The sequence below is a fragment of the Amblyomma americanum genome, chromosome 11, assembly GCF_052857255.1.
Source record: "Amblyomma americanum isolate KBUSLIRL-KWMA chromosome 11, ASM5285725v1, whole genome shotgun sequence".
Taxonomy (NCBI): domain Eukaryota; kingdom Metazoa; phylum Arthropoda; class Arachnida; order Ixodida; family Ixodidae; genus Amblyomma; species Amblyomma americanum.
Genome location: NC_135507.1, coordinates 3,295,635 through 3,410,873, shown reverse-complemented (window position 1 = coordinate 3,410,873; position 115,239 = coordinate 3,295,635). Strand labels below are relative to the sequence as shown.

At 45.9% G+C, this 115,239-nt stretch overlaps 2 protein-coding genes across 3 annotated transcripts; one reads left to right on the top strand and one right to left on the bottom strand.

The window, feature by feature from the left end:
- The first annotated feature begins 11,760 nt into the window (after positions 1-11,760).
- LOC144109960 (vitellogenin-1-like) lies at positions 11,761-40,187 on the top strand. Of its 2 annotated transcripts, none has more exons than XM_077642742.1 (26): positions 11,761-11,835; positions 13,441-13,464; positions 14,789-15,111; positions 15,794-15,922; positions 16,713-16,988; positions 19,135-19,631; positions 20,189-20,357; positions 21,683-21,961; positions 22,685-22,924; positions 24,472-24,689; positions 25,077-25,168; positions 26,091-26,215; positions 27,558-27,722; positions 28,748-28,865; positions 29,421-29,661; positions 30,316-30,610; positions 31,084-31,293; positions 31,967-32,142; positions 32,724-32,934; positions 34,479-34,616; positions 35,254-35,448; positions 36,136-36,433; positions 37,036-37,196; positions 37,867-38,127; positions 38,890-39,457; positions 39,828-40,187. In XM_077642742.1, the coding sequence occupies exons 1-26, from the start codon at positions 11,796-11,798 to the stop codon at positions 40,109-40,111; spliced, it is 5,733 nt and encodes a 1,910-aa protein (XP_077498868.1). In that variant the 5' UTR covers positions 11,761-11,795; the 3' UTR covers positions 40,112-40,187. The 2 variants fall into 2 exon arrangements, with proteins under 2 accessions (XP_077498868.1, XP_077498867.1); XM_077642741.1 differs by having other exon boundaries at positions 32,721-32,934.
- Positions 40,188-48,693: 8,506 nt separating this feature from the next.
- udt (protein undicht) lies at positions 48,694-76,255 on the bottom strand. Its single transcript, XM_077644085.1, has 14 exons — positions 76,107-76,255; positions 72,915-73,101; positions 71,609-71,670; positions 69,726-69,818; positions 68,082-68,294; positions 67,113-67,216; positions 66,155-66,260; positions 65,190-65,406; positions 63,078-63,142; positions 62,254-62,343; positions 59,385-59,624; positions 57,808-57,914; positions 55,326-55,467; positions 48,694-53,170 (listed from the first exon to the last, which is right to left on the bottom strand). Exons 1-14 carry the CDS (start codon positions 76,195-76,197, stop codon positions 53,013-53,015), a joined length of 1,875 nt encoding a protein of 624 aa, XP_077500211.1. The 5' UTR covers positions 76,198-76,255; the 3' UTR covers positions 48,694-53,012.
- Between the last annotated feature and the right edge of the window lie 38,984 nt (positions 76,256-115,239).

Below are 115,239 nucleotides of genomic sequence, written 5' to 3'. Positions count from 1 at the left end.
CCCTCCTTTACCCTTCCCTTACGGCGCGGTTCAGGTGTCCAATGATATATGAGACAGATACTGCGCCATTTCATTTCCCCCCCAAAACCAATTATCATTATCGTTATCAACTGTACCGCAGTTTACCTCGAAAGAAATCCCCATATTGAAAAATTGCTGTGAAAATCTAGCCTCCAAAACGATGCGTGAGCAATATTCGATACCGAACCTCTCTCAAGATGTGTGTTACTATCCTTAGTCAGCCAAGCGCTCCTCTCCAGTCCAGTAAAAAAAATAAAGAACAATCGGAACAGACGAAAAAACATTTGGAAGCAACACAGAACCGGTTAGTTTCCATGTTCAGTATACTGTTACGGATGCAGATGTGAGCCAAACAGCTTCCTCGAAATGAATGAATGAATGAATTAATGAATGAATGGATGGATGAATGGATGTCCAATTGGTCTTCTTTGACTGAGGAGCCAATGACTTGGTTGGACGGTCACCGCCTGCTGGGTGGTTGGAACAAAAAGAATGAAAGAAGGAAGAAAGAAGGAAAGGACAAGGACAGTGCGTGCGTCGTAATCTTGCCTCTCCTCAGCGCGATATGGGCCGTCCGGAAAGCAGGCCGCGTCAGCTGCCTCCACAAGAAGCCGATACGGTCTAGCGTGCTGCCACGGACCTTTACCGACCGCGGCGGCCCGTCGAAAACACAAGCGCAAAAAACGAGAGGGGCTCCTTGGCTGCCGGCAAACAACACGATCGCATGCACACGTCGGCTCGCACGTCGAGTGAAGAGACTGCGCGGCTCGCTGGTCGGGACTTGCTGCTCTTCGCTCGAGTTGTTCCGACGGTCACGACAGCCGCGCCTGACTGAATTAGGGCTTTTTGAGCGTAGGAAACGGCGCAGTAACTGTCTCGCTTCTTGGTGGACGCCCCAAACTGACTAAACCGCGAGGAGGAAGAGGAAAATCATTTATTAAAAGCACAAATACTGGTTGGGTTCAGTAGGAGAACCCATTGGTCGCCATCACAATCCGGCCCCTCTCAACCAACGATTTCTGGTCGCGGGTACTCTGGCTTGAAGGGTTGCCTTCCAGCGCTCATGAGTCGGATCGGGACTCCTGTCCAAGTCTGGGTTTTCTTGACATTCCCAAACTGTGTGACATTCACAATTACATCACCGCGACAGTTGCAGGAAAATAAATGGTTTTGGCGTTAAATGAAAAAAAAAATGATTTGAAGAAAGGGAAGACAGCAGTAGCTGTCTCAAATCTCCGTGAACCTCTCAACAACCGCCGCGGTGGCTCACGTGTCAAGGCTCTCGGCTACTGAGTCGGAGTACGCAGGTTCGAACCCGGCCTCGGCGCCAAATGCGCCCGTGTGCTGTGCGATGTCAGTGCACGTGCACGTTAAAGATCTCGTGGCCGAAATTATTCGCGAGCCCTCTACTAATTTCCGTCTCTCTTTTTCTCTCTCATTTCTTCGTACACTTCCCCTTCCCTCCATTCTCACGGCGCTGTTCAGGTGTCCACCTCGAATTGAGGCAGTTACTGCGCCTTTCCTTCCCCACAACTAATTTTTCCTTTTTTTGCACACAGAAACTATCACATTTTTATAAGGAATCCCTTATTAATGAAATAACAAAGAAAGGAAAACCTGTTGCTAGCCGCGGCATCTGCCATCGAAACCCGAAGCACCTGGGCTGCGGCCAGCGTGAAAGAAGCACAGGTAAAGGACAGGGAAAGAGAACGAAAGTGGGGAGCGATAGCAAGAAAGGATAGGGGTAGGGCGACAATGTAAACTACATACAAATAAAACGATACAAAAAACTATCACTCGTATATTGTTTGAAAGGCGCAGCAGCTGCAGTCTCACTTCTCAGTGGACACTTCAACCGGCGCCGAAAGGGAAGGGAGAAGGTGGCAATGAAAGAAAAAATTGGCAGTGGCTTATAGCTCGGCTATGCCAGGATATATACGCAGCGAGAGGTACGTTTCCCCCGCCGAGCTTGTGGTCACCGTATGTTTAACAATGAGAGACATTGGGCTCCACCTCGGCGGCTATGCGCCGTCTATTACGCTCGGCAGTCTGGCATCTACATTTGGCGTCTCCGTTGCTCTCTTCTCCTTCTTACGCTCATTCTCTCATTGCTGAGTGGCCAAGTGCCAGGCGACAACCTCAGGATTGGAAGAGTTAATCTTCTCTTGTCTATACCACCGTTTAGCAGCGGCTGGACTCTCCTCTGCATGCATGTCAAACGGTGTGATACAGCCGCCCATTACATCTTCGCCTTTTATACGCAATGCTGCACATGCGACGCGCGGTTCGGGAGATAGAGTGGCGTGCGGCGAAGCGGCGACGAAGCGCGCGGCGCACCTGTGGGGTCTCTCTGGTTACCATGGTATCGGCGCATGCGCACAGCTGCTCATCCGCGTGACGTCACGCGCGGCTCCGACGGTGGAGCGGGCGACGGCGAAGCGCACGCCGCACCTGCTGCTCCTTTCCGGTTGCCATGGTAACGGCGCGTGCGCACAACTTTCCTCTCCCAGCCACCGCGAAATGCTCGACTGGTAGCCCAGTGTAGCTTTCGCTACAAAAATTAGCTGCGGTTTAACTGCTGAACTTGGTTAGAGAGCGAAAGCTGCGGTCTATCGGGCAACTAGACGCGGCTTGGCGTCTGTAACGTTTTGTAACCCACGTGCTGTATCGCACAGCACACGGGCGCCTCTGCGTTCCGCCTACATCGAAACGCGGCCGCCGCTGTCGGGTTCGTACCCGGGTACTCCGGATCAGTAGCCGAGCGCTCTAAACACTGGTAGAACACAACTTTAGAACCCACGAAACGGGCACCGGAAATCTGGCGCTGCATCGTCGATGCAAAGAAGACGAAGATACCGGCATCGAAATGGCGTGCGAATCAGATCTTACTAGCTGTTCTGTGGTGTATAGGCACTCTGACCAGATAGTGCGGGAGATAGTAGAGGCTGCCGATATAGCCATGCTGCAAGATTCCCGTGTCAGTGCGCCCTCGGTTGCACTGACAAAAGCTGAATTGCAATTTTCGAAGTTAAGGCCCGTATGTCTCATATCTTTTTTGTTTTTTTTTTCAGCATAAGTAACTGTTCCTATCAATAAACGTCAGTTGGAAGTAAGCGCTCATGTGTCTGCTCTCGTCTTTATGCTTGTATCTTTTAATTTGCGGTCTATATATTTTTAGTCGTTACTCTGACGTCTTACCGCACGTCATTTGCAGTGAGCATCTATAGCGCTCGCGCGTGCAAGTCTCCCCGCCTAGTGTTATCGCCCATCGCACGTCGTTCTCTCTCGGTGAGATACGGCCTCGAAAGTGGAGAGAAAAGAAAAGGCAGAAAAAGGAGGCTGGCGAAATTCAAGCTGCCCTCAGCCGCTCGCTTCGCCCGCGGCGAACAACGGTTCTTACGGGGCGTTGAACCAGCGCTGTGGCGAGTAGTAAGGGCGAACGGAAGGCTTGGCCGGTAAGACGACGCGGAGATTGAGTCACAATATACGCGGCAAAGACGCCACCGGAGGTAGAAAGATGCTGTAAATATCGCTTAAACTCAAACTACTCGGGGCTGTATGCTGTCCAGTAGTGAACAAAGCAAACGCGATTTAATGAGCAATAGAGATATTTTAAATGGAAATGTGCGCGGGGGCACGTAATGTGAAGAAAAAATATTCGATGGTTACCAGCATAATTGGTGGATTACCAGGGTAAACAAACGTAGCACGAGGCTACAAAAAGTCGCAAATAATGCTGCCACGGCAGGTAGAAAGCAAGAACAGTTTGGAGCAGTCGATACAGGTCTTTGTCTTGAAATAGGCCCAGCTAGGATTTTGATGATGATGATGATGGTGTGATGATGAAAAATGCAAAACAAAGGGGACAGGATCCACCGTGTGGTTTGTGTACTCCTACGCAGCTGAACACGTTATTAGCTGCTGCGCCGGCGATCGCTTCGCTAATAATTGTTCGCCAGCTCATATGTCCAGCTTTCCTGGACATCAGGACGTGTCATCGGTTGGCCTCCAGTAACGAACACCGCGTTAACTCAAAGGGGATGTTTTAAAACAGCAGTTCCGAGAAAGCTAGAGAGTACCGAGACGCCCTGCGTGGTGCCTATCATGGTCGAATCTTTCTTCATCGCTGAAAAATCTTAACTTTAAAAAGCTTCCTGCGCTTCAGATAGCTTCCAGTTTCCGGCAGCCTCTGGAAATTAATGGAATGCACCGAATGTAGAAGCCTTGGTAAAATTGCGTTAAAAACACCACACACATACACACACACAGGACGAACCAAAAATATCAGCTGATTTATACAAGGGCTGAAGCCCTAAATATAGAAAGTCAGCGCATGTGCGCAAGGTTCTCTCACGACAGGCAAAGATACACGTGCGCGCTCATCATACGTACCCCGAAAGACAGAATTCAAAAATGCTACTTCGTTTTTGCACAGGCCCACTGACGCATCACTGACGCAGTTGTTATCGTTCTTTATAAAAAAATGCTTCCAAAATTTAACATGCAATGGCACTACTGCCCCTGACAAGAATCTTTATCTCCTGAAGGCGTGGAAGACGTTTGCAATTTCTGCAGTGTTCAGACAAGTTTGTACTGCCATCTTTATCTCCTAATGAATGCTCATACTCCCCTGCGCGATCATTAATGCAGCGCCCTGTCTGGCCTACGTAGGCCTTTCCACACGTCAGTGGCATTGCGTAAACCATTCCTGTCGCGCATTTTATAAATAGCTTCTCATGCTTCTTGCCACAACCACTTTTTCTTCCTTTATGCTTTGCCTCGCGAGAGCACAGCTGGCCTAACCTCTTTGGTGCTGAGAACACCATCGGTACTGCATACCTGTTGGCCAGTTTCTTCAGGCTGTACGCGATCTTGTGCATGCAAGGTACCGAAACAGGTTTTAACTATAGCATTGTTTTGAGCCTTTTTGAGCGCTTTTCCTTTCGACTTCTGGTGCACGGTTTCACTTACGGCCGTTCGGATAGCGCAGGGGCAGCCTGCCGCGTCCAATATAGACATTTGGTTTGATGAGCTAGTTTGATGTCAGTTTATAGATACCAGCTGTCGTTCCTCTACATATCAAGTAAACACAACTTATCATGTTCGGCTCACAATATAACCCTCGAATCTTTTCATGAGGGCAAAAAGTTCCTGCTATATTCACCACGGCACTTTGAACAGCTGTTTATTGTTACTTATATTTTTTGTCTTGCCTTTTGCACTGTATTTTTCTCTTGTATTGATTGAGTGTTGCATATATATTTTTTTTCCTGTTTTGATCCCGTGCATTCCACTTTGCATTGTATACACGCCACAAGATCATTTAACTGTTACATACTGTTTTTTTGTAATTGTTCTCTTTCATCAATTTATTCTTTCTCTGTTTTGACCTTGATTTTGCACCCCCCTTACGTAATGCCTTCGGGCCTTTAAGGGAAAAAAATAAATGAAATGAAATGAAACAACTTTATACTTCACGTAATAGATCAGTGTCAGAAAACTTTTGTAACAACGATTCCACTTTGCGTTATGCCCCAGCGGTGGCTGAGTGGTTATGGCGCTTGGCTACTGACGCGAAAGATGCGGGTTAGATTCTGGCCGCGATGGTCCAATTTCGATGGAGACGAAATGATAGATGCCCGTGTACTGTGCGATTTCAGTGCACGTCAAAGAACCCCAGGTGGCCGAAGTTTTTGGAGCTCTTCACTAAGGCGTCCCTCATAGCCTGAGTCGCTTTGAGACGTTAAACCCCTATAAGCAATAATCAGTCAACTTCACGTTAAGCAACTGTATCATGACGCTTAAGCAGAGTTTGCCATCGGTGGCAAGCGTAACCAAAAACTCGATGACGTCACCACTCCGGAAACGCGTAAGCATCTTCTGACCAATCAGAACGAAGCAGTGACGTGCTCACCTGGTGGTGAATGGTAATTTGCCATTTGCGGGCACGTGATCCAGATCTGCAGTCTGTGAGCAATGAAGAAAATAAAGCGGTAGAGTTTTCGGTTTAGCTCAGCGCTGGAACGACAGGGGAAGAGGGGGGGGGGGGGCAAAAACGCTGGAATGTTCTTCACAGTATTCTTTGCTTCGTTTTCGCCTATACACGCGGATTTAAAATTGAGCACGCTGGTTCGATTCTCAGATTCCATAAGCTATTCATCATCATCAGACTAACTACGTACACTGGAGGAGAGAGGATCCCATTGACCTCCAATTGACCTCGTCCTGCGCCAGCTTCGGCAGCCTCTCTCAACAAGCTTCCTAATCTCATCCGCCCACCTGACTCTACCGCCTCCTGTTACGTATTCCGATCCCACCTCTGAGATCCACTCCATCACCGAAAAGGCCATGGGCCATCTGCTGTCCATATCATATGCCTTGCCCACGCGTATTTCCACTTAATGATTCCTGCTCGAACATCAATAACTCGTGTTTGTCCCCAAACCTACTCTGCTGTCTTCCTGTGTCTCAACGTCAGGGCAGTCAGTTTCCTTTCCAAAGCTCGCTGCGCTGTCCCTAAACTGCATTCACGTCATTCCACGTAATGTCGTGCTGAGCTGCAAGTCGGCTGCGATCTGGCTACTCCACAGATAAGAAGCGTTCGATTGCATTGATAACCAGCCGTATCCATATCGCCTGCAAAAAGCTGGCCTGCCCCGCGGAGCGTCTAAAAGCAACGTTTCTGCTCGCCCCTCAGTTCGCGTTCAAGGACCTTGCATTGCGGTTTCCCTGCCCGGCAGCCAGCCTCTCGGGTAAATAGAGATAACCCCGAAGCGGCAGCGTTTTCTAACCCCAGCAGACCGCTGCTGCTGCTCCTGCAACCTTCACTGTTCAAGTGCAGCAGACCTCTTGGGAGGAGGAATACCAGCCCTGGTTTTCAGGCGACTAAGATCCCGCAGTGTCTATGTTCATTGCGAGAACCACCAGGTTAAGTTGGCGCAAAACGAAGTGAACAAGGGTTGGGGGGGGGGGGGGGGGGGGTGGCGTGCCTAAGTCTGCTAGCCAACTTTCTACAAGAGGGCTAGGTCAGGTCAGGTTAGATTATGAAGAAAGGAAAGACTCGGTAAATATCTCGGACAAGGTGGGCTTACCCGCCGCGGTGGCTCAGTGGTTGGGGCGCTCGGCTACTGATCCGGTGTTCCCGGGTTCGAACCCGACCGCGGCGGCCGCGTTCCGATGGAGGTGAAACGCTAAGGCCCCCGTGTGCTGTGCGATGTCAGTGCACGTTAAAGATCCCCAGGTGATCGAAATTATTCCGGAGCCCTCCACTACGGCACCTCTTTCTTTCTTCTCTTAGTCCCTCCTTTATCCCTTCCCTTACGGCGCGGTTCGGGTGTCCGTCAATATGTGAGACAGATACTGCGCCATTTCCTTTCTCCAAAAAACAATCTTCAATTTACTAGGTGGGCTTCTGAACTATGCCGCATGAAAATGGATGATTACAGCGATGAAAGAGGTAAACAGGTAAAGAGAACGAACACGAACGCGTATCGAGTTAAAATGGGTACGTGCCATTCAGTCTGAGGACATCATCATCATCACCACTTGGTGTGAATAACGCGCTACACACTAACAAAAACGACAACTGGAACGGGGGACACTTGTCCTGTGTCCCCCGTTCCAGCTGCCGTTTTGTTAGTGTGTAGCGCGTTATTCACACCAAATGTACAACCAACTAGCCCACATTGCTGCCTTGATCATCATCACACTAATGCAGTTCCGTTGGCCAATACTGAGAAAGGCGCCGTTTACTCACGGCTAATTACCGCCCATCAAAATGAACGCGTATCTACTTGATGTAATTTTTTACTATATGCCAAAGTTCTGCGAGTTGACTGCAACGTTTTTCAAACAGCATGCTACCAAGCCCAACTATTTTGGGCATCGCTTTTAATTGTAGGCAACTGCGAAATATTGTAACATAATGTTATGGCCATATAGATGGGAATGGCCTAACCTTGTGATGCGTTGCAAAATCTTGAGTTTAAATTTGACTTGCGCTCGCACCGAACAGTTAAGACTGCCGTTGAAAACCAATGGGGTGCATTTTTGATAATAAAAATAAGTTGTTATGGCGCTCGGCTGATGACCCGAAAGATACGGGTTTGATCCGGGCCGCAGCGGTCGCATTTCGACGGAGGCGAAATGCCAGAAGCCCGCGTGCCGTGCGTTGTCAGTGCGCGCTAAAGAATACCAGGTGGTCGAAATCTTGAGGAGCCCTCCACTACGCCCTCCCTAGGGAGCCCTCCCTCCACTCCTTATAGCCTGAGCCGCTTTGGGACGGTAAACCAGATAAACCAAACCAAACCAAACCAAATCAAACTATCTTTTTAACGGTGAGCGGGGGTCACTTGTTTGGAGCTCCTTCCATCAGCGCCAGCTAGAAGACAGCCCATTCAACCCGTCATAGTTTCAGTATTAATTTTCTTCCATGAATCGCGCAGTGAAATAGGCAACGTCCACAACGTTTATTCTCGTGCAGCTAATTTATCACATTTCACTGCGCGTGCTGAGTCGTCGGCTAACTTTTCTGCTAAGAACAAGGCAAATTGCAAAACACCTTTCTTCCAACGGCGATGTGGAGTGATGAAGTGAAACAAGCTATGAGAACCATGCCAGCAGAACGGACGAACATCCTGGTCAAGCAAGCTGAGAGATATCTTGGATAATTAACGCTGCATGAAGAAACAAGGCTTGCTTTAAGGTTCTTGTAGGAAGGCCGATTGTACACCATTGCAACAATAATAAGTGGGAACATTCAAGCTCCGCCTTAAGGGTAGGACGCGATAGTGTCAATGGGTTAACGTCCATATGTGTACAATTGGTCATTCTCGGCTTTACATCCATAGATCCCTGGGAGCCTTCACAGAACTCCTGGCGTAGTTGTGCAACGGTTAAGCTATGCGCCACTCCTGCGATGGCAGGTGCTGCCACCGGTATGGCTTGTGCGAGCAACCCCTCCCGACCAGTCATTAATTTAACTGTTACCTGCCACGGTGGTTAGTTTGCCCACGATCCAGTGGGCAGGTTGTGATGACTCCACAAAGACACGTGACCTTGCTGAGCCACCAACGTTGCTTCCCCGGGGATTTTTCGCTCAAAACGCCGACGTCGGATTTTCTGCAAAATGGTAGCATTCATTAACGCTATCGCGTTAATGACATTCAAGAGTTCAAGTGGTTGAATGCAGCAGCTCGTAGAGAAGCGTATAACTGAAGTAGTGCTGCACAATATCCGCGTCAGAGGGAGGCGATCTTTTATTCCTTTTAAGGAGATCGCAGTGAAAGCTCGATCGAATTAAGCTGCTATTATGACGCTGTGATCAAATATTAGATTAAATCCTAAGATACGAAACCTATTGCGCGGTTGGTCAAACACGCACCTATCAGGTTAGAAAGAAAAAACAAATAGCAAGAAGGTTGAAGTGGCTTTATTGTTTGATTTTGGCCAGAGCACGTACCGATAAACCCGTACTTTGCTCAGATCTTACAAGCTGTCGAGAAACCAGGTATTTCTTTCACCCCATTTTTATTTTCCTTAGCGCCGAGTAATCGGTTCAGCTTTGCAAAGAACGAAAAGCATCATTTCTTAAAAAATCCAGGATAAGTTCCTTTAATTGAAGTTAATATGGAATAAAAAATAAACTCTCACGTTGTCGTCGATAACACCCGCATATACCTGAAGTATATTGCTGTGGTGGTTCAACGTTTAGGGGAAGCTTCAAAAAGGTGGAGTAGATTTGTAATAAGGGAGTAATTGCTCGTTGGCATCCACCCAGGCGCAGCCATACGCCTCAAAGGAAAGTAATACGGCTTGTAAGGAGACTTCCTAGTTGAAAAATTCGACCTGGTCAGGGGTTCAAACCCGGAATAGCCACCTCATCAGAGCATTCGCTCTACCATATGAACAAGCCGGGGTGGCTAGCATATGGTAGGGCGGTCAAGAGCTAAGGGGAAAATTAGGACCTACCCCGTAAGAAATGAAAGAGGCTTCGCGAGAACGCATGCACATAACGTCGCATATTCAAAACTGGCACGAAGGCACAAAATGTGATGCGTCATCTCGACATAATTACCTGTCATAACGTGCAACAAAAGCCATAGCAGAGAGACACCAATATGCAGAAGGGTTGTAGAAATCGGATATATAGCGCTTATGAGGCGGGCGGGTGTGCGGTGGGGATGCGAAGATGAAGAAAAGTACAACAGAATAATATCATTTAAACGCATGTTATTACTAACAAGCCAGGGGTTAGTGGCTTAGTAGTGCGGTAACACCACTAGGTGCATGTTCCGATTTCGGGAATTCGTATACGTATTCGTCCCTGAAGCCTGATTGTGGCAGGAGGCCCACCGGTTTGTGGGCGATCTACCTGCCAGGTGTCCACAGCTGGAGGGCCTTCACTTGTGTGAGGCTGGGTGTAGCCTTCAGGGTAAAACCTTTAGGTAAAATGCCTTTCGGGTAAAGGCCTTCATGGTAAATTCCTTCCGGTAAAGGCCTTTATGATAATAGCCTTTAGGTAAAAGACCTTTATAGTTAAGGCATTTAGCGTAAGGGTCTTTAGGTCAAAGGATGCTTTCGCATTCACAGCACGTAAAGGCCTAAAGTGCCCATCGTAATTAGCGTAACTGCACGGTATTGTTAAACCGTCTGCTATTTTTTTATTTCCTGATGGTTTAATGAAGTTATGAGTTAATGAAGGACCACTCGGGGTAATTTCGCAGTGCAACGAGTTATACATCGGTTATAAGTAAAAACTGATAAGCGTTGAAAGGTATTTTTCGAACGGTTGAAGAGAGAATGACGACGGGGGGATGAGTGGAAGCATATCGACCATCGAAATGGTTGGAGACAACAGAAAGGCTTTTTAATGGCGCGCGGATAGCCGCTAGCGAACGAAAGAAGAAACCATACTGTGATTTGCGCACGACACAAATCAAAGGCACAACACCGACACAGGGGACAAGTTTGCACACTTTGCCTCGGTCATTTCATTTGCATGGCCTAATGCTGTGTGCTGTCGCTAATCCTCGTAGAGGTCTGGAAAGCGCAGGTGGGCCAGCAAATCATAGGCCGCGATTGGCCACGATTAGCTGCGACTGGCCGCAAGTCGCGGCGCCTTGGCTGTCACCCTCCTGGCTACCAATATCGCAGAAGTCACCAGGATATCATCAAGCGACCAAAGATTCAGACGCCTATGGAGGTTTCCGCTGATCACGATCACCAGCTGTCAAGCTTCCACAGCACCGCCAGGTCCTAGTGAGGAGACAGCAAAGAATACTGCACGTAAAAAATAACTTATCAAGCGGCCTGGATCAAACCAATGGATTAGAACGTAGATGACTGAGGCGTTCATCCCTCCTGATCTGATTACCAGTCAATCAGCCTGAAAGCCAATTCGTCCGTTGTATCATTTGAACGCGGTAACTGCCGGCAGAGGGCCGTAAGATGATGGAAATTATCTGATATCGCGATTAAATCAAAATAAAATCGTGATCAGCGGAGACCTTTGGAGAGACGGACTCTTCGCCTGGGACACCAACGCGTTTCAGAAGGGCCTGCTGCTGCCGATGAGCGAATCCGAGCCCGGTCGGCGCCCCATCCGCCATGCAAGGGGCACGAATCGGCACAGCAGAGCGGTTCGGCTCCGTTAATCTCGGCTGCTGAGCTGAGCAGCCGCGGCGTCAGCCCTGTATCAGCAGCGGGCTCCGCGATGCTATATAACCGGCCGCCGTGGCCGGCACCGGGCAGCACGCTCGGTGTTCGACCCAAGGATGCGTGTCCTCTTCGGCCTCCCGCTGCTGCTGCTTGCAGGTGAGCTACCCGCTCGGCGCTTCTTGGGCCCGGATGTGCCTTCGGAGAGGACCGCTCGCCCGAGGCCGGCCTTGGACTTGGAGTAGTCCGGAGTAGCAAGAGTAGCTTTGCTGGCTTCAGGCATGGATTGGTACCTTGAGCTAGGTCTAATTTCCTAGTGCAGCTCTAAGTGGTGCGCCACACAGGACTAATGACAGTCGGCGTTAGCCGCGGAGACCCTAACCAAGTACGGTATAGTCTCGCAGATGAGGCATAGTACAGGGCATGCCTCTACGCTGAAACTCCTCACTTCCTCGCTTCTTTCGAGCTTGCACGGCAAACGTCGGCGTATTAAACATGAGTAACTAATGTGGGAGAACAAAAGGCGCCGTGGTAGATGAGCCGGTGCTACTTACTTAACTGAGTGGTAGAGGGCATGAGCAGGATCGCATTTCATGCATATTCTGTTTTAGATAGACGCGCCGTAAGGAGAAGCTAAGTGAATCCTGTAATGGATGAAAGGTTTATTAGTTAAGGATGAACGTCTCAGCCACTGCTAAGTGGCTGAGTGGCAAACGGTAATTAGATAACGTTGCCGGTTTACTATGCTGGTGCACATTTCGAATAAAAAGTAACTGTTGCTGAGATGTTTGTGAGAGTAACTTCTTAGCTGTGCCAGAAATAAATTCGCGTTACGAGCTAACCATCGTCGCGAAGGCTTGTGTGTAACTTTCGGCGTCTCGCAATCATTCAGTGCGCTTAAGCAAGCCACAGAGGCGCCTGAGGCTTGGCCTCCGAAGTATTAACAACATACGAAGTCTTTAGTTCACTTCGAAGTACGCTAATTTCTTTAATGACGACAGTATAAAACAAAACAGCCACTTAGTGCGAAAACAGGAATGATTACCTCGAGGTGCCAGTTGCGCTCGCAGAAAGCTGCAATGTATTTGTTGTGAAATTATCCATGAGAACACCGATGCTTTATAAGTAGTGAAAATGCGGCCCACTGAGATTTTGTCGCATACTCTGCGATGCTGCTAAGAGAAAAATGAGGGTTGCTCTTCTGAAATGCAGAGAAACATTGTAGGCTCAGGTGTAAGTATACACTAGCCGTAAAGTGCTCACGGGCTTTGACGAAAGTTATTCAACAAGATAACAGAAATCGGTGCAGATTACATTTAGTCTGGCAAGAACGAACACCTTCATTGCTCAATAATGTCGTGCTACTCAGGGCTTCTTCACTGTCCTATCAGGCAGTATACCCAGTGAAAGAATTTACAGTGCTAATTTCTCATGCTGTGAAGAACAACAAGAAAAAAAATGTAATGAGAGCTGAATCATGTTCACTTGCAGCCATGCAGTCTCCGGAAATATGCAATTGAAACGCAGAAAAAAAATGATATAAGTTGCGGTTTACACGCCCGTATCAGGATGGGATTTTATGTTGTATTGGTTCAAACCTCTACAGCCAATCATTGCTTCGACTCGATCTTCTTAGCCGCTACTTGGGAAACAGAGAAGATGGAAACACCGTCATTGTTCTCTGTAGTAGCTTCCGCGTCACATGCCGATTTGTTTTGTCAAATGAGTAACTTTATTTCGTCCTCTTTCCTATTCCTTCCACAGCCGCGGCCAATGGCGTCCTCTTCGGTGAGTACTGCAATTCCAGTAAAACAACTCTTCAGCACAACCTGCAATATGCTTAGGAACACAGTATACTACCCCAAGAAGCCTGAAGGAGCCTAGCACCACACTAAACAGACAGAAATAATGAGTATAATCGTAATCTTGCATGACTCTGCAATGATCCATATCAGCGCGACAGACGGGACAAAGAAGAGGAGACACAACACACAGCGCTTTGTCCCGTCTTTGTCCCGTCTGTCGCGCTGTTATGGATCATCGTCAGCACCAACTCGCCCAACAACTGGCTATGACTCTGCAACCACAACTCTTCCACATATTTCAGTCTCAATCTGCGCCTACTTCCTGTGCTTGAACTGCGCCAATCTCACTTGTGTAAGCGTTGCCAAGCATCTGATTCAGGGCGAAGCCGACGCCCACAGCGTAAACTTTGAAAGTTATGGGCCACAGATAATGCAGTTAAACTGCGCGCCATCTGCAGCCAAAAAAACACCATATTCAGATCAGCACTATGAGGATGCAGGTGGCATCTCTTTACATGGTTGTGAGCAGCAGAAAATAAGATAGTTCAGGCACAGTCATAAGCGAAAGCGAGAAAGAGTGATTGGCACGCCCGTCTTGCTGGCTGCAGATATGATCGCGTAAAAATTCATCTGGCCACCACCGAGCTGTGGAGTTCAGATGCCGTACGCACACCAGACGACAGAGATGTCGGACCTCATTCACGCACACGCCATGGCTTTAGGCTTAGGGTGGGCCAATAACGACCACGCACATTCAGAATTCCCCGAAGCGGCCCTGTTAATAAACGCTGGCTCCAAGCAGCGCACAGGCTTCGCATGCATGGTCTGTATTGGCGATCTGCTCTGCAACTGTAGACCATGCAGAACCCGACCGCATTAAGTAGGCAGGCCACACAGAAACAAGATCACCGTCACGCGTACATTGTGCGTTAGGTTTAGCACGAGTCCAGAAGAGCTGCAAACGCCCAGAATCCTAGAGGTGGTTGGGTACAGCACCATTCGCTCCGGACTCCATCACAGCGTAGCAAATATGTGTACCTGATTGACGATGCGCTTAAGCGTCTGTATAGACCGCATGCAGGCCACGTTAAGTCGCCGGTCGCACAGACACACGGCCGTGATCGAGCGTGGGCTGCAGCTTAAGGCTTAACGGGAGCGCACAGTAACTGTGCATGTCCAGGAGGCCCAAGACAAAGGGCAACAAATACTTGGGCAGAATCCGCGACATGCTTGTACAGACTTCGCAGGCCGCTTTAAGTCACAGCTAGCCACACAGGTAGTCTGGACATTCGACTCTCGGCACGCAGACCCGGTGCCATCGGCTTACCCGAGCGGCGTGGTGTACAAGGTTCGCGCCACGGTGTCCCTGAAGAGCCCCGAACTGACGGTGACCGAGGGTGCGGGACTCCAGTACGCGGGAGACCTGGCTCTCTACCCGGTCGGACAGGACCAGTACGAGGCCCGCTTCCTCAACTTCTCGGTGGTGAAGCACGAGCAGCTGTACGGCGATCTGGACAACCTGACCGCCCTCTCGCTGAACGAGTCGGTGCCGCTGCTGAACGAGACCTTCGCGGTCGACTACTCGCAGCAGTTCCGCTACCCGGTCAGGTTCGTCTTCAGCGCCGGCAAGGTGAGCTATCGAGCCGCACCATTATGTTATTACTCTTGTGCTCAAATGAAGAACGCCTTGATTGCTTCTCTGGGAATTTTTCGCGGAGTTTTCGTCGACGCGGACGCCGAAGACGACACCGGCTTCTCTGCGACACGGGGCCCTTAACGATATCGCGTTAAAATGACGAGAACGCTGTAATGTTAAAGTTATCCGTGTAGTAAAGCTGTGTGAACCGTGCGGGAACGGCGAGCCCCTAGGGCAATGTGCTCGCCAACCAACGCTTTTCTCTCCCTAGAAGGATTTACGTGAAGGTCCCAACGCATCGCAAGGTTAGAGCTCACTCTGTACCGATTCTTCTCGCCTTTACGCCGACATGAATGTTCTCAAACCGGCTTTCACGTGTGTAGACAGCTATGTCACTGCCGCTGAGGCATCCCTTCGTTAAAATCGTTCGAATTTTTAAAAATTCGTCCCTCTAGTTCCTTTCAAAATCGACTAAAGATTCCTTTCCTCTGCGTGTCCAAATTATGGAAAACTTTGTTCATTAATAACTACATGAGGCACCATTTCGCTCGTTTCACACGTATGTAAATGTGCATTTCATCCCTTCCTTTACGACTCAATGACCCATCACCGATACTTGCCGCCCCTTCGAAGCCCGACGGCAGAAAAGCACACATGCTCGCCCCTTTTTCCACAGGTTGTGAAGTACGAAGTCAGCCCCGAGGTTCCCACCTGGGCCCACAACGTGTACAAGGCGCTGTTGACCCTTCTGCAGAACCAGGTTGAGACTCCCCAGGAGGTGCCCACCGTCGCCTCGTACTACGAAGTAAGTGGACTCCGGTGTCGCTTGCTGGAAAATAAGAATCTGGATTCAATAAGCCTGTACACCCGCTGACAAAGGCGCGGAAACATGTTCTGCTAAGAAGCCATGACCGGAAAACAAGAAAGTAAAATTAGTCGGCAAGAAGCTCCAGCGTGTAGATAATAAGCTGCGTTTCATTTGCACATAACTGCAGCTTTGGCAGGTTGGGATATAAAATAATTCCTAGCGGATTAACAGAGGCGCGCAGAGACTTGCAAAGCTTCCTCTTCGAATGACGGCAAGGTCGCTTTGACGAAGAAAATAAAAACAGATATTGATATCAGTCGTGGCTGTGTCTGATTGTTTAAGCTCGTGCACATTTGTTTACGCGTAGCAAGCTTTACCACCTTTTGGAGCCGACCAGTGCAGTCAAGCTGCCCATAGGCAGCACTGTGTTAGCTAGTTGTCCAGGGAGTAGCATGCCAGGCCGACAACTCGGCAGACTTCTCCTGTTCCATTAAAGTTCCTCCTCCTCCTCCTAGTTATCCAGAACTCAATAATCGCGATTATGAGCTCACTATCACTGGAGCAATGGCTAGACTCGATGGTTTGATGATTGGGCCCGCATATATACTAGCATAATAATATTCATATTTAGAGTCGTGGTTAAACTCATAATCACTATTATCCTTGTGCTTACGCTTGGAATTTGTAACTCATATAGCGTGCGCATCAAAGCTGCGAGTGTTTCGTCTGACATCAAACCAAAGGCTTCTCAGTAAAACCGTGGCGGCTTCCGCCTTTCTTTCCCCAGGATGGTGTGAGCGGCTACTGCCGCGTCACCTACGAGGTGCACTCCCTGACCAAGAACCTCTACACCGAGGGCAAGGTGTACAACGTGACCAAGACCAAGTACCTGGACGACTGCAAGGTCACCCGCCCCGTGCACAGCGTTGACGACGCCCTGCGCACCGGCTACTACGGAGTCTGCTCCAAGCACCTGCCCGACAACTTCCTTCCCGGATACCAGGAGGACACTTCCGCCTACGAGTCCAAGCCCCTCACTGGATGCCTCGAGGGTCTCAGGCCGGTGAGTATGCGGAGCACCGTGACGTCACACTGTAATATGATGTCACACTACGTAGTGATGAGCCTATAATGACGCCATCGCTAAGACAAACAGCATCACTTTGAAGACCAAGATTATGGCCTTGAACGTCATATTTGGCGTAAGGCAAGGAGGAACTCTAGATATAGAAGAAAGGACAGGCGGAGAAGGATTAACAGGTCCGGTATGCTATCCTGCACATAGAGAGTGGAATAAAAGCAGCGGAGGTGGAGAAACCAGAAAAGTCAGGGGTGTCATGTCTATGGTTGGGCAATGGAAAACACAGAAAATCTGCAGTGAGTCTATGGGCGGTTCTTCAGTCCAGCAGCGGTCGAGTACCGAGCAAGTTCTTTGACGGCGTTGAGATGATAAAGCACAATTGCACTGCCGCTCCGTTTCATACAAAGCAGTCAGAAAATACCGAACAAAATGCAGGGCTTGAAAGTGGTGAATTCTTCAGATGCGTTTATACATACCTTAATCGGCACAGTACTTTCAACAATTCGAACTAAAACACGGGTTTAATGTCATTACTTTTGGGCAGAATTTGGCGTAGAAAAAGATCTTGTTAGCTCAAACTAAAATCGCTTCAGGTGAAAAAGTACTAAGACTAACAGAGAAGACCACACTCAAAGAGATCTCCAAAGATCAATCCTGGCACACGCAGGCCAGACTCTGAAGGCTGCACCCTAGAATATCAAGACAGCACAGAATGCCCATTGTCATGTGTCCGCCTCACTAGCAGTTCTTTCAGGAGTTCCACAGGGTTCTGTTCTGGGACCGTTGTTATTTTTGGTGTATATTAATATCTCTGCTGTCATGGAGCCAAATGTACGACTGAAGCTATTCGCAGATGACTGTTTAATTTATTCCACAGTTAGAAACACGGAAGACCAGCTTAGAATTAACAACTCTTTACAGGCATTAAGCGAATGGTGCAAAAAATGGAACATGGAAATAAATTATTCGAAATCAACGTACATGCACATTACAACGAAGAAATCTCTTCTTTCGTTCCCATATTTCATTGGTGACAAGTGTTTGGTAAACGTAACTCAGTTTAAGTATCTAGGAATGACAATAACACAAAATTTAAATTGGGGCACACATATAGAAGAGGTGTGCTCTAAAGCACACCAGAGGTTATGTTTTTTGAGAAAAAAATTGGAGAATGCTACACGAGATGTAAGACTAATTGCATATAAAGCTTTTGTGAGGCCAATCCTTGAGTATGCGTCAGTAGTATGGAGCCCTAAACAGAATTATTTAAAGAAACAATTAGAAAGAGTTCAGAGGTACGCAGTACGCTTCATTTGCTGCCGATATCGAAGGACAGACTCAGTTACAGATATGCTTTCTTCCTGTAACCTGGATTCATTAGAAATACGTAGAGAAAAAAATCGCCTAAAGCTACTATTCCAGATGCTCCAAGGACAGGTAAACATTCAAAAGGAAACATACATACAAGCGCCAGGCAAACGGAGTTCTAGAACAAATCATAGTCGGATAATGCAGCCGTACTACGCCCATAGTGAAGCTTTCAGAAATTCCTTCTTCCCCCATGTAATTGAAATGTGGAATGACTTGCCAATGAGTGTTGTAGAACAGAATGATCTGCATGAATTTGAGCGATCTCTGGATGACCATCTGCTTGAAAGTGCTATTTGATGCTTGAACGAATGTACTGTCTTCTGCTGATGTATTTAGTGATTGTGAATAATTCTATTTTCTACGAAGTTTTCATACCCTCCCTGTAAGGACCCTCGCTTGAGGGTTAACAGTATTGTTAAATAAATAAATAAATAAATAAAGCCATAAACACCGCTCAGAGTGTCAATTAAGCCATAAACACAGCTTCTTCGTTTCAAAGCGTTTTCGTCAGAAAAGTGGTTTAGAAAGCGTTGTGGCAGTTTATAAATATGGGAATACTGCATTCGATGGACGGTGTTCTGGCACAGCCTAAAAATGAAGACATAGCTACGAATAAGTAATTAGAATGCAGCGCATTCTGCTGCCTGCGTTTCAAATCCCCTGCAGCTGCAGGCATCCACAGGGTCCTTTGGCCTGTCGATTATTGGTGACGCAAACTTCAGCATTTACCTTTCTGCCTGTCTCCCCTCTTGCCCAGGTCGACTCCGTGGTCACCGCTCACGAGGTCTCTTACTACAACGTCAGCGAGAGCCTTCTGGAGAGCGCCCTCTTCGACAGTCTGGCCGTGCTGCCCGTGCTCAATGCCGGCGAAGTCGTTGTGCGCACCCGTCTCCAGCTCGAGCTGGCCAGTCTTGAGGCCCCGCCTGTGAACCCCACCGCCTTCCAAGGCGAAGAGCACACCTCGCTCCAGCTGGAGCTTCCCGAAGCCACCCAATACCTCGACCTGCCCGTATACAGCGTCCTGGTCGGCACCGTGGATCAGGTCAAGCCCGAAGTCTTCGTCCAGGTCCTCGAGCAGGTCGCCGAAGAGCTTGTGAACCTCGAGCTCGACACTGAGGTCAAGAAGACCCCCGCGCTCGTGCTCAAGTTGGTGCACATGGTGTCACTTCTCAACACCGAGCAGCTGAAGCAGGCTCTGCCTCAGGCTCTGCAGTCCAAGACCTACGAGCTGGAGCCCAAGGAGCAGGTCCTCAGGTACGGACGCCTTCGCTCGTTGGGGCGATGTAGGCGCGACTTCGAGGCCATAGCGAAGACGACGGTGATGACGCGCGCTGAAGCCACCCTCACGAAAATGTGGTCAACGCCTGGCGTAAACACTCCAGATTTCACTTATCTCACACTCTCCCAACGTCTAGACGCAGAGCAGTTCTTCTAGAGAACAGTTTTCTGGCTACGCCAGTGCGTAGGCTAGTTACAGCTCATTAATTTGTGGCATACTGGTCTAACACCATTCCCAATTCGAGTTGTTGACCAATTCGCTCTCGCCCTACCATCTGCTAGCCGTCCTGGTTAGCTCAGGTGGTACAGCGACTTCCCGAGACAGGCGATGGTCTCGAGTTCGCACCCTGGTCTAGGACGAATTTTTATTCGGACATGAGGTTTCTGTGAAGGCTGCGCAGCTTTCCTTTGTAGCCGTATGGCTGTACTTGGGCGGACGCTTATAATTACTCCCTTGTTCATGGCATATATAGACGAGTGTGCAGAGGAGCCTCTCAGATAAGGAACTCGTCAAAATTCGCCTGTTCTTCCAGGGCCCTGTACGTCGACCTCCTCGGCAAGGCTGGAAGCAAGTCTGCCGTCGAAGTGGCCGTCTACCTCGTCAAGGAGCAGCTTCTGACCCGCTACGAATCCTCTCGCCTTTTCCGTGACCTGTCTGTGTTCAAGTCCTACGTCGACAAGGATACTGTTGAGCTGCTCCTGGTAAGTGTCTTTACTTGAACTTCTGAGACGTGGCTCGACATCACCGGATTGTTGATACTGATCAAACCCAAGTGGGCAAGGCTGCCTATTGGTAGCAGCTCAACGCTGAAGTTTTCGGTGACAACACACGAAGGCATCGGCTCCGTTTACTTTGGGAAGAAAACTCGTATGCAGCTATCGTTGTAAACTAGATTCAGTAGCCGAAAAAATTCCTCGTTGACCCCTTTCGGCACGTTAAAGTATCATGGCTCCGCCACACTCTAGCAACTGGGCGAATATCGTACTGCCCTTTAGTGACACCGGTGGACGAATGCTAAATGACAAGGACCTTGCTGGGAAAAGGCCACGATGTCCCAAAGTATCTTGAAAAGAGCCAAGACAGCCTGTAAGCTCTCGAGAGCGATTTTCCCCGCGATCAATACGAAGAAAATGTTCTCCATAGTCTGGTACAGTTACGTGTGCAGATACCACCACACTGAATTCCTTCGTGACAAAAATAGCCCTCTGTTAAATCATTTCTTGTTACCTAAGCAAAAAGCTAACTACCAGGCGAAATTACAAGCTCAGGGTTTTGACGCCTCTCGCTTGTTTGATATAGTCAAACATCAAAAGGCTGATTTCTTTACTGTTGTGATTGTTCAGCGGAGTAATGCAGGTCGTCGCAGACCATAGCCCATTGTTGCCAACTGCTTTTTTTGTATCCTCTATAGTTATAGCTCAGAATGTCGATGCACTTGCCCTAATAATTTGTTGTAGCCTCTTGACTTGGACTGTAAAGAGAAAATGCAAGAGAACATGACCAGGTGGATGTCGAAGAAATATGGAACAGAACACTTCAGTAATATTGAATAAAAGATTATTTCCAGAGTATGAGTGAGCGGCATACTTTATTGTATTCTAAACAGTTTTCCATTTGACGCATAATACCGATAACAGTTTTCACGTTCGGTGCTAAAGTAAAAGCAAATTTCTTCCACTCGAATTAAATTATTCATTTTCTATTGCTCGTACGTGTACGTGCATAAAACTTGACTTCAAGTGGCAGTCAGTCGAAAAGACATCGTGGCACGCAGTGCTTCCACAGAATCGCTACAATTCCGACTGGCGTTGGACTGAAGGCCTGGTATGCCACAGGCGCGGTATTACACGTGTGGCGTTAGGGCCCTATGAGGGCGCCATACCACCTTCGAGGATAATGCGAATTGAAACGAGCTCTTTCCACCGTGTCACTAATGTCTGCTAGCGAGCTAACCTACACCAGCTGTGCTGCTTTCTTGGCGTGATCTCAACAACACTGACTCGTCGCATCGCGTCCTTCTGCGCAGGACCTCTGCAAGTCCACCGAGGTCTCCCTCGAGCCCTTCGTCAAGGTCGCCGTGTGTGACGCCCTCGGCGAGGCCCTGAACAAGGCTTGCCCCACCAAGGTTCTCTACCACTCTCTGCCCGTGTCTTACTACAAGGCCAGCTGGCGCCGCATCCCCAAGATCAAGAGCCGCTACGACGAGACTCTGCCCAAGCACAAGCTGCCCTACGAGCCCGTCCAGAGGCTGGTGCTGCCCGAAGAGAAGAAATGCACCGTTACTGACCTCTACGAGTACGTCAAGGTAAGTAGTACTGCTGCACCGGCCACGCTTCACAGGATCACATCTTGACATAGGGACACTGCACCGAGCGTTTGAACCACTGTAAGAAGCATTTGACCACTTGGGACTAACTATTGCTTACAGGCAGCGCTGTTACGTCCATCCATCATACAAAAGAGTGCGAGTTACGGGCGAAGATGCCCACCCAACTGAATGATGTCTTGCGCAGTCGCCCGACTGTGTGAAAATCGAAAGTCCCCCGCGTTGCCTTTTCACATTCGCCAACATGAAACAGCAAGTCATTGTACGCAGAAATGGCGTCATAAAGGCTACTGTTCACTACGCACTTAACATCCGACATTAGGCCCGGGAAATCTTATTAAAGCTTTTACACATAACAATCTGTCAAAGGACATACCGAAAAACAGCGGTATCAACTATATGTAATGTGCGACAAGGCCGGACTAGCCCAATTAAAGGCCATTAAAGGTTCTTAATTTTTTCTTACTTTTACTGAAAATAGGTTAGTTTTTCCAACTGCCATTACATTATTCTTTATAGAAGTGTACACTTTCGAGTTCTCACAGCTGCGACCAATGTTGCACGCCGTGAACCATACTCCAATCTCAGTGTTTTGCCCAATCTTTCACCTTCACCGAGAAACTGAGCTGAAGAAGCCTTGTAGGAAAAACGCGACCGCTTGCTTTTGCAATGTGGGCCTGAACAGGACGTCATCTTCTTCAGGTTCTTGAGGAGGCACTGAAGAGCACCAAGGACTTTAAGGTCCTGGTCGCCTACCTGAACGCCCTGGGCAAGGTCGCCAAGCCCGAGGTGCTTCCCGTGCTCCTGAGCTACCTGAACAGCACTGCCGAGAACCTGTACGAGCTGGTCTCCGAAGAAGAGGAGCTCTACGAGGCTGTCTACTTCGTCAAGAAGCTTGTTCTGCTTGCCCTCGACCACGTCGTCGAGTACTTCCCCAAGGAGGTCAGTGTTCCATGGTCGCTTAATAAGCGCAGTATATGTTGAAAAGCAAGCCAGAGAGTAGAGGGGGTGTTACAGCAAAGTGGGTACCAAGGGAGGTGAAAACACGCGCAGAAAGGCAAAAAAAAACAGAACAGTGGATTTATACTTCAGATAAGAGCTACCAGCGGCAATATAATAAATCAGGATAGTGTAGGATACTCAAGGCATAGTACTGCGGGTGGGGATGATCGCGTAATGGGGTACAAATAAATGACACAAACAGCAGGAACGGCCGCCGCGGTGGCTTAGTGGTTATGGCACTCGGCTGCTGGCCCGAAAGACGCGGGTTCGATCCCGGCCGCGGCGGTCGAATTTCGATGGAGGCGAAATTCTAGAGGCCCGCGTACTGTGCGATGTCAGTGCACGTTAAAGAACCCCAGGTGGTCGAAATTTCCGGAGCCCTTCACTACGGCGTCCCTCATAGCCTGAGTCGCTTTCGGACGTTAAACCCCCATAAACGAAACGAAACAAACAGCAGGATCAATTATTGCAGCACAAAGCTAAATGCCTTTTTTAGAAAGTTAAAAAGGCAAGAATCGTCAGTGGTTTCTTCCTATAGCTCTGAGTGGTCATTCCTGCTTTCCCGAGATAAAAGCAATAACAGGAAACAGTGACCAAACTTCGCTACGCGTGGAATCCGCTGCCTTGAGCTTAGGAGTTGTGTAGTTATAGTAAGGGTTGCCGGACACCCGAGACCAAAGAGCAGCAGGGGAGGGTGAGCAGACTACGGACGAATTCACAAGCTCAGCTGGTGCTGTGGAGCTGGCTGTTAAAACGCAACTGTCGCGATGAACCGGCTGACAACTGTCGTTTAGAGCTAATTTTAAAACAACAGGATACTCTTCAAGCATTCAAAAAACACAACACTATAACTTCATAATGCTCGCGTCCTGTGCTGTGCTCATTAATAAAATTTAAAATGATCTTTAGACTGGTAATTGGCACGATAGTGTCGGACGAAGTAAATAAAGTTAAGGTGAGCGCTTAACGTCCTTACGTGCTGTGAATGCGAAAGCATTCTTTGACTTAAAGATACTTAAGCTAAAGGTCTTAATTAAAGGCCTTTAATTTAAAAGCCTTTTCAAGGAAGGAATTTGACTTGAAGGCCTTCACCCTAAAGGCTTTTACCATGAGGCGTTTACCAGGAAGGCACTTGCCTTGAAAGCCTTCACTCTAAAAGCCCTTGACATAAAGATTTTTACACTTTAGGCGTTTGCCTTGAAGGCCTTCACTCAAAGGCCGTCCACCTGAAGACATTTACCATAGAGGCATTCAACCTAAAAGCCTTTATATCATTGCCATCGTCATTAATAACCGCACCCAAAACCAGCATAACCACCTACTTCCCATTTCCCGCATCACGTGACTAACTTCAGAGGCTTCTCCACGCACCGGCATTTTCTAGGTTGGAGGCCAATAGCGCTTTCACGCTAAGAAACGCCACCTGCAGTCAGCCTCAATGCTGTCATTAGGAATGACTCAATGGCCTCTTGGTTCCTTGGCCACAGGTGAACCCTCTGGTCCGTGCCGTCCTTCTCAACGCCAGTGAGCCCGTGGACGTGAGGACCCTCGCCTTCGACGTCTGGGTGAAGTCCGTGCCTACCAAGTGGGACCTGCAGGAGGTGTCCATCACTGTCAAGCTCGACCCGAGCCTGGAGTTGAAGAGCTACGTCTACTCGGCCTTCAAGGCCCTGCTCAAGGACAAGCACCCGGCAAACAGCGTGCTGTAGGAGATCATCCTATATATGTCACGCTCGCGTCTGTCCTAAGGTTCTTTAGAGACCGCAGTTATCACCACATGTGAAAACGCATAACATAAAACTAGTACTATATCCTTACTAACAGTAATTTCGCAGTAAAGACCAGGAAAGTCAATGATCTTCTTCATAATAGCAACTATTATACCATGTAGAAATAAAGTTTTCGCTTTCCTGCCGCAGATTAGCTTCTCCGAGACACAGCTCTCTTTTGATAGCAAATATCATTGTCACGCATAAAAAAAAGTTGCTTCCAAGAGACCAATCATTACTGAAAGAGAAGGCACAGCACCGTAAACATCAAAAGCATGGAAACCTTTAGTGTCATCATCTCACCAGTGTCCCCTTAACCGCAGGGCTAGCCGCCTCCGTGGCGTCTTCGTGGATGTTGAATCTCTGAACGTTGGACCCCGCTACTCCAAGTACTACAAGAAGACCGACTACGAAAGTAAGCAACTTGACGAAACACGGCTACTTCCTCATTAGACAATCGAACTGTGTCATCGACTTACCTGTCGTTCATAGAGAAAAAAAATTAAAGGAAGAAACTGCCGCATTTAGGATTTGTACCGTCACGCGAGAAAACATTGGAATTCATGCCTGCGAATGGCTTGAGGAATCCATACGTATTTCTAACTCCTAGGCTTCCCGACATTTCATTGCACCTTGATTGAACTTTTTGAAATACATTATATCCCGATTAACAGCCGTTAATTGAGCGAGTGTGCGCGAGCACAAACAAAAGCTAGAAGTAGCACGCAGAGAATATATAGCATGTATATACGAGTGCGACACGTACGGTTCCTGTCCCTTTCTGTTCCATAAAAGAGCGCCCTAGAAGAGTAGAAACCAAATTTTTATATGTATGTTTTTTTCTATACGCCACCTAAATAATTTATAATTTTAATGTTTTCTCGTGCCGCTTCGGTTTCAACAGACGAACGACGGCTGTAACGCAACAGACGATTTGACATCGCGTGAGGCATGCAAAAACTGCGATAAAATCTCTGCTTGTTCGGTTTCGTTATTACAACTCTTGGAGGCCTGCGTAAGAGTTGGCGTGAATTGAAACGAAGGAAACAGCAACCTTACTGCAATTTTTGTGCGTCTCACGTGACGTCAAATCATCTGTTACGTCGCAATTGCCGTTAGGCTGTTGAAACCGAAATAGCATGAGAAAAAGAAATTCGGTTATAAATTATTTACCGCTTGTTGGCGCAGTCCACGCGGCTGTCCATGTTTTAAATGTGCTGCGCATCACCCAAAACAAAGAACACACTAACAACCAACATTTGGTGTCTCAGTCCTTTAAACCACGGCCGAAAACAATGGTCTCGTTTGCTCACTTCGTGCATGCTTCCGCACTGCAGCCAGCAAGAACCTTGGCGTCGAGGCCGTGTTCAAGCACGTGGCCAGCAACGTGTCCTTCGTGCCCACGTACCTCCACGCCGGACTGAAGTACAACCTCGCTTCCTACGTGAAGACTCTCGTTGAGGTGGGTGCAATAAGCTGCGAGGCCTCATTGCAATCTGCTCAACGCTTAATTGTATTCAACAGCAGTCATTCTCTGTTTGCAACAGCGGTGTCCCTGCCTTTGCAGAAATTTAAAAAAAAGCTACACTTTTGAGAATGCATCGTTGCAAAATAAAATTGCATTCGGTACCCGCAGAAGGTGACCTTCGGAGGTAGTAAAGGCCGATGATGTTTTAACAGCTCCGCCTGCTTTGATCACTATATTTATTTTACTGTTTACACATACTGCACTCATACGGATCAAGCAGGAGGGCAGCATTATAGAAATCATCATAAGAACAATCACATCGCAGATACAACACTTTGAAGCAACAAAGGAAAGAAACAGGAATATGGGAAGTGCGGCCAACACTGACTTGACGGATTGCATAAAGCACTTTCTTCAAAAGCAGCAACATCACGGGCCGAAAAGGCATGTGTAGGCAGTCGACGCTGTGATATTTCTGTGGAAAAATGAGTATTTTAGTGTGCTCGTGCGCGCAAAGTATGGGGGACGGTTACGGCTGTGGCTAAAGCGAATCTGTAGGGCGGATCGGGAACTTATAGGTAGGGAGCAAGACTAATATTAAATTGGCTGAAACAGAGTGAGTGAAGGAATTTTAGTCTTGCAAGTGCTCTCCAGTTTGCTGTAGTGGATATGTTATTGGTAGCCATCAGAAAAGAGGGATATAGAGGTACGATAAGCATTAAATATGAAGCGGAGTGATTTTCTCTGGACCACTGGCGCACTTAGGCACCGATGACGTTTATGCATACGAATTATATGCATTTATTAGCGTTCTTAGACTGATAGAAAAAACCACACATCTCCGCGGCAGTGACGTACTCCTGTCAGTGTAACAATCATCGACAGAACACAAGCCTATAGATCAGTTCGCTCACTCGCTGCACACTGCACCGCACATTCTGGTACATTGCATAGGGTATGTAAAAAATATACAGACCAACGGGTATGTTTTTAAAAAGCCGTGTAGGCACAATTACAATTGCAGGCACGGGAAGTTTGAGTAGACGAGTCCCTCCTGCATCTGAGACATTAGGGATGATGCTAAACGAACCATGTTGCCGGGTTCAGGAACAAACAGCATGGGCTGTGCATTTTTGTCAAACGCTCTGCGCCGCTATAGACAGCGTCGCAAAGAGAACGAGTTTGCTCTGAAATATATAAACCTTGTTAATGTTATTTAGTTCTACAATACTCCTAGCCTTGTAAAAGGCCGCAAGCAGGAACGACACACACATTTTCTGAAGCGTACACATGCTTGTTCATTTCTAAATTGCCCTTCCGTTTCTTCCTTGAATAGGCCAAGCTCCTGGTCAAGGGCAGTGAGAGGTTCGTCGACGAAGTGTTCTCTTCCAACGGAGGCCTTCTGCAGCAGTTCGTCCAGGCCCTGGCTGGAAACACCGAGACCCCCGTCGAGAAGACTCCCTACGAGACCACCACTTTCGAGCACTCCGTCGTCAAGGAGGTGAGGCACTGGCCTTAGCCTGCTGTAGCCGCGGCTTGCTATCCACAAGGTTTGGAGAAACAAAGAAAAAAAAGCTGTCTTGAAGTATTGTATCTTCTGCACTATGTTCGTGCACGAGGACATGGCAAAAGGAGAGAGAACAAGGTTACCAGCAGTTTTCGAGAGACGACTTATCGAAGATGCCAATTCCTTGTAGTACCTAACGACCAGATTTCAAGGCTACCAGGCACTCCGAAATAAAACTTGGTGCAGGGACCAAAACAGAGTGGATGAAAAGTGGAAGAAAGGAAAGCAGGACCTATATACACTGAAGCATACATACGCTAACCTTCAGCTGTGTTGCTTCTATTTCGAGATTGTTATACAGCTCCACCCGCCGCGGTGGCTCAGTGGTTAGAGCGCTCGGCCACTGATCCGGAGTTCCCGGGTTCGAACCGGACCGCGGCGGCGGGTTTTGATGGAGGCAGAACGCTAAGGCGCCCGTGTCCTGTGCAATGTCAGTGCACGTTAAAGATCCCTAGGTGGTCGAAATTATTCCGGAGCCCTCTACTGCGGCACCTCTAATTCTCCCTGTCTTTCACTCTCTCCTTTATCCCTTCCCTTACAGCGCGGTGCACGTGTCCGCCGATATATGAGACAGATACAGCGCCATTTCCTTTCCCCTAAGACCAATTATTATTATTATTATTATTATTATTATTATTATTATTATACAGCTCCAAAACTTGTAGCGTTTCGTGTAAAAACAAGCAAAAGAACTGGGGAAAAGGCAGAGGCCGTGAATACGTATCATTAGTCGTTGCGACAGAACTGACTACTGTTCATTCGATAAATGTACTTGTTTCACTCTTTTGTGACTCCGAACCATACTCGCTGGCAAAGGCAGAAAATCCTAGGTCGAGCATTTCACCATACGAGCACACTGTAACGAAAAAAAAAAAGAGGTGGTATGTTGTTGCAAATAACTGACGAACGCGCGACTCAAAAATTAATCGGCGCCTGCTTGCACCCACTGTCACTTTCAGCTGAACCTTGAGACCCGCAAGGTCGAGTTCCCCAAGGCCGTCCTGTTCGCCAAGCTCCTCAGCGGAGACCTCGTCCTGCCCGTCGACAAGGAGCTCCTCGAGGTTGTCAAGAGAGAATGTAAGCGGCCGCACAATAATCAGTATCAGAGTTCCGAGCATAAAAAAGATGAACACGACTACTAATAGAAGGCTTCGGGAAAATACTTGTTTAGATATTCATGGCTTCATGGGACCTCAGCAGATAAAAAGCGAATGGTCAAGCATAAACAATGTACTGCATGACTCTCAAAACGAGGCGACTGGAGCGTTCTGCAACGAGAACCATTGCCTAAGGAGCGTAAAGGCAGGAACGTCTCAAAGGGCCGTGGGAAGAAAGATATTGGACGGCATAGAGAGATGATGCTATCAACATGAGCCATCAGGCAGACCCTTGTGGAGGACATTATAGCTCAGACCAAGGAAAAAAAATAGTTCCAAGCACTTACGATACTCAAAGAAAAACAGCACAATACCATGCGGAGGTATGAGCCCAGAACTTTCGGAGCTGAGGATGACGTGGTACTGGAAGTGGTAGAGCAGTCACTGCAGATGACGATGCTAATGAACGGCTAGGGCCATCAGATGTGGTAGTTCCTAGCTCTTCTAACTCATTCGTTCGTTTTCCTTTCCGCAGTGGTTCAGCTCGCTGTCAAGGCAACCAAGGAAGCCCCGCTGAACAAGCACTACGTGCGCGTGCTCCTGCTTAAGAAGGTCGCCCACGTCGAGCCGACCGCCGTCGGTCTTCCCGTGGTCCAGACCGTACTGCACCCCGTCGTGGTGTCCCTGAAGCTCAAGGACGTCTACCTGCAGGCCAAGGCCAGCCCCAAATCTCTGCTGCCCTACACCTTCAACGTTAGCGGAACCGTCCAGCCCCTGTAAGTTGACGCAGCGGAGTCGACTGCTGCTCGATTTGTTTTGCCTGTATGGGACCCGCGTGACTAATGAATCGCTCGGACTGCCGGCCGACCACCTAAGTTAGTGAACGTTCGGCAGATTCCACGTACTCTCTACTCTGCAGAATGTACTTTGCGCGGTTCATAACTTATTGGTTAGTTAGTTCATTAATTGTTGCTGCTGTTTATGTGCCTAGTTCATATATAATCGAACCTGTTAATGGAGTGCAGTGCAAGGCTATCCTCAGATAAGTTTGAAGTGGCGCATGCTATTCGCACCCTCAACCTCCCTCTCGCACCAGCACAGCCTGCCCAGGTGGGGAGCCAGAACCCACTCCTTCCCTTCACGATGACAACTGCATGTTAAAAAACAGCGGCCATCCGCGCTGAAAATGCTAGAGGGGCTAACCTGATAACATTTGTACATTCTGGAAGCGCCCACACGCCCAATCCAACCTCATTAAATCTCTGGCCCGGACTCCAGCAGCAAAAAAAGCCCAATCTCGTTGGAAAACTGTTTCCACCACACCCACTTCTCCCCCAACAGCAGGATGCTATGGTTAACCATATTAGAGCAAGCATGAATTCTCAGCTCTCAACATGATGTGCTTCCTCCCTCACTCTCGCTCACCGCAGCCTCCTGAGCGTCAAGCAGAGCCGCGTGTTCGTGCCCCTGGAGCCGACCGAGGAGGCTCCCACCGTGGTGCTGACCAACGTTAAGAGCGCGCACTTCAAGACCGAACTCGCCCTGGGCTACGACAGCACCGTCGAGAAGAGCCTTAGGCTGGTCGTGAAGCCCACTTTTGGCACCGCCCTGCTCAGCGCCGTCTGCAGCGACCACGTGGTCGAGCCGTACAACCCGTTCCTGCTTCTCGAGAAGCCCATCGTCGACCCCAAGAAGTGCCTCGACAAGGTCGAAAAGCCCTACTCGGTGAGCTGCAGTTCTCTCGCCGCTATGTACCAAGGGAGGGGGCATCTCTCTCCGCTAGGCTTCAGCAAAAGCACTTCGCCTTTTTCTCGCACCAAGAAGCGACAACAGAAACAGTACCGCATAATACTTCCCCCTACTCACACGTGTCCCCACCGTGTCATGGACAGACTCCAGAAAGTCTTGAGGTTCCACTTCACGACCCTAGAGGGCGTCGGTGTGACACTGCCGCATTAGGCAGCCTGATATTTTTCGAGATTCATTTATTAAGGTAGAAGGTTCTTCACTGAATGTTTATGTGCAGCTGTTCTATAGGTCACAGTTACGAGCTTGATGGTTGGTCCCTGATTATAGCAGCGCATGCAGTATCAATCAAAGTCCCGGGAAACTGTCCAGGAGGGTATTCAAGTTCTATAAGCGCTCTGCTTTCAATCCGCCCCTGTGTATTGATGGTGTTCTCGTGGCTACCTTCGCAGTACCACCGCGTCTACGATGCCAAGCTCGTGGACGTGGAGGTCGACGCCTACAGCCACGGCCCATTCGTCCCGCTTCCGCTGTACAGCAAGCTTCACAAGTCTCTCAGCGGGTTGCTGGACAAGTCATATGAGTACCTGGTCCACATGGGAACCAAGCAGCACCTGTACCGCGTGAAGGTCCAGCCCAACGAGAAGGACCCCGTCACCGAGGTGAGTTAATTCCACGTCAAGCTAGAAAGGAAAAGCAGACAGGTTTTCCTCCTGAACGTCATAAAAACTCTGAAATTCTTAACTGTTCCTTCTGTTAGCGTCCTTCTACCCAACGTGCTTTGACCCACGAGTACCAGTGGCGGTATCAACTATTGCTGATGAAAGCAGTAGAGCTAGTGCCGCTGGATACCTCCAATAGCGGTATACAGAATTTCCTGCCATAAGTACCCGCAATCCTTCAAAGCTGATTCAAGCCGGTTTAGGATATGTAATTGGCTTTGCAACGCACTTACACGTAATACGACTGAACAGTATTTTTCTCGTAAGAAAAAAACGTGCGGAAAAAAGAGCGGCGAGTGTGGAAAATGAGTTTTTTGCTGCATAACGACAAATCACTGAAAAATAGTTCACAGAACGAATTAAATACCACGCTACTGCTCTTTAACGACAGGATGTGTATAGAAGGAGGGGGGGGGGTCTTGCCATTATCAGGCCGGACAACAATCATCGTTCGTAAAGCCTGCGAACGGTGACCTGTTTGGTAACGACACTAACCTTTCAGCTACTTGAGAGGGCACGCAGTCATAGAGAAGTTTCTGTAATCAACAAACACTGGCACATTGTCAGCCCACGCGGGCTGAATCCATGAGACTGCTTCGACTCCGCTTTGCAGTGGGTGGCCACCTTCAAGTACCACAGCAACCTGAACTTCCTGGTGAAGGAGACGCTGAAGAAGGTCTACACCGAGACCCAGCGCGGCAGCTACGATGAGAGCGTGGAGAAACCCTACGAGCAGATGCGTTACAAGCCCGTCAGCCCCAGCTTGAAGCCCTACGAGAGCTACGACAGGTGCGCACGCAATCTCACCAACACTGTCTTCTTCGACATGCCCTAAACATGAGCAGTTAAAAGACAGCTAGGGTTAGCACTGAAATCCTACCCCCAGATTTGTATGCAAAGTTAATTTCAAGAGTCCCCGGACAAAGACTGAGATAGAGCCAAAGTTACAGGCACGTGCGGCCGCCAGCCTTCTCGCAGATAAAATCAGATAATGGCTACTTTTTGATAAATATGACGAAGGAGGATGTACGAAAAGAACTACTCTCCGAAAAGGCAATCTGACAAAAAGTCCACAGCCACCTCCGCAAAATGCATTTGACAAAACAAAAAAATCGAGACGTATACACAGGACGAAGAAGCGAGTAATTTGCAACAAAGAAACAGAATAAAGATTCAGAGAAGAGTAACAAGTGGCGTTAACGTTACACACGGAGAAAAGTAAAATACCAAATAACATGCATTCAGAAAACTGACAAGTAATCTCGGTCGTTCCCTGTCACTCCGGAATGATTCCTTAGGCCGTTACAACTTCACAGCAGCTTTTAATCACTATCTTTGCACCGACTTTTCTTCCTTCCATGCCACAGTAGCAGCAGCAGCGAGAGCAGCTACGAGTACCCCGAGGAAGTGTTGCACCTGTGGAACAGGACCTTCGTCAAGCACGTGCTTAACGTCACCTTCGAAAGCCTGCAGAGCGGCACCGTCAAGAAGCTCACCACGCTTGACCTCGCCTACTACCACTCGCTCAACAAGACCCTCAAGCACTACTACGCGGACCTCAAGACCACCACCAAGCCCCTCGTGAGTCTGCCCGCCATCGGCCGCTCCTATGTTCTTGCGTTCACCGACGACTGTAGTGAGCGGCAGGTATACGGACATCAAAGCAGTCCTACGGGGCGAAGGGAACGGCTGAAAACAAAGCAGATGCACCTTACGGTGATGCAGTGGGAGAAAAAAATCAGGGGCCACTTAAGACTGCTTACATGCTGTGAAGGCGTAAGCATTAGCGCGTCGTCGTGGGCGTTCGACCTCGATGCAGGTTGTGCACTTAGAAATGAAATAAAGTCGCGCCTCCGAACGCTGATTCCACAAACGCTGAAACCAGCTATGACATCACCCGGAACGCTGTACGAGAAACGGTTGCGTCACAATTTTGTACGAATGTTGTCGGGAAAACTGGCGCCACACTGAGGTCGGCTAGTGGGGCGTATACATAGACGAACGATTCTTAATTGTCTAAAATCACGGTGCTCGGTTTGCTGTTTGCGGCCGCTAGATGACGTCATCCTATTTTTTTTTTGTCATCGCTGAGATTTTCTGTACCATCTGCGAGTACGCACAGTAACACACGCCGCTGGCTTTTCTCGCGATGGGACTAGTAATGCTTTCGCATTAAGGGTCGATCGCTCTCGACTCTTTTGCTTACGTTTGAATGTACCAATGATCATTTTGCCCATGGTTACATGTCGTAGAACGCGGTGCTTTAATTAATCTTCTTCTCCAACAACCAAGCTATGCCCTCCTGTAATACCGTTACGCAGCAACAATTCGCCGCTGATTTATTCCTCGAATCACCCGAAAAACTGCTGACACGGAGCAGCGCATCAAGTACACACAACCGCAGTCGCATGTAAGTTATTTAGAGCCAAGAAAAAGCGCTGAAAAGAAGGTGGCGGCGACGAATTGTACACAGGTGTTTTGGAGCCAATGATTCTAAATGCGTTTAGAGCAAAGTAATCTTCATTTATCATTTATTGAATTAGTTTTATTTCGAACTGTACATAAGTTTTCAGAGCTTTTCCCGAGCAAAGATACGGAACTTACCGTCCTCCCCGGCGTGAAAAATTCACGGGATTAGCTGGTACCACTTCCCCATTTCCTCCTACCTCACTCGTAGACAGCCCACTGCTAAAAAAAAAACTTGTATCTTGCGACTCAAAATTTCATATATTACTACGAGGGTCGAACCTAGGCCCACATGGTTCTCAAGGCTTAAGCCATGCCCTGGAGAGAAAAGCAAAGAAAGGAAGAGGGGAAGTTAATTGTGAGTATTCCGGTTGGTTGCTCAGCTAGGGGGGAAAATGGAAGGGGGGCGAAAAGAGGGAAGAGGGAGATGATGAAGCAAGGTCCAAGGACGTCAGTTAATGACTTGCGTGCAGCAAAGTCACAAATTTCCGCCCAAGCACGACGCCCACAGAACGGGAGCTTTCGGTTACGACATGCTATGGTAGCACCGTTTACTTCCCCCAAGAGAGGTCTTACACACGTGTCGCTGCTAAGTAAAAGGGGGAGACGCTGCAATCCTCTTCTATACATTAATTGCCTCCGTTCGTGTCCTGTTCCAGGTGTCGCTCTTCCTGAACGTGTCGTACCCGGTGCCGCCCAGTCCCTTCTGGTACGTGCCTTCCTACGTCGGCAACGACCTCGTCAACGCCACCCTGTACCTGCACTACAGCGACATGCCGTACCCATTCGTGGTCACCGTAAGTGCTCGGCTTGAAACGGTCTCCTTCCAGTATACCCGAATAATGCATCGCCGATAGGCGATACCAGAAAATGCCGTACGTATCTGCGGCTAATTCAGTTTTTAGTACTGTCCTTCTCAATGCCCAAAAACATCAGCAGAGTCGGGCGAAATATCTCATCACATGCACAGTGATGAGTTACCTTTGACAAATACTGCCTGTTCCCTGTCTTTAGCTTGACCTCTTCCGAATAACTAGAGCAGTAATCGCGATTTGCTTGCGGTATAGTTGATATGGCTCAAAAAGTTTGCACCATATTTCGAAAGGAACTTGAGATAACGTTTACTTCAACATCCTTTGCAAGGAAACGATGCGGCGACAGCAACAAAAGTACAGTATAATCGAGCTTAAAGGCGACTCCTAATTAGTATTTATACTGTCTGTACATAAATTCGGCTCTAGCTCGTAGCAAACCATGCAATAGTTTTCCTTTTCAAGAATAGATTTTTTACATTCCCCTTTTTTTACGCAGAACTAACGCCGACATTGGTTCTTGAACGCAAGGAGTGTGTTCATACGCCCGCGCATGATAGGGTAAAAAGAAAGCCAAGCTTGCACGTGACCCATAACCACATGTTCGTGCCGCGTACCGCAGTACAACGCCACCAAGACCCAGGAACAGCTGCTTGGCGTGCACGCTTACGACGCCACTCCGCTGCTGCACTGGTTCGTGCCCCAGTGTCTGGCCGACCAGCACGCCGGTAACACCGTCAGCTACGCCTGCCGCCTGGCCACCGTGTTCGATGCTCACCTCAACCACCAGGTTCTGGCCTTCAAGGTGCCCCGTGACGTAAGTGTCTTCCTGCCTCGCAGGTGGCGCCACGTTCTCTTGTTTTTGTTTCGGACAGTATGGCCACGGTAAATGCGACAGGTGATGCCACTAGAATCAGTTAGGAGCACTCGCAGAATGCTGTTATCGAGGTTGTTGAACAATAGGTACATTTTGCTGCTTCCCGAACAATGTGCCAAGACGGCTACTTACGTATCCCTGCTATTTTCGTGCTTCGACAATTAGCGTTGCAGTGACGTAAAAGCGGGAAACGTATTTGGAAGAAGTTCTATAGTTTCAGAACTACGCCTCTGGCCTATCGTTACGCTCGCGATAACTTGCGCCTTTTTCTTTAGCTTGCATACCACACATACATCCGAAATCCTGCGGTGTTATGCTGTAGAAAAAAAAATTATTGAAATTAAGCATCTTACATTGTCTACGAATTTAAGCAGTTGACAAGGTCACAGCACAATACTGACAAACCGACGTATGCCTTCAGCTCCTGTGCCGTTTGAGGTCAACGAGTTACCAAGAGGCACAACGACGCGTGTGCTTCACTGATAAAAAAATATGGTTAACACTTTGATTAATCCTTCATTTGGTTGTTCTCAGTTTGATGTCTTTTGAACTAAATGGGCAGTCACGGATAGTCAAAGATGGACTCGCTCTGTAACTGGTCATCGGTTTTATTCCCTCTGTCCTCAGGTGAGTCCCAAGCTGAAGAACGCGGCCGTTAAGGTGCTGTCCTTCCTCAAGTACAAGCTGTACCCGTACGCCAGCTTCTTTGCCCTGCCCCGCACCGAGGAGGAGGAGCTCGAGGTCGTGGTCAGGTTGAACAAGACCGACGTGAACCCCTACGCGACCTACGCGACCGGCGAAGTCTTCCTGCCCGGCGAGAAGGTCGTCGTCTCGGACCTGAGGGTGTCCAAGTACTCCGTTCCCAACCTGCTCCTCTCCGTCTACGACCGCCTTAAGCATGGACTTCTCAAGAGCTACCCCCTCCGTGAGTGGCGACATCTTTCTGCAAAAGCAAGAGCCTTTGAAGTGCGAACAAAGAGAATTTGCTTTGCAACTACTTAAGCACCGCGGAGAAACAGATAGGAAAAACACCAATGGACTGATGCATGAATCATGAAGGGAGGCAGGCTTTTGTAATGGCTACTCAGCGGACGTGCCTCCACTCAAATGCGGCTTGCTTCTCTTATGGGGACAAGCGAACGAAATCGCGGGACAAGACATATGGCAGAAAGCTTAGAGAAACGCACAGCATTGCAAGGTAATTGATAAATACAAATAAAAAAGCCTCAGCTCTGCGAAAATATCATGCTTCTACACACGCGCAATGCATAAAATTGAAGGCAAGTGAGAAACAAGCCATTTTTGCGGAACGAAATTCCGATTAAAATTTAACCCAATAAGGATTTGGAAGCCTAGTTTGGTCAGAAATGTAGTGTTGGATCCGTGCACACGAGAGGTTTCCAGTCTATCATATAGCTCTGAGTCACCGAAGAACACACACAAACGAACACAAACTCCGCCGACATCACGCACACGTATTTGGATAAGAGACGCAAAGTAACGAGCCACCATGTGTTCCCTTCGCAGAGCCTTGCAGCGTGGGCAAGAACTGGGTTCGCACCTACGACAACGTGAGCTACCCGCTGGAGGTCAGGCAGAGCTGCAAGTACCTCGTCACCAGCGACTGCAGCAAGAAGCACGACTTCGCCGTCGTCGTTGAGCCCCTTGACCTCACCGTCGGAACCAAGGTAGCGAACCGCAACACGCGCTCACTCAACAAGATGAGGCTTGGCCAGACGTTTTCCGAGGAAAAAAAAGCAATATCGTGTCAAGGGCCTCATCACCGAATAAACTGTGCAGTCTATACTCTTCTAGCTAATGAAAACGAGTATTCAAATTCGGTCTATTTTGCCCTCCAGGCGGTAAAAGTAAAACGTATAGTCGCGAATTAATTGAACAAATCCCAAAATATGTGAGAACATAGTAGTTCCTCAACCGGTGGTTTGATGTTTATGAAGCAAAAGATGTCATCTCTGTTAGATCGAGCAAGCAGGTTTAAAATCACTAGTGGCAATATAGTGGTATTCGATTAATCTAAAAAGCCTCGTTCAGAAGACTGTTTAGACTTCGCGCGGCGGAAGTAGTCGCGGCACAAAGTTTTTTACGCGATGCTCTCAACGTCGTGATGACCAGAACTAATATTCCAAGCCTCTCAACCCCGGCAACATGTCCCGCCAGAGTCTGGAGTAAAGTAGCATCGAACGCAGCCATTTTGCCTGATTTGCGTGCCTCCTGTTGGAGTTCGATCGAGATTCAGTATTAGTGAATTCGCGAGAATGTAAACCTAAGGAGCATGCATCCTGGCCGCTGTAAGTACTTTCCCTAACGCCCTCTCTCGGCTTGATTGGTCCCTTGCAGAAGCTCCTCGTCCAGCTGGGCCACACCGTCGTCGAGCTGCCGCCGCCCGACCTGTACAAGGCCGAGGTCCTGCTGACCGTCAACGGCACCCAGTACGTGGCTAACACCACCCAGGACGTGGTGCTGCCTTACAAGTGGAACCGCAAGGTGCTCGTCACCGTTTACCCGACTAGCGGACCCCATGACCCGCCCGTTGTCGAGCTCACCAACAACCTCCACACCTTCAGGCTGCTGTTCGACGGTGTGAACTTCTTCGTCTGGGTGAGCACCAAGCCTCTATTTGCATAACGCATGAAATCCGGCAGTGTTACTAGGGAGTGCTTGCCCCATTGAAGAACAGTAAAAGGCGTCGCCTTCTGATTCTGCTCAGGTGATCACAATAATGGCGAAAACAAGTTGTCGGACATTTTGCTCACATACGTTCAGAAACGCTACCATTTCAACGCGGTAAAAATAATCCACTGCAGTCAGTGCGGAAGCTAAAAGTATGCATAAGTGCGCGATAACGAAAGGACAAAGAAAGGTGACATTCAACATTGCCTTACTAGCCCGTTCAGCATTAAAGTGAGACAAAGGTGGTCGCTAGTTACCGTCACAACTGTACAATATTTCTTAAGGAACGTACGTAGTCTAGAAAAAATAAATTTAAAAGAATGCTAAGAGAACTGCTGTAATTTGCTTCTAACTCTGCAGAGGCGAAAATATAAGCGAGTGCCTTCGAGTTTACGCTAGACGATAGCCGAAAAATAAAAGCAGCTCCTGCGATTAACCAATAAAGATGGATTCTTCAACGAATAAACTAACTAAATTTCCTCTTACATCCTCTCCTCCAAGAGCGAGTGCAGCTAGTAGTATAGCAGCAGCCGTTCCCCTGTCAAACTTTCGTGAGTGCGATACTGACTGCCCTTGCGACGGAAACGAGTACGTCCAGCTTATGCTGCACAGCGCGCGCCGACGTAGCGCTTGCATGCAAAAACTGCGCAGGATCTAAAGCGAGCGTTTCCTTTCGTTTTCTCCATGCAGGTGAACCCCCTGTACCAGGGCAAGACCTGCGGTCTCTGCAGCAACTACGACAACGAGCCGTACTACGAATTCCTGACGCCGACCAACGAGCTGGTGTCCAACTACTCCGAGTTCGTGGCCAGCTATGGATTCGGCCAGCCCGTGTGCAAGGAGCTTGTGCTTCCCTATGCCTACCCTCTCCACTATCTCGAGGAGCTGAAGAAGCCCGAAGGAGTCGAGGGATACTACTCCAAGCACCACGAGGTCCCCAGACTCTACCCTAGCCCGAAGTACCCTACCCACCACCAGTATCCCACCCACCACAAATACCCTACCCACCACCAGTACCCTACCCACCACCAGTACCCCAGCCACTACCAGTACCCCAGCCACCACCAGTACCCTACCCACCACCAGTACCCTACCCACCACCAGTACCCCAGCCACCACCAGTACCCTACCCACCACCAGTATCCTACCCACCACCAGTACCCTACCCACCACGAGTACCCCAGCCACCACCAGTATCCTAGCCATCACTACTCCCAGCACGAACAGTACCCTCACTTCCCGAGTCTCCAGGAGGAATGTAAGTCCATGTCTTTTGTGCAGTCTTCCACAAGCTATTGCGAATTAAGAGCCACGAATTAAACAAACGCGACGTCACAATGTATCGGCGTATTTAACCTGGCTTATGGCGTATCTTTCTGGAAAGCTAATGGTTTCCTGTAGCTGCCGTGCGTGCGCCCCCCCCCCCCAACGATTGCAGTATTTCAGTCATATAGTTTTCCGAAGCCTCTGCATTTTAAAGGGACCGACAACTAAATTTCAAGCACCCAGCTTGAAAGACAGAGACATTCCTGTCATGTCTTTCTGTGTGCGCTCAGAAGGTGGTTTATGGTCCCTTTGAGAACTGCGACCGGGCCATCGCTCACGGCTCTTTCCCGCCCCATCCGCAGTGGACAAGTGCGTCGAGAACCGCACCATCCTGCGCGACCGCAAGGGTGAGATCTGCTACAGCGTCTTCCCGGTGCCGACGTGCAAGAGCGACTGCCGCAAGACCAAGGGCAGCACCCAGCTGACCGTGGGCTTCACCTGCCTGCCCCGCAACAGCTCCCAGGCCAAGGAGTGGACCCGCAAGGTCCGCGAGGTGGGCACCGTCGGCGTTCTGCCCCCCACCTACCCGGTCACCCTGTCCGAGAAGGTGCGCGTGCCTGAAAAGTGCGTGCCCCTCGTCGCCTGAGCTCATCACTCCACGAGGCCACACATAGCGGCGGCCTCACGTTAGTTCAATAAAGACTCGTTATTACAAAATTACACTCACGTGGCTCATTGTGTCGAACTCACTTGGACGGAGAAGAATACGCCTTTCAAATAAGAATATGCGTCTCTCCAACTTCGTACTCTTCTAGGGGGCAGAAAAGCGAAGGTGACGACTGTACCGAGTCCGCGCTGCCCTGAGAAGGCCTATACTTCCAGTGTACGCTCACATACCCCATGATCACCATTTTTCTGTCAAGTGTGAGAACGCAGCAAAGCTCTATTCTCACTAAACCCGGAACGGCGACAGCATACTACGACTGCGATAAAGAAAGCTACACCGTATACGGTGTCGGAAATCTCTAATACAAAGGCACGCCGGCAGTTCCACGCCTGCAGCAACACCTTCGAAGTTGGAAATGATTTCAGACCGCATAGTGAGCATCCGCATCATATGAAGAAGGGCCGGGATGTAATCCCCAGTGGCGCCAGGTGTACTCACCGATTTTCCACTGCTTTTCAAACAGCGCTATAGCCACTCCTACGAGAGCACGTCATACAGCGGCGCAGAAGTCACGCGCTCTCTTCGCTGCGTGCGGGTGGAAGCGGCGAGCGGACAGAGAACACGTGACAGGGTGTGTGACGTGCACTCGTAGGAGTGACTGGCGCTCTCTCCAGACACGCGGCTTCGGTTTCGCCCGTGTGCGACCCAACAACATCTTTCGCTGCAGTGGCGACGAAATGGCATTTGCTCTGAAAACTGACAGGTACTACCGGCGGGCTACAAACCTCAATAAATAAGGAGGCTAACTCTAATGGTTGAAGAGACAACTATTCAATATTAGTTAACCAGCCTGCTAGTTTGCACATCTCAGCTCTATTAAGGCGATAGCCTTTAATGGCTGATACTCCCGGTCGAGACCATGTCCGTCCGTTACATCGCCAAACGGAAGTGACGTTATACCGTCCGTCCGTTACGCTCTTCAACTTGATAAGAAAAACCTTTGTGCCCGATTGGATTCGAACCACCATCATTCCGTTCCGCAGCCGAGCGTGCTAACGACTACGCTACTTCCTCCCAAAGCACATGTAGTCCTCCTTGTCTAGGACGCTGGAGAGTGTTTGCGGAAAGGCGCCGAATCAGACGGATGCCTCCCAAACGCCCTCCAGTGTCTCCAGCATTTAATATTCACAAGCAATTGTGTCCTTCACATCTTAACCACACATCAGTGGCACAAACAGCAACACCGCGCTAAAGGCTTTCGCCTCACCGCACTTTAGGTAAACAGAGTGCCCCCCCCCCCCAAAAAAAAAATACTGATGCGCACCACTGCTCACAATGCTATGTCGAAAAGAGCACTCGTCTAACTGAAAAAGCCTATATTTAAAAACTGCTAACAGTCTCAGGCGAAACGTCCCGTATAAGCATGAGGCTACGGTACAACTTCGGAGGTATGAGTTGCACGCCCTCGTTACCCCTTCCCGAGTTTTGACTGAAGTTGCGCTCTCACGATTGGCGGTCCTGGTACTTTAGGGTTTCTTGCCGTTTTAATTAGAGTTCAGCATCTTTGTTCTTAGTTTCGTGCGCGCAGAATTATGACGAGGAAAATATTACTTAAACGTTAGTCACATTTCGGAAGCACTGGACCAAGGACATGAAGCGAGTAACGGTTGCCCGAAACATTCTTTGAGGCAAGGGCAATTAGAATAACATTATGTTGAGTGAAAAAAGTTCGGGGGACACATTACGCATGTCGAACCAACATGCCTCGTTGGCCTAGGAGTACGCAGCGTGCCTGACTCGGGATCCAAGGAGAACGCACTCGATTGCCATCTCATCCCTTTTCGTTTCAGTGCAATTAGTCTACTTGACATTCTTCCATGTCACTAGGATGTTTGAGTCGTTCTGCGACCTTATATTCACAATCCCACGTGTGATGTTACTGCCTTTTCGACCAATCCGAATGTTCTCGCACGCCTCTCCGCAGAACGGGAGCCATCGCGTTTAATATGCGATCACCGCGCACCCTTAACGGTGATCACTTCTCGTATGATACCATACATAAGTGCGGCATGGACTTGACGATCTTGTCGTGCAGTGTCCCGAGGGCGTTCATCCTCGTTATACCCTCCGCGCGTTCGTGGCTCTGGCCTCCCGCACACGTGCAGCGTTCCTAGCATGACATCGGATGCGGCAGAGCACTGCACGGGCAGTAATCATTGGCCCGGGCCAGGCACCCTCTACCGCTACCCGCCCTGACCCGACCCGAAGTCGAGGAAGCTCTCAACTACCCGCCCTGACCGGCCCGACAAGTGTGCGAGCCCGGCTCAGGCCTGAATCAACACAAAAGCTGTAAGCGCTCTACAGAAGCGGAAATGGTGTTGTTACTATAAATTTCAGTGAAAAATAGTCCATCGTGCTTAGAATAGAGGTTTAAAATTCTCTGGTTTCTGCTTCCGGTTGAGTTGGTATTTTTTTTTTTTTTTTGCCCAGAACAGAACAAAGTACAGTGCCTTGAATGCAATACATACCGATTTGCTGAAACTTTAATCAACTAACGCTCATTTTTCGCGCTTAGTTTAGGATTTAATTTTCGCAATCTTATACCAAACTGCCTATATAACACTGCAATCGATTCGCCACCAACACGAAAGAAGTAACGCGAGACGAAACTTAAGGCAGCGAGGTGTCCGCTTGTCTTTTACGATCCAGCAAACACTGCTGACCCGAAATACGCGGGTTCGATCCCGGCCGCAGCGGTCGAATTTTGATAGAAGCGAAATCCTACAGGCCCGTGTACTGTGCGATATCAGTGCACGTCAAAGAACCCCAGGTGGTCGAAATTTCCGGAGCCCTTCACTGCGGCGTCCCACATAGCCTCAGCTGCTTTGGGACGTTAAACCCCCACAAACCATAAACCGATCCAGCAAACATAAAACGCAGGAACATCAACTGAACTTCGGTATATTACGCAATGAAGTTGTCAATTTATACAGGCCCCATCTACGCTGAAAATGAGTGATGATGCGGTCGCATCTTATACAATTAATTTAGAAAACTTTTTTTTAATTAAAGGGTACAAAAAAATAAAAGGAGGACTTCACAGACAAAAGAGAGAAGTCTCATAAATATAGTGGCATACATTATGAAAAGTGCTTATTCCGAACAGAGAGACCGAAAGGAGAGAAACCACGGGTGCCACGAGCTATGCATTGGATGCACTCTCTCCAAGGCACAGATCTGCCCGCACGCGTCGCCTCCTCTATGCTCCGGGAAACCCGCAGGAGTACCCCCACGAAACAGAATACGACGGTTATCCGGAAATACGAAACACGGCAATACTGAGCGCGTGCTGGAGAGGAGATAAGTGTGATGCAATCAGAGTAAAGCACCAAAACAGCTAAGATAGCCTCACAATTCCTGTTCTTCTCAGGTTTAAAGCAAAGTGTTTCTTAATTTTGTGAGCGGCCGCCGCGCTTATGCTTCATGCATAACGATTTCTCGAAGCATATGAGCCCAAGCCAAGTGCGGGCCCGCAGACCACGGGCCCAGCCCAGGCCCGGTAAAAACTTGCTGTACCTGGCCCGGGAGGGGCCAGGCCTTCCGGGTAAGCCCGAACCCGTGCAATGTTCTAAGATTCCATGGCCCTCCCGTAAGGCGACTGATACGGCGCATCGCCAGCGGCGCCTTCTTCACAACTGCATGCTGCAGCAGCTTCTACGTAGGCGCGCAGGATGCTGCGTCATCCGGTTATTTTAGGGTATTTTCCCGAGAGGCGTTTCAAGGTGTGTTGCCACCACGCGCTCCACCCGACGAAGACGAAGGTAGCGCGAGGCAGACACCAGGAACGAAGCAAAGACAACTAGGCCTGTAAAAAGTCTAATACGACTTGACAGACGTCAAACGCAGATGCCAAAGGAGTCAAGGGCAAATGATACTGAGCGCTGTTATGATGTCCCTACTATAGGGCTCTTCTCGGGATGGAAAGTGGGAATCACGGGGCCCACAAAAATTGTCAGGAGCTAAATGGCCCCGCTCACCCGGCGGTGTTGAGGCGGCGTCTGGACGCCACTTCTGCGATCCGATGCTTGGAATTGGCCATAGCTGTGGCAGTGCAGATGATGACGGTCGACACACGGCGAGCTGCGTACGGTGACGGGCATGACTCGAGACCGATCTTCGCTCTGTGGACAGTCGTCACGGGAGGCTAGGCTGGGTCTGCCTCCTCGAACAGTGTCTACCCTCCTCTGTCCCACAGTCCTTGTGCGGCCTTCCTTGTCAGCTCAGCACCTTTTCTTCTTTACGTGTTCATCTAAAGGCGCGAAAACGAAACTATGTTGCGAGAGAGATCGCACGCAGGGTACGCTGTGGGAGATGGTTATGCAAACTGCCTCCGGGGATTTTGTTTCTGTCAGCATTTCTTTTTTAACCCGCGTGGCTAAAAATACAGTCTCCGAGATTAATTCAATGGAAAAGAAGCATAGTGTAGAACTATGTCGATACTGGAAAAGGCAGATCAGGAAGGAATATTTCTATGATAACTCAAGACGCAGAGCTCTAGTCTTTGAAACTAGGTTAGGGTATGTTAGAACGCGCAGTTACAAACAGAAATTTAATGAAGATGATGGCACATGCGCTGTGTGTGGTAAATCTGTAGAAACAATTGAACACCTCATTCTAAAATGTGATGGTACCCATCCCGATGTCAAAGCAGGCCAATCACTCTTCCTGAGGCCCTAGGGTTTAGAGATAACAATGGTCACGTAAATAAATCTGCAGTGGAAGTTAGCAAAAAGAGATTGGAAGATTGGTGGCTCAAAAGCAGAGGTGACATAAGATAAAAAGTGCAGGAATACGTATTTAAAGAAAATGGCGAATTTTAACAACAATTTACAACACAGCTAAACAAAAAAAAAAGAAACAAAAGCCGGGCATGGTGGCAACTGCCACCACCCCGTTTCAAAGGGGTTGCTCCTATCTTCCATCCATCCATCTCATCCCACACACTATGCCAATAACTTTAATCGCATGTCTGGTGATGACAGATCAGCTTTTTTTGAGATACCAGGTATTGCGAGGTTGATTTTTGGCTGAGCAAGGCACCATGGAGGGATCGAAGGTCTCGTAGCCGGAGTGAAACAAGCTGGCAATGATTCATCATATGCAGTTATCGTTTGGCTGAAAGATGTGTGTGGCTTGTCCGCTGGTAGAGAGGCTAAATGGTGACGAGGATTCCTGGCAAGATGCCTTATATGGGTCCTGAGTACTTCAATTTCAATGTGGGTCTTGACAAGGTGGTCTCTAGCGATTGCTATCGTAGCCACTGTTGAAGCACTCTGAGGCAGGCCTAGACAGATCCGGAGCACTTGACCCTGAAGACTTTGTATTGTGCGTAGATTCGTTTTGCCTGTGTTGTTTATTGCTGGCAAGCTGTATCGCAGAAATCCTAGAAAAAGCAACCTGTACAGATGTAACATGGCACTAGGCGACATTCCCCAGGTCTTGCCAGCGAAAAACTTGAACAGGCGGCAGATGCCTGTCAACCGTTTTTTCACTTATGATATGTGTGGGCTCCATGACAAGTCCCTGTCGATTATGACACTGAGAAACTTGTACGATCGGACCCGTCGTATTATTTGGCCATTTATCATTACACTGTAGTTTGCCATGGGTTTACGCGTAAATGGCACTAGTGCGCATTTCTCGGAGGAAATTTCCAGGCCTCGATTACGGAGGTAGATAACAGTTTGTGTGGCGGCTCTCTGAATTCTCGCTCGCAACTGTAGGCGTGTTACTGCAGATGTCAATATGCAGATGTCATTCGCGTACATTTATAGCCTGACTGTGGTTGGCACGTGCTCAAGGAGAGCAATTAGTGTTAGATTAAATAACACGAGGCTAAGTACACCGCCCTGGGGGACGCCGCGGTAGCTATAGTGAAGAGACTTTTTGGCCCTTAGACAGCTCACGCTACTACATTTGTACGAGAACTACCGTGACTCAACGCATATTTACACTGATGGATCTGTCCGTCCAAGCAGCTCCGCGGCGGCTATCGTCATTCCAGCGAAAGCTACAACAATCAAATTTAAGACGACCCACGCGACAACATCGACGGCAGCAGAGCTCGCAGCGCTCTTAACTGCCCTTCATCACATTGGTGATGAACCGCCACACAAATGGACAATATTCTGCGATTCGAAGGCGACACTGCAGTCTCTACTGTCACCTCTACGACGCGGACAGCACGAACAACTAATCTTCCATATTACAGAGACGTTACACCATATAAGTGATGCCGGCCATGAAATAACGTTCCAGTGGCTTCCAAGTCACTGCGGGATTATCGGCAATGAATGGGCGGATCACGCTGCCCGCTCAGCCCATACTGAGGAGCGCCACGTCCCAATTCCTCTTTCTAGAACTGACGCGGCACGGAAGCTCCGCCTACTTGCTCGGCAGTGCACCGAGTCGCAATGGAATGAGCCACATTTAAGAAATACGCGACTGTACTCACTTGATCCAACATTAAGTCTTCGAGCGCCATCACAGCTTCGCCGTAGAGACGCCACGCTTTTATATCGACTTTGGTTGGGTGTTGCCTTTACTAAAGCCTATGCCTTCCGCATAGGGATGACCGACACCCCAACCTGTGACCACTGCGGCCATGAAGAATCAATTGGCCATATACTGTGCTCCAGCCCGCAGTACAGTCCACAGAGGGCATGCCTTTGCCACGAACTTGACCAACTGGACGACCAACCGCTATCCGAAAAAAGAATTCTACAACATCGAAAGGACCTATCGTCGCAGAAGGCAGTGCAAGCGCTTTTGCGCTTCTTACAATCTACCGGCCTGTGTGAAAGACTTTAACTGGAACGCCTTGTGTGTGTGTGTCTCCATGTGTGCATGTTCCTTTTTTTTTTTGCGTTTTCCTCTCTGTCCTCTTTCTAACCCCTATTCCCCATCCCCAGTGTAGGGTAGCAAACCGGAGACTCACATCTGGTTAACCTCCCTGCATTTCCTTTTCATTCTCTCTCTCTATTATTAATCGCATGTCGATGGCTCAGCTTTTTGTAGGAGGACATCCCAACCCCAATTTCCTTTATTTCCAGTTCTCGCAGTTAACCCTTCTGGCAGCATTCTTTTTCCAAGGAAAACTTTTTTTTTTTCGCCTGAAGGGAAAATTTTTTAACAAGATTTGTAGAAGCCGAGTTACCCGTAGCCAAAATATGAATTTCAGCATCTTCGCGCCTTTCCTTCTCTCATTATTTTTTGCACGCTCAAACGTCGGCGCTCCTCCCACGGCCCTACCATTCGGCTCTGCCCTCCGCTGCCGACACGCGTGGGAACCCCCGTTGGGCGGAGCTTCCTGGCATGCCGGAGTGACGTGGCTGACTGGCCGTGGCCACAGCAGCCATGTGACATCTGAAGTAATCCTACCAATAGTCATGTCCGAACAGAGATATGCAGGAGTGTTGGTTGGTTTATTGAGTTTAACGTCCCAAAGCGACTCAGGCCACGAGGGACGTCGCAGTGAAGGGCTCCAGAAATTTTGACCACCTGGGGTTCTTTAATGTGCACTGATATCGCATAGTACACGGGCCTCTAGAATTTCGCCTTCATCAAAATTTCACCACCATGGCTGGGAGCGAACCCGCGTCTTTCGGGTGAGCAGCCGAGCACCATAACCACTCAGCCACCACGGCGGCTATATGCAGGAGTGTGGAACGGAGGAAAGCGCAAGTATGAAAAAGTTGCCGGAAAGGCTCGCCAACTTTCGCGTGCGATTATGGGTTCTCTGCTGCATGTAATGTGTATATTTCGCTCAGTTGTTCATGACAACACAATGCAATGCAGTGAGCGAGTAAACGTTTACTGAAAAGGATGGTGGCTGCAGCGCACAAGGGTGGGCCCCCCGTCCGGGGCTCCGGAGGCTTCTATCGACCTTCTGGCGACGAGAAGGAGCACTGCCTGGTAGTCGAGGCGTACACTGGTCAGCTTCACCTTCCATAGCTTCAGGGCCGCATTACGTGGCTTTACATGGTGGCGTTAATGCTGACGAACAGCAAGGATTAATCATAAAAAATACTATAAAATAACACGAGAGAAAAATTCAGTGATTTTCCAAACTCTTGTTGAAAAAAAGTGCCCAAAATAGGGATTTCTCGAGTGTGAGTGAGGCAAGTTTCGGGGACGGCATGGAAGATCACTTTTAGGCCATCTTAATACTTAATGTGATTTGATCTAGTTTATGCATTTTTACGTGATAAAGGAATAACGTGGGCATAATGCACACCACAGCGGATGATTCCAGATTTGATATCACCTCCTAGTGGTCGTTAATGTGCACTGTGGTCCTAGTACATAAAATCCCGAAAGTCCAGATAATGCCTTATCTTAGGCCTCTAAAGGGGAAAAAACTGTTATTGATATAACGTTATCAGGCTGGAGCCCGAACTACAACAGCAAGTTGCTACAAGTATTCTCACCCAATGATGCAGTCAGCAAGGATAGTTATCAGTAGTTATCTAATGACTGCTGGCTCAAAATGAAGAAAGCACTGTACAGTAAAACATTTATTAATCAGAACACTGAACTTGATACATCTGAAGGGTGATAAAACATCAAAACAACAGCGTAAAAAACATAGAGAGAGAGCAGGTAAGGGCCCTGAAGGTTAGAAAACAGCTGCCTCACTGGAATGCGTACGTTAAAAAATGGACGGATCGATGGAACGTGGTGGCACTCAAACGCTTCAGCATTATTATTCACCTGCCATCACACATTGCTGCATACTGCTCAAGACAACATCTTTGACATCATCTTGGACCCAAAATCTTGGACATCACCAGCTGCAATTTCATCTTACATACTAAGATCACACATGCTTTTGCACGATGGAGTCAAAAATCCCCTTTGACATGTTATGTACTGACACATAACAAAAACAAATATGAGATTCTGCTTTAAGCATTGAAAGTATTGTTTTCGATTGTGCTTCAAGCATACAAAAGACAGAAAGTGTAGATGCACTAAAACTGGTGTAAATATATATGCTTCCACCTGAGGTGGCAAACTGAATGTTCTGCAGACAACACACACAACACAAACTCACACACAAGCTTTGTACAACTGAGGAAATAGAAAAAAAAATGTGATAAAACTCATATCTAAGTTCAGATCTGATGGAAAATAAAACAAAGTCGTCTGGTGACCACGGAAAAAAAATATGCACTAAAAAAATTACTATGACACTGACGGCCAAACCACACCGGCTGAGCTTCACAACATCAAATATAAAATACTGCACCATATTGTAGTCAAAAGTAAGGCCTTCCCAGCACCGGTAAAAATCAGTCTTCCTTCAGAACTGAGAAAAGTTTATCATAATAAAACTACTATGGAAGCACTGGGAGGAATTGTGAAAAAAAAAACAAAACTAGAATATGTAGCATATTCACAGAAACATCTCACAGCCTCTCTTTGTGATGTACAAGCTCTCCTCAATGCATTTGTCTGTCTTTGAAGAAAGGCACAAAACTAAAAGTTCAATTAAACTTATAGCTGCAATAAAAACAGTAACACAGGGCAGTTTAGCCACTTACCACTGAAGATGCATGCATAAGTGTTTTTTAAAAAAATTGCACACATTTAAACTTGTCGTGCCACACTGCTAGACAGCTTGGAATGTACTGAAATGATTCAGCGCTAACTTGTTCAGCAACATTCAGCGCAATAATATAAAGATGAGGCAGGAAGTTACTGCTTGCTTAGCTGGGCTTCCCTTGTTTAAGCTAAGCTATGGTCAAACTGAGTCTAACTACCTATTAGCATGTTCTGAAGGCACCAATAATCGCAGCCCACATGCTGGTGGTATCATTTGTGACTCAATACGCTCTGCATAAAAACGGCCTAGATCCTTTATGCTCACAAATGACATGCAAGAATATTGTTTTTGATATTTCACTGTCCACACATACCCAATTGGGCTCAAGTCACTTAGAGCATACCGGACAAGACACAGACAAGCAATTCTAAAGGTGTCTTCTATTATCTATGTGGCATTCAAATGTAGAAAATAAGAATGCCACAGGCTGAGCTTTACGACTAGTACTTCCTTTAGGGGGAAGAGGGCCTTAGAAAAAGATTTTATTCATGAAGTCGAAGTAATAAAATTTCCAGGGAATATGTATTTTCGTGTGCCGACTCCAAATATATCATTTTATTTTATGTTAAACAAGTCCATGCGCATTTATCTAAAGTTATTTACCTTTTGCCGAGAGCCTTTAAGAAATTTTACTGCTGGGAACTTGCTAATATGCATGCCATTGGTTTCTTCTGAAACCAAGGTATGGAATATGGCTGAACTTATCATCCTGCATAACCTAGAAGTCGAGCTATATAGTGTTTTGAATTTGCCACTTATGGAACAGAATGAAAAAATTGGTATTCCTCTTTCCAAAGTAAAATTTCAAAGCACTACAACCCAACTTGTATGATAGATAGGATGATCATTTTAGCCTTATTACATACCTTGGTGTCAAGAGAAACCAATGGAGGGCATATTCGCAAGTTCCGCGCAACAAAATTGCTTGAAAGCTCTCAGCAAAAAGTTACATACCATATTACACAAAAAAGTGCTTGTTTTACATAAAATTAAATGATGTATTTGGAATCAGGACATGAAAATACATCTTCCCTGCAGATCTTATTAATTTGACTTCATTAACAAAAACCTTTTCCAAAACTCTCTTCCTGCCTTAAGCGTACCATTTCAACGCGGGCGTAAAAAAGAGACACTGAGGACAAACTTATGTTGAGCTAGATGAACAGATTCCTGTCGAATTCTGGCAATTCAAACTCGAAAAGGAACCAGAAATGTGTTCATATTAGGCCGAGTTCAAATTGAGCGAGTTCAGATTAACGACATTTGACCACACCACTTTCAGATTACAAAGAGACTAGTTTCGCTGAAAAGCGAGCTTTTATAAACTAGAAAGGGAAGAAAAATTAATTACGTTTATAGCCATCAACAGTAACTTCCACAAGTACACTGCAGTGATGTCAGGTCAGATATGCTTTTCTGCACGGAACAGAATACTAAAAACTAACATGCCTGACTATTTGGTAATTTTGTATCACATCCACTAATGCAGTTTCACTACATAAGAAAGACAAAATTAAGAAGAAACTAAATGTGGGAAATTCAACGAAGAGGCGTCAAGGCGCTCTACATCACCAATAAGGTCTCCAGTTTAAATCGAAGTGGTGGGAAAAAATATCTAAATCATCACTTAGAATCTGTCTCCCATTAAAGTGCCTTTCGCTGCTGACCGGGCGTAAACCGAATGACAAGAGACCCAGTTATCGGAGTTCACTAAAAACAAAACCTCCATGGAGCTGTCCTCAGTGTCCCATTAAAATCTGCCCCCTCTGCCCAAGGCATAGATTGCACCTAATCTTGGCAATAATATGGGCGTTAAGTATGTTATCAGCCACAAAAACTCACAGACCGTGAAAGTTGTGAAAAAACAGAAAATCTAGAACAACAGTCTCAAAATCTCATGTTACCAAGCAAGCACCATGGGCAAATTTGTCGCTCATAGGCCACAAGCTGGAAATGGGAGAGGAGAAAGAAGGTGGGAAACACAAATATGCAAAAGTGAATTCATACGCAAAAAGTGAGCATTGTAATGCAGATGTTTTGGTTTCAGGCTGCTCGTAACAAGTGTGTGAACTCACGTTGAAGAGAGTCGCGCTTAACTGGTTAATGCTTCATGCACCAATGTGCAGACAGTGATGGCACTCAAACTTAGCACACAGCATGGCGACGCCACGCTGGCCAGAGCAACCCTTTGCAGTTCACCAGGGGCACCAGATGCTCCAAGAATGTGCCGGTGCCAGCACCAACACAGCATAGTTTCTAATTCATGCATGTTGCGCCGAACTTGTCGATATAAAATACACCGTGCCACGCCCGTATTGCCCATACTCTTCTTGTCATTCCTTTTCAACCAGCATCTACCCTGCACAAGCGCTTTAGAGCTATGCCGCGCCGCTTACCTGACACAACTGACCTTGGCCGCCACCCTCGTCTGCACCAAGAGCACCAGAGCATAAAAACGCCAGCAAATGGCGAACGCCTTTTCCAACCACTGAGTTGCATTGGAGAGATGTGCAACTGTTCTGTGAAAGTCGACTGGTGTGACCGAATTTTGAACAACTGGTGATAATGATGTAGCGACCATAACAAGTTCAAACATGCCCCCCTCCAACTACTGATGGGGGGAATTTAATCGCTAAATGGTCGACAGCAGCTTTGTTATGCGTAGTGGTAGCGACTCTAAAGTGCTGCAAGCAGTCGAACGTTGTTTCCTGCTTGCCTTTCTTGTTTTGTTTGTTTTGGATAATTCGAAAACTCGCTCAAAGCAAATTTTTTGCGCAGTCCGAAGAGCTTTGAATTAATGAGGTTCTATAGTACTGACAAAGGCCGAGATGACTGGATGCTGAAGAATTGTTATGTTTAGCTACTGTGCTCATCTGGAGGTTAAAGAAGGGAATGAATGAGGTTCTTGCAGAACAAAGGTTGAAATCTGCAGAGCCAGTGGGGTACATAACAAGGCTGTGTGTTTGAGACCCCTGGTCTAGATTGTCTAAACATGCAGCATGCAACTGCGGCATGTAGTCAGCATATTTCGACGCGACCATTACAACATGGACTTTGACTTCACCCTCTTCACAGCTTTAGTGGTCCCCGAGTTTTCCATAGCCGACCACGCATTTCGCAGGCACAAACGGCGACGTGCAGGTGTAGCACCTCCCACATCTTATTTAAGTCTAAAGCCTCTCTTCAAAGCTGCAGCAGAGTCCGTCTCTGTAGTCACAGGAAGAAGCGGAGCACACATGCTAAGAGCACAACTTGCAGGAGGGTCACGTGACATGCCAGGCCAGTTCCCGAGGGCATCAGAATAGCTGCCTGCTCCGCAATCTGCTGGTACGGGTTGGACCCGTCGTCGAAATACATGGGGCAATCGTCATCTGAAATGTGGGCACAAGAGGACAATCGTGCACTTGTGTCAAGGCACTCAAATCTAAAGCTAATGTCCTAACCTTGAAACCAGACTAATATGTGGGTGTGGCAATTAAAACTATTTTCGTTATTCATGCACGGTCACCAAATCTTGCACAAATATGTAAATGGTTACGTGCAAACTTAAGGGCTGCGTTTTACTTCAAGCTAACTATTACACTGGTTGAGTAATTATAGTTAACATCCTCGTTAAAGTCATCCCCGGAGCCTTGAATAACTAAGGAGAAAGTGCACAAATTTTTGATGCGTACTTGTTCATAAAGCCCTGTACTTAAAGGTGCACTAAAGAGGAATCTGAACTCGTCTTTTTACCGCGGGAACTCTATCTACACGTTCCGGGCAATCTTAGAAACTTCGAAAATTCTTAGAAGCTTAGAAAATCCACCTTAAAGATTACGCCCTCATTTGCTTCGTTTATTGCTTCGTTTGCTTTTGCTTTTGGTCAGACAAATATGTCAATGCAACAAACAGAAGCTCTGATCCCTCCACTTTACTCTGATCCAAAGATGGCTGTGCTTCATCGTCAGAAAGCCACGAAAACCTCGATGTGCCGGGGCGATCAGATACGCAATTTGCACACAGTTTTTAATCAAAACCACCAAAAAACCAATTTTTAACTTAATACTGCAAATATCATTACAATTTGTCATAACAAGACACGTTGCGCCAGAATGCGAAACTACTGAGCTGTTGGGTATTCTGTTTGCCGCTACTCAGCCAGGACACATGCGAGGGTGCCATTTTATCACCTTGTATCTCCATTTGCCTATGACTGCTCGCTTTGCAATTGTGTCGTTTTGCATTTATCGCTTCGAGCTGCACATGCGCGCCGTCATGCCGTCACATGGGGGACTACATAACATGGGCCTGGGGAGGGTATGCGTCGACTTGTATCTAGAGTCAACTTCTCTTTGGCCAGTGAGGGGCACGAGTTGCGGGGTCGACTAATACGCAGCAATGTAAAGTATAAATTGCGCAATATGGCCTTTTTTTGAGCTTTTTGGGATATGCTCGTGAAATCTCCACGTAATTTGCGCACCCCTTTTTTGAAGCCTTAACTTTAAGAAAAAAAGTGCACAAATTACACCTGTAAATAAGGTACTTGGTTATGTGTTGCATATTAGTTATGATTGTCACTTTCACATTTCGTGCTTTTGTTGCTTCTACATCGTATACTTTTTCTAACTGGACCTGGAACTAGCCTTTGATTACAGGTCCAAGCAGTGTTCGCATACAGTCTGTACTGCAGCAAAGAACAATAGTAAAGATTGATAGTTCGATCTTCATTGGAGTCTTCCACCTTCCTCCAAAAACCCCTAGCCGGGATCATCTGAGGGATGAATAAACAAATAAATAAAGAACTTACAATGTTGAGGTACTCCAGGCGCTACATATGGTTTTGTGCAGAGGAGCTCAAGAAAAGCCAATATGAGAGATGCTTCTGTGCAGGCCCTATAGAGCCCAACCCTGATTTCACAAACCCACATAATTCAACAAAAAAAATTATAATTCCCCCACGAGTGACCACTGAGCAACGCACTTTCTCGATCGAGCAAAATGGTCTGCAGTTCATTTGAGCTATCTAGGGTCACTTGAATACAGCTCGTACATTCACTACAGCCTGCTTGCCCCTTGAAGCTGGAACCTTATTGCAGAGTTTTGATAAAAACAAGCCGATAAAGTACTGCAACACTGAGAACTTATCGTCTGCACCATCTCTGCAGGCCAGCCAAGCATAAAAGCACTGGGCGTCAACAACAAGCTGGCTTACCTGGCTTGAAGGTTAGGTTGGGAGGGGACAGGTTGAGTTGGGTTATACACAACCTAATATCTCCACTGAAAAGAAAAGATTTCTTTCCCCACCTATTTTCTTCTGCATCCTATATTATCACTCGTGCAAGTGGACAGAATGCAGCACAAAGCGAACAAAGGTGGTAGCTTACGCTCTGTGTTATGCACTATATTCCATTTGTTTTCTTTGCAATCTGCATGAGCATGAACACGCCGCAAAGGAGGTCATGAGCATACGAAACCATGGTTTTGCTAAGAACCACTTAGATTAAGCATAGGCTTGCATGGCATTGCTCGCAAAGAACCACTCACGTTCACGTTCGTACTCCACCATGTCCAGTGCCACTTCGGCACCCTGGGTGTAGTTGTTGGAGGTCACATCTTGAAGCACATGGCAGAAAGCACCCACAGACTGGGACATGAGGACGCGGTTCAGGTCAGCCCGTTGGTACACCTGCGAGTGGCCCATTGTTCAAGAGTCTAGCCAAGTCAAGTTGAGCAAAAGGCAGAAGCTTACAGACAACTCCAACGTTAGCAGATTCATTGGCACGCCTGCAAATTGCCCATTTAGGCTTACGGTCAAGCCAAGCTAAAGAAATTGCGAGTTCCTAGCCTGATGAATGCAATGGCAAAAGCCGGGCTCATATGGTTTAACATCTTGTTATAATAATAATAATAATAATAATAATAATAATAATAATAATAATAATAATAATTGAATTTTGGGGAAAGGAAATGGCACAGTATCTGTCTCATATATGGTTGGACATCTGAAATGCACTGCGCGCGCGCCAAGGGAAGGAATAAAGGAGGGAGTGAAAGAAGAAAGGAAGAAAGAGGTGCCGTAGTGTCCGGAATAATTTCCACCACCTGGGAACATCTTGTTCATCAGATTGTTTTTAATTAGTTTACTGTGAGTGTTTCAGATATCATGCCTGAATGGGAGAACTTTTTACATCACTGAATGAGACATATCCTCAAAACTTCCCTGTCCTCTTCACAAGATTACCGTAAGTACAACTGTGCTACAGTGCACAAGTGCTCATAACCTCTTCACAGTTAGCGTGCCTTTCCTCTCCTACCAGGTAATCAATTTGCTTTCGCATTTGCTGGGCTTCAGACACCAACAATCACAGCAGCTAGCAACGTTTTAGCCCTAACTACAGTCCCTATAGCTGCCTGTTGCCAGTAAAAAGCTTACAGATAACATGGAGATGTACATGCGGCCTGTACACGAAACAAGGACTGTAATGATTCTTGCACAGAGTATAAATCAGGAGACATCAATATTCTCCGCATATATCAATGCTGTTTTCTTGTCTCCTTGTTGCATGCTAGCACTAAAAATAATAAGTGATGTGTTTTCCCCAGAAAAGTGGCAAAGCAAAAATGGCAGCAATAATAATAATAAATAAAAAAGTTGAACTAAGTCACCAAGTAACATGAGGAACCGTTGCAACGAACAGCAGAAAACATCAGCTCTCGGCCAGTGTCAAGTAAAATATTCTCTCATATACAGTTGACGATAGATTTTTCGGACCCTCTAGGGACCGCGAGAACGACCAAAAAAATCAGGCAGTCCGGAAAATCAAATTTCACCGAAAAAGTCACGAACTTATTGCCATTATGCTGGAGGAAGAGGTCAGTTGTGTTGCACACATTCTAAAGCTCCTAATTACTAAATTTCGCCGCGCAACACGTGCACAGATGATGGGCGGCGACCGCTTTCACGAGCTTGGCCTGGTTGTGCTGCCCTCAGCATGTCGCCGATGAACCCACGGGTTGGGACAAAGTCTAAACAGGAAAGCGAACATGCTGCTGTGAGAACTGCATTGCGCCCGCAGTAGGATAGGCCCAGAGCGAGAACACGAAGATGGCGAAAAATTGAGAACCGAGAAACGGCCGAAACAAGCGCTCCATTGGCGTTGACCTCCGTCATTAGGCCTAGTGACTAGATCCAAAATCGGCATCGTATTCGGTGATATGCACTCTGCGGTTGCTTGCGTATAATGAGGGGCGTCTTGCCTGTCATTGATACGCCAGTTGTTTACGGTTTCATGATAGAAAAGTCAGCGTTGTGGTGCGTTTTGCCGCGGGTATGCTGACCTCGCTTTAAAATGTGCCACCATTTCCTCCCGCACTCACTGTCTCCGTGAAGCCGTATGCCTCCCATGCGCTTCGCTGCTACCTCTTTCTGTATTCGAAACGAAAGACTTGGCATAGATGAGTTCCGCGAACTCTGACTGCTTTTAAAAAAGTTCGTGCGGCGGAAGACGTTCAAGAACCATACGAATTTGAAACCAAGCGCAGAATTTCAGTATCGCAAGAGGCCCCCTTTAAGCTTGAATTTCGTTTTATTTGATCAAGTTTTCGATCTCTCCTGCAGTGTGAAGTAATGAAATTCCACTGTACTCATTATATGGCGGCTTGCGTAATGGTGGTGAGTGCGAATGAGGCCTGAAAAATCGAGCAGTCAGTTGCGGTGCATCCGAAATTTCAGGCGCTCATATACATTGGCTCCATGGGCCATGTCGCGGTGCCGCGAAAAAGTCCGAATAATCAAGCATGTCCGAAAAATCAGGCGTCCGATTTTCGGTCGTCGACTATATGAAGCTGTATCAAAATATCATATCGAAATATCACTGTATCGAAATATACATAAGATTATTTTGCTAAAATAAGTTGAAATGAAACAGATGGACCAACCACAGTGAAAGTTTTGCCCTATAATTTTTTTCAGAATAAACAGTTGCGGTGTACACAGAGAAGGAAACCAAAAAACAAACAAACGCACCCAGCAACGAAATTTGCTGTATGCGTCTTCCTCGTTGTAAGTGATGAGGTACGACCGTAGATTCTCTTTCCAGAAGGCAATGCACTTGAGCTCGTAATCAGGTTCACCTGGACACAGGGCAGAGGCCAACACCCAATATCAAAGCTGCTGACATGCAAAAAGCAGCAAATGTGCAAAAGTGGCGTACCTTAACAAAGCCTTTACAGCTACAGTGGTACTAGTTAGAAAAGATACTTTTCATCATGATCATCAGAACAAGTTTAAGATTTGCGTAAGAATTTAGTGCTCTTGGCCTTCATTCTACGAGCTCAGCCTAGTGCGTAGTCAATGGCGAACGACGCTACCATGTTAGGTAAGGCAGAGAGGCTAGAAAGTTTTTTAAACACACTTGAACTTTTCAGAGCACTTCAAGCACAGCCCTAGATTTATATAACCAAAATGATGCTTTCTTTTCTCTTTTTAAAACATTGATCAACAGTTTGGTGCATGGACATCTTGTCAATGTAGTTCTGAAACTGCACACTCACAGCAAATTTTGGGCTTGCCAAGTTCCCCTTGGAGAATGTTTTTTGGTGTCTTATGCAACAAGCAAAATTCATTGCAGCAACGAAGTGTACATTACTTAGGGAGCAGCACAGATGCAGAAATTCTGACAGAGGCGGAGGAATAATATTTGATATAATGTGGCGATGTTTCTCTCGTTCTCAGCTCTCTCCTGCAAAGCTTATTTGTGCAATGTCACCATGCTCCTCTCTTTAGTAGTTTTCCACTGCAATGTTTATTTGCCTATCAGGTGGGGCTCAGTCACAAATTATTATCAGCATCATTGAATTTCATGCTTATACCCAGAACTTTTAGGCACAGGTCCCACAAATACTTGACAGCGCATGGAAACAAGAAAAAAAATTCAGCAAAGACACTTAACGACTGCTTGCATGTGGGAATGTGAAAGCATTACTGTTCCCTGGGTGTTTGTGTGCAATGCTTGAAGATGCATTAAAATTCTTTTCTACGAATTTATGTTTTTGAGTATTGGTTGTGCGATATATGACACCACCCACACACACATACACGAGTATGATATCACCCAGAACGCTGTACAATGATTGAATCACAATTTTGATATGATGGTCTCGGGATTGAAGGTGTATATGTAGTCGGTTCGAATCCCTGTTGCAAGCTAGCCACCAACTTGACTAGCACACCTAAGCCATATGCAACGAGAAATAGTATGACACCACCCGAAATGCTGTAGGACTAACAGTTATGTCACAATTTTGGCATGAATGTCGGGAACACTGGTGCCACAAGGAGGTTGTTGGCCAGTGGCGAGTACACATAGACAAACATCATGTATAGGATTGTCTGAAATGGCAGTGCTCAGCTTGCTACGTGCATCATACAGCTACTTGATGACGTCGTCCTATTTTTCTTGCCATCGCTTTGATTTTCTGTACCATCTATGAGTACACACACACGCCGCCTGCTTTTCTTGCAATGGGACTAGTAATGCTTTCGCATTAAAAGTGACAGGAAAAACGAGAAGTAGCCCACACAATCCAAAGAGACAAACTCACTGTAGATATCCACGGGACGACCATAGTAGTCCACCGAGATGCAGTAGTCTGCGTCGATGAAGATGATCTTCTGATCCTTGTCACACACAGAGAAGTCCGAGATGTTCTCTTTGCAGTAGACGTTGGGCCGGGGGATCTGTGTGACGCCTCCACGAATCCGTGTCTCGAACGGGATGTCTCCTGACTGGTCGAATCGGAACTTGCCTGCCACTGGGCACTTGATAGAAACTGGCTCCCTCGCTGAAAAGGGTACCACATCCTGGGTGTCTATTTGCTACCCGATGCTCTAGATGCTCAAACTGAATGCAAAGCAAGCTGCACCATGCTATAATGCTGATATGATAGCATAATGATGACATAGGACATCACCAAAAGCATTTGATCAGAGATCGTGGGGTCTGAAAAGCAGGTTTTCAAGGCAAGAGAAAAGAGGGTTTTCAAAGTGTTATACAGTAAACTCTCATAAATTCCAATTTCAACGGACCAGAGATTTTTGTTTGAATTATCAGAAATTTGAATTATAAGAAGTTCACCTTAATATGATTCAAAACTAAATGCGATTTGCTTTATGGATACCTATTCCTACAAATAATATTTCAGATCTATATCCCTACGCAAATGTAGCTAAAAGCTTTGGTACAACATAAAATAAGGTTGAAAGGCAGCAATATAAAATATGGGTGAATTAAAGAAAAACTAGCGCTAGTTTTTCTCTAATTCAAGTATGCACCAACTAGCCCAAAAAGAGGTGTTAATATGGGTGAAAGGCAGCAATATGTTTACTTAATTGTGGTTCAAAAAGTTATCAATAATGCATTGCTTTCCAAATAGAGCAAAACCACATTAAGACCCCAAGGGACTGGAAAGAAAGTCCAAATTATTCGAAGGTGGAATAGTTGAATGGTCACACTCAATGGGACCACAGCACATTTAATTGTTTAAAAAAAAAAGGTAATGGTCGTCTACTTTTAAATGAAAACTGTGTGGTAGTGACGATTTTCTAAAATTTTGTCATGGTGTACTGCACACCCAATATCAAAGCAGAACTGCCCCAAAATAGCAAGGCCTTCTGCGGCCTCCTTCACAGGTGTGACTCAGTAGCAGAGGAGTCTCCTCACAGTGGCAGTGTCCATGTAAGGAGGCTTTACCACTCAAAAAGCAGCTCATGATGAGTGCGCATTATCGACGTACAGGACCATGCGAACATAACGAGGGGGGAGCACATTTGCACAGGAATGGTGAGACACCTTCTAGGAAAAAAAAAAAGGCCAGTGATGTACTAATTAGCTTCCGAACTGGCGCACAGATGGGCTTGGCTCGCTGAAGCGTGGCTGACAGCCTCAATCGTCGAGGGCTGGTGGCGTAGCTCAGAAAATGAAATTACGTGGAGATGCAGAGAATCCAATCGACACAGGCACCTTCGGACCGTGTGTTAACTAAATGGTTGGAGAGGCTGAATTTTCAGCTCATGCGGTGTCATAGACCTGACATATCCAACCATGGTCAACGCTCCATCACTCGACATGTGCGTTGGAGCAAGACAAAAAGTTTGAATTCACCAAATTTTAGAGAAATCGTGGTATAAACTAAGCGGCTTTAAAATGCATTGAAATTATAGCCAGAGAACCAAAATTTTTAAATTTGTTTGAATTAAAAGAGACGTGGGTTGTCTTGAAATGAAAATTTTTTTATCAGGGATGTGATGAAATTAGGCATGGGCATGTATGTCTCCCTCCTGTTTTCAAAAATATAATTAGTTTCAGTATATCTCTGTTTTCATACTATGAGAAAATAACTGAATTCTAATTAGCTAATTTCTCACGTGACCTTAACACATTTTCCATCAACCTTTTTTCGTTCCGACTGAAATGGAGCAGCAGCCAAAGACCTGCCATGCAGAGCTCAGCTATTTATATTCCTATTGGATATATCATCGCATAAGTATCTTCAATAATGTCGAAGCTCCATATTTACCAAATACAATTAGGTGACATCATTTTTCAGAAAATTTGATATGTTCGACTGAGCTACCAAAAAATAGCATAGCTGCATAGTCCAGTTCTTTCTCAATTCAATGGCATAGGATTAATTGATATTGCACTATGAAAACAACGAAAACTTCCGTTAAGCAAGTCATGGGACAAAAAAACGCAAAGCTGAGAAAATGGCATTTGAAATGTGCGCTAGCCATACGAAGGTCATTTAGAGGCCTCAGAAAATGGTGAAATGCAGATGTTACAAGATGATCTCTCAATAGTGAGTAAAACCAGTAGGTAGGGACGGGATCCAGCTTTTGAATAAGACCAAGATGGCAGCCATCAGGGACGCGGTTGCAGGAACTGAACGGCGCGAAGTGCTGGCGCATTTTACTCCAAACTCGATATTTCGGCCCTTTCGAGGCGTCAAATATATTGATTTTTTATGAGTTAGGGATTGAATGTGACCCTGAAACCTTGCAGGTAGGTACTCCATAGTATATTGAGTACGAATAAGCCATTTTTGAAGAAACGAAATTTTCACAATTTTTTCCCCCTTAAACAAAAGTATGAATTATCAGAGTTTGATTTATCACGAGTCTACTGTACTTGTAAACTTTGAGAGCCCCCTTCTAATGTTGTACCCCACAACTGTAACTGCAACGATAATTACGCCTGATCTAGGGCTAACAAAGATTCTGGTGACTGTTAGCTACTTGAGTCTGCATTTAATTCTGGGCTGCTGCCAGTAATGTCATCTTGCCACGATGACCATGATACACTAACTTAAGCCGACGAAAAAGCAGGTTGTATAAAAAAAAAAAAACAGATATCATGGTTGATAGCCAAACTAAATGTTACTGTTGGTAAATAGATCGGAAGTATCAACTCACAGATAAAGATGTCATATCGCCACTGCTGGTAATCGGGGAACATGGTCCATGAACATACAGTTGAGAATTCATCCGTGATCATTTCTTTGCCTGTTGCGAGAAAGAAAATGAGAGGAAAACGGAAAATGCATGCACAGTAAGTTGCATTTATTGAAAAAGAACAGAACTTCACACAGAGGATGAAAGCTACAGGTAGAGCCATACTAACACATAATGAATGAAATATGATTAGAGAACTGACAACACTCATTCACAGGTCAAACTCAAGTGATGAAATGTGCACGGGCTATAGTAAGCTAACACCACTGGAGAAGTCAGTTACACTTTGCTTCACTAGTATTTATAATAATAATAATAATAATAATAATAATAATAATAATAATAATAATAATAATAATAATAATAATAATAATAATAATAATAATAATAATCCACATTCAAGAATGGTAACACTGCCAACACAGCCATCAATGATGGCATGGTGAGACAAGCTAACTTGAAACCTTCAAAATAAGCTGCAGGGAAAAAAAGAACAGCATAGCTTTAATTTCTTTCCTAATATGGTGTGTGTTTGTTTGCTTGTTTATGGGGTTTAACGTCCCAAAGTGGCTCAAGCTATGAGTGATGCCGTAGTGGAGGGCTCCGAATAAATTTGACCACCTGGAGCTCTTTAACATGCACTGACATTGCACAGTATATGGGCCCCAATCATTTCGCCTCCATCGAAATGTGCCTGCCGCCACGGCTAACTATGGTGTGTGCATTCCACTACCATTGCTGTACAGATTTTCATGCATACAGTGTGTGATCATAGCGTGCATTACCTTTACGGTAGCGAATGACGCTGTGGTGACGTGGCACGAAGTTAAAGCAGACATAGTCCCTCTGGCTGGAAAGATTAAAGAAAACATTGCTTTACAGTCCCAGCACTGTGATGTCAAGGTTATTGCTACAAGCACTGGTAAAAAACACAGTAAACTCTCGTTAACTCAGTCCTGCACATCTTAAAACATTTGCGCTACAAAGTTCAGTCAGATCGAAGGCTTAAGTTTTTACAATGCACAACCAATGTACTAAATATTCCGGCACTTAATTCCCTTATTTCAAAGCTCCATTTATCTCGAAATTGTTTTCCATTCTTGCGACCTTGAGTTAACACAAGTTTACTGCAGATTTTAAGCACCTTCATAATCCCTTGTGCCTCAAGGGGGAATATACTTCTTAATGTATATCCATGAAATTTTTTTAGCAAGTTAAAAATTATTTTAGGACTACCCTGAGAAAATTTCACTGTTATATCTACAGCAGATTGTTTTCTAAAATATATTTTCTTCTCAACCTTGCGAAAAGACCGCAGAGTTAAGAATATGTGGCAGAAGCCTGGTTTGACATTCACTGTGTTCCTACTGACGTCCTACAGGTCAAAATATTCTCAGAATATTTTTTTTCTCAAAGCACTTTTGAATTTTCACAACGCAGTGTCCATTGACATACCTAGAGTGAGAAGAAAATTTCACACAAGAAATTCAAATTCACAAATTTGAAAAACGAAGTATGTCTTGACCAGCATTATGGCCTCAGGAGTGCAACAAAACAAACAGCGTCAAAGCAGATACAACAGCCATAAAGAAGTCTGTTGCGCAAGGTGAGTATCTAGGCGGAAAACCTCAATAAAAAAAATGGCCATTGTTCAAGTGTTTCGCTGTACTGCACAGCCACCGCAGTTCAGAAAACCATTTCTTTAGTGTAATTCCCGGTTAATTTCAGCACTGAAACTTCAAGGCAGTATAAAAAAACAAGGCACACAAGTTATACAACAATTTTCAAAAAGTGAACATAACGGGCATTTTTTTAGACTTCAGAGCCACGTCTCCTCCTAAATGCAGTTTGCGAATGTGTGTGTGCTTCTTTCTCGTGCATGTTAGCTTACATTGCACAAATGATTCACTTTAGCATTGTATTTACTTAAACAGTCAGTATCTATGAGGCTGATCATTTGAACCAATCTTGACAGTGCAAATGCAGTTCAGTTTGAATAAAAGCCGGAGTCCACGCCTCAGATTTGTGTTCCCACGCTTTGCCAGTTTACCCACAAGGTGAAAGAAAAAAAAAGAAACTTATTTTATATAAACTAGTTGCTAATAAAAGCGACCCTGAGTCCAGGGTCCTTGTCCCATGGTTTTTAGCCTGGGCAGAGTTGTAATGCTTGCTTTGCGTGTTAAACTAAAGCAAGCTGGTCCAAAAGTTGACTAGAGTTAGCCATGCAGGTCTGAACGCAGGCAGAAATTTTCTCCCACTGATTTTTTAAAATTACAGCTTCTTTAATTCTAGACAATCCCATCAAATATATGAGGAAGGCAGCTCATTGAAAAATTTACGTGGTGAGGGTTGGCTCTGTGGTGGAATCATACACTGAGACCTTCCGACAAATTAGCCTGAGTTGTAAGTGATAATGGCCCGAGCATCTCAAAACATGCCAAAATGTACTTCGATGCAGTAGCCTCCATTTTAGATAAGTGGCAATGGTAATGCAACAAAAGAAAAATAAACACAGTGAACTCCTCAGCACTTTTACCTCATCCTTCTCAGGGAGAGACAGCTTTAGGTACGTGAGTGCATGCATGGTGTGTGTGAAGCCTGTACCCCCCCTCCCCCACCTACCACTCCCAAAAGTCCCTAGCAGACCGGGGCACCAACCAGTAAAAACGCACCTCCACCTACGAGGCTTTCCTCTCCAGAACCTCCACCCAACCGCCTACCCCCATCCACCAGAAGCCCACACAGCAGCGGAATGAAGAGACAGTGAAATGAGACCCACCGTTCTGCTTTGCATGTGTAACTCATTGATCATGCTTTGCACTTCATCCCCTTCGTGACTTGTCAAGGCAATGTATTCAGTGAATCACAGATAATATACACCAATAATTAATACTCACCAGCCGTGAATTCCATGTCGTGCCATGAGGTATCGGTTCTGCCGGGCTTCAATGCAGACATAGATTTGCTCTTTTATCCGACCAGTGTCGGGCTTCCAGGTCTCAACTATGTGCGTCTTGTTGATGATGACCAGCGAGTCAAAGTTGGCCGTATTAAGCCAAGTACCAGTGAAGTTGTCGGGCAGTGTACAGCTAGGCTGCACTATCTCGGTTTTAACTGAAACAGAAACCAATACAGCGAGAAAAACAGCCGTCATTTTGAGCGAGTGATGAGCTCAAAAGAAAAGAAAGAAGACTGTGGTCTTGTCAAAAGAACATTGTGACAGAAAGCTATGATTTTTCTAAATCAAAGCCAACAATGAATTTTTCACACAGTCAGAGGCACAAAAAAGTATGGCAACTACAGAACATCCAAGTCCAGACAAATGCGGGCCGATCAGCTAGCTATGCTAGTTATTCGTGCAATGCCAATAAGAGCACTTCATGCAAAGGTGTGATGTTTAAACCGCAAAATTTGCAGAGAAATGTGGACAAAAAAAAAAGAACATTTAACTTGCATACCGAAAATATACTATGCAATTCTATGCACGAGCAGCCGACATGTTTCAGGATAACATAAGATTACTGGTGAACACACAGGGGTGAATAAATAAAAGGAAGAGGTATTTTTCACTCCGTCTTTCACATTTTTCACTTAATGCTAACATTAGGAGAGGACATGGCAGCACAAACAAGTAGGAAATTAACCCAACAGGTAGCAAATATGTCAGGTATAACATTCAAGTGCATATACAGTCAAACCTCATTATAACGAAACAGTTTATAATAAAATAATGAGTATAATGAAAGAATGATGATTCCCCTTGGAAGCTCAGTTAGCAAGGGCTATAAGGAAGTGATGGTTGGGTCCCTTCAACTTCGTTATAATGAGGTTCACTTGCACTTCGATGAACCAGAGAACTAACCTTGTTCCAGGCGGTAACGTTCGGGTGACTCTTGCGGTGTTTTCAGCGAGGCGCACTCTGGTTCTATGGACACACCGAGGAAGATGTCGTCATCTCTGTTTGCCAACTGCAAGCAAGGCAGTGCGATAGAATGTGATTGGTGGTGTTCAGATGTACACAGTGCTCTCTGCAGTTGAAGTCAAAACTGGTTGCAATATATGGCACCACAATTATTTTACTGCAAAAGCAGTGCTGCTGTACCCCCCCCCCCCAGGAATCTGATGTCTGTTGAAGTGAAGCCTGGCAACTGCAACAAAGTGACATCCTGCCGCTGCTCATAGTCACAACCAAACTGACGTCTGCTTCCAGCATTTCGACCAATCAGGTGTGGCTGAAATGATGGGTTCAAAAATGACAAAACTTGAAATATGGGCCCCGGTCACCTTCACTATACACTAAATGGCCTGCCAATCACAACCATCTCCAGCTGATTCAAAGTTTCCGTGTCAGAATTTTTCATTTCAACTCCAAGTCTGAATTTGAAGCCTAGATAAGCTAACATTATATTAGGCGCACTTCGAAATTAAAAATGACAAATTACACACAATCATGACCCAGACCAGATGATACAATAACACAATTCCAGACTACTGCACTCGACTTCACTTCCAGCTGACATGTTTGAAGTCACAGAAAGAAACAAGGAGATCAATGAGGATTCAATGACGCTGATTTGAAAAGAAACCTTTCCTAATTTCTTCCCACAGGCCATCACAAACAAACAAAACTTCATACACCTGGGCATAAGCTTCAAAATAGGATACTTGGGCGACAAAAAAAATGTTGTAGGAGAAGTAAATAGCAAGGAAAGTGCTCATTATCCTCAAAAAATGCCTGCTTTTTCTGTACATGCAAGTGGTACCAACCAAAATAGAAACGACCGGTAAAAAACAAGAACTCAAAAATTTCGAATACTTACAAAGCAGCGATACTTAGCATCAATCCGGCTCTCACGGGTGTTCATGACTGCAAAGTAATGGTCCTTGCCAATATACCAGTCCCCAAGGCATTTGTACTGAACCTCTGAAAAATGGAAATAAAGAACAGTGGTTGACTCCCACAACCACATTCAGCACAATCCAAGGCTGCACTTGGCAACATTCGAACCTCATAAACTGAATGCTTAGAAAAATCTGCATGAATTGCTCTGAAAATTGCTCTAAAAGTGTAGAATAGATTTTAAATATATTGGTTTGATTAAGTACAGAATCTAGATGTCTTGCTCTCAAAATGTAAAAATGCATGTTTTACATTTGTTACATAGAAAGCATAGCGCGGTAACTACAGAGGACGAGGTGAGGACAGGACAGGCGCTAAGCAAGGACAAGAGGGCAGGACAGTGCTTGTCCTGTCCTGTAGTTACCATGCTATGCTTTTTGTGTAACAAACCAACATACAACGCACCAACAAACCTAAACATATTCCCTCCTGTTTTATATTCAGGCATGAAATCCCTTACTGGCTTGGTTTTAAAAGCACTGTTGCAGAGTGAATACAACATTGGAAGGAAATTGATTGAATCCAATGCAAATCACTGATTTTATTATAAACACTGTAGAAAAGATTTTATCCAGAATTTTTCAATCAGTGGATACACCCAGTTTTGCATATCCGGATGCTGGAAACCACGATCAGTGACAGCAATAGCGACTGTACGCAGGCAAAAGTAATGAACCAAATATTAGCAATACAGTGCCAGCCACTGGACAGTAAATAGACAGTTCTAGTGTTGCGTAGCGTGGATTTGAGTCTCCATACTGAAAGCTGTTAATGCATTGCCCAGCAAGCAGGTGGCAGTTTCTACAGCCAGCACCTCCCTTTTTCTTTCCTTCTAGTTATTTCAAAGGATACCACCTCATCATCATCATCAAAATAAGGTTCACTCTACCTCCCTCCTCGGTCTCCTGCATGCCCTCACACTGCTTGTAGTTGATGGTGAACTGCTGGTTGACAATGAAGAACTGTGTGCCGGGCATCTGGCAGGCTGTGATGTTGGCATCTGGATGCTTGCACTCGCCCGTGAACTTGAACGTGTTTTGGTATGCAAACTTCCACACCCCTTCCAGGCTCGAGCGGCAGTTCTTTGCTGTGGGGTTGGTCGCTGGGCGTGCAATGCAACACACAGAAAGGAACTTATTATGTACAGCCATTACTCAACAGGCAGCACATTTGTCACAACTTGGCACGTGCGAATATTCAGCAATTTCAAATATTCAGTCAAGTAGTAAGGTATTCAATATTTGATTCGATCCGAATGTTTGGTGTTCAAAATTTTGAAGTATTTATCTCAAGAGAATAACATTTCTAGAACGCTTGCTTCGTGTGGTTCCGGTTCCATGCATCTCATCTGACATGGCACCGCAATGCACTCCACAGACAATTCCTAGGTGTATGCGCAGTGTGACTGCACACTCGTGTGCGCCAGAGCCTTATATAATCGGTGCTACCTGCGGTGCAAACACGGTGGGACCAGCATGGTGGCATGCGTCAGCTGGAGGACGCATGGTTCTCCGCATTAAATTCATTAATCAAGCTTGACCGTGCAAGCGCAAGAAGGAGCTAACACAAGGCACATGGAGATGGGTACCACTTTCAAACGCCTGACGTGGGATGGCGCTGGGTGCACAGGTGTGCGGTTCATGTGCGTAGCAGTTGTCCATGAAGTAACTGCTTAAAAGCAAAAGCTGCACAATGATACAGTCACAATTAAGACCGGCAGTTGGAGGTCCCACCTCACCAATACGTCGGCACTACATGTAGGTCAACTCTCCCCGAGTTTACGATGGCAAATTTTGGACAAAGTCGAAACAGCTTCAAACAAAGCTTCAATGCACTCTTTTTTTTCATATAATGGTCAAGTGTGTTAGAAAAGTACATGACTTTAAGTACTTATTGTGCTTTTCAACCAATACTGAAGTACTACAACACTATACTGAATAAATCAAAACAGGGACTAGACCACAAGCATGCTTTAGTGCTGTTTTTGAGTGCCAGAAGTATCAAAAATATCTGCGTTGAAATTATTCAAAGAAAATTACCATTCGCTTTGACCTACACAACCACAATTCCCACAGGCCAAATCACAACAGGTTACAGGCATCACTACATGCATGTAGCTGAACCGCTTAGCTCAGCTCCTTCACAATGCACTAAACAATGGCTCCAAAATTCATATTGATATTCTTACTATATAGTGTTTAGTGTCACAATGCGACACATGAACTACAAGGGACACAATAGTGGAGAGCTCCAGGTTAATTTCAACGACCTGGGGTTCTTGAATGTGCAATAGCATCACACAGTACACGGGCGTCTTGCATTTCCCCCCATCGAAACGCGGCCGAGACTGAGTCCGCGTCCTTGAGCCCAGCAGCTTAGAGCCTAACCACTAACCATAACAGTGGGTAGAGACTTCAAAATGTTGAGAGTAAGAGCACTACATGGAATAGCCGACTTTCTGAGCAAATTAAAACCATTCTTAGTGAGGCAGACATAGAGACACAAAAAAAGAAATAGATGATGAAGCGCTCACAGAAAAGGGTGATCAGTTCTTGTTTGACATCGAGGGAGCGACAGACAGTCTGAATGTCCGGAGATTCGCCTTCATTGAGGTTGACACAGCCAGCTGCAAAAGTGAAAATACAGACAGGAAGTTGACTGATTCAAATTTGGAGAAAGAATGCATGAACTATACACCACTAGGCAAGTACACAGCCAGTCAGAGGTTATTTATTTGTTTACGTGGCACTGCTGGCCTCCATGTGACGCTTTCGGCTGGAGTGGGTTGGACAGATAGAGGCATAGGACACAAGTCTGAACATACTGCAACATGCTACGAATACAACACAGTGACATAAATTTCAAGGGGCACTTTGAACTCTCCAAACTGCGTGAGGCAAAAGTCTTTGCGTGTGACTTTGGCTGTTACTATTGCTGCCTCTGTGAATTACCATTAAAGACGAAGCATTGGTATGATTCTTTTTATTTTTTCGACTGAACCACTCGACGCTTACTCTTGTTGATGTTGATTCTGAGCTTCTTATCTTCTGTCGGGTTTTTTCATTTTTTCGACTGAACCGCTCGACGCTTACTCTTGTTGACGCTTACTCAACAGTCATCAAACTTGGCTTCCGAGTTCATTTTTTTTCTGCTCTGTCCGATGCAACCATTATTTTTCTCCTATCTTTATTAGTTTCCGAGTTATTGCACTTTGCTGTGACGATTTCCGGTGGATGTGACGTCACACCGTTCCTGTGGCAATATCAACGTCCGCATTATCTCGGCACAATTTTTACATTTTTGGCTCTAATTAATTACCTAGTTATTGTACAATTATCAAAATTGGCTCCTAGGCTTCATTTCTCTTCCTCTATCTGATGCAATTGTTCTTTTTCTCCTCTTTTTTTAGTTTCCGAGTTATTCAAGTTAGAGAAAGCGCTACAAATGGACGGACATGATCGTGGCAGCGAGCATGAGCCTTAAAGGCTTTCACCTTAAAATGAGTTTAAAACAAAACAAGGGTAACAGAAACTGAGACTACGCTGGCACACAGAAACTAACTTAGAAATCAAACATCAACCTTTGGCATATGTGGCCTGCTTTGTTATGTCAAGAATTCCATTTCAGAAGGGAAATAAACAGCCTTGTCATCTCGATTAGAAGACATTATGCAACAACAGCACTGAATATGTATTTCTTGAAACATTGCTTATCCCGTATAGCACAACAACAAGAACACTACAATCCATATTGATAGCAGAATGACATTTGCAATCCCATTGTGGTAAGCTGAAGTACGAAGGACTGAAGGAGAGCTCAAACTTTCTGCCTTTTTTTTATTTCAGCACTCCATTTGTGTCATGCACTATCACTGTAGCTGGATGGGCAGCATGGCGTTGTCAAGTAGTCATCTGTCATTGGCTATGTTGTCTAAGACGACACTTGAGAAAAAGAAGAATCATAAATAAATCTGACGAAAACGTAAGCGCACACGAAGACAGGGACATACAAGAGACACAGGGCAAAGCGCTGAGCAACCAACTAGCCCAAGAACCAGCCTTGATGAACTTCATAAATAAAAGGAAACAAACTGAGAATGAAATGCCACCGCCAGGGTGACACTCACACTAGCAGGGGCAGCATGATGATGAGAACATAATCAAAAAAAAAGAAGAAAAAAAGATGCAGAAAAGGCCCAGAATAATGAGACATATTTGACCCAATATTTTGTACATTATACATACGGCATCAAATGTGCCCATTCACCATATAGCAGGGTAACGTCAAAAGGAAAGGAAAGGGAATGCTTAAGACACAAAGAAATGGTAGCTTCAGCAAAAGCTAGGTCAGTGCTCCATCCCCAACCGTTAAAAAAGCTACACACTGTTAACAATGAACATAAGCAACGCCACTCACTTTCTATTTTCTCCAAGACATTCAACGTCCGCACAAATATGCGCACGCAGTAGTAGCAGGCACTGAAAAGCGAAAGAGGATTTTTCAACAAGGTCATTCTTATCAAACTTTTTCCACAAGAAAGCTGGCAAAATCAATCAGATGTCCAGTCATTCACTAATGCAAATGCCTAGCTTTTACCATGAGAAAAGTACATCAGCAGGGCCCCTAATAATGAAACAAAACTGTAACGAAACAAATCGTTGCAGCCACATGCTTGAATGAGTGAATGAAGAACCAAACTTGAGAAAGCACATCAAATGTGAGAAAAAGCTTCAACGTAAGCCACAACACTAATACATACTCGAAAAGGATTAAATGGCAATGATATAAGAGGAGACAGCTCAAACCTATTAATGTTGCAGCATTAATATCAGAAATCTGCATAAAACCAAAGAACCCCATTTTTCATTTTCCTTGTAAAGCCAGCTAACAGCTGTCCCTATAGCATGGTGTATGTAAACTACAAGTTGTTGACATGCCTCCTTTACCCTCAAATAGAAATAGTTGGAAGCTTGGAAAAAAGTGCTTTCTTTGAACAGCCCATCTTATCACAATATAAAAACACTATTACTGTATTTTCCTGTGCATAAACCATGGCGGCTTCTTTCTATACATATATGCTTATTGGTTCAACGTACACAATGATGCAACCTACATGTGAATTGTTTCCAAGTATAAATTTGAACTGCCATGATGTAACCTTAGTTAACACAGTTAACACTACACTTCTCTCACAACCTTTTCAAGTGCTTTTCCAACATTTTCTATGAAATGATGAATATCAAAAACAGGAAATGTGCCTGCATGAAGAACACTCAACCAGAGTTGCTTTCAGTACTGAATAACAGTTAGCATTTCTTAGAGCCAGAGATCATTTGTGATTAAACTTTGCAACACAAATAAGATGAGATTCAAAACATAAATCATTACTGCCATTTTTTCAAACAGGTCTGATGTAAACTGCACTGAACTGCCAAAACTTTGTCAGTGCTGAACCCTGAAGCCAAAGCATTGCGGGCCAATGCTGTCAGAATTAGCACCACCCCTTGTAGAAGACTAACTGAGAACAAGATTTTACTGCACACTCTGGCCCCTTACAGTACTTGTCTTGCTCAGTATATTGAAGCTAACCACCAAACAGAAGTGGCATTCTTTATCACTTTTATGTGCAAGATTTTGCCATACAGTTTAAGTTAACAAAAAGGTTAGAGGTCTATTTTATGGCTGGAGTCTAACAAGGACTGGTCACAGAAGAAGGATTTACTTGTTTTCAAATATGATGGTGAAGTTGTCATTGTGCTGGCCTATGATGTGCAGGCAGTTGCCTCTGTTGGACATGCGATTGTCATCGATGGTGGTGTAGGTGTCGTCTCCGCGCTCCTTTGAGTACCACTCTCCCTGAAGTGTTTGAGGGAGCAGGCACCTGTTACGAGGCCCATAGTAGCCATGACCTGTGAAACAGATTACGAGGCATGATGGGGTCAGGCACACAAATAGGCAGAAAAACCAAATAAGCTTGAAGAAATTTCGCACACTTAAAGAAATGTGCACAATCCACAAATGTGCCAAATATGCTCGCATTTTTTCAGTTATACCGGAGCCTTTTAAGCTTATATGAATAAATTTTGTCATTTTTGTACTTTTTTAGAGAACTGGTACTAAAGAACTACCAATTGGAGCCAAGCATTACATTGCATTTCTTGAGATTTACATTTCATCTCATTAGTGCAGAAGCAGCCTTTTTTTTTTGGTGCAGTGCTTTTTCCAAAAAACTTCCCAAAGGCAGACAAGTTGAACAAAAATATAGTTTTAAGCACTCCAACTCCACTCGTACCAACGTGAATTGGTGTTAACAACGCATGCTGTTGAAAGGTAATACATTCCTCATTATAATGAATTAAAAATTGTTTTTCTAGTGCAAACAAACCACATGTGCCTTCAGCACATATGGGCCTGAACCATTTGCACATGAGGCAAACTATGTCCATCGTTTTCCAACATATCAAGTAACCAACACCAAATTACAACAAATAAACCAGAATCACTGAGTATGTTCATAATGCAGTAATGAAATACAAACCTATTGAAAGCAAAACAGCTCATTTCATAGCATAAACTGACATTTATGAATCACGAAGTCTGTTATGAATAGGCATTTCCATAATTTGGCAAAAAGCTGGCCAGGACCGCAAACACAAATTTGCCCGGCTACAAAGGTGTTTCCCTGACGGCCTATGCACGTAAACTGCCAGAACATTTCATGCTCAAGCATATCATTGTTTTCCTCAAGTCCAACAATACCATGAGTAATTCCCAGCATGGCCTCCGTCGTGGATTCAGCACCACCTGCACACAACTACCTGAACTCTCTCATGACATCTCTCGTTCTCATGATATGAGTTAGCAGGTTGCCTGCATATGTATAGGCTTATCAAAGGCATTTGACACTGTCCCTCAGTGCAGACTCTTGCAAAAGCTTAACTCTGTACTAGAAAACATTACTCTTATTAACTGGATAGCAAGTGTACTTCCCCAACATTCATAACATGCATATTTCAACTAAACTAGATAATTGGTCATTGATGTTACTTTAGGCATCCCACTGGATTCCATACTGGGTCCACTTCTGTTGTCATACAGCAATGACCTACAGCAATGACCTACAATATATGACTGCATGCTGGCGATCATGTGCATTATTATACAAATAAATCATCCTCGGATCACGACCTTCTCAGCAAGTTTTTCTCAAGCTTCCTTAAAGTGATGCACTATATGGCAAATGAGCGTTCATTTCTTCTACACAGTTTTCATTTAATTCTCTAGGCGCACATTTAATTCCTTGTTCACACATTTGTTCAAAGACAGTTACCTAAAAGGGTTCTGGAGTACAATACCTTGGCCTTACATTCGCTTAATAGGGTAGAACGTTGGGCCAGTTGGTGTAGCGACATATTTAAAAAAAACTGCGCAGAATAACACAGGACGGGAGGGAGGACGTATGTGTATGAGTGTTTCTCCCTCCCGTCCTGTGTTATTCTGCGCAAAGTTTCTTTTTTAAATATGTTTTACATTCACGGAGGATATTACTTGCATACACCACTCTGATCCGCCTGATTCTAGACTACAGCTAAGTGCTTTGGAATCCCCAATAGGTTATAGAAGTGAACAAACTGAATTCAGTTCAAGAAAAGACTGTCTACTTATATTTCACCAACATGACAGATTTTTCACTTTCTTCTCATCTGTCTAATCTGAGGCTCACTCCACGTTGCTCACGCTATTGCACTGGATGTTTAAAGTTCTTGCACACATTCACTCCCCGCTTTTTGAGTCACACGGCAGCTAAGTGTTCTAACCCATCACCATTAAGCATCTATCACAAATTAACTATTTCCCCTTTCAGCCCTCATACTGACTTGTCCAACACCTTTTTTTCGCACACCACAGAAACTTGGGAACTCCATTACTGGCCGTGCTCATGCTCTGCCTTTGACAAGAATTTTCAGATTCTGCACGTTGTAGCTGACATGGTTTTACTGAGTATTTTCTTGTAATTTCATAGTATCTTATATGGTGTTCATTATTATGATTTGTTTGTGCATTTTTTATCGTCTTACATTGCCTCACGCAAGGCTACAGTACGTGAAAATATTTAAATAAATAAATAAATAAAATTGGCTCTAATGCGGGTGATTTTACTCGTGCGTGCGCAAACAGCAGAAACTAACAAAACTGAGGAGTGTTTTCGTTAAGACGAAAAGCAAATTGAACCTTGCTTACCAGTCGCGGTGGGGAACGGGAAAGATTGACATACCATTCGCAATTAGGAGGTGAGTCACGTGTTGACACACAAGCAGCCCGCGCGAAAGACAAGATTTCATGTGCGTGTGACAAGAAAAGACCCAGAAATTATTGCTGCTACTAGAAACACATCAAGCTGACCCCAAATTTAGGTTAAAAGCCCAAATTCGCGGAAGCACCCACAGGTTTACAGCCAAACGCTTGTCATACGCACCGCAAAAAAAGCAAACGAACTCGCCAATTTACAAGCACTACGTAATGCTCTAAGCAGTTTTCCTCACTGTAAGATGGCGAACAGCAAAAATGCGCTGGAACATGAAGTTACGTTTCCAGTGTCACTACTTTGACGGAAGCTCCAAATCGGAAGTAAACATAGCTCGGCAAGAGTACAGCAGAGCAACCGTTTCCAATCGCAACAAGCGGGCTTTAATGCGTGCAGTCTGCAGATAGTTGTCCTCAGTTCAAAGTGACAAAATGAGCGCTTGAAGAAAAATAAATGGTGACAGCGGCTTGCTCCAAGACTCAACGGTTATCAGCTTTGGACAACGCCTTTCTGCTGTGCGACAAACGTGCGGACGTCTTTCCGTATCCGAGATAAGGACGTGCTTGCATCGGGGTAAGATAGAAAACAGATTAGATACGCTGTACTTACCAATAGATAAAAGCGAAGATAACACCACCACGACCGAGATTTTTAAACTGTAGCCCCCTTTCCAACACTGACATTCCGAGGGCGGCGCCATGTTTACCACGGCCGGGCAATGTTGCTTGCCATCCTTCCGCTACCTGGGAGAGCCACATCGGTTAGCATCAACGGGGCTAGGCTATCGCGTACCCTACGAAAGCGTGTAGGCATATCGATGCGCGGAAAATTTTTTAATCAAACGATATCCACATGAAACCGTGCCGTGTGCTGGGAAGCGTCAGAGCGAGCGATCATGGCTTGGGAGCCTGGGGCCTACCAGGGGGTTTGCTGAAAAGTTGGCGGAGCAATGTGGCGCGACTTTTAAATCACAAAGATATTCAGGTTACGTTCCAGGACACATGTCTACTTAGTTCTCACTACTCATCTCGATATCAAGCACGTAAAGTAACTGAGGCTCGGAGGGCAGTGTGGCTAAAAACCAACCTTTGTGACCGGACGCGCACAGCGCACTTAGGAAGCGTTTGTTGAAAGAGCAAGGTTCAGGTAATGCATTTAAAAGAAAGAAACAGCGCGATGAAACAAGGAGACACGAAGAAACGACACACACACGAGCGCTGACTCAAAAATGTAGTTTTATTCTGGTGGAAAGACGTTTAAACAGAAAACATGAGAGGGTGGGTAACAGGGCTGCCGCAGCGATAACTGGCAATCAGAGTGGTCCGGACACAAGATTGAAAAAAAAAAAAAATAACAGGGAACAAAAGAAAGTTATAAGCGATAGAAAAACGGTGTAAAGGGACGTGAAAAGGTGGCCAGGTAGGTAACATTAACAAAAAACAACAAACAATGAAAAATTACACAAAAGGGCGGGGAATACCTTAATACCATGAAGGGCACAGAGCAGATTATACAAGTGAATACATCAAAACGTGAGGAAGGTAAAAGCTTTAAAAACGTACCCAAAATAGGAAACTAAAAGCGTTAAAATCTTGTAAGAGGCTGCGAAGGATAAAACAGGTTAAAGGCAGTAGCAATGAGGGATCAGTGAATTATTCAGCTGTTTCTTGTGTGCCTCACACAGCTGAAGAATTCACTGACCCCCGTTGGTACTGCCTTTGTGTTGTGTCTGTTTTCGCGCCTGTAATCAAAGATGTCTAGCCCCAATAAAAGAAAATTCAAAGAAGTGATTACTTATGCCAACTAGTCCCGCGTTAGGTGCATTCCGACACAATGTCCAAATACGTCATGCCGAATTTCCTTCAGTTATAACTACTTGCATATAACCCTCGATGTCCACAGTACAGCATCGAAATAATGATTTGAAATCCTTGGATAACTCCATCTTTAATAAGTAGCCTACGGAAGAAAGAAAACTTTCACCGCAAAATTAAAAAACCAACCGTTTAGCCTTTCATTGCTTGATCGTTACAACACAACAACAACAAAAAACATTCTAATGCATTTCAGAAATTACTAAAACAGGCTAGAAGGAACCGCTATCAAAATAAGATGTTAGCAGCTGGCAACAATGCCGGGAATACTGTGACAGAAGCGTTATAAGAGCGAAACAATAACTGACCCTAACAATATTGCTTTTATATTTAGTATTTTCTTTTTTGATCCACCATAGATTCCTTCAGAGACACATGCTCATAGTCATCACCACGTTCTGCATTCGTTTTTACCCTCAAGAAGAGCGGACAACGCCACTGCGGGGTCCAACGCGCGTACCGTGCTTTGCTCCCTGTGGGACTTAGATCGCGAGGCCGGCTTGCTCGGCAGAATATAACATGCACGTATAACCCTTTTACCCCGAACAATGAAGGCAGAGTGCAGTCTTTATGAACAAAGATTTTTCCGCCTTCATTTCTCCCACCAAGTCAGATGAAGTGCGCTCAACTGTTCTTAATATAAAACTTGCAGTCTCGATAATATCGATACGCATCATATCAAGGAAATAAATGTCGTCACCGCCGACATCTTTGCACAGATTGTAGACGCCAGTTTCAAGGATGGCGTGTTCCGCCAAGAACTAAAAAAAAAGTGAAATCATCTCCATTTTCAAAAAAGGAGACAAGCATCAGTACTGGAGGTACATATCTATCCTTCCGTTGAGTGCTAAGGTCATGAGACGATAACTCGCGGCGAAATGCCGCGCAATGTCATTGCGCGATGGGTCGGCAGCCACTGAACCACTGTCGCCATCGTGTCGCTCAGTTTCCGGTTTGCAGAACATTTCGCCGATCGCCCAGAAGCAACTCGAGATGTCAGCCAATAGCAGAAGGTTTTTCGGTGCGTAACTCTTCGACCTGGTTATTTTGCGAGAGAAGTTTACTTTTCTGGCGCGGTTTCAGCAGTAGGTTGTCACGCTAGCTCCTCATACCAAAGGAAAAATGCACGTGGAAGAAGGACACAGGAAGAGACTCACTCGAGCGCTGACTAACAATTAAAATTTAATTTAGGAACAATTTAAGCCATATAAATATGCTGCAGAAAGAAGCAGAAAAATGGGGATTGCTGTGCGATCGCTAGGAATCAGTGGTCACGTCACAACGTAAAAATATTAGGAAGGAAAGCTCAAAACTGAAGCTAGAAGAGAAAATAATCGACTGTGTAAATAGACCATGACAGATGAAAAAATTTAAAACAGGTAAATACAAGTTAAAACAATAAAACACGTGGTCAAAAGGGCGGGAAAAAGCGGGAAAACCGTAGTGGCACAAAAGAGAATTAAAAAAGAACGATAAAAACAAGACCAAGAAAAGCGAGGTTGAAGGCCATTAGAGCAACAGGAGACCAGTGAAACAATCAGCAATGAATGGGTATGTGGCAAGGATTAAGCATTTGCCGTGCCACCCAGAAAGTCCAACTCCTTCCTAGATAAACACAGGGAGGTTGTGCATACACACTGGTCATTTGCATGATGAATCTCGACTGCTTTACGACTTCTCGGGATAGCCTATCTCGTCCTCTGCCCATGGTGACGCAGCGATTAAAGACGGGAGCGCAGTTCTCTTCGTTCCCAGCGCAGCTTCAATACTGCGCTGCATTTCATCATCTTATGGTGCCCGCTGCAGACTGCTTCACTGGACAGCTTCAATACTGCGCTGCACTGCATCGCCTTAACTGCCTGCTACACACTGCTTCACTAGATAGCTTCAATACTGCACTCTACTGCATCATCTTAGGTGCTCACTACACACTGCTTCACTGGACAGCTTCAATACTGCACTGCATCACCTTAGATGCTCCCTACACACTGCTTCACTAGACAGCTCCAATACTGAGCTGTGTTGCAACATTATATGGTGCTCGCTACACACTGATTCATTGGACAGCTTCAATACTGTGCTGCACTGCATCATCTTAGGTGCTCGCTACACACTGCTTCACTAGACAGCTTGAATACTGCGCTGTATTGCAACATCACATGGTGCTCGCTACAGACTGATTTGCTGGACAGCTTCAATACTGCGCTACACTGCATCATCTTAGGTGCTCGCTACACACTGATTAACAGGACAGCTTCAATACTGTGCTGCACTGCATCATCTTAGGTGCTCGCTACACACTGCTTCACCAGACAGCTTGAATACTGCGCTGTATTGCAACATCATATGGTGCTCGCTACACACTGATTCGCTGGACAGCTTCAATACTGCGCTACACTGCATCATCTTAGGTGCTCGCTACACACTGATTAACAGGACAGCTTCAATACTGTGCTGCACTGCATCATCTTAGGTGCTCGCTACACGCTGCTTCACTAGACAGCTTGAATACTGCGCTGTATTGCAACATCATACGGTGCTCGCTACACACTGATTCGCTGGACAGCTTCAATACTGCGCTACACTGCATCATCTTAGGTGCTCGCTACACACTGATTAACAGGACAGCTTCAATACAGCGCTGTATTGCAACATCATATGGTGCTCGCTACACACTGCTTCACTAGACAGCTTCAATACTACGCTGTATTGCAACATCATGTGGTGCTCGCTACACACTGCTTCAATAGACAGCTTCAATACTGTGCTGCACTGCATCCTCTTAGGTGCTGGCTACACACTGCTTCACTAGACAGCTTCAATACTACGCTGTATTGCAACATCATGTGGTGCTCGCTACACACAGATTCACTGGACCGCTTCAATACTGCGCTGTATTGCAACATCATATGGTGCTCGCTACACACTGATTAACTGGACAGCTTCAATACTATGCTGCACTGCATAATCTTAGGTGCTCGCTACACACTGCTTCACCAGACAGCTTCAATACAGCGCTGTATTGCAACATCATATGGTGCTCGCTACACACTGATTCACTGGACAGCTTCAATACTGTGCTGCACTGCGTCATCTTAGGTGCTCGCTACACACTGCTTCACTAGACAGCTTCAATACTACGCTGTACTGCAACATCATGTGGTGCTCGCTACACACTGATTCAATAGACAGCTTCAATACTGTGCTGCACTGCATCCTCTTAGGTGCTGGCTACACACTGCTTCACTAGACAGCTTCAATACTACGCTGTATTGCAACATCATGTGGTGCTCGCTACACACCGATTCACTGGACCGCTTCAATACTACGCTGTATTGCAACATCATGTGGTGCTCGCTACACACAGATTCACTGGACCGCTTCAATACTGCGCTGTATTGCAACATCATATGGTGCTCGCTACACACTGATTAACTGGACAGCTTCAATACTATGCTGCACTGCATAATCTTAGGTGCTCGCTACACACTGCTTCACTAGACAGCTTCAATACAGCGCTGTATTGCAACATCATATGGTGCTCGCTACAGACTGATTCACTGGACAGCTTCAATACTGCGCTGTATTGCAACATCATATGGTGCTCGCTACACACTGATTAGCTGGACAGCTTCAATACTATGCTGCACTGCATAATCTTAGGTGCCACACAGATTCACTCGACCGCTTCAATACTGCGCTGTATTGCAACATCATATGGTGCTCGCTACACACTGCTTCACCAGACAGCTTCAATACGGCGCTGTATTGCAACATCATATGGTGCTCGCTACACACAGATTCACTGGACCGCTTCAATACTGCGCTGTATTGCAACATCATATGGTGCTCGCTACACATTGATTAACTGGACAGCTTCAATTCTATGCTGCACTGCATAATCTTAGGTGGTCGCTACACACTGCTTCACCAGACAGCTTCAATACAGCGCGTGTATTGCAACATCATATGGTGCTCGCTACACACAGATTCACTGGACCGCTTCAATACTGCGCTGTATTGCAACATCATATGGTGCTCGCTACATACTGATTAACTGGACAGCTTCAATACTATGCTGCACTGCATAATCGTAGGTGCTCGCTACACACTGCTTCGCCAGACAGCTTCAATACAGCGCTGTATTGCAACATCATATGGTGCTCGCTACACACAGATTCACTGGACCGCTTCAATACTGCGCTGTATTGCAACATCATATGGTGCTCGCTACACACTGATTAACTGGACAGCTTCAATTCTATGCTGCACTGCATAATCTTAGGTGCTCGCTACACACTGCTTCACCAGACAGCTTCAATACAGCGCTGTATTGCAACATCATATGGTGCTCGCTACACACAGATTCACTGGACCGCTTCAATACTGCGCTGTATTGCAACATCATATGGTGCTCGCTACACACTGATTAACTGGACAGCTTCAATACTATGCTGCACTGCATAATCTTAGGTGCTCGCTACACACTGCTTCACCAGACAGCTTCAATACAGCGCTGTATTGCAACATCATATGGTGCTCGCTACACACTGCTTCACTAGACAGCTTCAATACTACGCTGTATTGCAACATCATGTGGTGCTCGCTACACACTGATTCACTGGACAGCTTCAATACTGTGCTGCACTGCATCCTCTTAGGTGCTGGCTACACACTGCTTCACTAGACAGCTTCAATACTACGCTGTATTGCAACATCATGTGGTGCTCGCTACACACTGATTCACTGGACAGCTTCAATACTGCGCTGTATTGCAACATCATGTGGTGCTCGCTACACACTGATTCACTGGACAGCTTCAATACTGCGCTGTATTGCAACATCATGTGGTGCTCGCTACACACTGCTTCAATAGACAGCTTCAATATTGCACTGTATTGCAACATCATATGGTGCTCGCTACACATTGCTTCACAAGACAGCTTCAATACTGTGCTGCACTGCAACATCTTAGGTGCTCGCTACACACTGCTTCACTAGACGGCTTCAATACTGCCTTCTATTGCTGCATCTTATGACGCTCGCTACACACTGCTTCACTGGATAGCTTCAATACTGCGTTGTATTGCAGCATTTTAAGATGCTCGATCGCTACACACTGCTTCACTGGACAGCTTCAAAACTGCGCTGCACTGCAGCATCTTAGCCGCTCGCTACAGACTGCTTTACTGCAGAACTTCAATACTGCGCTGCAGTGCAGCATCCTACGATGCTCGCTACATACTGCTACACTGCCCTGCTTCAAGTCTGTGCCGAAGTACGGCACCTTACGGTGCAGAGAGCAAACAGGAAAGAAGAAAAAAGAGGAAACATGCGGCGCAGTAACAAGCGGCGCCACGGTATTACCCGTGGCCGAAACCGCGACGCGTATTTTCTTCTCCGTTTACAAGAGAGAATCTAATAACGCAGTCTGCGTTGTGTATCTCGGCCAGATAGCCAACGAGCCGTGTGGAAAACAACGCGCTTCGTCGCATCGTAGCCGCGATGCGGATATTTTAGTAGAAGAAAGGGGAACAGAGAGAAAATACTGAAAAAGAAAAAAAACACGAGAGTATCGAGCACGCGAAGACGTACCCGCACATGCGCCTAAGCGGCCGGCCAGCATTGACGATGTTTTATCCATAAAGGCCATAAACGTCTCGAAACAAAACGTGGCGGCGTAGTCTTTTACGGCCCGCCGTAAAGCAGAGCCCGATTCCAACAGCGTGGTTCGCTTCGTCGCTGGCACCAGCTTGCCTGGCAGTCGTCGGTGTGGAGGATAAGGAATCAAAAGGAAGGTTTCTCGCTCTTTTCCCCATTCTTCTCCCTTTCTCTCTTCCTTAGTATTCGTTTATTATATGTTGCGAAAGCGGAGACGTTCTTTACGGCACTTAGTCTGTGAGGCGCGCTCAGGAGGGGTGACGAAAAGAATGCCCCAGCTGCCAGATGCGTCCTTCGTGACAAAACTGCACGTCGGTGAGGCGATGCTTCGTGCAGCATTTGTCGTCCCCGAGGACGGACGACGGATTCCTTCCTGTTACACGCTGGCTGTTTTGGGCAAAAGAGGCGAGTAGAAGTTTCAAGCCGCCGTTTGTGTCGCTCTGCATGGGTTTGGATATTGGCAACAGGAGCTGTATATGCGACATTCTCAATCATATCGGATGTGAGGGCGTTGTAGGCGCTAGCACGCTGTTACTTTTGAGCCTTGGGACTTGGAATGCGCTGAAATAAACCGCACAAGGCCTTTCATTGAGCGCGCAGAAAAGCACCAACAGCTGTGCTCAGCGTACGAACAAGCGCAAGTCCAGGAACTGATATTCAGAAACTGATCTTTCAAGATCATCGCGAGGGGACTTCACTCTGACCAAAAAATTTTCTGAAGACAATCAACTCCACTTCCTGAACTTGCGCCTGTTCATACGCTCAGAGCACATCTGTTCGTGCTACTCTCCGCGCTCAAAGTAAGTTCGCATGCCGTTTATTTCAAAATGCACACTCCAAGCAAGTAAATAGAGCAGTATAGTGCCATGAAGAACGCCCTTAACTGTTTGCTTCACTGACCTATTATTTCTCGTACCTGTATGCTATCTTGATTTCAGCTATGATTGTACAAATCTACAGTTTTATTCAAATATGTATGTATGATGTATTCTTGGGTTATTTCCGATAATGTCTGGAAACTACGCTTGTTTATATTTTGAGTACTACTCAAAGTTATTATTGTATAGTATCTGCTATTTTAAACCTCTCCATTGTTTCTCTTAACTATTGTTAATAACTATGTCGGCACTGTCTTGTAGAGGTTTTCTGGGCCATGTCAAGCTGTGATTCACAGCTTTTATCCCAGATATCCTTCCAAACTTCTGGTAAAATAAAATGAATTGAATTGAACAGGCCATCGAGGAAAGCTTCGAGGGCCAACTGCACAGGTTGCGCATAGCAGGATTCCCGGACGTCATTCTGTGTAGTGTTCGCTACAAGATTTCTGAAGATTTCCGCCGAGCAGCCACGATGACATACGAGCAAGAAGGACAAGCAAAAACAGTTACGATCCCGTACGTGCACGGAGTGAGTCGTCCTCTGAAAAAGGCCCTGGGGCGATTCGACATAAGGCTGATTTTTTTCTGCGCCTAACAATCTTCAAAAACTTTTGCAGCATTGTGAACAAAGAAGACCCGCCGCCAGAACAGGGCGGAAAGAAACACCAAAAGGCTTTCACTGAATGAGAAAAAGAAGTTGGCTACGAAAAACGATTACCACGTGGGTCGTCATACATGAGACAGACAGGGCGATGCCTCATTGATAAGGTAATAAAGCACAACTGAGATATCAAAGCTGGCCTGAGCAGGAACCAGCCTCGACACGTGGTCAGTTGAAAGTGTACTGCAAAATTTGACAAAGCAAGGTTCTTAGGAGATACAAGCACCAGCTCGTGCGCGAATCCTTCGAAGCACTTCTTCTGTAACCCTGAAAAGAAAAGAGATTAGATTTCTTGATATCTGCGAACGTGCAGAATCTTGCTGCTTGATTTTAATGTTTTTATGCGTATTTATTGCTGTTGCCCTGTTAGTTTTACGCCTAATATGACGGTTGATGGACCGAGAAGTGCGAAGTAACTGACGCAAACACACACAGAAGTTGCAAACGACGCTGCGACAAATGTGAAATCTAATGCTATTGCATTCCACTCTTAAGATGACTTAAGCGTCTCTGTAGTCGCAGAAAAAGCGGCCTAGTCGGTGTTGGCCATCAGTGAACAAAAGCGGCGCCGTCGGCAACTTAAAACACGCGGCCTTATAAACAAAGTTCTAGCTTACAAATTATTTACTTTGTAAAGACTGCGCTATGTTTTAGTGGCATAATAAAATTTTTGGATAAAAAGATAATCATAAATGGCTCAAAGACGCGCTGTTCAGTCCATATGAGGCTACTGATTCTGTTTTTAAATAGTGACAGACTAACATTTGAACAATAATTCAGAAGGAAAATTAATAATAATAATAATTGGTTTTTGGGGAAAGGAAATGGCGCAGTATTTGTCTCATATATCGTTGGACACCTGAACCGCGCCGTAAGGGAAGGGACAAGGGAGGGAGTGAAAGAAGAAGGGAAGAAGGAGGTGCCGTAGTGGAGGGCTCCGGAATAATTTCGACCACCTGGGGATCTTTAACGTGCACTGACATCGCACAGCACACGGGCGCCTTAGCGTTATTCCTCCATAAAAACGCAGTCGCCGCGGAAAATTGCGCGATTAATATTCTTGTTTGCCATTTACAAAACGGAACAAAATCTTCAGAAAAGCACTTATGTAAAGTATGTAAAGTAAATCAATTTCGGTGAAAAGGAAATTCGGGTAATCAGTTGGAATCGAACCCATAAACGTCGGTTTGCTGATCAGACACGCCACCAAGGAACGGTCGGTCGACATGGTTAAAAGTAGACTTTGTGTCTTGGGGTTTATCAGGTGATCTAGTATGCTTACTGACGTATGTTCATGAGTGCGTGTAATTAGAAAGAGGTACAAATTAAAATATAAGTGTAAAATATGCATTAACGCTGTCTCGTCATACCCTCCAGGCGGAGCTCAAGTGTACTCCTAATCTTCTCTAAGTGTCCAGGCTTTCTGCGTATAAAAGCCGAATGGAATATTTGCCTTCAATACTAATTTGCCTTCAATAAATTTTGAACACGCTCTAATCAGTATACTTCAACCTTGATGCTTGTTTCGCTCTTCTTTTCTACATTTTTGCATTCCATGAGTAGGGATGTTTATCCCACTGTTGTTGAAACTTGATTCATTCATGCGTGAGTTTCCTCGTTTTGGCAAGTCGTCGAATTATCGTGGGACGTAATTTTTTGTCTGCCTCGCCTTTGATCAGAGCACACGTTTGCTGTATGGATACCCCAGCACTGCAGCATGTGCGCTGCAATGCATCTTCCCAACTGCTTGCTCTCATTGGACCCCAGTGTGCACTGAATAGATAAATACAATAAATTTTTATTTATTTAATGAAAATTTAATCAGTTGTGCTCAGAGTCTTTAAATCTTTGCCGAGCATCTGCTATACACCAAGCCCACTGATTAAAATATCCGTACCCAGCGGCCGATGGTGCAACTGAAAAAGCGGGCTGCCGATTGTTTGCTGATAGTGCACTGTCTGCACATAAACATGTGCTTCCTTCGATGAGGTCTGCGTTAGCCGAGCCGGACTTGCGCACCCAGCACTGACCCCACAGTGCTCCCGCCAGGTGAACACGTGCACCAATAATACAGCGTCAATATCTAGGCTTGCGCCACTTCGCAGCTTTGTACCGGATCTCGTCCTGGCCCGCCGCCAGTAGTGTCCGTTGTTGGTTTAGTGCCGCAGCGCAAACATGGGGTCGACGATCGCGTGGCACGTTGTCACCCGCTTGCATAAACAGTGGCGAACCGGCCGCGCTTTGGCTTGCCGCCTGCCGGTCGGGTTCGGAAGCGGGATTGCTGCGTAAGTAAAAAAAAAAAAATGCGCCTTGGAAATCCCGAGATATGACGATGGGTTGTGCTCTACTTGCCGACGCAGAGCGGAAATAATTGAAAACATACACTTGCGTTCTTTGTTAGCAGGGGAGTGCAATGAGTACAGGAGTCTGTGCTAACCTTCTGCAGCTCTATCATGCCGCTGTCAAGAATGCTTGCACAAGAAAAACCGCAAATTCAGCGAATCACCGCGTCACAATGCGTTGAAACTTGTTTAAAAATAGTATGAGAACTTCGGGGACATTAAGTTTCCTCTGTGTGTGTTTGCCTCAGTTTCTTTGCAATTTTCGGTCCATAAACCGCCTTATTCGGACAGCCATGGCTGCAGAAGAAGGTATCAGTTATGCAGCGAGAGTGGCGAAGTTTGCCCATATCGTATTTTTTATTTATTAATTCTATTCTCTATCGAGTTTATTTTGTAGAAACCAGCTTGCTCACAACCCAATGGGCAGATGGTGACTTCATTCGATGAGCCATTAATTTTCTAATAAGGGAGTAATTACTCATTGGCATCCACCCAAGCGCAGCCATACGGCTACAAAGGAAAGCTATACAGCTTCCACAGAAACTTCTAAATGAAAGAAAAATTCGTCCCGGTCCGGGGTTCGGACCCGGGACCACCACTTCACCGGAGCAGCCGCTCTAAACCTGAGCCAAACGGGGCGGCTAGCATAGGGTACGGCGATGGCGAATTGGTCAATAATTCTAAGTCATCATCATCATCACCCTGACTACGCGGGGCAAAGGCGTCTCCCACGTCTCTCCAATTAACCCTGCCCTTTGCCAGCTGCGGCTGCCGGTTGCTGTTCATGCCCTCTAGTCGGCATTCGAACCAGCACAGGGCACCTCACACATTGCTGGCAATTTTTAACGAGCGAAATGTATGAGATTTTCGATGGTAATTTCCGCAGGCAGCTTTTAACCCGACATCCCACCGCACGTTTGATCTCGCGGCGAACTGTCGCATGCAGATATCCCCCGTCGTGTTGCGGGTATTGTGTAGCAAGCCGTTCGACGCGAATTCCTCTGCTGTTGCGAAACCAGTCGTCCATTTTTTTTTCTCTTCTCTGCTGGCAAGTTTGATCAAACATAAAGGTTAAACGCGGAACAAATAAAAAAGCAAACAAGTAGTAACAAATCCCGATACCTGCGTTGTAGTTGAAACATGGACAATGCGGGCTTCACTTGAAATGCAATAATTCGACAAAAGCTTGGGGGCGGGGAAAGCCTTTATCCTTTCGGCCGTCCCATACATCTCTGCTATGTGCCTCTGCGAGCTTTCAGAATCTAAGGCACGTACAGTCTATTTTAAGCAACTGCTTGGGTATGACCTTAAACTGAAGGATCACATATGGCAATCCCCTTTTCATATCTTTTGTAAAGAGAGGGCCACAAACGCTGAGAAAAAAAAAGAAGGTTTGGGACATTTTAGAAAACTGTAATCTTCCGGCACTTATTTCTCAGGAATGATCTGTAACATCCTCTGGTTAGGTTATCACTATGAGTGGATTTCAACCTCAGATGGAAATTTCCCCTCGACCGGCATCGAGATTTTTCTCTTCACGCACAGCATAGAAAGACCGGGTTAAACTTGTCACCAAATCTTTCATTTCAGCAGCGTGTCGTGTTGGTCCTTGTTTGATAAAAAAGCTGCAGCGCTTTATCCCTCGTGCTATTCCGCTCCGATTCTGCGCCTTTCGTCTCGTGCTACGCTTCAGTTTGTTTATCACTCTCCCCTCCGGCTGACCCAACTCTGAAGCATCAGGAGCTGTCGCTCACACAGTGTATTCTTGCCTCGTGTCGACCACCGGCAATTCTGAGCAGAGCATTACGGGAGACATGACTTGGTTGCTTAGGTGCTCGGACAACAAAGGCTGTGCTTTCCCGAGTAGTTACGTAACATCGCGATTGTCGTTCCGAAGTGCTGAGAAGCAACGAAAACGATAAGGATCAAAAAGTGATTGTGAGCCGGAGTGATGCAGTTCACCGATCACTCACTCTCTTCACTCTCTCTTCTTCTTTATCTCTATCTCGTGTCTGCTTTCTTTGATGTGGTCAATACTTGACTCTAAAGTTGCTATCCAGAAGTATGGTTCATGCTTTATAGCGTTTAACGTCCCACAGCGACTCAGGCTATGCGGGACGCCGTAGTGGAGGGCACCACGTAATTTCGACCACCAGGGGTTCTTTCACGTGCACTGACATCGCACAATACACGGGCCTCTAGCATTTCGCTTTCATCGAAATGCGACTGCCACAGGCGAGATCGAACTCGCGTCTTTCAGACTAGCAGCCGAGCACCATAAACACTGGGCCACAGCGGTGACACTTATATAGTGTGGTCGGTAACCATCTGCAATAATAAAAATGGCCTAATCTCTCCACAATGCGACGTCGAGGGCTGCTTCCGGGTGCTTGCAGCATTTCTCGGCACACTGGGTCACACCGTTTAGCATCAGAACTTCAAGTTCATTTAATGTATATAAGAACTCGTTACTCTCATGTCATAGTTGTCGAAACATTATACTCGATGACCATTTGCCTTAGTTAAAACTTGTGAATGGGCTCTCCGCAATACGACACACATGAATCCTGCCGACTCGCTATGACTTCTCGCTAAGAAACTGGGCTGGCGTCGACTAAAATTAAAGAATCTGGCCAGTGTTTACCACTGGACACTGTAAAAGCGTGAACCTATAAATTGCAGTCGCTCGTTTTGCATATTTAATTATTTTTAATTGTAGATCGAGGCGAGCGCGGCTATTGAAGTCTTTCTTGGGATGGCGTTGCGCACACAAGACGTACACAGGAAAGAGCAGAAGATGACAGATAGAGCGCGAACTATCGACTGAATTTATTGTTTTCGCAACAGCACATATATGCAGTATTCACGCGTGCAAAAGAAGGGGGAGAGGAAAGAGAAAAGAAGGGAATGACAAGTCAAGCCAGCAATGGTCAGCAAAAACAACGGAGAAAATTCTTTTCCTATCATACAAGGTGACCGAGGTATCGCTAACACAATTATCGCCTTTTTCTTTGATGTGGAATGCTTCTAAAAGTTCGCGGGCTATTTTGTTTTTACTCTTGCCCAGAATCTTGATGTCTTTGAGCAGCGGCTCACAACCATGGCATGAAATGCAATGAGCGGGCAAGTTCACCCCTTCTATGCTTTGTATAGAAAGAGCATGCTCCCCTGCGCGTTCATTGATGCAGCGTCCAGTTTGGCCGACGTACACGCGTCCACACTCGAGCACGATTTGATAGACCACGCCCGTGACACATTTCACGAACTCAATAGCATGTTTATTTGTGCATGTGCTTGGTGGGGCTCCTTCCTCGGTGATCCTTGGGCATAACCCAGCGAGCTTTTTTGGGGCCGAAAAACCCACCGGAACACCACGACTGTTTGCCACTTTTTTTTTTTTAAATTGTGGGCGACTTTGTGCATGTAAGGAACCACCGTCGGCTTTGTACTCTGCAAGTGCTGAAGGTCACAGCTGCGCTTGCCTTTCTTTATCTTCTGGAGAAGGTTCTCGGCTACCGCTTTGATGAGCGAGCAGAGGAATCCGGTTGAAAGCAGCCTGGTGATCTGATTACGAAAGCTGCAATGCATTTCATGCTGGCATGATTTGGTTAAAGCTGGTTCCAGGCACGAGTTTGCAATTCCTTTTTTCACAACCTTTGAATGTGCAGAATAAAATGGAAGTAGTGCTTTCTGTGCTCGAGGAGCATATTTCCAGCAGACATGATGCCAGCCAAACTGCAAGTTGGTGCCTAAAAACTGCAATGAACCGTTGGTTGGGAGTTCGTGCGTGAAATTCAAACCTTGGCCATATTGTCTAAAAAGAGTTAAAACACTGCTAACTGAATGAGTGCAGGTCAGTTTTCTGTTTAGAAAAAACAATTAAAAAATCGTCAACATATCTAAAACACCGTGGTTAGTAAGTTCTAGATTCAGAGAAGAGTCAATAGCAGCTAAAAATATTTCGCAGAGGATCGGGGCGACACAGGAGCCAATGCAAATGTCTTGTCTTTGAATGTAAAAACTGTCTTTAAGATAGATAAATGTGGCTTGCAAAATAAAATTCCAGCAGGGACATGAAGCTATCTGCAGAAACCCCAGCCGAGTTTTGAAACGCTATTTCACCAGAATTCTCTATGCATTCTCTGACGGCTGCGAACAATTAATTATGAGGCACAGCATAAAACAGATATTCCACATCAATAGAAAAGGCGTAGCCAATATGATCAGTGGAATACAAGAACCTCACTAAATCACCGGAGTTTTTTGTCGCAGAAGGGTCTACAATCTGTAAGGCACGAAGACAGTTATGCAGAAACTGGCTAATTAACATCTGTCAGCATGAAATGCTTTGCAGCATGCCACCAGGCTGCTTTCAGCCGAATTCCTCTGCTCGCTCATCACAGCGGTAGCCGAGAACCTTCTCCAGAAGATAAAGAAAGGCAAGCGCAGCTGTGACCTTCAGCGCTTGCAGAGTACAAAGCCGACGGTGGTTCCTCACATGCACAAAGTCGCCCACAATTTACAAAAAAAGTGGCAAACAGTCGTGGTGTTTCGGTGGGTTTTTCGGCCCCAAAAAAGCTCGCTGGGTTATGCCCAAGGATCACCGAGGAAGGAGCCCCACCAAGCGCATGCACAAATATACATGCTATTGAGTTCGTGAAATGTGCCACGGGCGTGGTCTATCAAATCGCGCTCGAGTGTGGACGCGTGTACGTCGGCCAAACTGGACGCTGTATCAATGAACGCGCAGGGGAGCATGCTATTTTGTATACAAAGCATAGAAGGGGCGAACTTGCCCGCTCATTGCATTTCATGCCTTGGTTGTGGGCCGCTGCTCAAAGGCATCAAGATTCTGGGCAAGAGTAAAAAGAAAATAGCCCGCGAACTTTTAGAAGCATTCCACATCAAAGAAAAAGGCGATAATTGTGTTAGCGATACCTCGGTCACCTTATATGATTGGAAAAAGAATTTTCTCCGTTGCTTTTGCTGACCATTGCTGGCTTGACTTGTCATTTCCTTCTTTTCTCTTCCCTCTCCCTCTTCTTTTGCACGTGTGAATACCGCATATATGTGCTGTTGTGAAAGCAATAAATTCAGTTGATAGTTTGCGCTCTATCTGTCATCTTCTACCTTTTTCCTGTGTACGTCTTGTCGTGTGCGCAACGCCATCCCAAGAAAGCGATGCACCAACTCTCCCAGCAAGAAGTTCTTCTACATTACTTGCTATTGAGGTCGCCGGCTCTCGACGACCTCATTAATCCACCGACCACCGGCGTCACGCGTTTCCGTCATCACCGCTCATTGTTCGCCATTGCTTTCACGTCACAAGTGTTCACTGTAGTCGCGCAAAGTTCATACTCCGTTATCTAAAGTGCTAGCAGAGGGTGGGTTTCTACCTCCATAAAAAAAAAAAAAACATTTAGAAGTTTTTAAAGCTGAATTAAAATATTTTTGAAATGCTCTTTACGTCAATTGTTTTGCCGTAGGGGACTTAAGATTCATAAGAAGCTCATAACAGGCTTTTCATAGACTCAAAATTTGGCGTCTCAACCACTTGCAACAGCTATCTCTATTACCTTAAAGGCAGGGCAGCTTCTCCTTTATGCGAGTTTTACTACAGCAGAGCACGCTTTATAGACGCAGGCGTGAAGCCGATCAGCAGGATGGGCGTCATGCTTCTGAAAAACCTTAAAAATTTATTACACTTGTTGCCGATTCAGATATATTTCTTTGCAGCATTCAACGCTCATGCAGCGGCCTGCCTTGCTGTGTCAAGCAAGAGGGCGGTTGTGATGACTCATAATCGGAGCCGCACTTGGGCTCAAACTTCGTTCTTGCTTGTCCTCCTTGCAGCCTAGTTGTTCTTTCCTTTCCTTGGGGAACACTGCCCGTTTCTACAAAAGCAAACTGACTTACAAAATTATGCGGTGTAAGGCGCTAGCTTCTGTGTTGCTGCTGCCGAAGTAAGAGGTACGATTCTTTCTGAAATAATTTTTTAAAATGCCTGACTACGACAAACTTTGTGTCTTTTGTGGGTAAAAGCTAGTCATATGTTATGGAGCCCGATATATGGGGGGGGGGGGGGGGGGGGGGGGGTATTATATGAGTTAGAATATAGGAGGATTATGAAGCTGATTCCAAGAGCAGGCCAATGATTTGGATAAATCAGCCCCGCTGCGTTCCACTGTAGGGTGAAATCCTTTAAAGAAAAGAATCAAGTGTTCAGCCGTTTCCTCCTCCTCTCTGCACGCAACGCACAACGTGTCTATCCCGTGGTACTTGACTGTATATGTCTTAGTCTGCAAAACTCCCGTCCTGGCCTCAAACAACAAAGAGCTTCCCCTACAATTATCATAGATATTTTTTGGCAATTTCCTGCTTAAAGATCCTGTATGTTCCCAGTGCCGATTTCGTCAGCATCCCTTAGAGTTAATTAATCTCTTCGGGTTGCTACCTGTTACTGGAGATAAGTGTTGCGTCTTTTAGCAGCTATAACTTTAAGTTCACAAGCCTTAAAATTATAGCACCGTAGAGCAGTGCCATCAATGCCGCCTCAGTTTTTCGCAGGATTGGTCGTTTTTTTTTACGAATTCACACAACTAGCGAATACTGGTACTAAAATTATATTCGTATTCGATTCGTTCCTAACAATATTCGATTGGTATTAGATTCGATTTTCAGCTATACTATCCGTATTCGGTTCGGAAGCGAAAGTACGCTATATGTATTTGATTTGTTTTCGAAAAATGTATTATTCGCACACCCCTAGCTATTCCTCATATATGGCATTAACCCAACATCCCTATGCGAACATCGGAACTGAAGACAAAGCCGAAGTGATAGAGCACCGAATTCGCATTTTTCATGATTTTGCAAATCGACCGTCATTTTTTTTTTGTTGCTTGATGGGTATTCATGCGCTTATATCCTTATTCCAAATTGTTCCACCTTGTTCCTACAAAAGTAGAGGCTGAAAGAGCAAGGCAACGGCTTCGTTAAGTGCACTGCTTTCGCGCGCTGGGAGGAAGTTTTGAGATTACTGTGAGAAATAAGCGTCCGCCCCCCCCCCCCCCCCCCCTGTTTTGTTCTTTTGCGGAGCAAATCTACCTGGTAAATTAATTGTTCCTGCAAACCAAGCCACGCATCTCAATAAATGACACAGCAGAGGAATGGCAGAGAAGCAGGACTTGGTGGAACAGAAGAAGAATCGCATAGCAGAGTACTGCAGTAAACGAATTAATTTTCGCGAATCGCATAAATCGTGGGAAAAATTCCTCCCTGTAATAAATTGAGCAAAACTTGAAGGGGCCAAGGGGCCTATAGCCTCTGAGAAGCACTTGTAGCTGGGCTTGTTGGTGCATATTCAGGAAAGACACAACAGCGCAAAGGCGAGCATGGACGTAGTCCTAAGCCCGTGTTCGCCTTACGCGCTACTGCGTCTTTACTGCCTATAATCCCTGTTTCGCAAGATTTAGTGCTCGCGAAATATTAGAATATAGCGACTTTAGCCGAATGCGCGACATACTGAGCTCCTGAAAAGTATTTCCTTTACAGCATGAGGTTGACACCGCCAGTCAAAAGGTTCTGATATGAAGACGTTATTTTTCTCTGTGCATAGGCGGATATGATCACTGATGTTTTGCTTCCTTTGTCGCGTGCTCCCTTTGCTGCTCACGAAGGAAATATTGTGACGTCCATGCAAAGAAAGTGACGTTGAGGTTTGTGATTTTCAAGGGTAGAATTAAACGAAAACATGAGTAATTTAAACGAAAAGCAACTGCGCTTCCCGGGTTCGTACCCAGCCTCGGCGGCCGCGTTTCGTTGGAGGCGAAACGGAAAGGCGCCCCTGTGCTGTGCGATGTCAGTGCACGTTAAAGATCCCCAGGTGGTTGAAATTATTCTGGAGCCTTCCACTAGGGCATTCGTTTCTTCTTTCACCCCCTCCTTTATCCCTTCCCTTACGACGTGGTTCAGGCGTCCACCGAAATGTGAGACAGATACTGCGCCATTTCCTTTCCCCCAAAAAACGAAACCCTTTTTTACCAATCGCGTTGAAAAACAAAAAAGATCTAGCCGGAAGTCGAACCGCTAGTCCTCGACCCCTATAAAGGAACGTTCGTTCGGCTTGATTGAAGGAATGCCTTGTATGTTTTGTGGTAAAAAAAGAGGAAAATAAAATTAGTGCAATAAAGCGAATTGATTATGATGAAAACAAAATAAAGAACAGTGTCCGTTTCTGCGAAGTGAGATGCAAAGAGGACCCCAGGACGCTGAAGGGACACATTAGCGCTATCGGGTCACATCCTTAGTGCGAAGATTAAGTTTTTCCCTATTTTTCAAACGGACAAAAGGGGCGCATTGACAGCTAGGCCCATTTTCAACGCGTCGTCGGCAGGTGCAGACGAGAGGGAGCTTTCAGGCATCATCGTTCTAAGATTGGCGAAACAAAGTTTTGAACAATTTCCCTCGGTTCTTTACCGGCGCGCAGAGGTGACCAAGATTGCTAAGAATGCCTTTATCTTCGCTAGGCTGCGCACCGGGATATTGACTGCAGCCTGCAACTTGCATTTTCAGCCCACTGCGCAGAAGAAAACCTCAGAAGTAAAAAAAGAAAGTTTTTCTGGAGCCGTGAAACCATTTTTGCTACCAATATATTCAGCGGGTGAACCGGAAAATCGAAGTAATATCCACCTTCGCAATAATGTTTGAATAAATGATGCACGAACTCTCTCGATAAAGGCACAAAGTTAGAAAATAAACAACGGAGAGATGTGAGCAAAAAACTTCTGTTGGGTCGCCAACAATAACCAGTTTGTCAAAGTCACGGAAGCGGCTCCAAACTCGTTGAAGAGCGAGGCAAAAGTTCGCACCTGCTTTGAAAGTTAGGCATTTTTTTTCGTCTGAATAAGGAGCACTCCGACGAGTCAATCAATCACTCAATCTGTCAGCTTCGAGCCCTCCTTTCCATCTCAACCATGCGATAAAAGTCTTAAAAAGCTGCGTGATTTGAAAGAGTGGATGAAAGCAGCATAAGTACTTCGACACGAGCACACGCTTGTTCTTCACCACTGTTCAGCATTATCAGTGTACATAGCCACCGCCAACCCCACCACAATCATCATAATCGATGTCGTCATCATCACCATTAGCAAATGAGTTGTACCTACTACAGGACCAAGGCCTCTCACACTGAAAGCCAGTTAATAAAGCTTTAAATTGTCTCCAGGTGTGTCCAGTGGGAGGAAAAAAATTGTTTTTTGGGGAAAGGAAATGGCGCAGTAACTGTCTCGCATCTCGTTGGGTACCCGAACCACGCCGTAAAGGAAGGGATAAAGGTGGGAGTGAAAGAAGAAAGCGAGAAAAAGGCGCCCTATTGGAGGGCTCCGAAATAATTAGGACCAGCTCGGGATCTTTCACAATTGAAAAAAATTAAAATTGGTTTTTCGGGAAAGGAAATGGCGCAGTAATCTGTCCCGTATATCGTTGGACACATGAACCGCGCCGTAAAGGAAGGGATAAAGGTGGGAGTGAAAGAATAAAGGAAGAATAGGTGCCGTAGTGGAGGGCTCCGGAATAATTTCGCCCACCTGGGGATCTTTAACATGTACTGACATCGCACAGCACACGGGCGCCTTAGCGTTTTGCCCCCATAAAAACGCAGCCGACCGCGGCGGCTTCGTTTTTATGAAGGCAAACCGCTAAGGAAATGGCGCAGTATCTGTCTCACATATTGGCGGACACCTGAACCGCGCCGTAAGGGAATGGAAAAAGGAGGGAGTGAAAGAAGAAAGGAAGAAAGAGGTGCCGTAGTGGAGGGCTCCGGAATCATTTGGACCACCTGGGGACCTGTAACGTGCACTGACATCGCATAGCATACGGGTGCTTTAGCGTTTCGCCTCCATCGAAACGCAGCCGCCGTGGTCGGGTCGAACTCGGGAGCTCCGGATCAGTAGCCAAGCGCCCTAACCACTGAGCCACCGCGGCGGTTTAACTATTGCCAATATTTCAATTTTGCAACGACCATGTCAGAGTGTCACGGCAATAATTCTCACCCACGTCACAAATGATTAATTACGCAAATTCTGTCGCGCCCTGATACGTGTGCATAGTAACTACTTGCTGCTTGCAAGTTGTCAGGTGTATTTTCTTTGACTCATTTATGCAGTAAGAAAGCATAAAGTAAACAATACAGGAAGCTTTAGTGCATCACAAAGCGCTAATTTTTGCAAAAGTAGGCAACCGGAAATGTACAATCCCTGGGGCTGTCGTAGAATGCGGAGCCGTCCATCTTGAAAACGATTTTCTCCATCCTTTTTCGGATGTCTGAGTTCAAACGGCTCAAAGCAACTCGTCGCATAAGGTTGCAAGTTTAAGCTAGAGCCATTCGCGGCGCATTATGCCTCTACAGCAGCCGAGACCGAAACCGTACAAGTAGTGTCCATATGCGAAACGCCGAGTTTGTGTTTCGTTGTGCTGTTTAGATCTGTACGTGCTACTTTTTTTAAAAGTAATGATACTTTTATCCTTCTTCCAGGACGAAGAGTGACAACGACAGCTCTACCACGCGCCTGCAGTGGACCGTGCAGTAAGAGAGAATTGGCGTAGGTCACCGGAACATTTGGAACTTGGGCATGCAGGAAGATTTAAATATTTTTCATTTATTCTGGACAATAAAAGTTCTGCAATGCAGTTGAATCTGAAGGAAAGTGATCGAATGGCAAAAACTGGAGAAATAAAGCGCATGCTATGGTGCGTGCATGAAGCAGTACGAAAGGCACTCTTGGCTAGAACTGATGCTTGAACGAGTCGGTAATCCACTGAGCATTACAGCGCGATTTGAAACAGAGACGAAGGAAGACAGACAAAGAATAGCGCTGACTTACAACTGAAGTTTATTGCTTATCCCGCGGAAATATATGACAGGCTCAACCAACAAAAGAAAAAAAATATCAACAATCACCAGAAAAGATATATACTACAGCTGTTGACGGCGACAACAGCGGAGTCATTTAGTTGCAGCTAACAATCGCAGATCATTTTCTGTGATTATCAGCGAAATTTTTGAAGCTGCAGAAATCACAAGGGTAAGGGAAGCATATATCGGCAGCCCACCTCTGGCAATCACAGAAAATGAACTGAGGTTTTTAGCAACAACTAAATGACGCCGCTGATGTCGCCATCAACAGCTCTAGCATCTATCGTCTCTGATTATTCCTCAAACTCTATCATCAAACTTCATCAAACTTTAGTTTTAAGTCAGCGCTCGTTTTCGTCTCTCTCTCTCTTCGCCCCAGTTTGAAATCACGTTGTGTTGCTCAAATGCAATGTTGGCTATCCTTCGCAACTATCTACTGCGAACTGGTTAGGGTAAAAGTAGTCATAGTATTCTTCATACTATTATTGGTATTACTATCAGTAGTAGTAGCCCTAGTGGTAGTAACATAAGTGATATTAACATTCCCAGGTTAGCAATGGCAGTACTAGTAGCAGCACTGCAGAACTAGTATCAGTTCGAGCATTAACGGCAGTAGTGCTAACAGTAGTGGCAGCAGCAGGACGAGGAGTACTATTAGCAATTATTGTAGTAGTTAACCTTATTTTGAAACGGAAAAGTAGTGGGTCTGTAGTGGGAAGTCTTTAGAGCTTATCCCTGTCCCAGAAAGTGCGTGCTTACTGCAAATGTAGTCAGATATTCGCATGGGTTTCAAATTTTGTCTGGGGATGCGCATTATTGCCAGTTTTCTCTCGGAAACAGCGCACGCTCTCGAAGGGATCGCAAAAGCGGCTAAATACAAGTGAACAAAAACGCCAGTTGCTTGCTCGCCTGTATGGCTATAAAATACCTGAGAGGACGGCGGCAGCCGTACCGGGAACGATAAAAAACACCAAAAGTGATGCAATAACATGGTGACCGAAAGTGCTTTTTTTCTAGTATTTTTTTTCTTCGTTGGGACCTTCGCCACGTTGTTTTCGCCCTTTGAAATTGCCGCCCGGAAATAAGTTCAACAGGATAAAATCAAAAAATGAAGACCCCCGAAAAAATGCGAACGTACGCCCTCCTGAAGCAGAAGGAAGAGAAGCAGTGACAGGGAAGACTCGCTGGAGAAGAGATTAAGGAATGAATTTTTGATGATAAACAGGGCTTAGGCACGTGGTTCCTTCAGCCACGGTTCAGATACAGTGCGCTGGAGCTTGGCTTTCTTCTTCCAAACATGAAGGGCAAACACGTGTCTGGCTTGACGTGCAAAACTGCGAACCGCAACAAAAAATACATATATTGCAGGGATTAAACATAAGGACACAGAATGCTCAAGATTCAATGAGGGTAGCTTATAGAGATTTTGACATGCACTTCGCTTTAATAACCTTTCCAAAACCTGCTTTCGCTGGGATCGCGTACATCCTAACGGTGGGCGTTAGTTCACCAGCCAATGAGAGCGCGAATTGTGCTGACGTCACACCTTTGTTTAATCACGCCCCAGTGATGGGTGCCTGATACGGCCCTCTGGTGCTTCTTCGTACCCCCCCTGTGTATTGATTCAGAATTACACAACAATCTATGGACGTGGAAAGATTTTTGGTTTTTCTGTTTATCTTGGTGATGTCCGTTGACTCTTCGTTGCGCATGCAAACATTGTATAGTATAGGCTAATACTTTCGGTTCCTTATAGCTCCGGCGCTCGTTGAAGTACAGTACTACCAGATGATTTTCTTTTTAGCTGACAACATTAATTTCTAATAATATTTCCGTGCTACATTTCGCAAATTCAGCGAGGATTCCGGCGTCACGTCATTTATATCTGCAAGAAGAAAAAAACCAGCTAGAGTCCACTTTGTTGCGTGAAAAAAAAAAAGAATATAGCGAATGATGAACCGACAATTGCAAAAAAAAAAAACTGACGAGAACGCACACTGAGGCTGCAACAGAAGCTGCGACAAATGTGAAATGTACAGTGCATGCTATCGTATTCCACTCTAAAAGTGACTTAGGTGTTCTCTTAGTTTCTTTGTTTCCCCCGCGACCTGGGATACAGAACTAAAAAAATGCAAAACGAATGAAGTCTGCGCACGGAATGTAGGGATATGTACGAATAAGCGCTCGCAAATGCTCGGCTTAGGAAGAAAAACAGTGTAAAGAGAAGAGAACCATTCAGTTCAAATGAAGCCAACTTTAGCAAGTCACACTGGAATGCATCGCGCGAAAATCACGCTAAAGTAAACGCGACGGATATTGGGACTTTGAACACTGGGAACCCCAATCGCGACGACTTGAGTATTCCGTTCCAAACGCGCGCATCCCAGCGAAATATACCGGCGCGCATTCAGATGACAGCGCTCAACTTCTAACCTCCTTCTTCGCGCAAGACTAATCGCGTATGCAAATCTCTTCGAAGGCGCGACGGGGCAGCGGACATCCAATCTCTCATCTCCATTACTGATGCGGGCACTGAGGCGAATAGACTCTACGCACGCCGCAACGTCGGCTTCTAGAGTGAAAGAGGGGAACGAGCGAGGGAATGAATTGAGTAAACAAAGCTGCATCCGCGCTTATGCCGGCCAGAAGGCAGGTCTTGTTCCGATAATTTTTTTTTTGTCAGGGACAGAACAAGAAGAACAAAACAAAAGCTACGTTAGCGCACTGCTGCGCTCTTTCGGCTTACGCCCATTTAGGATCAAGAAATGGCGCTTGTAGTTGTCCGATCGATGTGCTGCGCGCATACAACAGACGAGACGCCGTTGCACTACGATGCCGAAAGAAATAAATAAAGCATGGCTTTCGGGGTGAAGTTGGCGCAAGTAATTTCGGTAATGCAGTATTGCGTATAACGAGTAAGCTCGGTTTGTTTTACTTTGCCTCTTCTCCGTGAGTGTAGCAGGTGCAACAGCTCTCAGTAGTAACACGAGGCAAACCCTGCGCGCGTGCTTTGCTTTATTACGACCTTGCAGCACTGCAAAAATCTATAGTGCGGGTTTAGTGCAACAACGCAAAGCATATGCACTGGGTCGACCGTGCGCTGCCTCTGAGATGTGGTGCACCGGTTGGAAGGCGCAGATTGGAGCCGGGGTTATTGGCTTTATCTGCTTGATTGTGCGCACGCGCAGCCATGTTCCAGCTGTGCAGCGGTGATGAGCCGCGAGCGTTAGCACCTTTTCGAAGCTTGGTGTACAAGCTACACATGCCGGTCTCGTTCACCGTTCTCGCAGAAAATGCGGACGAGCTAGTGACTCACGCACTCACTTTCTCTTCCGCGCATGCCCCTTCTCACATTTCTTCACTCAGTTAATAATTCTCTCCCTCACTTGTTTGGTCCTCCACTTCCCCATTCGCGGGCTCACTCAATGTGTCTATCTCCCTCTTCCTTTCTCACTTCTTCACTCACTCCTATTAGCAGTTCCTCGCCAACTAATTCACTATCAATTCCTCGTATGCAGTTGGCTGCCCAAACTGAAGGAGAACGTAGGAGAAGAAGCAGAGAGAAGCAAGACAGTTACCGCCCCCCCCCCCCCCCCCTTATTCACTCCCTTAGCTTTGCTTGTGCTGTTTCTTCTGTGCCCTCACCCACTTTCAGCAGCCATATTGCATTCAAGCAATGTGCCAATTGGCCCGCCAGAATTAGTTACCTCATGCACTGACTCGCTCACTTTCAGCACTCGCTTATTCGATCCTAGATTCCCTCTCACTCACTTCTTCATTCACTCAATGACAGGCTCAGTTTCTAAATCACATCCTCGCTTACTTGATAACTCCCTCACTTCTTCGCTCATGCTCTCATTCACTCCCTCTCATTCTTAAGCACTCACTTAATCAGTCAGTCTCTCAGTCACCCACTTCACTCGTTCGCTCACACACTACCTTGCGATCACTTTCTCATTAAGTTTGTCACTAATTAAGGCACTCAATCATTCAGCACTTGCGCTCTCATTCGCTCATTCATATCCTCAACACCTCATTCACTTAGGCACTTTCTCACTCACTTTCTTGTTCATTTATATTTACTTACTCATTTAACTGCCAGTGACTCCATCGTTCACTCATTCGCTGCCTCACACTCTCACTTGTTCACCCACTCAGTTCATCAGTCACTCACTCTCTTATTTTCTTAATCACTCCATCACTCACACCGTCCCCCATTCAGCCTCTAACTCGCTCACCCCCCTACTCAAAGAGTGCCGTATTTGCTCACCCACTTACTTATTTACCGACTCACCCTCTCACTCACTGACACAACTCGCTCACAGATTCAAACGTACAGTGACCACCTCTAAATCAGCACAGCGCCTCCACTCCCACGTCCAGCGCAAAAACATGTCTGCCAGCGTGCAAGGGGCCATAGGGCACCAGCGAGCTACATGCCTGCGTGAGAACGCTGAATTCTTTACTTCAGTGTTCTTCGTTTTCCCCCAACTCTGCCCGCATGCCCACAGCGAAGGCGTTCACTTTCTTTTATTCTCGCGCGCACCAAAAACACGCAGTCGTACAAATACACCCACTCCCACGGACGCGAACACGCAACCACTGTGCAGCACCGACTGCGTAACAAGCGCAGTGCGCACCAGAGCACCCGGGCACGGGATGGAGCGCCTGTTACGACGCATGCCTTGAATATGAAGACGGAAGACTGTTCGTAAATGACTCTAGGGCAAGAATGGCGCTGTATGCACGGCTAGAGGGAAGAAGGCAGGCCTCAAACTGAGTTTACGGCCCAGAAGCCGCATAATAAAGGAACGCGAGAGAAAAACAAAACAAGAGAAAAAAACTTGGGAAGAATGAGCTTTGCTGAACATCGTCTCAGCCATGCAACAAGACCATCATGAAATTTCAAGCGAAAACTAAAACAAAAAAGGAACAGAAAATCAAGGACGTATACTCTGCGCACACAGGCTGTGGATTAACAAAAAAAAAAAGGAGCATAAAATCACGGCGCAGTGGATTTTAATGCAGACCAGGACGGCCTTCTGTAAAGCCTCGGTACTATTAGAGTACACCGGAGAATAAAATAAAAATGGGAAAATGGGAAAAGCGGAGCTTGTTTCGTGATTTCTCTTTTTTTTTTGCTCTCGAGCATTAATCCCCTCATTATTATAAATACATTCTGTTCAACCGCTTTTATTCACTACATTTATGTACAAAGTTAACGTAGCTGTGCGAGCTCTGGCAGCCCCAGGCACGTGCTCATTGTATTATGGGCCGGGAACAGGAGGCAGGAAAAAGAGATAACGAGACCTCATCGACTGCACGCGCGCCCTGTTGCTGCCTCCTTTTTTGTATATTTTTTCAGAGGTCTGCTTACTTGCTGGACCAATGTTAAGATTTAATTTTCGAATCAAGGCGCTAAGGCGGAGGGTTAGAGGGAATGGCGAAGGTGGTGAATGGGAGAGAGGGAATGGCGTTATGATATGCGTATTCCTGCCTGCGTGCTCGTTCCTCCGTTAGTGAGACATCAACAGCAGGAGTAGAACCAACAGCGCGGCCGATATATATATATATATATATATATATATATATATATATATATATATATATATATATATATATATATATATATATATATATATATATATAAATGAAATAAAGGAAAACAAAAATAGAGGTGTGCTGCATGTTTCGTGCCCGAACGACATCGTAATTTTTCCAGCCACTGCGTGCGCCCGAAATATCCAGCTGCATAAAGGCAGTTGGAAAACGCTAAAATTTTTTTTTTACTCGTCACCATTATCGGCGCTTATGGGCCCCTGTTCACTACTGGTCGCCCCAGCAACTAGGGTGGTTAGACTTATTGTTAAGGATGGGAGCAACGTATGAGTGAGGAATGAAAAAAAAGTTAGTTATGATGCAGGACGGAAAATGATTTAAACGAGTGAAAAGTCAAGCCACTGAGGGAAAGGATAAAGGTGAGCAGGCAAGAAAATATGGCGGATCGCAGACTGGAAGGAAAGCGCAGAAGGGGTACGTGAAATAAGGGACGGACAGAAGAGGAAGGAACGAGAAGGGATGTGGCGGGAAGAAGCAGATGAAGGGAAGTAAAAAGGGGCATTCTTTCTTCCTGCTCTTTCTTCGTAATAGGGCTCCTTGCGCTGTTTCATTATAGGTGGACAAAGGGATAACGGTAGCAAACACAGGAAAAAAAAAAGCGAAAGAAAAATAGACAGACAGATCGAAAGAAAGATGTTTTTTTCTACGAAGAGAAAGGAGATAACGTTAAAAAAACGCCAGAAATAGGCGCCAGAGAAGAATGAAAAAAAAAAAGATCGCAAGAGAGATGGGAAGAAAGAAAAGAAGGACGAAGAAAAGCAAAAATGAAAGAAAAGAAAGATAAAATAAAAGAAGGAAAGTAGGAAGACGGCAGCAAAACGTAATTATGAACTGAATGAAAGAAGAAAATGACGGAAGAAAGAAAGAATTGAATACAGGAAAAAACAAGCAAAACATGGGACCATGAAGGTCGAGAAAAGAACAATCGATTGCGGAAAGAGGAAAAAATAAGCGAGAAAAAAGGCGAAATAAGTAGGGAACGAACGAAGGAACCGGAGGAGGAAGGAAGATTGCAAGGAACTCAGCTGTGCCTGTGAGTTCGGGGCACATGGAGGCATCTCATTTAATCAATACTCCTAACAAGCTATGAAGATTAAGGACAGCTAACCATGATGTATGCTTGGTATTAGGGGCATTAAAATGTTAATTTTTTTTATACACACGTATACTTAGGTTTCATTGTGGAATCGAATATCGAATACCGAAGCGGCAATGCATTTATCCACTTAACAAGGCTGTCAGCTGTGCTAATACGCTGCACCAACTAGCCCAACTCGCTCCAGATCTAATATTCAGTATTGAACATTGGAACTCGAGTATAGATCAAGGACTAGAGAACAGGACTTGGCGCTTTTTTGTTCCGTCCTGTTCTCTTGTGTACCTGCGGTTTGCGTATTCAGCATTTATTCACAACCGGAATTTTCATTTTCACATGTTAGAACACATATATTTCTCGATGAATGAGTCTAGTTCGGATCTGTAAGATCATAAATTGACACAGGCTCCATCTTTAGGAGAACACCGTGGGTATATTTGCATAATCGAAAAACACGTCAATGCTGTGCAGCAAAACCTCTAGGTTGAGGTATTTTAATTTTGCCTACAATAAATAGAAACCACCTTTTCCGGATGAAAGGAGGCATAAAGAACTCATGCCGCGATTTAAAAACATCATGTCGTGTAAAAAATACACAATTTGATAACTTTACGCCTACAGGACGGAGCAGTAGCTGTCGGCACATCCGATAGCGGCACAAGTCTTGCCTCCGAGAAAGTAGAGTCCTTCGCTCGCGAAAAAGAAACGAAATGCTTGTGAGCACACTTCCCGTTATTAAAACTTCGAATATTCAACCGTCTTGTAATATTCTAAATGCACAAGAGAGTGAGGTATGGAATCGAATAAGAATATTCAATATGTAACGTGCGATTCGCGTATTCCAAATTTTCGAATATCGGCTCAGCCTCACGTATGTCGCAGCGAACGCTACAGATAAGCTCGCGGTGCAGTGTCGTCCTCGGTACCGCAGTGTACGCATTTAATAGTAAATGCCTTTTTGTTTACAAATAGATAAATATATCAATAGATAGAGACAAACAAACGAACTGTACGCAACATTGCCAATCTTTATTGGTTTGTTCATCATCTACCGTCCTGTAATCAAAATACTTTACCTGAATGCTTCTTGTCGCTGTATTCTTCATGTGTCCACTCTATTTCGGTTGCGTTCATTATGTTGTCGTACCATCGCAAACACAATGTCCGGCCATGGCTCGCAGCGGCCATTGCAGCAGACCTGACGAAAGGACGCCCTTCTTCCGTCCCGCTTTCGACTTACCCAACAAAGCTCTGAAGAACACAGCGCCTCTCCGCTCCTTCCCCAACCCCTTTTCCCAAAGTACCCGCCTCCCGCTCCCCTCACAGCGGACCCACGGGATCGAAAGGCTTCGGGACACCGGGCGGAACCTATTTGCGTATGCTAATGTGCACGCAAGCACGTCAAAGTCCCGCCTCCGTCGCCCAGCGTTGAAGAACCACGAGCTGACCCCGGCCGCGGAAGGACGTCAGGGGAGAACTAGTGTGGAGCCGCTAATCGTGGCTGGTCAGCTGGGATCTGCAGCAAGCTGCGAGGAAACCAGCAAGGGTTTCGCTTTCTCGGTGGGATAACAACGCGTTCAGCTTACACGAAGTGCAAAGAGATCCCAGCGAACCCAACTTCAGGGTAAGTGTGCATGCATTACCTACGAGGCAAACTTAGGCGCTGCCGCGATTCGCGAGGCAACCGGTTCCTCTAATCTGCCCTAATTAAGACTACTGGCGCGTGCGGGCCCGTAGACAACACATACTGCGCACGCGATAGATGCAGTCGCATGCGGGTGATACGAAGCTCTAGAGCCCCGAGAAGGTTTTTATCGATACTGAAGGCGAAGTCGCATTTGCCGCACTAGTCTCCAAAAGGTTGGTCGTAAGCGCTACCTTAGCACATCTTCACAAATCGGCTGACCATTCCGCAACATATTGCATTCCAGAAAGAATTCGTACATGTCCGAGCCCTTTCTAGAAATAAAATATCGTGAATATGGTATCGCTGCATAAGTAAGGTTTCTGGAATGCCCAGCTTAGATAGAAAGTCTTGAGGGCGTATGGTTCAACTTTCAGCCGCGTGCTGGAAAAGATATGCAGCACACCAAGCTCTAAATATCGCTCAAATGAGCCGAACCATCCTGGCCGTCTTTCAGGTCGTTCTTACAGTCATGGGTGCCGTCACTACTCCGCTATATGGTCAAGAACCGAACTAAACAACCTGAAGAATTTTCATACATGCTTTCTAATTCTAATAAGAAAGGCTGTGAAGCAGGGAGCCACGATCTCTCCACAGCTATTCACCGCCTGCTTACAGAAGGTATTCAGAGGCCTCGATGGGAACGCTTAGGCATAAGAGTTAATGGAGAATACCTAAATTATCTGCGATTCGCTGATGACATTGCCTTGTTGAGTCGCTCAGGAGATGAACTGCGAACCATGATCAATGAGTTAGACAGACAGAGCAGTCCGCTGGGTCTTCAAATTAACATGCAGGAAACCAATGTAATCTTCAACAGTCTAGCAAAGGAACAGCAATTCACAATTGGCAGTGAGGTGCTGGAAGTGGTAAAGGAAAACGTCTACTTAGGGCAGGTAGTGACAGCTGATCCGGATCATGAGAGGGAAATAACTAGAAGGATAAGAATGAGGTGGAGCGCATATGGCAGGTTCTCTCAGATCATTAATTGCAGTTTACCAATATTCCTCAAGAGAAAAGTGTACAACCTCTGTATCTTACCGATACTTACCTACGGGGCAGAAACGTGGAGGTTAACGAAAAGGCTTCAGCTTGACAAGGACAACTCAGCGAGTCATGGAAAGAAAAATGATAGGTGTAACGTTAAGAGCCCGGAAGCGGGCAGAGAGGGTGAGGGAACAAACGCGGGTTAATGACATCCTAGTCGAAATCAAGAGGAAGAAATGGGCTTGGGCAGGGCACGTAATGCGAAGGCAAGTTAATCGATAGTCCTTAAGGATGACAAATTGGATTACAAGGGAAGTGTAGCAGGGGGCAGCAGAAGATTAGGTGGGCGGATGAAATTTGCGGGGATAGGGTGGCCGCAGCTGGCACAGGACACGGCCAAATGAAGAGACATGGGAGAGGCCTTTGTCCTTTCAGTGGGCGTAGTCAGGCTTATGGTGATAATAATGATGGTTATTATATACTGCGGACCCTTGGGACCAATAATCCTCTCCCGTGATATAAATGCTGCAGTCTTTTCCTTCGGACACAAGCTCGCACAACTTGCGTTCGCGTCATAAAGCACGCTTGGCTCGTTTCCGTCTTTCGAGATGCGCATGCGCGGCCTGAAAGTTAATTTTAACCAGGACAGCAATCAGAAAAAACTTTAGCATCGATTTGATATTTAAATGAATCGCTGGCAACAATTTCTACGCGTTTGTCGCGTCGGGTCTCGTGTAATAAATTTATTCCGCTATCGTGAAAAGCCCAGAGAGACGAGTCAATGCGCGCTGTCATAAAAGATAGGAAGCATAAAACATAGGCGCCATCTACGAGTCAGTAATAAAAACCTTCTCTTGATTTCCGTGAAATCTGAGCATTCGCGTGCATTTGCGACGGGGCTCAGAATAAATTAATTAGCGCGTATAACCTACTTAGCATATGTGTCGCTGCATACATTAGAAGGATCTTTATAAAAGTCCATTGATCTAAACGTCGACATCCGAACCGCCAACCTCATGAGATATTTTTTTTTTTTACAGCAGTAATGTCTTCTTAAGAGGCAAGTGGAAAGACGTGTGAGATTCGATAAGCAGCAGAGTGTAAGCGCACGAGTTTTAAGCTTAACACCCGCATACGGCTTCGGAGAACTTGAAGAAGCTCTCAAGAAATAAGTTAGTACTTTTTCATAAACTTGCTTCTGGTCGCTCTTCCAAGTGAATAATGCTGCGAAGGCACCGAATCGAAATAATTCTATGTGCTGAAAAAGAATAATTGGATCCGTAATATCTGGCGCATGATTCGGTGCTTTTTTTTTCGGCGGCACATCCTCAAAACGAATATTAGGCAATGGTTAGTAGTGCATGATGCGCTTCAAAAAAATCGCTTTACCTTATTTTATTTTCTTACTATTTTTTCTATTTTTTAGAGAAATTCTAATCTGGACCAATTGCTCATTTATATTTCGTTGTGTTTAAGCCCATTACAGTCTCTAGTACAGGCCGGTGCACTTTTAATTTCTTTTTGTCTGCCCCATGGCTTGACATTTGTTTGTTTATATTTGATAAGGCAACAATAATGGCAGTGAGAAAGGTGTCTGAGGGACATTTATTATTAAACAGCATTCGCTCCTACTTTTGATATTCGACCGCTTAGTTCAGCCATAATTATAAGACTGGGTTACATGCAAAGAAGTCGAGGCTGTCGCTGAGGTAAACTACCAAATGATGGTTCTGCTGTTTTATCATACGTGAATTATTCTCTGGGAGGAAATGTCAGCAGTCACAAGCGTTAAGCGATATTAAGCAAAACTTTCACGTCTCTATTACCGCAAGCTGCAAGGAAAAAAGAGTTAAAATTGCTCGCCTTCACTGGTGTTACTGTAACTACGCAGCTATATCCTACGGCAAAAAAGACGAACTGCGCAACAAGAACACGGACGAAAGGGAGGCAGACACACACTAACGCAGACTTACAACTTACAACAAAGTTGTAAGTCTGCGTTAGTGTGTGTCTGCCTCCCTTTCGTCCGTGTTCTTGTTGCGCAGTTCGTCTTTTTTGCATTATGATCAACCAACTAGCCCGACAAGTCCTGTTGAAACATCTATATCCTACGCCTGTTCAGGTATGAATACCGACAACAGCCGCTCTTGTACCGGCATTCATGCTTCGTGTGTATGGTTTTGGAAGCAGCATATATTCTACTGTACGGGGTGCTTCAACGAACACTTAAAATAATTAAAAAAATGGGGTGTTTGAAATATAAATAAACTCTCCTTTGGACACATTCTCAGCCGAGGCGTCGTCAGTTACTGAGAAAACGTTCTCGGGGCGTTAAACACCACATAAAATTTAAGTACCTTTTAACCGAATATTACATTAAAAAATACATGAAAATACACGTGATATGAAACGCACAAAGCGTACATAGTGAAAATGCCTATATCTTCGCCAAACCGTAGATCTTTTCAGTAAGAATTATTGGTTAGCTAATTCTAGCCTCACGAACTCGGAGGAGTTCTAGCCTCAGAGATTCGTGCCAAAAAGCGTTTACGTCCACGTGGTCCGTCTTTAAAATCAGTGTGCGGTGGTGATGTCTGTGTTTAGTTTTTTAGGTCTTTTACAGATTATGAAAGCCCCGCTTTCATTGAAATCAGCCTCTTAGTCATCACAACGCGGTAATCAGTCAATGCAGGCAGATTTCAATTTGCCTTATGTGTATCATTAACAGCGATTCGTAGCGAGTCAAACTAATTATTATTAACGCTAAAAGCCAGTCACTGCCTGAAGTCACAGCCAGAAACTAGGATCTAAATGTCTCTCTGCCCCCATCTACCAGCTGTTTCTCCGCATATACCGGGAAACCGAAGTGATTGATGCACAAATGAAGAATGTTTCAGTCTATCGATAGTGTCGTCTTTGCATTGGACACACGCATATTGCACGACAGAACAAGATATGTTACATGGGAACTATGCAGCGATGCGATCACCACAAACCATTTGATTATGCACAAAACTCGATAGACTAAGAAAAAAGCATTTTCCACAATTTTATCATGAACGCATTCCGTTGCACCCTAGGTTACCACCGGTGGAAACAGCAGCCATTGACATTTCCTGCAATAACGAAGTGAATACTCATTAGCATCCGAACGGCTACATAGAAAAGTTTTACATCTCCCGCAGCAGCTTCGTAGTTCGAGAAAAAAATCGTCCTTGTCCGGGGCTCGAACCAGGGACCTCACCGGAACAGTAACTCTACCAACAAGGCAGGGCGAGAGAGAATTGTTCAGCAAGTGGAATCAAGAAAGGTATTGATCAACTGTTTGACAAACATTTCCTGCGTTTTTACGCTTTTAAAGGAAGCAAGGTTATTAATAAACTGTGGTTATGAATAAACAGTGACAAGTTAGTCGTTTTAGTCGTTTCCCACACTGCAGATACATTAACTCTGAGTTTGGCGCATGATTGCTTTAGTTGCCTATGCGTCATAAAACATAACACAACACACCACACCTACCAAGGAAGCTTTGAGTAAGCACGTTAAGACTAGCCTGAGTTGCAATCTACCAGCATAGGTGATTTATTAAAGGCGCTTCTTTCCTCTCGCGCACTACCATATGAGGGCTGTATTCAGCAGTCCAGGCATTGTCATGAACTGCCTTGAAAACGCATTTGCCCTTTGTTCTTTTCATTCACTCAATTAAGTTTTAAGTGCTCCTCTCGACGCGACCCTAATTAAAGAAAGACAGGCTTTGTTGAAGAAGTGTAGAAGTGGGAAAGGTGGCCGTCCTATGACACTGAGCGACTGCAAAAATAATGAGGCAGGTTTCGTCAGGGCCACCAGGCCTTTGAGGACGGCATGCCTGACGCGATGTCCGGGCGCGTTATCTGGACAGTCGAGGGCGTTTTGTGTTTGAGAAGTGAGGGTAACAATGAACAGAGACAAAGAAGTGTACTTCCACAAAGGGATAAGAGTTTTTCTTTTGTCATCTGGTTTCACGTGCTGTTATGGCTCTATGGAACTTTATAAATGATATCCCTTGTGCAGGTAAATATGAAAGATGAATTAAAAAAGGTGACGAATCTCAAAGCATCATTCAACAGAGGGACACTCAGGCCATCACAATCCGACCTTTGCTCTTAACAAAATTAGAGTGTATGGCTCGTTTAGGCTGCGTTTATATTCGCCCGAAAACAACACACATAATTATTACTGCTGAGAAATTACATTTCGTCAGATCTTTAGGGGAATTCGCCATGGTAGAGTAGATTTGTAATACGGGAGTAATCTTCATTGCTCCCACTTGGAGCTATAGATCAATTCGCTTTCGCCCTACCATATGCTAGCCGTCCCGGGTAGCTTTGTTGGAAGAGCGACTGCCCCGGAAAAGCGGTGGTTAGCGGTTTGAACCCGAAACCAGGAAGGATATTTTTTTAATTACGAAGTTTATGTGGAAGTGCACAGCTTTCCTTTGCAGCCGTTTGGCTGCGATCGGGTGGGTGACAAGGAGTAATGTCTCCAATACTACAAATTCGATTTTTATTTATTTATTTAGAACAATACTGCCAGCCTGAGTGCCAGGTTTTAAGCAGGAGTAGGCGTTCACGACATGCACACCATCAAGAGCATTTTCATGCAGACGGTCGTATCAGATGCCAAAGACAAATAAGCACACATTAGCGAGCTGTAAGTGAATTGTAAAGCAAAAAATATAATGCAGGGCAAGGGGAAACATGATAAATTAGAATAAAGGCAACGCAACATGACTCCCCGGTCTGAACCAGTATGAATTTTTTTTCTCCCTAACTCGACTGCAACATGTGACGTCAAAGCCGAAAAGCACTGAGTGATCCCTCTTCAGAAGTGAATGGAGGTTTGGCGTAGCCTCAGACATCCGCCACTACAACCGCTTTCACGCACTGCAGTTTACAGGTCAGAACGGTGGTGGTTGCGAGCACTGAATTTTGTTTTCCGACCATTTCCATCTTACAAACGCTCTTTTTTTCTCTGAAAATAGCGTTTCTGTCTTTACTAATCAATCCATTCATGCCAACTTCGATTGGCCCTTAAATGATTGAGTTGTGCGAGATGGCCTTCTACATGCAAGGAAAGCATGGTATCGTGCAAGCGACTTGATGGGCTATGACACCCATCAGATAGGTGACCTTGCCGTGCGATGCAAGTAATGGGGACGAAAACTGGAGACGAAGCGATGGAGACGAAGTGTCATGCGACACCCTATTACCACTCCTTCTCCTGTCAAAAATTTCCTGTATCCAGCAATTAACCGCCTGCGCCTTGGCCACTCCCCCGTAGTGGGTATGCGCCAGCAACGTCTGAGGCCTTCCTTCCTTCCTTCATGCGATGGAGACGAAAACTATGGGATGTGCCAGCATTGTTTGAGGCCTACCTACCTACCTATGGGATCTCGAGGCGGTCCAGGGGTAGCAGCGAACGCCGTAATCCCGGCAGTAACTGGCGCTTTATCTTTTCTTACTGGACTATTTTCATCTCCGATAGGTATAATTGTCTCGGGGAAGAACGCCGGGGCATTTTGCTCCATTTGTATTTCAGTTCATTTCAACTGATTATTATTATTATTATTATTATTATTATTGTTTTATCCAGAGGAGCAGCCGGGGCAAAAACAGGATCCCGACTGGTATCAGTGAAGTTCTGCGAAATTCAGGGACACGTGGCGAGAATGTCGCTCTTGTAAACTTTCATTAAGCACTGCATCCGTTCTGCCCACATTTATGCATATGAGTGCTCACAGCACCGCACGTACCTCCAGTTTTTCTTTCTCGAAAGAAAAAAGAATGAAGGCTTAAATACTCCGCTCCTTTTTTTACTTGTTAAAAGAAGGGTTAAATACTTGCGTGAACAAAAAATAAATGGAAGGAAAGACAAAGGCGAGTAATTAACAATATGCCGCCTCGCTTTGCGGACAGCAAGAAGAGAGGCGGTGGCGAGCCCTGGTGGATCGATTAATTGCTTCGTTAGGACAACAGGCCATGAGCGGGGCCAATGAAAGTCAGAGAGCAAAAGATAAAAGAATGACGGTCCTTATCTCTCAAAGCACCGCACCACGGTGAGGCCACGCGGGCAAATCAAAGGACGATGACGAGAGGCGGCCTCCAACCAGGACGACGACGACGGGGTGCGGGGACAAAGAAGCAATCACTGCCACTTCGTTTACCTTGAGAACTTTGAAAGAGGCGTGTTTTTCTCGCTTTATTTCTGAGTGAAACCCGGAAAAGGGCAAAGATTTAACAAACAGAAAAAGATTGCGTTGCCTAACATTGTCTTTTTGGCCGTATGAAACCCATTATAGACGTAGGTTGTATGGCCAAAGCCCTAGTTTCACCAGATAAAAAAGAAAGAAAAGAAAAGAAAATCGCTAGACTTCTGTGGACGACGCGAAGCACTGGCACAATCTCCGAAGCCTTTGGGCGCGCCTACATTTTTTATGACTATTTGTCTCAACCTGGAGACACGCTTACAGGCTGTCTTCTTTTTCTATATAACTGCATTATACTCGAACGAGGCGGTTTTCCAACGAAGGATGCGGATAGTCTTCGGTTATTGATCGAAGAAAACAGGCTGTGAAACATAATGGAGGTACGAACACGGATGGCCAAGCAGGAGACAGAGACGGAGGTGAGGCTGAGGGACGCGTCCCGCGCACAATCTTATATAACTCAACCTTGGTGCAAGTCCTCGCACCACCTTTCTTGAATCCTTGTTTATTGCTTTAGTTATTTATTTTAACTTAACAAGTGCTTCAGGTGAGCCTACGGCAGGAAGAGAGAAGAAAATTTCGCGTGCTTTCTCGTCGTGCGACTGAGTCTTAATTTCGACCGCACGGAGTTCTTTGACGTGCACTGACAGCGCACAGGACACGAGAGCATCTTTCGCGTTCATCGAAGCGTGGCCACCATCGATTGTCCTGGATTTGATCCCGCATTTATTCATCACCGAGGGAATTGCCGAGGGAAAAAGATTTGCAAGTGTCCACGCTCTGCTGCTCGAAGTGCTATCCTCAGCGAAAGCTGCCACCATCTTTATCTAACGCTGAAGACCTACAGCGAAGTCTGAGATATACAGTCCTCGTGGTAGCCTGGGCGGCCGCCGCAACGGGAACGTGCACGGCCACGTGCCTGGCACTCGTCACGTGACACATGAGCGCATGCGGGCGGTTGGGCCACGGGATTCGCCACCGAGTCATCCGCATAACAGGTTTCCCTGCAAGAAAAGAAAATGTCTTGTGTAGGGATACTGTGCCAAAGTAAAGATGACATGCAGCCGAGTGTTCGGCGAGTTTTTGCGTGAGTGTGTGTGTGTGTGGTACTACGCAACCAATAAATCGCCAAACAACAGCTGCAAAAGAAAGAATAGGGAACGCGAGGTGCTACTCCCTGAAACTGATTTATTGAAGAAATTAAGCGGAGGAAGCTCTTATTACGGTTTTCTCAGCTCCTACGGGCGCATTACTATGGAGCCTCAATTGAGAACTGCAATTATTTGGGCAACAGTGAAAAATAAACCATTACAAGCAGCGCCTTCTGCGTCCATGTCAAATGCTTTCTGCTGTCGTTGTCGGTTTGCGCTTTACCTGTTCCATATTGAGCTATGGGTCGTCCAGCGTCCTATAGCTACCCCCAACCTTTTCAATTCCTTCTTTTAGAAAAGAAACGAACAAACAAAATTTGGAGATCAATCCCCGTTGTAACCTTGCGAACACGGTGCTGACAGCAGGAACTATGAGCGGAAGGAACTACGGCTGTGTATCGACCAGGAAGACCGGCTGACAAAAAATACGGGGCCACCACCAGAAGGAGGAGCGATGGCAGCGGACGCCAGCCATGTCTGTTGTACTGATGAAAGCGCTTCCAGAAATAAGCTTTGTTGGCGGGCAACTAAACGTCCGGCGTCGTTTGTGTGTGCAAGAGGAAAAACTTTACTCACCTGTTTCAACACTTTTTATCTCCTCCCGGGAGCCGCATCAGAGCAGACGTTTTT

Excerpts from the sequence above, each read along its gene's own strand:
- LOC144109960 (XM_077642741.1), top strand. The coding sequence starts at position 11,796 with ATGCGTGTCCTCTTCGGCCTCCCGCTGCTGCTGCTTGCAG. Across the intron at positions 29,662-30,315 it reads AGCGGAACCGTCCAGCCCCT|CCTCCTGAGCGTCAAGCAGA; the intron begins GTAAGTTGACGC and ends CGCTCACCGCAG. Across the intron at positions 31,294-31,966 it reads AGAAGGACCCCGTCACCGAG|TGGGTGGCCACCTTCAAGTA; the intron begins GTGAGTTAATTC and ends TCCGCTTTGCAG.
- udt (XM_077644085.1), bottom strand. The coding sequence starts at position 76,197 with ATGGCGCCGCCCTCGGAATGTCAGTGTTGGAAAGGGGGCTACAGTTTA. Across the intron at positions 68,295-69,725 it reads AGAACTGATCACCCTTTTCT|CGACCAACCCCACAGCAAAG; the intron begins GTGAGCGCTTCA and ends TTGCACGCCCAG. Across the intron at positions 55,468-57,807 it reads ACAGCAAATTTCGTTGCTGG|GTGTACCAACGGGCTGACCT; the intron begins GTGCGTTTGTTT and ends GGCCACTCGCAG.